The sequence below is a fragment of the Mugil cephalus genome, chromosome 16 (assembly GCF_022458985.1).
Source record: "Mugil cephalus isolate CIBA_MC_2020 chromosome 16, CIBA_Mcephalus_1.1, whole genome shotgun sequence".
Taxonomy (NCBI): Eukaryota; Metazoa; Chordata; class Actinopteri; order Mugiliformes; family Mugilidae; genus Mugil; species Mugil cephalus.
In genome coordinates this window covers 6,988,537-7,118,975 of record NC_061785.1, presented here as the reverse complement: position 1 = coordinate 7,118,975, position 130,439 = coordinate 6,988,537, and the positions used below count along the sequence as shown (strand labels likewise).

At 42.1% G+C, this 130,439-nt stretch overlaps 8 protein-coding genes across 14 annotated transcripts; 3 read left to right on the top strand and 5 right to left on the bottom strand.

Annotated features, from left to right (window-relative positions):
- Positions 1-14,311: 14,311 nt before the first annotated feature.
- On the bottom strand, positions 14,312-24,627 carry LOC125022842 (choline O-acetyltransferase-like). The gene is made up of 15 exons (XM_047609781.1): positions 24,448-24,627; positions 23,810-23,916; positions 22,945-23,136; positions 22,381-22,499; positions 20,832-20,885; positions 20,540-20,720; positions 19,060-19,237; positions 18,797-18,966; positions 18,619-18,719; positions 18,423-18,545; positions 18,221-18,343; positions 17,999-18,140; positions 17,706-17,768; positions 17,167-17,304; positions 14,312-16,341 (listed from the first exon to the last, which is right to left on the bottom strand). The coding sequence occupies exons 2-15, from the start codon at positions 23,852-23,854 to the stop codon at positions 16,075-16,077; spliced, it is 1,896 nt and encodes a 631-aa protein (XP_047465737.1). The 5' UTR covers positions 23,855-23,916; positions 24,448-24,627; the 3' UTR covers positions 14,312-16,074.
- A 567-nt stretch (positions 24,628-25,194) lies between these two features.
- slc18a3b (solute carrier family 18 member 3b) lies at positions 25,195-28,437 on the bottom strand. The gene has a single exon (XM_047609780.1). It carries the CDS (start codon positions 27,590-27,592, stop codon positions 26,024-26,026), a length of 1,569 nt encoding a protein of 522 aa, XP_047465736.1. The 5' UTR covers positions 27,593-28,437; the 3' UTR covers positions 25,195-26,023.
- A 5,572-nt stretch (positions 28,438-34,009) lies between these two features.
- On the bottom strand, positions 34,010-37,717 carry rgrb (retinal G protein coupled receptor b). Its single transcript, XM_047608142.1, has 7 exons — positions 37,335-37,717; positions 36,891-37,047; positions 36,126-36,247; positions 35,780-35,933; positions 35,477-35,594; positions 34,768-34,881; positions 34,010-34,408 (listed from the first exon to the last, which is right to left on the bottom strand). The coding sequence occupies exons 1-7, from the start codon at positions 37,408-37,410 to the stop codon at positions 34,271-34,273; spliced, it is 879 nt and encodes a 292-aa protein (XP_047464098.1). The 5' UTR covers positions 37,411-37,717; the 3' UTR covers positions 34,010-34,270.
- Positions 37,718-41,964: 4,247 nt separating this feature from the next.
- Positions 41,965-45,423, top strand: lrit1b (leucine-rich repeat, immunoglobulin-like and transmembrane domains 1b). Its single transcript, XM_047608239.1, has 4 exons — positions 41,965-42,240; positions 42,579-43,039; positions 43,296-43,601; positions 43,730-45,423. The coding sequence occupies exons 1-4, from the start codon at positions 42,119-42,121 to the stop codon at positions 44,803-44,805; spliced, it is 1,965 nt and encodes a 654-aa protein (XP_047464195.1). The 5' UTR covers positions 41,965-42,118; the 3' UTR covers positions 44,806-45,423.
- Positions 45,424-46,693: 1,270 nt separating this feature from the next.
- On the top strand, positions 46,694-49,969 carry LOC125022615 (leucine-rich repeat, immunoglobulin-like domain and transmembrane domain-containing protein 2). Its single transcript, XM_047609435.1, has 3 exons — positions 46,694-46,811; positions 46,947-47,728; positions 47,930-49,969. Exons 1-3 carry the CDS (start codon positions 46,702-46,704, stop codon positions 48,715-48,717), a joined length of 1,680 nt encoding a protein of 559 aa, XP_047465391.1. The 5' UTR covers positions 46,694-46,701; the 3' UTR covers positions 48,718-49,969.
- Positions 49,970-50,719: 750 nt separating this feature from the next.
- LOC125021946 (cadherin-related family member 1) lies at positions 50,720-63,799 on the bottom strand. 3 transcript variants are annotated; one of them, XM_047608144.1, is made up of 18 exons: positions 63,496-63,798; positions 63,247-63,249; positions 63,012-63,107; positions 62,593-62,738; positions 62,453-62,503; positions 62,183-62,272; positions 61,913-61,999; positions 60,841-60,957; positions 59,583-59,726; positions 59,425-59,503; positions 59,219-59,319; positions 58,918-59,121; positions 58,551-58,703; positions 57,692-57,856; positions 57,168-57,235; positions 55,328-55,556; positions 54,113-54,367; positions 50,720-52,293 (listed from the first exon to the last, which is right to left on the bottom strand). In XM_047608144.1, the coding sequence occupies exons 1-18, from the start codon at positions 63,554-63,556 to the stop codon at positions 51,745-51,747; spliced, it is 2,598 nt and encodes an 865-aa protein (XP_047464100.1). In that variant the 5' UTR covers positions 63,557-63,798; the 3' UTR covers positions 50,720-51,744. The 3 variants fall into 3 exon arrangements, with proteins under 3 accessions (XP_047464100.1, XP_047464101.1, XP_047464102.1); XM_047608146.1 differs by having other exon boundaries at positions 52,142-53,144; positions 63,496-63,799; XM_047608145.1 differs by lacking the exon at positions 63,247-63,249.
- Positions 63,800-67,913: 4,114 nt separating this feature from the next.
- On the bottom strand, positions 67,914-73,516 carry ghitm (growth hormone inducible transmembrane protein). 2 transcript variants are annotated; one of them, XM_047609795.1, is made up of 10 exons: positions 73,408-73,488; positions 72,974-73,051; positions 72,119-72,268; positions 71,207-71,309; positions 70,659-70,770; positions 70,423-70,564; positions 70,217-70,325; positions 69,837-70,025; positions 68,670-68,841; positions 67,914-68,586 (listed from the first exon to the last, which is right to left on the bottom strand). In XM_047609795.1, exons 3-10 carry the CDS (start codon positions 72,248-72,250, stop codon positions 68,499-68,501), a joined length of 1,047 nt encoding a protein of 348 aa, XP_047465751.1. In that variant the 5' UTR covers positions 72,251-72,268; positions 72,974-73,051; positions 73,408-73,488; the 3' UTR covers positions 67,914-68,498. The 2 variants fall into 2 exon arrangements, with proteins under 2 accessions (XP_047465751.1, XP_047465752.1); XM_047609796.1 differs by lacking the exon at positions 72,974-73,051 and having other exon boundaries at positions 73,408-73,516.
- A 722-nt stretch (positions 73,517-74,238) lies between these two features.
- On the top strand, positions 74,239-80,583 carry LOC125021960 (carbohydrate sulfotransferase 3-like). Of its 4 annotated transcripts, XM_047608177.1 has the most exons (4): positions 74,240-74,594; positions 77,910-78,049; positions 78,127-78,342; positions 78,459-80,583. In XM_047608177.1, exons 3-4 carry the CDS (start codon positions 78,128-78,130, stop codon positions 79,678-79,680), a joined length of 1,437 nt encoding a protein of 478 aa, XP_047464133.1. In that variant the 5' UTR covers positions 74,240-74,594; positions 77,910-78,049; position 78,127; the 3' UTR covers positions 79,681-80,583. The 4 variants fall into 4 exon arrangements, with proteins under 4 accessions (XP_047464130.1, XP_047464133.1, XP_047464131.1 ...); XM_047608174.1 differs by lacking the exon at positions 77,910-78,049 and having other exon boundaries at positions 74,239-74,598; XM_047608175.1 differs by lacking the exon at positions 77,910-78,049.
- The last annotated feature ends 49,856 nt before the right edge of the window (positions 80,584-130,439 follow it).

The window sequence follows — 130,439 nt, the reverse complement described above, 5'->3', positions numbered from 1 at the left end:
GTGAATGACTTCTACTAACTTCGGGTTCTGGTTCAAAACTGAGCCAAGTGGTGGCGCGAGAGAAAGGGTGAAGCAGGTGGGAGATGCCCAGAAAAACAGTTTAAACCTTCCACATCCTTAAATATACAAAAATCTAAACCTCGATCATTCGGACGGGTACGTTTTTATGAACCTCCTGTACGTTCGTCATAAATGGGGAAATTAGGAATAAATGTTTATTTGGATGGAGTGGGGTTAACTCACTTTTGGAGCCAGTCTCAAGCGGCCGTTTTGGGAGGAACTGCAGTTTTTGGATACTAATTCCACAGCCCTGGCGGAGACCTATACTGAAACATCTCAACAACTACTGGAAGATTTGCCGCGTTCAAGATCTCCAGAGGATGAATCCTGATGTGTTTGGTAATGTACCGACGTTTCTTCCAGCACCACCACACGGTTAAAGCTTCCTTTCAGTGAAATATCTTGAATATATATGTTACATAATACTTATTACAAGATGAATTGTGATGAAATTTAATAGACACACTGTAGTATTCTCTTTCTATCTCTGAAGATCCATTAACTATTCATACGCATGGCTTCCCTAACTGTCTCTGAGCAGCCACAGGAACCTATTAAAAATGGCGTTTAATATAATTAGCAAACAGTTATAGCTGCGGAAGGAGTTTCTGTTTCTGTCTCTGACTCATCCTGCACTCAAGGGAGTGTACTAATTTTACATCCAATCAATGCGATGATTCTTTCTTAATATTTCACGTCCCTCCCTCCACCTACGTCTTTAACTCACTTTTCCACTTTGGGCTCTCGGCAAATTTGTCTTTTCAGAACGGGAGTAGCTCTCAAGTTGGAAGCGTGTCCCGGTTTCCTGGACATTTTAACTTTTAAAAGGTGAATTTCGAGTGCCATACATATAACAACACCAGAGTAATGCCAGCTTTCCTTTACATCTTTCACTGAATTACCCATGGACCCCAGAGCACAAATAAAATGCATCAAACAATTCATCACCGGATTCTTTTTGAAGTCTGTCTCCAATCCAAGAAGTTCAGCTCTGTAGTACGGAGCCGCTGTGTTATAAATGGCGTGTACATTTAAATTAATCATGAGCTATTTACTTCATATTTCCTTGTCACTTTTGATCATTAGTGGAAGCTCCCTGCAGAGTTTGGAGGAGCAACGCAAGGTTCTCTTGGCCACGGATTAAAGGCGTTATCGGCTGAATATTGATGTGTTTGATGAAACCCTGGGAGCTGTGGCTTATATTTGTTTGGACTGAAGACGTAAGACAAAAATAGGATTCGTTGTCATGAGCGCTGTTTTGCTAATTATTCATACTTTGTCCTTTCTGCGATAAAATGCCTCGTGGAAAGAAAAAAAACATTGCACATGCACCTGAGGCGTCCGGGCTCTTGTGGGATGCAGATAATTCGCAGCTGATTCTAATGATGTATTATTACTATTTTACAGTATTGGTACTTATAGGGATGGTTAATGTGTAAATTAACCTCAAACTAGGGATTCATGCATCCTAATTTACCTCTATTGTAAATCTGCAGTGTCTCCACACTTTTGCTGAAGTCACCTGTCCAAAAGTTAAAATTAAATTTGAGATATCAAAGAGCTCGCCCTAATCTGATTAGAATACTTGTCTACTCTAATTAATTTATGCGCTGCGGTTTCCAAAAGGGATTTCTTAAGAAGTATTTTTGGCAAAACCCTCAGCACAGGTGTAGACACTTTAGACACAGAAAACAAAAAAAAAGCGTTGTCTGTGAGGCTGAGGTTAGGAAAAGCAGCCGTAGTGTGGAAACCCCGCTAATATTTGTTGAAACAGATTGCAGGCAATACAACATTATGCGCACGCCCGTTACTATTTTCTTCCTGCTACCATTAATTTTAATAAATTAACGGTAGCAGGCTCAGTAAACACTCATTTTCCTTTCGAGACAGGATGTTTGCCTTCCTCGTGCTCTTGAAATTTAAGCATTGCTCTTCTGTTAAATCGAATTTGTGCCACGGCCGATTTACAGATCTCTGCCCGTAAATGTCCTCGGCTCGTACTCCGAGCGGGGCTTGAACTTGGCGTGACCTAAATGTTTCACCGCTTCCTCCCCGTCCTTTGTGGCGCCTCGGCGGTGGCCGCTTATCGTTTGATGGTAATTTGCGTCTCATCCTCCGGCTCTGCACATGCTGAGATGGTTCCTCCTCCAAAGGCAGTTCCTTCACTTCTCCCAAAAAGAAAAAAGAAATGCTTGCATTGTCTTTTATTTGGGGTTAAATCGCCTGCAGTCCAGAATACTCTTTAAGTATGGGCTGCTTTAAAGGATGCGGAGGCGATGTATGAATCCATGACAACAGCAGTTATTTATCGGCGACAGCTTTCTATGGCCATTTTAGTTCAAATGTTTCCCCCCGCAATTGATCCCAAAGGAAAATCCATTTTTATGTGATAGCCGTGGCTTTTAACCAAACTGACTGCTCGCTCTGTAAGGTCAAGGATTGAGCGAGTGAAGTTATTTTTGCTCCTAGTGTTATTAGATTGCCTATCTATCACTGCGGCGTCATGTGATTGATACCGACTCAGCTTGAATGAAATATGGAGCGAGGCCGCTCTCTCCGCTCGCACGCCGGCGTCAGGAGTGTAGTCTGATTGCCGCGGCAACCGGCGTCGAAGCTCTTGAAGGATGTACGTGCGTGTAAGGCCTAGCTTATGTTGCATAATTTCTCATTTCTTCTCAATGGAAACCCAAATTCTAACTTTATTTTTCTTTACGGAATTTACAACCTCAGCAATAAACTGTCGGATGGGCAATCGCGGAAAGATGAGTGGCTCTAAGATTGTATGCAAAACTGTTAAATTAAGGCCACTCCGCATATTGCTGACCATGTGATACCGCATGAACTGTTCATTAGCTTTAATGCATGCGCGCTGATCTCGCTTTCGCCACGTATTAGGATCTCTAGACATCAAATTGAACTCTCCAAATGCGCCAGGTAGGAGCTAATAATTTTAGCGGTGTACGGCCGGATCGGTTTGCTTTCCAGAGTTTATGTGTTTTCCACCGAAGCGTCTCTTCAGGCATTTAATTGCACACTTGTTGCTCCTCTCACCCACGAGGTACATAACACCATCTGTTCCGTGTCCGCGCAACACCGATCATAATTTCCAAAAGAAAAAAGAAAAAATATTCCCTTCCCTGGCAAAGAATTTCAAAGTGATACTTATTAGAGACAATGAAACGCAGCATTTTATATTCGCTTTAAAACCATTTTAAATGTTATGTGCAAAGGAACATATTGATGGACGCGTATGTGGTGATTTTTAGGATACTTCGGGTTTGTTTCCACATCAGACAGATGTTTCTCTGTGGGTTTCAAAGCTGCCAGATGCTTCCCAAACATTTCAAAGGAGACATTTTACTGGTTTTTGGGCCTTGATCATTTTCAGGATATGATTAGTTTGCAACACATGGCGAAGAAGTCACGCAGCCGTTAGGGAGAAAACAAAGTACAGAGAGTAAGTTGGGTTATATTTTACTTTTTAGATTTAGTTAATTGATTAATTGACTCTAGAGTCTCAAGTGTGGGGATTTGTTGATCAGTTCATTTTATATTATTGTAAATTAAAGACGTTTTTGGGGTTTTTACTTTTTCCCTAGGGTTAGGGTCATAGGTTAGGGTTAGTCAAGCTACAATAAATACATTCTTTGTGTTTTTATTAGATGTCTGGCATTATACAGTGTCTGATCTAGTATTTCTGAAAAAAAAACACATTTTCTAGGTTTACCGATCCGGCATAACATTATGACCACCTTCCTAATATTGTGTAGGTCTCCCTTGTGCCTCTAAAACAGTTGTGACCCATTAGAGAATGGACATGGGCCTTCTGAGGGGGTCGAGTGCTGTCCTTAGTGGGTACTATGGGTTGTGTGGTGGGGGGCCTCTGTGGATCGTCCAACAGATACTTGACCATTTTGAAATCTAGTGAATTTGGAGGTCAGGTCAACACCTTGCCCTGTTCGTCATGTTTTTGGAGTTGCTGCCATCAAGGAGTGCCATTGCTAAGGGGTGGGGGTGTCTGGTCTGGTCTAGGTGGGAGCTACATGTCTAAGTATTATATATAAAGTATTCTCTTATCGTAAGTAGCATCCCCTCGAATGCCAGGTCCAAAGGTTCCCCAACAGAACATTTTACTGTCACATGATGATCGATGCCATTTACTTCTCCTGTCAGTGGTCATAAAGTTATGCCAGGCTGCTCTCGGGGGATATATACTCACATTGCATCCAATGAAACGCTTCCTTTTATTCCTTTGTTCGGCTGGACGAGGCCACCATGCGCTCTGAGAAGCAGCTAATCCACGAAAGAGAACGACGGCATCTTTTCTAAACACGTCAAAGCGCTTGATGTGTTGTTTTGTGCATGTATGTGAAGAGTCTGACAGCGGACCACGGGGAATAGAGCGACTTGAGGCGAGGGCCTGTCACGTGTCACAGGTTGACTGTGTGTGTGTGTGTGTGTGTGTCCGTCCATAGAGAGGAGGGAGCTGTCTGCGTGCGCTTTCAGTGCTTTTCAGAGGAGCGCTAGCAGAGTGACCCTCTAGGCTCTGCCATGCACCAGGCTTGTTATGGAGCTGTCACTGTTGCGGCGGCAGCACACAACGCAGAGATGCCTTTGCCGGAAGTTGAACGAGAAAGGCATAAATCACGATTACCCACAGCTAAATTACGAAACCACCCTTATTATGTGTAAGTTGATTCGCCGGTGAGGCTGTACAGGAGGCTGAGGACTTCCTGGTTAAAACGTGAGTCCCTGCTGGGCCTTTTTACCCAGCATTAATTGGATTTCTTCTGTGAAAGCCCTCCAGTGCTTAAAGAAACATCCTTTTTAATCAAAACATAAATGGGACACATTAATGTGATAGCAACTCTAATAAATCGGAGAGGAGGGGGGGTCGTGCATAGAAAGATTCTTTTATCTTTTGCACTCTAGTTCACGTTTTAGTCATGATTAAAGTCTTAAATTAGGTGCATTTACAAGTATATCCGGTTTGTTTTTATGCCGCCGCTTCAGTGACTGTATATAAAGATAGATGAACCATCCAAGAGCAGTTTCGAACCATGCGAACCGTGCTACTTTCACTGATGCCTCTGATTTGTTGAAGGACTGTCCATATGTGTGAAATGGTATTTTTTTTCTGTTAGTTGGAAAATGTCCCCTAATTAAATAAAAATGGCGCGTTAACAGACTCCTAATGTGATAAGAATTGGCTACGTCAGGCTAGCAAGGATGTGCATTAGGGGCAAACACTCACTTGAGCTCATGGACGATGACATGATTAGATTTTGTCGGACAAAGCTCAAAGGTTAACACCGGCGTGACCTCACAGAGCATGTTGTGGTCCGTCACTCATCAAATTATACCCTAATTATCCCTTCAAAATGTTTACAACACACAATATATTCTGATTAGACATAGTGGATTTACACTACGTTGGCTGAAAATATTTTTAATTTGCCTCCTCACTGGTTGGAGCAGCAGCCAGCGCCTGCCAGCTGAGACTTCAGAGTGAGTCCAGAGACTGAAAATGCTATATTGTTTGTCTCTGTGTTGGGTAATTGTAAACTACGGAGACAAAGCCTATTTGTCGTGTGCATCTGAGCTGTCTCGTCTCACCACTTTCCTTGACAAGTGTGGCTTGAGGGGCCATAAAGCGGCTCCGCTATCATCCCTCAACCCTGTCCTCTATTACATATGAACTAGTGGCTAAACTGACAGGCTTATTTACACCAGAACGTATGTAGCCTAAGTAACGCCATCGCTCCGTTGCCGAGCGCCGCTGGTTCACTAATGTGTCTCATTGACAAATTACTGAGAGTTAAAGGCACCAGAGATCGGGTGAAGAATCTTAATATCAATTCACCAGTCATTTGGTTTGGGCGCACTTCCTTTACGGATAAGTGGATTAGACCTTTTTCCCCCTCCTGCTGTTCAATTACCTGAGCAGCCATAAAAACTCGGAAGTTCTGTCTCCAGAGTGAGATATTGTCGCGCTGCTCGTCGCAATAAGAGCGAGATTTAGGATGAGTCCTTCCCATGTGACAGAGGCTCGGCAGAGGGATTCTCTCTGTCACCAGATATTGCGCTCCCCGGCCGCTCATTAAACAAGGAACCATTACTTTACAGCTCCAGCTTGCTTATCCCTCCTCCTCTTCCTCCTCCTCCTTCTTCATTTACCTCCACAGCCCAATGGAAGTAAATAAACACAAATGAGAATGTGCGATATTTGAACGAAGAATTAGCGAAGAGCTTCCACGGCGCATTACTTCACAGCTGTGTGGCCCTTAAAGTAGCTGATGTCTTATTTCTCATAACGCCTCTTAGTGATTGGATTAAGTTTATATCACAGGGGAACTCCCTTGAGAACGATGTGGCTTAATGCGTTCGTTGATCACGTCGTGCTCATTCCCCGTGGTGCTGTTTTCGTTTCAGCTGTCGCACGCTTCGCTAGCGTGGGAAGGTCAGTCACGGAACTCCTTTATTAATATTATGCCGGTTCGGGTTGTTGTGTACGGTGTCGATATTTAAAAGTGGCTTTTTGAAAAACGTTTGGAGGCTAAGTGAATGCTAGGCGCTAGGCCCAGAACATCCCACAGATGCTCGATTGGATCAAAATCTGGGGTATTTTGCAGACCAAGTGAACTTTTTTGTGTTCCTCAAACACAAACCGTTCTGGTAAAAAGAAGCCACTTCCATCGGGGAATACCATTCACATGATTAGTGCACATCATCTGCAACAAGATCAATCAGAACATTTCCCTAATGCATCACCCTGACTTTTGGCTTCCAGAGGTAAGTGAAGAACGTGATCTCGATTCTTCCATTGTTCCTTGGTCCTGTTCTGACCCTCCCATTGTACGTTAACCAATATTAACATTACAGTAGCTTGTCTTTGGACTTCTGGTCTTCATCTGGTTTGATTATGATCCAAGTTTTGTGTCCCACATTAAGTGGTTTTGGGCAATATAGCACCATGGCATTGGCAAAGTTCTGCAGGGAGACCGTGGGTTCTGCCGTTCGAGGAACATTTTGTAAGTTCAAACTTGTTTTTACCATCTGAGGAAAACTATTTTACATGCTTTCATTTCATTGTGTCTGGATTATTGTTGTAGCCTTTTTTTTTTTTACCTGTTTCAACAATAAATCAGTTTCATGACTTAAAATGGTCCAAACTTCAACCTCCCGACTTTTAACTAGGGCCAGGAAAAGGGATGATATCACACCAGGTTTAGTAGATCTTCACTGACTCCCGGTCTGTTTTAGGATCGATTTTAAGGTCTTACCGTTTGCTTTTAAAGCTTTTAAAGGCCGTGCCCTGGGCTTTATCACTGACCTTTTAGCACCATATGGACAAGGGGCATGTACCTAGAGATTCTTGGGCAGAGCTCGACTGTCTGTTCCAGGGGCTCGGCTGAAAACAAAAGGTGGCGGGGCGTTTGCAGTCGGGGACCCACAGCTGTGGAAGGACCTTCTAGATCATAGATCTTCCTCAGGGAGTCTGCAGAGATACTGCATAGAGGTTGAAAAATCTTTGATATATATGCTGATATATATTTATTTTTTAATTCCGCCCCTCAAATTTAAACTTCTTTAAATACACATTAACATGAATCCAACATATTTTAGTAAAGTGTTGAAGGATTGTTTAATACTGAATGCAAAATGATGATAGTAATGTATATCTATAAATAACACTAGGCCAAGTTTAATATAGAACACATATAGTATGTAGGGGGTCCCTACTTATGTTTGTGGGTCCTTGGCCTGAAAAACGTTGAAGAACCCTGTTCTAGAGGAACCCAGGTCAGCTGACTCTGTGATCTCTTTTAAATTGCTGTATTTTTGTGTATTTTATTTTATTTTATGCAGATTTTTGGGATTTTATGAAGCACTTTGTAATGTTTTTTGTTTTCTGTTTTTTTACACCTAAATGCCAGCATGGCTGTAAGACTTTTACTTTGAGCAGAAAAACTTTCCTCCAGTCCCTGTTGACGAAAGACCTAAAGCTCATCAGCGTCAAAATTGTCCTTTTTTTTTTTTTTTTTTCTTCCTCCAAACAAGTGAGCACACCTCAGTTCTCCCATCTGTTGAAGCGACTCTTCCTAATGGGTCACTGTAATTGGCAGGAGGTGAGCGCGCTGCTCCGTGACGACGCATGGTTCAGTTACTGGAGTCTTGAGAGCGATGGAGTTACCGGCAGCTGTGGGCTCGGGGGGGGGTGCTGCCCCCTGTTCGCCTCCTCTCCACCCCTCCACAGCTTTTTTCTCCACAGGGACAAAGCTGCTGGGACAAATGGCCACCTGGGAGCTGCGCACTTAATGAAGCACACTTTTTTTTTTCCTTTTTAAACTCCTCTTCCTCACAGTCTTTTTCCTAACCATCCCTCCATCTCACATCTGGCCTGGCGGGCCGAGCGGATCCGTCAGGGAGCTGTTAGAGAGTTGCCTTTTTTTCCGAACGGTGTCTCACATGACTAAAACCCGCGAAGCCCGCGTGCATCCGAAGCTCATGCCTTTTTATTTGCCCCCCCGTGACAGTCGAGCCATTTGCGGCCTGGTGGCGGTTTTCACTTGTCGAACGCTGTGAGATATCCCTCAGAGCTCATGGCCAAGCATTACGGAGATGGGGTTTGCGAGGAGCTCTCCTAATGAGTTCCTTCCATCTAACTTCCCCCCCCCCTCCCCCCTTGTCGCCTTGGATCCTTTCACAGTCGCCGCTTACGCAACCGGCTCTCACGCTGAATTGGGAGGCCATGCAGGCGGACGGCCCGTTGTTACTCCGATGTAGGGAGAGCATTTAAGCGTTTGTCTCTTCGCAAGGCTTTTGTGGATGATTGAGTCTACTCTTCAGACGATGGCCTGGCACAACCATTTACCTTCCACTGCCTGAGCCTGCATCCCCCCCCCCCTCTACATCCTTTTTGTTTATCTGCTCAAATCTATTAAGTGCACTCAATGGCTTCAGGCGTTTTTGTTGTTGTGAGCTGCACACTGTGCTTATGATAATGATTATGATGATTAAGGACGCTTGAGTTCTTTTTGTTTTTTTTCCCTCTCCTCCTCTCCACCGATCACGACTTTCTCCACTTTTCCTGGTCACACCCCGACCCTTTCGCTAACCGCTCCCCCTCTATTTCATTCAGAAAACCTCTTTCTCCGAGGCCGCTCAAATTAGCCGCGGCTGTTCGATGAGATCCTAGCTGACGCTGGACCTGTCGCAGGGCGGCTAGGCATAAATCACCCCCCCCCCCCCGAGCAGGAGCTGTGGCAGGGCCCCCCCCCTCCACCCCCCTACCCCTCGACACACATCCACCACCCGAGATTTACGCCGCACATCGAAGCGCGGCCTCGCAATCTGGACCCTCTCCGCCGGGTCATCTTCAAATTGGTTATTGATCTTCCAATTGCAGAATGAATCATGCGTTGCCAACACTGTTTAGGGACTACGTTTACAGTATAGCTGCGGCTCGTGTAGCTCGCCGGCTGATATGCAGCCCGGGGATGTATTATTGTTTAGAAACCCGCGAGCGCCTGCGCCGAAGAGGGGAGTAAATACGAAAAGAGATTAGAAGCAGTCAACCCTCAAGATGAATAGTTGTCACGTTGTCATGTGGCAGACCCTCATTAGAGCGTAGCACGTGAAGTTTGCCTTTAACTGTTGTGATATGCAACAGTGTGATTAAGTCACGTCAGTGTTTTCAAATGATAATATTGTTGCTGTCCCAGATGCTTCACATTCCTCCTAACTTCCTCTGACTCATTTCTTGGAGTATGAAGCAGAAGCGCACGGGAACTGAATTTCACCGTGAAGGCTTCTGTCAAAACAATATGAGCACTTGTGTCCACATCTATCTCAAATGGGACCGGTTCCATGGAAGGCGCTAGCTTCAGCTCCTCTGAGTATACCACACAGCCGGGTATCATCTAATGGGCCCTCACCTCTTTGCCTAATTAGGCTCTAAGATGGCGTGTAAGTGTAGCTCCCCCCTTCTCACCGCGGCCGGTTTCCTCATAAATGCCAGAACGGCCATTATCCGAATTTCTTTTGTGAGCGGAAACAGACAGCTAAAATACAGAGCCCGGCCTTAATTGAAAGATTGTGAGGAGTGGAAGGGGCGCTGCCTTAAATGTCAATATCCAAAGACAACGGTTCGTTTCTTTCCTTGTTCGGCTTTGAGAGGGAAAATGTCAGGCTCATTTTCATTTTCAAATAGGGCTTCATCAGTGCGCCGGGGGTCTCTGAATCATGTAACATGTAACATGTTTGCTGTAATTAATCGGCTGCTGTTTTTGATCCATGCGCACGTGTTCAGTTAGTCGTGAGAGCGGCTGTGCCGATGGGGTTTTTAAGAGCGTGCTCACCGGTCACTTGTTGAGACAGGATGCAAACTTTCCATCAAATAATCACTGATTAAAGATGCATGTGAGCGTCTTAAGGTTCAGACACCGCTTCTCATTTCTCTGTGCTCGTAGAGGAGATGCTGTGGCTGGACAGCTCTGCTCCGCCACCCCCACCCCCCCTCACCTGCTCCACTCTCCAGTCGATAGCAGCCAGCAGGTAAAGCTCCGACTCTGTCTGCAGTGTGGCAGACGCTTATTAGCAGTAATGTTCTCCCCGTCATCCATCTCCAGGTGGGCTTCCTCCATTGATCTCGACGCCAAGTCTTGTCACAAGCTGCTCCTCACGCAGGGAAAGCTCCGGTCGCCGCCAGCGCTGGCTCTCAATGACCCAGCTTAATGTTCTGTCAATAAACCCGTGGCTGGACCAGCCAGACTCGTGCGGTGTGAGGTGACCGGCACGGTGGCGTTTGGTGTTTTTTTTCCATACAGTGGCTATGAAAATAGAATAAAGAACCCATGATTATGAAGCTTGAGAACTAAAATATATAATTCACATCTAGTCTTTCTTTCTATTCTCATTCATTTAGTCAGCATATGTTTTAATACAGTGTTTTGGTGCAGTGGGGTTAGTTTTTTGTCGTCTGATGAGGCTTGAAACATGTCATCTATTCCTCCAGCTTCGTCTATTGCATCGTATTTAATGTTTTTGTCTTTGTCATTGACAACATACCAGTAATTTAACAAGGTACTTTAGGATCTTTGCCCAAAATATACCAGGTGACAGAATGTTCTTTATTAAATTATCCAATGAGAAAGAAAAATAAAATCACACACACAGATTCTACCAAACTTAATGCAAAAGGAGCATTTGAGGTCAGCTGGTGGAAGAAATATGTCCCAGACTAAATTCCCATATGTGAAGGAGGTAAAGCTGGCGGAGAGCCTTGGCACAGACAACTCAGACTAAAAGCCTCTCAGTGATGATAATGAATGATAATCAGTTTTTTTGTTTTGTTTTGTTTTTTTATAAAGAGTCTTTATTTGTACTTATCTTTCAGACATAAACTTGATTGAAGCTGAGCTGATTTTTTCCAGTCCCACTCGGGGAACTGGTAGGACTCACAAATGGAGACGCTGGTTCACATTTTTACATTTCCCTGCCTCCACCAAAAACAAATAAAGATGAGTGAACTAACTCGTTTGCTCTCATAAGGATATTGGAGCAATCATGGTAGGTACCCTTCCAGGCTACATCTCTTTGGTGGATTTTGGTAAAGTTGTTGGTGTCTTACAGCGTAGGTCTTCAACACGTGGTCAGCTTCAATCAAGTTTATGTCCTACAGATAAATGCAAATAGAAAATGATGCCTCATCACTGAGAGGCTTTTAGTCTGAGTCGTCTGTGCCAAGGCTCCCCGCCAGCTTTACCTCCTTCACATATGGGAATTTAGTCTGGGACATATTTCTTCCACCAGCTGACCTCAAATGCTCCTTTTGCATTAAGTTTTGTAGAATCTGGGTTTATTATTTTTGTTTCTCATGGGATACTTACTTTAATAAAGAACATATCACCCAAAAACAAACCAAAATCTTTGGTTGATTAGACTTTTTTATTTATTTATTTATTTTTTAATTTCCCCCCACAAATTTAAATTTCTTTAAATACGCACTAACATGAATTCAACGTATTTTAGTAAATTAGTAGATAAATGGAGGCAGAAGACGTTATCTTTCAGTCAACTCAACAGAGCACCGTTTGAAACGGAGCGGCACAAAAGACCTGTCAATCTGAGCTTCCTGTACACAATAGGCCCCGCCCCTATCGCTGCTGAGCCAATCACAAGGCCGCATTTTTATACACTGACTCCGTCAGGTTCCCCGCAATTGTCCGAGAGCCTATTCAGTCCCCAGGTGAAATCCAGAAGCACATTGCAATATTAGCAGAAGAGAAGCTAACAGTGCAGCTCGCTCCCATCAGCATCTATTCATCCAAGGTTAGATACGTTTGAAAATGTTCACAGGCCAGAGGAGCTGGGAAAAGTCACCTCTACGTTTCTGATGCACTGTCTTCCAGTTAAGCAATAATGTGGTAATGTGGTGTAATTTATATCCTAATGGGATGCAGCTAATCCATGCGCGTTTTTATTTTGAACAACAGCAAAGTTGGCAATGAATTCTGCCCCAGTGTAAAAAATACTTTAGGGTTTCCTTCACAAAGAAAAGAAACATGGATGTAAATCAAAATTTTATCTCATTCATTCTCTAGGAGCTGCCCTAACTTTTTCATTTAACCTGTAACAAATCAAAGCTTATCTTACCAAAAACCCAACAAATCTGTGCGAGTTAGTTTTTATGTCCCCATGGACACACAGATGTGGTTGACATGCTCACTCTTAGCTAACAGGCAGCACGTTTAATCGATTTAATCCAGATTTGATGGGCAGCGAGGACGGTCATAGTCGGCACCACGTTGGAAAAATGGAATTAGTCTTGGGTGCAGACAAAGAATTTAAACAAAGGTGTAATAAACGCTACAGTCAAAGACGAAGATATCGGTGTAAAATAGCTTAGCTAACCTGTAGACCTGTGCTCTTTAATGCAGATAAACTATATGCAAAGTTTAATCAAGTCAGTCCAGCAGAATCCGATCAGATAAAACACACATCCACCGAATACAGAGGATATGCAACATCATAGAACTGGTCATCTGTCTGTGTGTGACCACTTCCTGTTCTGTTTAATCCGCGTTATTTCTTTGAGGGATAATTTGCATCCCACGTTTAATTAGGCTGTAGCTCACGGGAGCTTGACTAAATGTTTAGTGCTCTTTGGGCAACTTGGTCGACCTGGTTCAGCGGTTTAACCAATGGAAGAATTAAATTTGAGTGGGTCCCCAAAGGCCGTACGAGATGCCGGTGGAAACGAGGCCATCTGTTGGGAGTGTGTTAGCGAAGAGGCTGTGGTGCTGAAAGCAGACAACCACGTGCAAATGAGCCCAGTTACACACAACTATAATGGAGCCTAATCACTTTGTTAGCTTAGTCTAAGGTTCGAAACCATGAATTAAAGTTAGCGGATTGATTTATTTTTTTTGTGTGTGTGTGTGTCATGTCCTACTCAGGCACAGTTACAAACTATCACATAAAGAGACTGATCTCTTCTTTGAGTTCCTTTCTGTGTAGATACTGCTGGACTTAGATAATCAAATAATATGCAGTAGTATTATGGCCACCTAGCTAATATTGTCTCCAAAACAGCTGTGACCCAACAGAGAATGGACATGGGTCTTCTGAGGGTGTCCTGTGGCAACAGGATGTTGTTAGTGGGGGGGTCTTTGGGTCCTGTGGGTTCATGGGAGGGGCCTCTGTGGATCATCCCACAGATACTTGATCAGTTTGGGATCTAGTGAATATCTGGAGGCCAGGTTTAGATGTTCCTAAACCGTTTTTGTGTGTGTCTGTGTCAGGCTGCATCCTGCTGGGGGTGGCCGCTGCCATGAAGGAGTGTCATTGCTATGGGGTGGGGGGTGCCCGGTCTGGTCTAGGTGATTGGTACATGTCTAAGTAAAATCCACATGCATGACTGCTCCAAAGGTTTTCCCAACAGAACGTTGAATTGTCACAAGGTCTTATTTCCTTCTTCTGTCAGTGGTTATAATGTTGTGGCTGATCGGTATATATTTCACTGTTTAAGTGATTTTAAGTAGTAATTTGCATCCCACAGTTGCAGGAAAATGAGAATCCATTTTAAATTAGAGCATTTGAATCAACATGAGTGGTTGTATTGACTGTGTTAATAGTAAATAATGTCCATTTCAGACACTCAGACAAATAAAAAAAATCACCAAAACAAGGACATTTTGCCAGACATTTCACAAAATCCACAAATTTATAACCAGAAACACTGAAACTGTAAGACGTAACACTTTTCTTTTTATTTATGCATATTCATTTTTGCAACATGACAGTTTTATTACAGCGTAATTCGGCGACATCTTCAAAAATAAATATTGCTATTGCCCAAAAAATAAATAAATTAGTTATTCATTTTGTTTGTTTTCAGAATGATGAATATAGAACTTTACACTTCACATGATTTGGTAAAACACTATAATCCCACGAGTCGAGTTGCACATCAATTACCATTCGACGACAATGTTACCGAGGACGAGTGTAACATGACTTCATGAGGCCACATACTCTGTTGTGGTACAATAGATACTGTATGATTGAAACAACAAATGGACCGATTAACACGTGACAAACATCACATTCTTTTAGATATATCAGCAGCTAGAAACACATCAAATATAATCTGAGGTAAAACATTGAACACTGAACATCTGGCAGGAGTTGAGGAAAAACTGTTTTGCATTAAATTATCTTAAGGCATTTTGTACTCCCTTTTAATAACATTTTCCTTTAACCATACGACATATTCACCTACACTAGGCTTATAAAAATACAGCTATGATGTTAGAACAAACATGCGTCTTTTTTTTTTGGATTTACCTTCACGGTTCACATTCACTTTGGCTGATGATGATGATGATGACGATGATGACGATGATACACAGATAACACAACATCTGGACACGGGATGACAAATGTCCTCGCAGTTCTCAATTCCGCCAAGGTTCGGCGGATTCGATTTGCTGCAACAAGACTCACATCACACAGCGCGGGCAGTGGGAATCTGAGTGACACAGCACACAATATATCAAAAATAGCAACTGTAGTGACATCTGTATCACGTAAGCATCTATCACCATGCGATCTAGAGAGCTGATTTGGTAAAATTGCACATATACCCTCACTGTACTTCCTACTGTGTTATTGCACGGAGTCTAAAACAATACATTTCTACCCTCATTCTACCTCTAAGGAGTGCACATACACATGTATATATTAACTATTGCTCTGGTATAGAACACATACAGTACGGCGAGACGACTTCAGATGTGCCACTGAAACCACGTCACATTTTTTATTTATTTTTTTTCCTCCCGCGCGGTTCTCTACAACAGTTATTCATTCGTATCGTTACAGAAATATCTTAAAGTGCCTGATCGGACAGACTTCACGCGACCTCTTTGGCAGACGCGTGGCGTCGCACGTAGAATAAATAGACTTATTTGGTAAAAAATAACACATTTAAATGGATTTTTTTAACTTTTTTTTTTTTTAGGTGGGAGTTAATGGTGCTCACAAAACGAGGTTCGGCGGGATCACATTTACAGGACGTCAGAGCTAAGTCACCTAAATATACTGCAGGTATTTTATTATTATTTGAAATTTGTTACTACTCTATGCGTGTGAGATATACATCCGGTTCATACAGTTCGGATTCCCTCTCTGCTGATGGAGGAGTCGAGCCTCGCATCAGCGCTACAAAGCGGACATGGCTTCAGTTTCCTAAAGGCAGCAGACTGATTGACGTCAGTCTGCCAAGTCATCTTTCAAGCCATCCTTTTCCCCACAAGGACCCAAAAGAAAACTTCTTTCATTCACATTTTCTATTTACATACTTCAGTTTTAAGGCGTTTTGTTTTGAAAGGAACGCTATTGCACAAACGACAAAACAAGACACGTGAAGGCGTCTCAACTACTAAAAACCTAAGAGTGTTTGGAGTGGAGCAGCTGAGTGGGCGTGCTCTCCCTGCCTCTCACTATGGCTTACTTCCCTGATTTATGAGGCTGGCCGGCTCCCTGGCTGCCATTAGCCGGTTTGGCGGCCGCGGCGCAGCATCTATTGCACAGGTCCCTGATTTCCAGCAGGCCCTCGTTGAGGGCTTTGACGAAGACGGCCGAGCTCGTCTCGGTGTTCTCCCAGAAACTGGACACGCAGAAGACGATGTGGTCGGACTGTGGGTTGTAGCAGGCGCCGTAGCCGTTGGGCACCACCGGCCCGTAGCAGCAGAACATTTCGACCGTGGTAGGAACCTGGAGGCATTTGAGAAGGGACGGTTTTTATTTTCCTCATTTGTTGATTCGCTTCTGGATCAACCAGCTTGTCCACAGATATCCAGGAATTAATAATAGGTAAATAACTGTTCAAAAGAGGCCAATGAGACTTTTTATTGATTGATATTTTTGTTAAGACTCCAATGAAGCAGAAAAGTTTCCACCTTTCCCACAAAGAGTTTAAGTCTCAGCATTATAAAAGCAAAATGTGCCATTTGTAAGAAAGAGCGTGCTGCAAGATAACGCTGTAATCAATTATTGCTGCACCTTAACTATTTAAGTAATTTTGCAGAAACACAACCCATTATTTCTTGAGATTAAACATCAAAATGTAAAACTGTCTTGCATCTAGAAATATAAAAACACAAGTGAAGTCTTTTCATGAAGCTTATTATGCAGCTGCATGAAGCGATGTTTATTTGTAAAAAGAAGAAGAAGAAGTAACTATTTTAAGTGCTGTCCAGAAAGCTACAGATGACCGCGGGGAAGTGAAGTGAATAAACGCACTGACGAGGCCAGTGGATTCTGCCGAGGCCTCCAATTAACAGCCCTCGAGCAGAAAACACCACCATCGTGAAATCTTTAATTAGTCTGACGCCTTTAGAAAACGTTTGTTTTGCTGCACGTGCACATTTTCAGTCTCAGTCTCTGTTTGAATAATTAAAGCAGAATTTAAATGATTCTCTTTTTTTTAAAACATTTTTCTTGGGTTTCTTTATCAACTATACAACTTCAAGCAAAAATTACTTGTGGTTTCCCTAAACCACAAAGCTGAAAAAAGTAAAACTTGCGCCTTCATTTCACCTGACTGGTTGAGAGGATGAACTGGTTACTGGCCAGATACGTCTCGTCGCAGAAGATCTCTGGCTTCTCCATCTTGAGCTCCTGTGCGATCCTCAGCAGCCCAAGGAGGTGATTGTCTATTGCCATTCCTGTGATTGCCTGAAACATGCATTTTTTTTTTCTCATTGGGAAACGCCATCATGTCACGTCAAAGGAGAGACTAAAAGTGGATAAATAGTTGCTAAAACATAACAAGGTTATGCTCTGTAGCTGTGAGTTACTGTCCCCTGACTGGCTCGCAGTTGTTGGATGCACTTTATTGATAAAACGTTAATAAATAAGAACGTATGTGATCCAGATCCCTTAAAAAAAGCCAAAATTCACATTCACTAGTGCAATAAATCACCTCAAGTGATGTCTCTTGAAGGAAAGGAGGGAATAAAAAGTTGTAAATCTCAATTTAGCTCAAAAAAACAAAAACAAAAAAAAAAAACAGCTACAACTGAAACAAAGTGCTGTACATGGATAAAATAAAAGCAGAAGACATAAAACTCACTTACTGCGATTGTATAATCTGTTTGGGCTTTAACCGCCTCCCTCAGACGACTCATCCTCTGTGAATCCTGTTAAAGAAGCAAAAAGAAAACAAGTGAATGTAGAAGAGAAGACACCAGCGCAGCCCAGACATGTTTCATGCGCCCATTAAATCTGCAGGGACATCATCTGTCTGGACTGGGAGACAGGGTCTGGTGTGCCGGGGCGGCCCGTCGCACCTGTTCTCATTTAAGCAGGCGTGATGAGCGGGTGACGCGGGGGCTTGTTAATTGGGGTTGAAGTGAGAAAAATGACTCACGGTGAAAGTTGCTCTCTCGTCTGCCACGGACTCCACGAAGGCCAGGGCCTCGGCCGTGGCCGAGCGGATGTTGTCCACCCGGCCTTGTCGAAAGCGCCGAATGGACGCGCTTTCGTACGTGGACACGAGCCTTCCAGTGCATCTGCGTACGCGGCAGAGATGGTGATTCATTTAATGACATGAGACCTTTCAGTTTATAGTGTATAGTGATATATACTTTACTTGTAAAATGCAAGTTGTAGGGCAACTTGGATGTAGGCATCTGGACTCATCCTGTGTTTTTTAATAAATTCTTTCCCATAAGCACTGAATTTGAATACGTCCATGTCGAGATTATCCACCAGCCTGAAGAGAAAAAAAATACCAATATATGAGATTGAATGTCTCTAGTAGCTGCTTGGTAACTGTTTAGTGTTGGTCTTGCCTCTGAAGTCTGTCTCCAGACGCTGTTAGGAGTCCCTGGATGTGTGGGTTGCATTTCCAGAGCAGCCTTCTCGGAGGAGGAATCTCTCTGAAGGTGGTCGACTTCGCCATCGTGGATCCTGCACTGTTCAGTAAAAAAAAAACTTCTTACACAGTTCCTCACGCTCGTTATGTTCATCTACACTGGGCTAACTCACATGTATTTCATCAGGTACTCAGAGCACTGGACCAGAACGATCCCCTCAAACGCCGAATGCTCGCACACCACTCCGCACACGCCGTCCATTCCTACCACAAACTGAGAGGCGGCGAGTCAACCGGTTGCTCGGGCTTTACATTAACGGACGGCTGTTAGCGCCTGCAGCGTGGTCCCACCTGCATTGACTTGTCATACCAGCGGTTTGCACCGTTCCTTTCGCGGCCGCCTCCGTGCAGCATCAGCAGGGCCCGGTTGGTGTCACTGGGCTGGAGGCCGCCGGGCTCGTCCAGACACACCACACACGCGCAGGTCTCGATCATGGCCAAGGAGTCCCTGTTGACTCGATCTGGACGAAGGGGAGGAAAGACGTTAACCCGGATTGTCTGGAACTGTTTGCGGTGGAAGGGGTTGAAAATGAAAAAGGCAGTCGCGCTGAGACCTTTCATGAGCGCATCCCTAGCTTGTGCCCATTCCGTCCTCCCGTCTGATGTCAGGATGCCAACCGGGGGCAGCCTCTCCTCGGCACTCTCTGACATTTTCACGATCTTCTCAAGCTGGGTGAAGATCTCCATCTCGTTGAGCTGCTTGTTGTTTGCAACGACGTCCAGCACGAAGAACTGGGGACGACAAACAAATCACCGTAATCCCCCGTTTCTAAAGAATCCCCTGAAAGATGATGATGAAGATGATGCAACTCTAGTAGTAGGAACACCATGCATTCGCCTGCTAATTGCGCTACGTAGCTGAGCTCATAGTTTCCCCTCGTACGAACGGTTGAGATATGAGGGATGTTATTGATAATGGCAGGAACTAAATATGGCAAGTTCTTCCCTCCTCTACTATTCTCGATTAAAAATGAGACTCAGGGAAGCTCTCAGATAAAGTGGCAGATTTAATCAGCAGTAATGAAGTTAACCGTCTGCTTCTCCATAGGGAAGAGCTCTTATCTGCTGCCTCCCAGAGCCATTTCCAGGTGAGAGCTCCTGCACATGATGGCAATGGAGATTACGTGGTTTGGTTGTTGCTTGTTTTCATATTCTGTCCGGTTTAAATATTCAAATAGATGCTTTAATATCGGCAGATAGCATTACACAGAAAGGCTACAGTGCTCACAGGCTGAACCTATGAAATGCAGCCATTCATACCTGGGCACTGCTCTTCTATCTCTGCAGAAGTTCAAATTCTAGTTGTAATCAGTCAAGTGATTATCCACCAACTCCTCTCGGAGAAGCCTTATTGTTTCTTCTGCCTGTAAATATGCTATATTTTATATCTTGCGCTATATTTTGCTTCGTATTGTTTTGTAACTTTATTGAATATATATATATATATATATATATATATATGTATATATATATATTTGATAGTAAAGATTATCCTCTAACTCATTTTAGTTCAGGGGCCCAATTTGCATAATAAGCTCCCAACTCCAGATTGTTCCTTTGTTTTAGTGCAAGTTTCAGTTAAGATGCACTTCTTCCTCCTCCTCCTCATTCTTTTCCTTTCACTCCTCATTCCCCATCTCCTCCTCCTCCTTCTACTCCTTCCTGTTCTTCCTGTTCTTTCCTGTTCTTTGTCATTCTTATCTTCCTCTTTCTCCTCTTTCTCTGCCTACTTCTCCACATCTTCTTTCCTCTCTTCCTCCTTCCTTCTTATTCTTCCCTCTTCTTCTCCTTGTCCTTCGCAAATTTATCCCCATGTTTTGACGGGGCAGTTTTTGGCCCCACACGTTTGACACCCCTTCTTTACCAGAGTGCCTCATGTGTTTGCAATGATGCATTTTACAGAATCTATTTTTTTTTTTCGGAAGCAATCCTTCCAGTCTTCGCTCACTGTTTCCCCTCACACAGGCAGGACTCTGTGTTCACTTAGAAGCGTGATGGAGTGTGACAAGCCTCCTCAAAGGCCGACGTCCTGACCTGGTTCTTGCACGCCACGATCATGTGCTCCGGCGCCGAGGGGGCTGCGCTCGCGCGGACCCTCAGCTCGTCCGTCTTTAACCCCGGGTAGCGGTAGGAGGTGAAGAGGCGATAGTACTGCTCCATGCACAGAGGGGTCCCGGCTAGCTGGCCCCGGGCAAAATCAACCGGCAGCGCTCGCCTGAGGGACGTTATTTACACACATCAGGACTCTCATGACTCATTATTACACGTGAAAGCCTGGCGAGCTTTTTTCGAGGCGGCAGGTAATCCATTAGAGGCCGAAACTTACGCGTCAATGAGAGCTTTGTACTCCAGCACTCCTCTGATGAGACGAGCAGCGAACCTTAAGAGAGTGAGAAGGTTGAAATTTAAACAAACCGGGTGCAGAGCTTGATGCGAAACACTGAGCGTACACGGCGGACCGGCTGGTGACTATAATTGGATGTACTCCCATCTCTCAAAGGACCAACAGTAATCGTATTATGGTAAATTACTAGGATACAGTGAGCAAGCTGCGCGTGTCTATTTGTGTGAAAGAGAGCCCGTCTGTATGTGTGAGTGGGCGGTGTGGGCAAATGGGGTAAACACAGCGCCTTGTCAGGTCTTATGGTGTATGTCATTTGTCTCGGGTGTTATTACGCTCAAAGCCAGATCAATACAAAGGAGGCAGCCGCAGAGCACCACACCCCCTAATTGAGGCCTGACCAGCGGTCTCTGCGGAGAGCTTGGCCCTGTCACTCCCAATCTAATAAGTGGCCGTGTCAGTGGATTACCAGCTGCTTGGGGTGCTCTGGAAATATTCAGTTAGGGCGCAGCGAGCTGACAAAAGCTAATGTTGAGTTACAGGGCTGGACGGGCCGGTGCAATGTCTGCGGGACCGCGGCTCATTTAATAACCAGCCAGAGATTCTCTGCGCGGCCGTAATTCAGATCTTAATCTGAGGCTGCTGAGAAGAAGAACATAAACGCTGTCAGCATCCGAAGAGCGGAGCGCGCGCACGTTACGTGGTTAGTGATGATGTGGCATTCATAGCATGGTGGATGTTTCACTGGGTGTACATTTGAGAGGGCACGTAGACACTTGAGGAGAAGCGTTAAACTGGCCCTATCAGGCAAATTAAAAAGTAAAAACCTGAGATGCAGCGTTATCGCGTCATGTTTAGAGTTCATTTTTCATGTGCATCTGTTGTGTTGTTGTACTTTTTAATTTGCAGATCTTCTACATTTCCCAGATTTGCTCCCAGTTTGTCAAAAAGCAGTGCAGCCTCTCAGCTCATGGGCCTTAAAGGTCAGTGTTGATAGAAAATTCTCCATTTAAGTCAATTTGTAGTGAATAAATGTCTCAAAATAATCTCAATATTTTCATTGCAGGTCAGACTAGGAGAGTAACTTGAAGTTCACACTGTGTATTCACATATTATTCATTCAAATCTGTCTTAAATTGGCAGCAAACTGTCAGATTTATTGATTAAAAAAGTGCACTCAGTGTATTCTGGTTTGTTTGAAGCCACTTCCTTGTATTCAGTTTGATTTTAATCAAGATAATCAAACGAAAATCTGACTTTTACATCATATTTGGCTGAAACATTTCCTGCAAACTGACTCAAAAGTGTATCTAACTAACTAGCAGAGATACAGTATTTTTCATTTTATCTTACTCTTTCTTCTCATTCCTCTTTTCATATGATTCTTTTTTCTGACTTTTTTGCCAGAATTTTATCTAAGAACCATCAACAACACCTCTGGTGCCACTGGTGGAGGGCAGACAAAGTTTACATATTTATAACAATAACATACATGTTTTTAGAGCCTTAAGCAACCAAACTCAAAAGCACGTACCTGAGGGGCTCTTTCTGATCTTTGAACATCTGTTTCGGGAACACCATGACAGGATTGGAGTTGACCGGCAGGGCCAGCCTGTTGTTGAGGTACATGTCCTCCAGCCAGTAGTCATAGATCTAAATGTAAACACATCAACACTTTTTGAGCAAAAATGTTGTTTTGTTGAGCATATTTAACTCAAGGTGGTACTTTCAGCCTCACTGGGAGCTGTGGGCAGTGGAAAAAAAAAAGAAATATTACAGAGTGTCACTGCCACATGAAAAAGGAGAGTGGGAGTGTGATAGATTTCACTTAGGTGGATGTACCGTGGTCTGAGGGGTCAGGATTGGAGAAGGACAAGCAAAGGCTCAAATGAATAAATATATATAAATGCTCTCTTTTATTTATGTGTTTCTTTTGTAATTCTAAAAACTACATGAAATAGTAAAGCAGATTTTGATTTCATTGCATAAACCACATATATGTGTGTGGGAAATTAATTGGACTCAGATTCTGCAGTAATTGTACTTTTCAAACTAATGCAGCAGATTTCTCCATTATCCATTAGATCTGAGCGTTTACCCAGTTGGTCGTCTTATCCCTCCGCTCCAACAGCTTCTTCTGGAGAACCTCCCCGACGCCACCCGGAGCCCCGAACTTCTCCACAGCGGCCTTCGTTTTCTTAAACTGCTCCTCCTTCACCAGGTGCCGGACGCACTTCAAGTAAGTGTCGAGGGTTTGTTTCAGCGGGGGCACGGGGACCTTCGGCAGCTCCTGATATCGTAAAAGCAACAGACTGGTAAAGAGACGTCAGGAGACATAAGGGACCACGGCATCTGTTCGACATTTTCTCCTCTGATTCGGTGTTCATTAGTTAAAGGGCTAATTCCCTCGCACGCATGCTTTCTTCATGCTTTTATCATTAGAGCCAGAGTTAATAATTCATCCTGAATGCTTGGAGGCCTATTCAAGAATACCCTCATGGGTACTGTTTATTTTTCAGGATGGAAAAGGCAAACTGATTATCTTTTCTGTCTGATGTTTGATCATTTGCATACTGGGTAAGCCAAGATGCCATATATAATATTGATAAGTGCAGCACCATTATGAAATAAGTCGTAGCCAAGTGTCCATGGGAGTGTTGAATGTGAGGAAATACAGGGAAAATAAGCACCAATCAAACCAAGACAAAATTATAATTTATAATGTGGCTGCTAGTTTAATTCAAACAGAAATATTCCATGTCTCTGTGTATCCCTGAAAAGTAAAAGGCCTACTGTCTAACTCTCGCCCCTAGCGGCCATTTAGTGAATCTGTCGCTGTCCGTGGTGCTGAAATCCACGGAAACAGACATCGCTGCGGATAAAGACTTCCCCAATAAAGTGGACGCACGGAATAACTGTCCGTGTAAACACTGTGAATAAGAAACGGGGACATGTTTTCTCACTTGGCTGCCTCGGTCTCTTTCAGTCTCCTTCTCCATGATTGGCATTTTTCAGTCCAGTTCGGAAATGTGTCAATCCAATGATGAGGGGTTCGAGTTCAGCCTTGTCCCTGGGTGGAGCACGTTAAGACATTTAAGAGAGAGACAGGAAATAAATAAAGTTGATTATCTATTGAGCATGTGTAGCAACAACATGTAGCAACAATGCCCGATTTGAATGTTAGTCACCAGGCTTCGGTTCTATTCTTGTCACTCTAATGAAAGTCGCTGCTTGTCTTTGAATTCCAGCTGCGCCCTCACCGCTGCAAAGAGATGCGCATATTGCAGACTCTTCTATCTCTATTCCTTTCCTTTTTTACTGAAATAAAACGAAAGTCCAACAAAATTAAAACTGTTCAATTTATTAATGCACTTTTCTTTTAAAAAAAAGTTCGCATTTTAAAGAAATTTGTGCCATTTTGTCGAATTGAATCTTTGGAGGCAAGTAGGTTTGAAGGAACTGTTTTAGAAAACTTTACCTTGAGAGCAGAGTGAACTTTAAAGTGGATCAAACTCTGTGCGCCAAAGAAGCTCATAAAGTTTTTTTCAATTCGCACAAAATCTTCCCTGTTGCTTCTTTTAAAAATAAATAATTGCCTTACCTGGTCGGTGCAGCCCTCGAAAAGTCGAAAAAGTTCAGATTGCTTCCCACGTCCAAGCCGCAAAGACCGATAGAAAGCTCCGCTTTGACGCGGAGCTGCTCCCCGGGTCCCCACGCCTCGCCATAAGGCTGTGGCTCCACATTAAAGCGCGCCTCGGAAAATATGCTGAAGGTGTTCGCGTTTACCTACCCCCTTGAGGCAAGAAACTCCTCCCATCGAAATCTATTCGCGGAACATATTATCTGACAGCTTGCTTCACCCCTCCCGCCCTCACCCGGTAATAATTTTAATCTATAAAACAGGGCAGAGAGTCGGGTTTAGACTTGACATTCAGAGCTTCTGTGACGGCACCGTGGATGAACACGGACGGTGACGCATTTGCTACTCAGACTTAAGTCCCAATTTTTTGGAAACTCTTTTTTTTTAGACAACATTACATGCTCCTGTCTATGTAAAATAAGTATGTTGCTTTTCTAAAACTTTGGTTTTCACATTGTGGCAATTCTTCTTCCCATACGTCTGTGCGCACTTGAAATCACTTTTATTTTTTCGCCCACAGTTTTTCATCTTTTTCCGTGCATTGAACTCTTAATTCAATTAAATTTAGTCTTTCTTGCCATGTAGTGCGGAATGCGCAATTTGAATATTTTTTTATCATCATATTTGCAACTTCCGCAACAACTTCATTGTTTTTTGTTTTTTGTTTTTTCGTTTAAAATAAAAATAAAATCACAGTTGTCACACAGGTCCAAACAGAGATTTATTAAAACCACAAATTGTTAAATGAATACACATTTGTTCATCTTTAAGGAGGCTGACTTCATTAGCTACTTCTTGACAAAAAAAATGTTCCACACGCACACGTACACGCGCGCTCCCAAATAACACACGTCGGCGCGCGCACACACACACACACACACACTCCGCAGAGGTCCACGTAATATTTTAACAATTTACATTGTGCATTTATCCACATATGTACAAAATCAATGTATCATAATGTACAATTAATTTAAAACGAATAAAAATAATAACAAACAGGCCCACTAGTTACGAAATCAAAAGTCACGAAATTTTAAACAGTGACAAAGAAAACGAGGCCTTTGATGTGCGAGTAAAAAAAAGTTTCCTCGGAGACTAAAAATATAGGCTATTTTGTGTAAGGGAGGAAAATGTGCTGTTAATAGTTGGTCCCATATAATCTTGTATGCACATTTATCTATTAATATCTTCTTTTATACATATATATATTTATATAATACTCAGTAATACACACAAATTCAACAGTAGCTGATAGATCTCGCACGAAACTCCAGTTATACGTCCATGACAAACGCTACACAGACTTGTTCGACACAATGAAATCACAACAAAAAAAGATGTTAAAAAAAGAAAAGAAAGAAAGAAAGAAACTTTGGAAAACGGGTCACACAATCATGATTTTGGTGATTGGGTGTTTTATATTGCACGTCGGTACTTACATAAAAGTTTAAATCACTGGTTTGTAACCTGCCTGCCTCGTCTCCGTGTCTTCCCCTGGGGAATGTTTTGGGTGGCGGTTCAGAGAGTGTCCGGTCTAAGTGCACTCCGGACCGGACGACTCTTCTGACAAGGACCGCTGTGCTCTGAAAGGGTCGAACCCGTTTTCATCTACTGGCAGGCAGTTCCCTGCTGAACTGTAGCCCTTCTTTTTAGCTCTCCTCTCCTCCATTTTTATGGTGTCATACAGCCCCTGCGGACCTTCCTCTAACAGGTTATCTCTCTCTGAGTGGGACGGTTTCATTTGGCACACGTTGCGCAGCAGCAGCAGTGCTGGTGCGTAAAGCACATTGACGAGACCCATGCCCAGGTTAAGTTGTACAAAACCGAGATGGTGCACAATCTGCCCGGCCACTATTGGACCCATGGCATACGCGACGGAGTAGGAAATATCTGCTATAGCGTAAACGCTACCGTAAACGGAAACATGACGCACGTCTACTAAAAACGCAAGTGTCGGCAGCAGGGCAGTGTCTACTAGAGCGATGCCAAAACAAATGCCGCACAACGGGGCGATAAGCTGTCCAAAAGTTTTGCATGCAGGGACTGTGCAGGAGCTCGCCCCTATGATAACCATACCCACAGCTCCGTAGAACCACTGCAAATGGGGATGCCGTGACGCCAGTTTCACTGTTATGTACACGCCGAAGACGTGGGGGAAGAATGCTGGTAGCCAGGTGAGTCCCATTTCCCACTGAGTGGAGTGCATGGTGGTCTCCATCCAGTTGGCTATGGTGGGCTCTAGGAAGGCGAGGGGGATGTTGCACACTGTCAGCGCCCCGGCCACCACGGCTATGTACGGGTCAATCATGAGTTTGTATATGGGGGTGCCGACTGGCATGTTCTCTCTAGTCCTGTTGGAAAACGGCTTGATCACGGCCAGGACCAGGACGCCGTCCACCAGGCAGATGCAGGCGAGCACGATGAAGGGCACTCTCTTGCCCGCGAACTCGTACAGGACGCCCCCGAAGGGAGGCGCCACCAGGCTCCCGAAAGAGATAAACGCCAGAGCGATGCCGAGAGCCCTGCTCCGCTCTGCCTCCTCCGTGTATTTGTCTGCGATCATCGCGATTCCAGAGGTGTCCGCGAATGCGGAGCCCAGGCCCTGCAAACTTCTGGCCATGAACAGCGTCGCATAATTCTCCCCAAAAGCAAATATGCAGGTGGACAGGAACATAACAGTCAGTCCAATTAAAAGTGGAATGTCGTATCCGACCCGGTCTATGAAAGTTCCAGACAGCGGGTTGACCAACAGCTGCAGGATGGCTTTAGACGCGAACAGTACTCCTATCTGGACATCTAAATTGTCCTTGTTGCTTTTGTCTTGGCTTGTGCTGTTTGCTGAAGAGTTTGGGTGCATCACTAAGTGGACGTGCTCTGACTGCTCACTCTCCAGATCAGCAAGATAGTCTGGAATAATTGGCACGATTACCATGTAGAGCATATTGTCCAAGAGCAGAGCCACGCAAACAATCACTAATATGATCCGTCTTTGCTGGTGAGGATCCCTTATCGCGGTGCCTAACTGCTTGGTTCTTTCGCCCATCTCGGACAGTTTTACTGCGGCTGATTTGGCCAGACCGGATGATCCTCCTTCTCCATCCATTTTGTGCTTTTTTTAAAAAAAAGATTTTCGATTGAGAATTGAAGTTGTGCTTCTCCCAGTCTGCTGCCGATCTTTTCAACACCTCGGATGACTCATTGGTGTTTTCTCTACATTGATGTAATGCTCTCCGTCCTCACCTCGCCTGTGCGTAAAGGGAGAGGCGCAGAGGAACTTGGCTGCTTCATCGGTGAAGATGGCTTTCCTCAGCTTCCTCAACTTGTCCTCGGCTCAGCCGCGTCCGATGATGTTTCATGATCTCCCGAGAAGTGACGTGGTGAACTCGTAGAATTTCTGCGGCTTGCAGAGATTTCGCTCACTATTCTTACATGGCAAAGTTTAGTTTGGAGAATTTTTGTTGCTTATTTGCGGCACATAGGGCGCTCAGGACTCCCTCATCTCTGCGTCCATGCCTCCTATCACCTGTGGCACTTTTGCGCTCTGCTCTGAAACCACGAGTGACTTCTTGGCCATGGGTGCACATTAACCCTCAGGTTCGGCGATATTTTAGTCCCTTTTTTTGTCTCCTCTTTTCACCAAGAGCTATGACGCATCACCAGCTTGCCCCCAAGCGGATCTTTTCGCCACTTGCCTCCTTTATGTTAATTTCCAACCATGGCAGCAATAACTTCAACCAATAAGAGCCGGCGAGCACAACAAGAGAGGGATGGAAAAAGGGAAAGAAAAAAAAGCCTTTCTTATATTTAATGTCCCGTGTGTGCCTCTTGACTTTGGTGCCATGGAAGAGTACAACGTGTCACATGTATTTATAAGACACGATAAAGCTTTTATAAATGAGATCTGCCCCTACAGTAATCTTAACAATAAATCTTAGGAAGACCAAAAACACCACAAAAATCAAATCACAGAATCTCAACAGAGCGTAGGAGACTGGGGAAGCCATACGGTGTTTGACCGTGCCAAAGAGTGCAACGTGTAGAATGGGCCAAGGAATGTAATGTGTAGTGTTGTGCCTAAAATAAATCAGCATAAGGAAAACTTTGGACAATTTTGCTGGGTATTTTTTGTGTTGGTGCTTTTACACCTGCACTTGCAGCCAGACACGCGTGCAAACCCTTCATACCAGTATGCGCAGAAAGGGACAAGGAAGCCACTATACAGAGTTTTTGGATTTTATTTATTCTTATTCTTATTTTTGAACTGTTAGTACCGCTTTGATAGAAATCCCTTAGCTGCTCGAGGAAAAGTGGAGTAATTAGTAGTAATTATTTTGAATTTCCAAAACGACAAGGCGCATGATCACAACGACCCGCTGCTGGACCTGAAGAGATTTCAGCACCACGAAGCAGCGGACAGCGTCACAGTTCAGACAAATTGTCACTTATTCTGTGACACACACATATTCTTGATTACCTCCTTATAGTGTAATTAAAACACACAAAATAGCATAGCAGCAAACGTTTGTATTTACTAGAAAGATAAGAAAAAGAAGCTCCTGTCGTGTATCTCGCAGTACAGATAATGTGCGGGTTCCTGTTACTTTAGACATCGGCGACACCCTGCGGTAAAAACGAGTAGGTGCAGGAGAACAAAAACCAAACTTATCCAAAAACGCTAAAGGACTTGTAGAGTTTCTTTAAAGCGTTTCATCCAAGTAGCGTCTTCACTTCTAACAGACTGGTGGGGGAGCTGGGGTCTTTGTAGAAACATCTGTAGGTGTTGCCCATCAGAAACTCACACATAGTGTCTGTGCTGTGACGAATGCACAGACGTGTGCACCGGGGAGACAAAACAAATCATCCAGAAGCAGCATGGCTCAACACAGGATATCTGTCTTGTCAGGAAACGATTTAGGAGTCCGCCTGTATCTGAAGGACCCCTTTGAAGACAACAGTGTCCCTATTTTAAATTAAGCCATGCACGTCAAACTGAGCCCTGAACAGAGAACATAAATTTACAGTATTACAGTATAATCTACCACCAGAGACAATTTGTATTGTTTTTGGCGCTATATAAATAAAATTGAATTGAATTTAATTGAATTGAATCGAATTGAATGGAGCAGTCTTGTTCAGTCAAATAATTATGACTCATGTAGTTAGAAAATTAAAAACAAAAAAAAACACACATTTTATTTATTTATTTATTAACCAGAGATCTTTGTGTTTGCCACTAGAGGGCAGTGAAGACTTACAGATGACAAAAAAGACGGGACTGGAACCTCAACATCTAGATCTATTAAAATGAACCAACCTAAGTTAATAACAAAAATAATTATATTTTATTTATTTATTTATTTTTGAAATTGTGCTAAAAAGTTTGATTGCATCTGTAAAGTTTGAGAGAGCACCATATTAACAAGCCTGTATCTTCATTTATGGTCAGCTAAAGATGTCAAACTCTTTTAGCCTTTTCAGAAATAAAATTTGATTAAAGTTTGGTTATTCAAAAAGATTTTATTTAAACAAACAAACAAAAAAAGTCAAGACAATCAAACCATGACACCTTTTACCTATTTAATCTATTTTCTCTAGTGAACTTGACTTGCCTCAGATGTTTCTGGATTTCAACACAGTGGATTGGACGACGTTATCAGCAGACAGTGCAGTGCGTTCAGTGGATTATCTGAAGCAATAACAGCAGCACGGATTAACACACCACATGAAATAACTAACCAATTTCACTAATGTGAGAGGCTTGGCACTGCATGCAGCAACCATTTACATAAATGCTTTTTGATATTGCCGGAGTTTTATTTTTTTTAAAAAACGCAGATGTCATGTCAGCGACCGTGCACTCGTGGGACTCCGTGGATAATCTCCGGCAACTCGCTCCGTGCAGATGCAGCAGCATTGGCATTAAACTCAACATCAAACTCCAGGTTGAATTAAGGATTTTAACATTTTCGCCTCTTATCTGGACACAGCGGGACAGAGATGTTTCCTGACAGAATAATCTGGAAATATGACACATCTCAATGACCTTACACACACGCAGTATTCTGTAACAAAGCAGCAAAGCCTCAGATCTTGTTTATTTATCACGGGACATGTCTCCTTCCTCCCCCTGGTATAATCTGACCTGTGGACTCCATTGTGTAATGATTAATGACGCATTTACTGTGACCTTTGTTTCGTGTCCCTGATGAGAGATTTTCACCTTTGAACTGGATTGTCTTTTACACAAGAAAACAGCACCAGTATTATTTAAGCATTGTTCAATTGAAGCATTCAGAACCACACTTGATGGGCCGGTACAGGGTTCTTCTGTTATTTCAGACGTCATACAAACAGTGCATTCCCTCAGACGATCTTAGTTACTCAGCAGCTGAACTTGCACACTCTAACAAACTGAACGCTTTTCAACCATAATCCCTATTTTAGGTGGCGTTATTGTTTAGGATTTATGGGTTATATCTCTATATTTGAGCTACACTGATCCACATCCATTCAACAAGCCTTCTCAGGGTGTCCCATAGGGTCTTGCACCAGGATGTTAGTAGTGCACATCCTGCAGAGTTAAAAGTACTTTGGGATCTGCTTGGAGTTTGGAGGTGATGTCAACCTTTAGGGCTATTTTTTTTCATGTTTTGGGCAGAGGTGCCAAGTCTGCAACAGTGTTTCAGTCCACATGCATGCCAGGTATCGCAAGAGTATAGCAAGATGGTCAAAGTTATTGAGTTCACCTGTCAGGGTTATAATATTGTGGCTGATCACTGTAGGGACTTACAAAGATATACACTCTGACGTGGCAGCTGGAGCCTCAGAAATGGTTCCTCTAAATATTCTTATTACTTTTATTTTGACAGTTTTACTGATAAACTTGCGCTGAAATGACTTGAGTTGGTGGGATGCACGGGGACACTCTGATGTTCCTGATGTCAGCTGCTGTTGTGTGGTGGGGTGTGGTGGGGTGTGGCGTTGCACCGTGGGAACTCGTCACCTCACTATTTCAGGATCCCACCCTGGCGTCCTGGTGCTCTTAAGGTCAGAATCTGGCTGTGATGGATTAAATCCCTCTGAACATGTCCCATGTGGGATCCCATGTGGCTTCTGTTTGTGCTGCATAATTTTTTTTTTATATATATCCAATGATCAGCCACAACATTAAAACCACCGACAATCCTTTTTTAGTATTATTATTATTATTTAAGTCAGCTGCCTGATCAGACTGTGTATCTGTGTAAGCTTCAACCAATCAGCCACAACATTATAACCACTGATAGATGAATTGAATATGTACCACCCACCTACCCTCCACCCCAGAAACTCACTCACACCAGTTGTGGAGGCACCAGGGAGACCCTTCTCCTCACATCGTGTGTGTGTCGTCTAAATTCTGACTGTGCCGAATAAAAAGCTTCTTGGTCAGATTACTTATTTGTGTGACAGCAAAGCTAAGTGAGGTTATATCTGTCTAAGACAAGCCGTCCCCATTCCTCCCACAAGCTTTTTTCTGTTGCTACTGCTTCTATCACTGGCTGAGACTAATTTAGATCACTAGTCCACGCACACACACACACACACACACACTCACACACGCTGTGTTGTAATCAGCCATGTGTCAAAGGGCTTCCAAGAATTCAAAGCTAATCTGTCGGGTTCTTCAGCGTTTCCCGAGAAAAGCCTTGACCGTGCCCGGTAGATGGGGAGCAGTGGAGTTTTGAGGAAGATTATTCTCAACATTTAATACTGCCTAATGAGCTAAGGAGTCGTCTGCGTAACACTTTTCCCGAGGCTTTCTGATTAGGGTATTAACTTTCTCCCCACTTCAACTTTCCTTCATAGTAATACACAACATTTACAAACTCAAATCAGAATGACAGTGCTAACATGCTAATGCTACGTGGGCCTGACGTTTCGGTTGGGGGTGTTAGCATGCTAGCATTTGTTAATTAGCATTAGTTCAGACAGCACGGGTGAAGTGAATGGGAATATTTTAGCAGTAATTGGGCTAATTAATGTGTTGAACTGGTGATGCTAATAAATAATTATCAGAAAGGATTAAAATAAAGGCTGGGTAGAACATGAACATCCATAAAATCTATAAAGACAGCGGTATATATTCGTTATGGGCTATGATTGTTTACCCAATAATTGTTAAAACATTTCTGCGTTAGACTGACTGATGCTAGCATCACTAGCTTAAAGGAAATCATGCTTTATAGTCTGTTTCCAGTGTTGCTTTGATTCTGGATGAGCAAAACCAACACTGAGTTTTGTCAAGTCTTCCATCTCTGCCTACGTATTATTAAAAACAAAGCCACTAAAGATGTAGCTGCTTCTGGCTAATTAATCATTTGCCTCATATCATATCAAGTAATTTCCCCATAAGAGAAACCATATCACTGCTGTGACTTCCTGTTAACGCTGTAGAGCAACAGTTAAACACTGCGTTTCACACATCTAATAGTCCACGGTGCTATTTCAGGACTCTGACACTGCGTGACTGTTCATTAGGTCTGACTCTTCCCCTGTTAAGACGCTGGCTGCCATTGACGGCGAAAGGATTTCACCTGCTGATGTTCTGGCCTGCTGGCAAGAGCATCACTCTCCGGGGTTACTGTGACACAGATTTTGTCTTGCTGCGGATTATTTCTGGAGTGGATACGTTTACTTGCTCGGAGACAACAGCGCTTCTCCGACACCGATGCTGTAACAGCTTTCATAAACGTGGCACCTTTGGAGTCTCTCTGAGTGGAAACGTCTCTTTATTTAAAATGCTAAAAAAAAAAAAATCAATAAAAAGTGCATTGGAGATGAATATGCCATAACCTTTTGCTGGTAATATTTAAACTACTGCTTATATTTATTTATCAGCGCATGCATTTAGATAATTAGCTACCTCCTTCACTTTGCCTCCGTGGTAACACAATTACGTAATGCAGCCATAGCACAGCAACTGCTTCTTTGCTAAATACAGAGGTTACATCACCTCAGCGTCAACGAATAAAACCCGAGAGATCATTCTGAACTTCAGGAAGCACAAAGCTGAACTCCCACACATCCTCACCAATGGAGGAGGCTGTGTGGATAAAGGTTCACGGCTTTAAGTTTCTGGGAACGCACAACTCTCCTGGTCAGCACAACCGTTGCTGTGTTATGAGAGTCGCTCCATGACACTGCAGACGCCCACTACCTCAGTCAACCTCCGTGTCCAAAAATAAGCTTTTTTAATTATGATCTGTGAATCAGATTGTTCGTGACTGCATCTTTTATTATATTGTTTTATGTATGTTTGTATTTAATTCTTCTTAAAAGCACCTCTATATTGGGTATTGTTAAAGTTTATTGTATTATGCACACAATGACAATGAAGTAGTTTCTTCTTTTTTTTTTTTTTCTATGAGTACACTAAAAAGAAACACAACTGATTAATCTGTTTAATGAATCCCATGTCGTGAAAGGGCGCCAGGTTCTTGCTCGCAGACGGAGATTTACAAACAGATGTACAGCAGAAGAGCAGCAACATCTGTGTTTATTGAGTGAGTGTTAGATGTGGACGGAGGAGCAAATAAAGTTAATGTTGAGATGGGTAAATTACCTGCAGCACAATTTACAGATTTACATGAATCCAGGGAAAAACACAATCCGAGTAAATGGTATGAAAATTATACAACTGTACAGGCACCTATGTGATTCAGGCATGTTTACTGTAGTACGTCAGGACGGGGAATGTATCACAAGAGCAGATGATGTCCTCTGAGTTTTTTTTTTGTCTTTACTTCTTCTTGATAACTGGTTCGACGATCTTCTGTCCGGTGAGGAAGTGCCAAACGCCGCCTCGGTAGAACTCATTTCCAAACGAGTAGAGGAGGGCGTTGAAGATGGGATTCGTCTTTGCAATGACCGGAAGCAGCTACAAGAGGAAGCAATTCCATCACTTTATTTGGTGTACTTAAAGGACAGAGGTGGGATTTATTGCGACTTTTTGTATAGTAACTGCCCACACAAGAACAAGGTGATATTCTGGTGATAAACTTCACACAAGGTAAGACACAAGAAGAAGTAAAGTCAAGAAGAAGTCTGACCGGAGCCAAGATGTTCATGCAAACTCTGAGAACTAGAGTAGGTCAAACCATGATGGAACTAGAGTTCTGTTTAGCTTTAGCAATGTGCTAACTTTCCCCAAAACTACAAAAGTAAGACCAAAGTTGCAATAAACTTCCAATTATTCTTTGGACTAAATAAAAAAACAATGACAAAATGGGCACTCACCATCCTCAGCTTTGGAGAGATGATCTTCACGTTCTCAAAGCAGGCGTAGATACACATGAGGACGTAGGGACCCCAGCACATCAGCATTACCCTCAGGGGCATGCTGGTGTTAAACTAGAAAATAAAAGTTCACTGTGTCACAGCTTCATAGTGGATTTTGACGATAGTAGCTGGTAAATATCTCTATATTTCACAATATAACAATGTTTAAATTTGTTTTGCATCAACCTGCAATGGTTTGTTTGCCATAACTTGTCAGAGAAAGCTGCATCAACCTGGAGTTGGTGTAAAGTTATGGATGTAACCCAGGTTGCCATGAATTCATCATCTCTGAATTTGGAATTAATTCCTTTTTTTGTTTGTTTTAGTGTGACCAGCAGAAAGATGAAGCCAAGGGTTTCTTGAGCTGCTTAGAATCTGAGCTCAAAGAGGTTGAGCGTGAGTAGAGCTGAAGTGGGCGGGAAGCTAGCAATATTTAACTTCCGATTAGTTATATTAAAATATACAACACGTAGTTGTTATAAATGGGAAAATAGCTATGAAGACCGTAAACATGTGTATGGAGGTTTATGGAGCACTTGGAACTAGCCTCAAATAGCCTTTTTTTTTTCACTTTCTGTTGTGTTACTTTGGTTTTAGAGGATTGTTTCTGAAAAAAGAGCAAATACAAAGGATGTTGTGCAATGTTGTGTAGCAGCTAAAGCCTTACCCTGTAGTTGTGAATCTTCTTGAAATGTTTGTTGATGGAATCATAACATGACAGCATGGTGATAGATGGGAACGTCAGGTAGACCACCACCAGTGTTAGCATGTAGGTGATGTAGTCCCTGTTAGGTGTGAAAAAAAAAAAAATCATTAATAGTTGTGAAAATGCAACATTTACCTGCTGTTGCTGAGAAAATCTCCTAGACACTTCGTAATATATTCAATAACGACAAACAGAAAATTTTCCCATGCTTGGATTTCAGCGGATTCCAGCGGTAGCATCATCCATACATTTATATAAGTCTACCTGTCCCCTCTGGTGTAGTCCAGAGTGCAGCATGTCCTCATAGGCTCAAAGTCATAGACGCCCCATCCCATGAGAGGAACAGCGGCCCAGAAGATAGAGAGAATCCAGATGATGCAGCTCATTGTCACGGCCGTGCTCCAGAAAAGCTTCTGTCCTACAGATCAAAGCCACATATAACAGAGTTTGAATGTAAGAACAGATTTGATTAAGCTTTATTACATATAAAACACCATAAACTGATAGAGTTGAGTGCAAAGTATTGCCCCACAATGCAAAATATTCTAAAAATTTAAAAATCTTTACCAACGCTATGACTTGACTTTTTTTTTTTTTTTACTGTACTCACTGGTGCAGTACTGGTGATATCTGTCCCAAGCGATTGCAGCCATGAAGCTGATGGAGGCCAGAACGGCGATCATCCCCTGGAAAGCGTGATAGGAGCAACCTTCCTGACCAAACGGCCAAACCCTAGAGTATATAACGAACCTCAGTCACACTCCACTATGCAGAAGAACGTTGGTTATAAGTAAAATAAAATAAAAAAAAAACATTGTTCTACTATGGCAGCAAAATGGTTTGGTTTCCTTGGCCCCCTTTAGTGGGTTAATACAGCCCTGTTGTTGAGAACAACTCAATGAACTACACTGGGTTCGCTGCTTATTAGCTACACCCAGCTACAATTAATACAGACTAATGCAGCGTAATCCTCCTTTCAATGGAAATACAGACGATTTGGAAAAGTTCTGCATAAAACACACAAACTTACACTGATAGAAATGAGCGGCCAAAAAAAATAAAATAAGTAAAAAACACTTTTTCTGTTTTCTCTGCTGTTCTCAAAAAAAAACTTCTTTCTCATGAGAAGACAGGTTAAAGAAAAGTCAATGAAGTTGTAAAGAAGGAACAATAGCGATTTTTGTTTTGTAACTTCCAGCAGATTTGCTTATGAAATGTTTCACAATGAATAAAGTGGATTGAGGAGATGATTGGATTACAGAAGTCAGAGGCTTATTTGTAATGTGCCGGATAACATAATACTGTACCTCTCTCTTTGTTTTTGGAGCTTGCTGAAGGATTTAGTAAAGAAACAAGTACATGTGTGATACTGTACCTGAGGTAGCTCGCATAGGCCGCTGTGAGTCCGTTAATATTCAAACTGATGTCGGCCAGGGCGAGGTTGAACACAAAAAAGTTGCTGGGATTTCGCATCTCCTTCACTCTGATGAAGGACACGATGCTGATGGCGTTGAGGAAGAACCCGAGCATCCCTGAAGAAGAAAACGAGAAAGGGCGTTTTTACCTTTGCAGGTGTCACGTTTAACCACTCTCTGGATGTGCCCCTGATTTTATCCTAAAGTATTTGACTTTAAATGTGCAAACATATTACATTTAAAACTGGAGCAAAGTTGGAACACACAACTGTTCATTTTTTTTAAAGAATTATGGTGTGAAAAGATACAAAATAAATGTATACATGGCAGCACAAGTTGGAAAACAGAGTGAACTATCCCTTTAATTCTTGCAGCTGTGTCTTTGTGTGGCTCTGTGCACTCACCCCCAACCAGAAGCGCCGTCCCGAATGTAAACATATCAAATTCCGTGAATCCCTCCGGTAACGTATACGCTGCCATGTTTGAAAATGCTCAAAATCAACTTTGCGCGAGTTAATTTGTTTTGTTTTGTTTTGTTTTTGCTGCGGCGTAACTAACGGCCAGTCTCCAGCAAAACGACTCCTTATAAAGGCTCTTTCACGTGAAAAAGCATAAAGACACTAATCTTTGTAAACCCCCCCTCCGCCTTTTGCAATCCCCCGAAGAATGTCCTAACGAGCAGACTCTCTGCGCGTTTGCGGAAAGTTTGCTGCTGCGCAACTTTCAGATCGAAGCGCGCAGAAAGTTTTAGGTGTTATTGTGAGTTTTAAAGCCAGCCTTCCTTCTGACAGTTCACTTAAATCAGGCGTTTCTTCGCTGGGGATAAGGGAAGCGAGTGGAAACATGGGAAATGGTGTCTTTTCACTCTATCGGACATTGATTTTTAAATGATCCCGTGTTGTTTAATCTTTTAGGCTGAGTCGGTCAATCCTGCAGCGGAACAAGGATCGTTCCCAGCGTTAACCCTTGAATATATTCATGACATTATGTGACATTTATTGCACGCATCTTCTTCTTCTTAGAGGACTCACTTCCGGATGTTTGCTCCGTTAAAAAAGGGGGGCATTGTTCCTCAACAGCAGTGTGTCAGTTAGAGGGCGCCCTATCAATACAGCGTTCTCATGTTAATTTCAGAGTTTAAAAACTTACTTAAATTAAAAAGAGGGGAAAAAATACGCCAAAAGTAAAAGGCACCATATAAATATCCTAAATTTTGCAAATTTGACTTTCAGTTATGTGTTTTTTATGGTACCTGCAGTATTTTTTTGTATGTGTATTGTTTTGAAATAAGAAACTTTATCCTTCAGGTTTTTTCTCAGCACAGTGACTTGGCACACAGCAGACTTCTTAACCTGCCGCGATAGAGCACAGGTGTATTATTGATTTCTGTGTTCCACTTAGCAGAGGTCTAATGTCATGGCTTAGTGACGCTTAATGGAACAGTGCCATCATTAATTCCTTGCTTTCCCTACTCTAGCAAATCTGCTGTGACAACACACACCAATCCGGCATAACATTATGTCCTCCTTCCTAATGTTGTGCAGGTCTCCCCTTTGTGCCTCCAAAACAGTTGTGACTCATCAGAAAATGGACACGGGCCTTCTGAGGGGTCTGGTAACAGAATGTTGTTAATGGGGCCGGGGGCACCTGGTCTGGTCTGGTCTTTTCTAGGTGGGAAAACATGTTAAAACAGAGTTGGTTTGGTTGGAACCAAACCAAACGTTTCCTGGATGAGTAGTATGTAGAATATTTCTCTACATTTCCTGCAGTCTGTGTTTTACCTATTTATCGTAACAAAGAGTTTCATTTGAGGCTTGTTTCTTTTTCCTTTTTTTTTTTTTTTTTTTTTTACTAAAAGAAGTTTTTTTTCAAAGTAAGCAATTAGATTAACATGTTTTCCCCATTTTTGCAAAGTATTTTTTTTGTACAATTCTTTTTTTTCCTTTTTTTTAGTTAGACAGTACAGATATGAACTAAGTGTGAACAATGTGTGTGTGCGTGTTACATTTTATGAATACATAAGATAAGATAAGATAAAATAAGAAAATATAAGATAAGAAATTCAACATGTTTACCATAATAATAATAAATAAACAAAACAGGCAAACATATGCAAAACAATTAATAATTATAGTGATAATAATCACTATAATGGAGGTGGATTTTTATGAGGTGTTTCAGGCCCCTGCCAACCCACTGGGAATCAGCCTAAGGTTTTGTGGCACAATTCAGACGTTTCAATTCCTCGGTTTAACTTCTTATGAATCCTGATGGTAAATTAGTGCATTAAACGAGCTTTAAGTAATAATTGTTACACCACTACAGCATTTGTCCAAAGTCAGCATCTTTACTAATCTCACTGGGAAAGTTTTAACATTTAAGAGTTAAGTTGGTGAATAACTACACAATGCATTATTTCCCATAAGCTGTTCTCAAGCCATTAAGATTTGACCCCAGTGGTTTTTAGAAGCGATCTGGGACTGGAGGGTCACCGGTTCGAGTCCCAGGACGAATGGCCAGGTCAAATGCAGAGAACAAAATTCTAAATTTCCCATCCAGTACAAGGCAATAAAGTAGCTTTTCTTTTAAGCCATTCCAAAAGGTCTGTTCAGTTGAGCCAGTCAGAGAATCAGGACTTTAGTTTTAGTTTATGTCTTGAATTGTTGAATCGAAATGACCCCGTCAAACGAGGACAGCAGTACCATGACCTTTCCCCCTCACGGCAGCCGGAACCTTTTAAAATGTAACATTTGGGCAGAGTCTGATTGCTGCACTAATCTGCAGAAAGATTACCACAAACTCATTAACTATGAAGTAATGATGTGTCCCAATGGACTTATAAAACCCCTTTCAGAAACAACCCATATTGTCTGAACTGAAAGCTCGGCGCACGGTCCAGTTACAGACTCCCTCGCAGTCAGAAGCGCTGATGCATCCGCTTCTCTGACACAGGTCAGAGGAGGTAAAATCCTTCAGAGGGCATCTGATTTAATCCCAATGAGAAACCAAAAGAGGTGTTCGGTAGAGGCCTGGGATAGGGACAGGGGCGGGGGAGAGGGGGGCAGTGGGAGGCAGTGTGACGCCATGCAGGAACATTAATGCAGCAAATTTCGCAAAAGATTCAGCGACACAATCTGTTAATCTACCGCGGCTCAGAGTGATGAAACAAGCCCGGGCGAATGCTGGGGTGAACGCAGCGCATTGATCAGCTTCTATAAATTGGAATCTACATAAAGCTGAGAGGGTTTACATTATCTCATCACGAGGCTTTTTCCACCGTGATTTTCTGAGTGAAAATAAAGCCCCCGGCTGCAACTGACCTGAATACCCTGGCTGTAATATATATATACATGTATTTACATATGCATGTTTGTTCTTCTGAAGTGCTTGCACATTTGCAGTTAAACATTAGTCCACTGGCAAATAGTTAATTACTCCGACGTAATCTGCTGGTTTTGCAATGAAACAAAGGTTTCCCTGTTGGGGCTGAATTCGTACCAACAGACTCTGAAGTCCGGGAGCGAGGTGAAGGAAACAAGAGGGTTTGTTTAGTCCTGTGAAGCAATAGAGAAATGAAAGGCAGTAAAGCAGATTATTTCACAGCCTATACAGACGGTACAAAAAAAACACTGGTGATAAAATGATGGTCAACACCTTGTGCTGTCTTTCATGATTTTCTTATTCTTTTTTTTTTTTTTTTTTTAGTTGTTCCTAAACTGTTTTTGTGTATGCGTCCATCATTGCCCTGGGGTGGGGGTCCCTGGTCTGGTCTAGATGGGTGCTACATGTCTAAGTAACATCCACACTAATACCAGGTCCATAAGTTTCCCAGCAGATCACTGAATTGTTACAAGATGGTTCAATGTTATTCACTTCTCCTGTCAGTGGTCATAATGTTGTGGCTGAAACACAAAAGTGAAATAATTCTGTTCCGCTCCACATTGTCCTGATGCCACTTACTCTTCCTTCTTAATTCATTCCTTTCATTTAGTGTGACGCAGAGAACATGTGGTTGGTTAAGAACACATTTTACTTCAGTATTTTGCTCATGCATCTAAAGTTTTACTTGCAACAGGTTATTTTAACACTTTAAAGTATCATAAACTGTTTGAGTTTTCTCCAAATGTGTGAACCTCCAATAATTCAACACGCACTTGACATTCGGTTCATATTTATTTATTGCAAATCGCCACCCAGCCCCTGATTACTCTCTGACAGCGATTCTACGGGGAGAAAGGATGTTTGGGGACAGATTCGTGTTTGGAGGTTTTCCTTTCTGGGACATCCCTCCCGAAAAGAAACCAAACAAGGATTTAATAATAAGGGACGAGGGGAGATGACTGGATTAAGGGATTTGAAATTTCGCCGGGCAGCCGCGTCTTTAAACCTCTGCACCTGTGAAAAACCCTGACAGACCGTGACAACACATCTGTCATCCGCCAAAGTGTGTCACAACTCACACATGTGGACAGTGTCTGCAGCAAATTCACCCACAATCTGACGCCAATGAAGGACTCGTTAAAAATGTTTTAGAAGATGAATTTAAACCCACTGATCACCTGGCTGGAGACACAACTGGAGGTTTGGAGCTGAAAACAACCGAGGCCACTGTGTTCCAACTATTCACTGCCATCTAGTGGTCATTTATTGCTACTTAAATAAATAAAACTGAAAGAAACGTATAAATTGTTTAAATTGTTCTTTAGCAAAACTCCCTGAACGAAGCCGATTTATAAATACTGCCAAATAATTTCACATTTTGCAAAAAATAATTCCAATATTCATGCTCCTTACGCGAGATTTAAGGACTCCGGTTTGTCCACCTACAGTCTCCTTTTAATGTTACACACGGTGTGCGTAATTATTAACTATCCAAAAAAAAAATATTGGAAAGTTGTTCCCCAGGGATGCAAGTGTAAACCATACAGCCTATCAGCATCCAGGAAGCCGTCGCCTAATCGTGTGAATGAAAATAACCCAAGTCCCTCTCTAATCCCTGCCTATCCTTTTTATCTCTGGATTCAGACCAGTCGGAGCAGTGTGGTGTGCTGTGCGTCTGCAAGCCACTACCATGCATCCAAAGTGGCGTTAGTCCGAGCAGTTGCGCCTATTCCTTTTTTTTTTTTTTTTTTTTGTAACTAAAACTGTAGTTTTAGTTGCATAGCGCTTAGTTGCTTATAGCTGCACCATGAGGCGACATTTTATTTCTGCTCTTTGTGTGGCGTTAGTTTTACTTCCTCTGATGAGCAGTTCGTGTCCTGTGCAGTGCAGTTGCTTCTTCCACAAATTAAGCGACGGCTCAAAAGCAAGGTACGGTAATCTGAAGTTGAATGGATTTGACTTGTCGGCAGAAATGTAGAAACTCCTTGCGTGTAAAATTGATTTCCATCACAGCTTTCCTCTCTTCTGTCACTGCATAGTGGAGGATTAACTTGGAGTTGCTCTTTAATCTCCTTTCCTTGTTACTGAACAATAGGTTACTACGTTTTACTCATGTAAACTCAGCTATTAGTTTTTAATTTAAATGTAAACGTGTTTGTTTTAATATTATATACGTTTTTAGAGTCACATGCACTGTAAAGGCAGCTTTAATATCAGTACAGTTAAATATGATATTATAAATTATATTTTTTTGTTTATTTTTGCAGGAGTGTGCTTTGCAATGATCCAGAAATCACTGTGGTTCCCCCAAACTTCCCCACGGACACATCAAAGCTGCGTATTGAGAAGACAGCAATCACAAGGATTTCCAGCGAGAACTTCCACTACCTCAACGGTCTGGAGTTTCTCTGGATGTCTTTCAATTCGCTCAATTCTTTGAACGTCGACAGCTTCCGGGGTCTCTATAACCTGGATGAGCTCAGGCTGGACGGCAACTCCCTCACCTCCTTCCCCTGGGAGTCTCTGAGCGACATGCCGAGCCTGAGGCTCCTGGACCTGCACAACAACAAGATCTCCACCATTCCGGCTGAAGCCAGCGCGTACATAAAGAACATCACCTATCTGGACTTATCCAGCAACAGCCTGACGACCGTTCCTGCCGAGGTTCTCACGATGTGGCTGAGTGTGAAGCCACCCCAGGACTCTGAGTCCTCCAAACTAATTCTCGGTGAGGATCAAGCTGTGACATTTTAGGACACTGGAAAGTTGTACACTGGCTTGCATGACACTGAGTAGCATTTAAAGCTGCGATGGGATTAGTCTAATTATAGTTATTGTGTGCAGTGTGACAAGTTGTAATTCTCTTTCTTTTAAATACAGGTTCCGAGTCTTAAAATGGTTCAGTGTAGCATCAGAGAAAACACTACACAAGCTCAATATCCAGTCCTTTCACTCACAGGACCTTTTCACCTTTCCTCTCTCAGGCCTACACGACAATCCATGGATGTGCGACTGCCGGCTGTACGATCTGGTCCAGTTTCAGAAATCCCCCTCGTCTTCCGTGGCCCTCGTGGACACCAGGCTGAGCTGTGCGGACCCGGAGAGCCTGTCGGGGGTTCTCTTCACCGAAGCCGAGCTGCAGAGGTGCCAGGGCCCCCGGGTCCACACGGCCGTGGCTCGTGTCCGGAGCTCGCTGGGCAACAACGTCCTCCTGCGCTGCGGCACAGTCGGGGTCCCCATCCCTGAGCTGTCCTGGAGCCGAGCTGATGGCAAGAAAATTAACGGCACCGGTGAGTTCTGCTCAATTAATACCAAATGTAGTTAGATTAAACCGTCGTCTATTTCAGTCAAGTGTCAGGGAGATTATTCTTTTTGTGTCAATCAGCTTATCTCTGTGGATTTTTTTTTGTTTTTTCAGTTCAGGAAGAGATCTCAAAGGAGGGCATCATTTGGTCGATTCTAAGCGTGTCTGCGGTCTCCTACCGAGATTCTGGGAAATACGTGTGCAAAGCGACCAACTTCGTGGGCACTGCGGACGCCATCATCTCCCTGGTGATCACAGACTCCATTCGGTCTGAGGAAGCAGGCGCCGGTGCCGCTGGTGGCGTTTCTAAGAAAACGAGAGGCAAGAAACCTGGTGGCATCGGAAGAGCGGCATACCAGGAGAAACTCATCGCCAGATACGTTCCTCCGCCTACCACCAAGGCTGCTCAGCCCATAATTGAACCTCTTAATGGCAAAGGTGTTACTGGGAAGTATGAGATAGAGAGCTACAGCATCTCTGATGGTGTGTCTCAGGCACGGGGAAAATCTTCGGACAATCCGAGTCCCATGGAGGTGGATGCTTTGAGTAACTTAGCAGCCAACGCTTCATCCTTGCAGCAAGCTCCTGAAAAAAGGGTGGTTCGTTCAGTGAAGGTCATCGGTGACACCGACCACACGGTCTCTCTGAACTGGCGAGCGCCAACAGCCACGAACGTAACAGAATTTAGCGTCCTGTACGCTGTATTCGGGGAGAGAGATATGCGTCGGATCAATGTGGGAGCCGGGAAAAACCGGATAACTGTTGACGGCCTCGTGCCAAAAACAAAGTACATTGCTTGTGTTTGCGTCAAAGGCCTGATCCCAAAAAAGGAGCAGTGTGTAATCTTCTCAACAGACGAGGCAGCCAGCGCCAGTGGCACTCAGAAGCTCATTAATGTGGTGGTGATAACGGTGGCGTGCGTGATCGCTGTCCCCCTGACACTGATCGTGTGCTGCGGGGCGCTAAAGAAACGCTGCCAAAAGCTGCTGAGGAGACAAACGAAGGAAATGCAGGACTCATATGTCACCTTTGAGACCCTGGGCCCTGGCGGAAAAGCCAAAGGCATGGAGAACGAGTATCTGACCAGGCTGACTCCAGACGAGTCCAACAGGCTGCTCTCGTCGAGGTCCAGTGTTGACTCGGAGGCCACAGCCAGGACTGAAGGGCCGCCGAACGAGTACTTCTGCTAAAACCAAACGTATGCCTCAGTTTCCAGAGGGTGCACTTTGTCTTCTAATGGCCTGCGATGTGTACAGATAAACCGCTGTGCTCAGAGACTCAAAAGACTGACATGATCTTCTTTTAGGGTTCTTCAGAGGACACTGATAGCTCTGCCAGCACCGGATGTATAAAATTATTTTACAGCCTTGTTGGAATAAAAACCACCTTTCATTTGGTGGATAGCAAAAAAAAAAGGGAAACAGTTTTAATATTTACATGTGGTGTAAATGTGTAAAAAATATATATCTTTTTTTGTATTCATCTTGCACTTTTTAAGATGATGCTTTGCTGAGAAAAAAAAAAGATGTCTCGATGCCCTAAACTCTCTTAAAACCAGTTTTATTTAGTTCCAATCCAAGATGTAACCTCTTAATCGTGTAAACACTTTACTTAGAGACAGAAAGTATTTAAAGGACTGCAATATATTTAGTATGTCAGTACAATGTTAACGTGCCAGGTTGACTGTTAAACCTAAACCTAATCTACAGTACATTTTATAATGTGTGTATATATATATATATGTAACCTGAAATATATGTGTATGTATGAAGCTACTGTTATAAAATAAATATTTTTTATATTCAAACTATTTTTTCTTACATTTCAGAATATTTACTTTCTAATAGATCAGTATTTAGTTTGACTGACAAAAAAAAATTGTCGTGTTTTCAAAAAAATCAAAAAATGCATTAGCTTTAGCGCAGCCATGCTAATTTGGGGCAGGTGACTTATGCTAGCATCAAAAGTAGCACCTTGTTTTGTAAAACCTTTTTTCGCATTAGTCAATGACTGAGCTGAATTAGGATAGATTACATGATGAAAATACACTTTTCTCTTTTAAATCATAATTTAGAGTGTCTGCAAACTAGCTAGATTTAACTTATACCCATTATTAGCTATGTTAGCCAAGCTAGCAGCATGGCTAAGTCAACCATTTTGCTGAAGTATCTCAGTAACTGAACTGCAAAAAATAAAATAAAATAAGATCGTGCACAGGATGAATGCTAAGGATGGTGAGAATGGTTCTATTGATTCATCTAGAGGCAACATGACACATAAATGACACATTTAGTCCCTGGAATACACACAAATATTTCCATAAATAAAAAATAAACCTGAGAAAACTGTATGTGAAATTTAGCATTTATCTCCGGTTGACGTGTTTGGAATGCTAACAAACTTGCAAATGTGTATATTCAGTATGTCCTTAATTTCAAATTTATCCGGTAACAGACACTGACGCAGTGAGGGATCATCTCCTTAAGGTTTCTGCCCGTTAAATTAGAACGAACGCACATGTGTGAAATGTTTGTACCCTTCATGAAAATCATTAAAGACTGAAACTCCAGCGCTGTAGATGTTTCACACTTGCTTTACGTGCTGATTCGGCCTTTAACAACCTGAGAGACAACCAGTGTTTAGATTATTGAGGGCAGATTACAGTCCTCTCCAGACATCTGTCTCTGTCTCTCTGCCGCCCCCTCCCTCCCACCTCAGCGCTGCTAAGCCTGACATCCCACATGACACAGATGGGCCTCATGTCTTGCTTTGGTGAGGGACAAATAAATGTAATTAGTCTGATACAAAGCCTTTGTGGTACACTTCTGAAAGAAGAACTCCAGCACAATAAAACTTCACGTCATCTCTTGTCTAGAGATTTGTGAATACGAAACGATAAAGTCAAGTTCTTTTAAAATGACTATGCTTTCTGGTCAAAGTGGACCACTACTATTAATACACCTTTCCTGTGTCTCACATGTCATTAAGTGTTACGTCAAGGAAGATTAAGGTAATAGGCTTTGTTCTGTGCAGCTCATGAGCGTGTCCTGCCCTCGCAGGCCTGTTTCACAAGCTCGTCCAGGAACATGGACGCCTTTCATGTCGCATTACATATCGCTTTGGTGTTTTATCTCATCACACCTGGATCGTCAGCTTGTCTCTTTGGTTGCACCTGCACAGATGATAACCTGGGGAGGTGAGTGACCACTGAAACTAGAGAAATACATATTGAATGCTGCTAATAGCCAGTTGTGTCTGAAATGCTGTACTACATACAATAGCTATGTGTGTCAGATAAAATACGCAAAACATTTCTCATCTACCATTCCAGGTCTTTAATATGTATGGGAACCTCCATGGGACAAATCCCAGAGGACATCCCAAATGACTTCACTAGAATCCGAATTGAAAACTGCCACCTGACAGAGTTGCCTCCAGGATCTTTCTCTCGAGTTAGTGCCTTGGAGTTCCTCTGGCTGAATTTCAATGAGATCACCCTGATGAATATCAAGAGCCTGGACGGGCTCGCCAACCTCACAGAGCTGAGGCTGCAAGGGAACAAGCTGACGTCGGTGCCGTGGACAGCGTTTCAGGACACTCCGAAACTCAAGATTTTGGACCTGAAGCGCAATCGGCTGGACGTGCTGCCAGAACACGCTCTGAGGCACTTGCCTGCGCTGACCTATTTAGATTTATCGTTCAATCAGCTTAGTGTCATATCAAAAGACGTCTTCATTAACTGGCCTCTTTACCAAAAAGCAGAGAGAGCGTGGGGGAAAGAGGGCCTGGTGTCCAACGTGGTTCTGGGGCTGCATGACAACCCCTGGTTGTGCGACTGCCGCCTCAAAGGCTTTGTTGAATTCATCAGGGCGGTCAGCCCTCCCATCATTCTCATGAACTCTTATCTGATGTGCTCAGGCCCCGCCTCCAGAGCGGACAAGTTTTTCCATGACATCCAGTTAAAAACGTGCATGAAGCCGGTGGCCTCTGCCCCAGAGAATAACATCACTTTACCTCTTCAGGCAAATGCAACGCTGACATGCTTAGTCAAGGCTCGACCGGACCCGACCATCCAGTGGATGTACAGTCTGAAGATTATAAGAGGATTTGCTGGTAAGATTTTTTTTTTTTTTTTTATCAGTACCATCCATTAAAATGTTATCAACCTGCTGTGGGAGCACTTAGTGGGGGATACCTTAAACATTAATGCTGCATCTACTTTGTGAAAATATACAGAAACAATACCATGCAGGGTTCGCCTTAGCAAATGAAAAGAGGTCACTGAGCTAAGCGGTGTTCATTCTGTTGTTGCAGTTAAGGAGACTCACATAGATGAGGAGACCGTCACTTCCCAGCTCCTGATTCCCTCCATTCACCTGGCGGACAGAGGACTCTACACTTGCACGGCCAACAACTTCATTGGCAACTCCTCCGTCGGCATTATGCTCAGCATCATCCCCCCCAACGCCTCCAACCCTCTCCCTCCGCCCGTCCCCATGCTGTCATCGGACGAGAACCCCCACATCGACATCCGCATCGCCAAGCAGACAGTTTACGGCATCACCCTCGAGTGGCACGCGGCCACGGACAACCCTGGGGAAACCTGGTTCACCATCCACTTTGGCAAATACGACTCCCCCAAGAAGGAGATGATTTACATCGGCCCGGGCATCAACAGCTACTCAGTGAGCGATCTGCTTCCCGTCACCAAATACGAGGTGTGCTTGAGCCTGAAGAACCACCCGCCGAGGGAAGGCCAGTGCATCGTGTTCGTGACGGGAAGCGACATTAGTGAGATGGAGCAAAGAGAGAGGCTCATCCACATTGTAGTCATCGTGTGCGCCATGGTGCTGGCCGTGCCGGCCGGCATGTACGCCTGCACCACGGAGGCCAGGTTCAGTTGCGTGGACCGCTGCGTGGACCTGTGGAAGAAACGGAGGATGCACGAAGAGAACCTGCCGGGGACGGAGAGGCAGGGCACCTTCGACAGCCTGCAGGCGGCCAGCGACGAAAACCTGTGTCGGGACTCAGGGGAAACTCAGAAAAGGAGGCGGAAGTCTGAGGATAGGTGCAAAGGAGGAAGTGCAGCTTACATGTACTAGGCTTGAAGTCTAGAATCGCAGGGTCATGTGTGCATGTATGTAAATGGCAGTTATTAGTGACGCTCCAGTTTGTGCCTTTCATGGATTCACATTTACATTACAGGAGTTACGCCTCGTTTTCACAGTAAAAATAAATATGTGATCTTTGAAAAAATATCCAAGAAGATCCTTTAAGTGAAGCTACAAGGTTATATCCGCAATCCATTAAACAATATAGTGTGCCACAAAATAGAGGGGATTGAATGTATGATGTTCTTATGCAAAGTCAGTGTATTACCTTGGACAGGGTCGGCAGCAATATGCATTTTAGCAACTGAAAATACCACCGAAAGCGAGGCCCGAAAATATATGTAATCTCAGTTTAAGGGTTATGCAATACACTTAGAATATTATTCATATTTAGCTTACATTAAGATAGTGTTTTCTAACTGAAGCCAGTGCACTGCGCTCTTTAAAGCCACCAGACTCTATTGACAAAAGCTGTTATTTGGAATCAGAAGCAGTTTTATTGGCCACGTATGTGTGCTGTTGACCCTGTCCACAGCAGTACATCATATATAATACACCGTCTAAGGACCTCACACAACAAAAACATACTGTGTGTGACATATCTTACACAGGAAATATGTTGATGTGTTAATTTGGTTTCAAACACATTAAAAAGTATTAGAAAGATTCTATATATTTTAAAGATACATGAAAGTTTACTATATTTTAGATGTTTTTTTGTTTTTTGTTTTATTTCCTGCTGCCGTCTGAGGAAGGTTTGTTCCCATGGGTGAAATCGCACAAACTGGGGCTGCGAGCGTAAATACATATCTCAAGCTATCAGCTCAAAATGGAGATGCCTTTCTTCCTTATCATAGGGAGAGTTTGTTATTATCTGTTCTTTAAGACTCTTTTTCTCAGTGTTTTGATACTGGTTGCTAAATGTGAAATATATACAGTATATATATATATGAATTAAGTTCTTATACAGTGTTGTATATATTTCTATGTTATCATTACAAGAGCAAATTGTAATCGCTTGGCTAAAAAAAAAACATGTTTATTTTTTATTGTTTGCTTTCTGCAGCTTTCTGATTTTCTGTCTTGTGATGGAGAGAATAGACGTGGATTAAAGGGGAGTCAAAGATGAATGCTGAGACATTTTTTAGCACAATCACTCAGAGGATTTGTTACATAAGGAGAGTTTTTTCCCGTGCATTTATACATACACTGGTAAGCAGATTAAAGTGATTTTCCATCTGAATCCTGATTGGCAGAACATGATATTTCCATTTAATGACAGCTGTAAGCTCGCTGTGTCCGCACATGTGTCCCACTTCAGCAGATATTGCGTCTTATTATGTTTTTCTTTTCTTCGTTGCAGTTGTTTTTAACAGATAAACCAAAAACTGTTTATTATGTGTGACCCTATTCACCCATAGAGTCCACATGCAGTCAGGTCTCCCCGGAAAATACAAATACTGCTCATGGCACCTTCCCTCTGGATCCCAACAAGCACACACAGTTCGTCCATCTTTCCTGCCAAAGACCTCACGTTCCCCACAAGTACAGATGGTACCACTGCTTTGTATTTCGTCTTTTTTTCTCAACATTTTGTCTTTTTTCTCTAAGTACATGACGAAAAAAAAAAAATCTGCCCCCTCTCATTTTTGCCTTAGTGCTGTTTCGTACAAAAGCAAGTCAATCTTCCCATGTTATAATATCCTACTCTACAGCGCAAGTAAACAAGCTCAAAGCCTGATACAAAAAAAATGATTTTTTTGGTTGCATAGTTACTTCCTCCATCCAGTTTTATTAAAACTAAAAAGTGTGTTAAGCCTTAAAGTTTTGCATAAATAAAGTAGCAGTAGATGGAAGTGGTGGCAAAGTCAAGATGGCTGCCACCAGCAGTGGAGCCGTATAATAAAAAATATCATCATTAATTAAATTACACTAAAACAAATGGAAATAAATAAAATGGTAATCTCTGGATAAAATGGAGCACAGACCAAACTATTTTCAAATATTTATTCAAAATCAAAGACAGTACAAAGACAGTACAAATATGTTACTTTGAAGGACCAGGCAAGTGTAATTTATATTTAAGATATACAGTTTTCCTCAACTTATTTAAAATAGTTATCAGTTAAGATATAGTCAGATACAAGATATTTATTACAACCATGACATTTTGTTTGCCCACATATGAAGGCATTGAAGAGAAACATGGAACAACGCGTGGACTCTACATTTAAATATCTATAACGGAAACGTCCAAGCAGGTTATAGATCTGGGCTCGAGTGTACACAACTAATTTTTTGCCCGCTAGTGGAGTTAGATGGTTTATTATATTTTACTGCTGCAATATACAACTGGGAATCTTGTCTGAATAACTGAAGTAACGCTGTACACTGAAAACAGACCCATGTACATTTATACAAAAGCAACTTTCTATCTTTACTCACTCAAGTTAAGTACAAGCAAGCTCATGTTACTGTGAAAACCTACAGTGGCACATTGTAATCATACAAAAGAGTGACGCCTCAGCTTTTCGAGCGGCTGATGTAGCACAGTAAAAATATTAACACACAGGTCCTTTAGCACTTCATACCGTGTCATTCAGCTGCATGATTTTATTTTTAGGATTCGCTTTGTAAAAAAAAGAAAAAAAAAAGAAAATCCTATTTCTGTGCCGAAAACCCACTTCTCATGACTCTTTTGAAGAAGTTACGCAACTTATGTATACACATTAAGTCTTATTAATCCTCTCCCTGGGCAATTTACAGTGGTGCTTCTTATGGTTAAGATGACGTAATCCTCCTCGAGGTGGCAGTGTGGTGATTTATCTAAAACCTGCCGACGCAATCCCTTCTTCTGCTCACAGGTCAGCCGAGGATCCAGCACAGCCCATTTCTTTAACATCTTAAGACATAAATATCTGCAAATCTTCCCTCATGAATAATCTAACGGGTAGGCCCAACCTACCAGATCATCACATGGAGCTCAGGTGAGAGGAGCACTGTCAAAGAATGAACCCGTCAATAATAACCTTGGTTGTTCTCGTTAATCTTCTGCTCCAGCTTCATCTTCAGCTCCGACACTAAAGCGGAGCTCATGTTTCCCTCTTTGCGGCGGGTGGATTTCGCTTTCTTGGAACCCCTGGAGGCCAGCGCGCCGGATATCGTGGGGACTGCCCGCGGCCTCTCGCTGGGCCGCGCGCTAGAAGAAGGAGGCGGAGGTGGCAGACAAGGAGCGGCGGGAGGTGGGGGCTTTTGCCGGGGGCCGCTGCTCCCGCCCCGCTGGGGGCTGCCCTCCCCGTTCCTGATCAGGAACTTGTCTGCGGGGCTGGTGAATTTGATGGTCGGCATCTTGGAGGTCCAGTGCTGCTGGTCCCTGGGTCGCCTCTTGATGATGCGACGCGCCGGCATGATCCTGTTGGACTTTGAGTTGCGCATGTACAAAGCCGTAGAGATCAAGACAGTCACTCCTACCAATAGACTAATGATAACAGTGACCATGACTAGAGCTTTCAAAGGGTTGTCCCTACTTTTCATTAAAAAGGCCGCCATAGGCCCCTTGAGAGGAGTCTGTAAAAGAGCACAAATACAGCAGTGAAGTCTTTCACGCAACATTGGTCCAAAAGCATGAAAGCATGAGCGATGGAGGAGCAAAGCACTGACAGAGGAGGCCCAGACAACGTGTCTACCAACAATATATCACTCTCACAGTCACACACAGTCATCACTCTCTCACTTTCTGCTACAGTACGGGACTGCTGATGCAAAGCTATGAGCTAGTTGTTGGGAATGCGTCTGGCAGTGCGCTGCAGTAGGATTTCTCTTTGACTGATGTGCAGAGCGAGGGCTCAACGACAAGTATGACGGATTGTGAGACCAAAACTGTGTCGGCGTGTGAAAAGAAAAAATAAAAATAAATGAAGTGAGCAAATCAAGATTTAAATCTCAAGTAAAAGGCTTCATCTGAGCTCATCTGGAAGCCAAACAGTCTGAGTCATGCCCTAGATAAAGATTTGTTACAGACATATTTACATTACGGCAAAATGAAAGCTGCATTATTAAAAAGTCAATGCATTTATATATATTTGCCAATCAAAAAAATAGATTAAAATAAAATAAATGTATTCCTGTAAATGTGCTCCAATACTCTTTTACAGACTAGCCAGCCAGTAAACATCTTTTTAAGGGTTTCCAGTGAATATCAGAGTGGCATCCATCACCCCTCACTTGACTCTGCGGACCACTTTAATATAGTTACTCTCGGGGTTGATTCGGGACTTTTTCACCGCGTTACAGTACAGGATCGTGGATATGCAGATGGTTAGCAAAATGAGGGACGTGACAATGCTGAAAAAAATTCCAAAAACAGTCAGCGGACGCTTGCTGAGGCCCGTGAAGTATGAAACAACTCGGCCTTTGATCTGAAAAGCACGATCACAACACAGAAACAGAACCAGAAACACTGAGTCATCATGGAGAATGAAAGTATGAATGCACAGTGAAAAACAGAAAGTAAACGACTAAAACCTTTAGAGGACAATGCTGCAGTTCATGTATAGTTTAGATTATAAATCTGAGAAAGAGATGAGAATAAGTATGAATTCATTCTGTGTGGCCGCAGCTAGAAAGTTTATTCTATTAAAACCATATCAAGCTCGAGGTTATGACTGTAACCCCGGTTCTCTGAGTGAGCGTCTTTTTTTAATCTATCTTCACTTATTTTTCTCTTTACTTGTGGTCCTCAATAGGGTTTTTTTATGTGCAACGGAGCTACTGTGACCAAGCAATTCCCCTTTCGATGCATTAATGATCAGTCATATGGTTTGATTTTAGCAATCTTTCTATACAATATGGTTTTTAAAACTGTATCATTTAACATTTAAAGACGATATCTAGAAGGTGTACATAGAAAGTGAGAAGAAAATACACTAGCTTTAACTCTGCTAATGCACATGTGCATTGTGCAAAGCTAGACATCCAGAAATAACCAGCTCTAAATAAATGCAAATGTTGTGTCCTCTTAATGTATAAAAGCCATGTTTAATATCCGTAACAAATAAATAAGTAGGCCAGAAATACGACTAATGCAGCTTTAATAGCTTTTGGGCACCAGCAGAGGATTAGCTTCATCAGCTTCATCAGGCTTTGGCAATACAGACATTTTGTTATTAGGACAAATTAATTGTTGGCTTCTAGTTGTTTAGCAGAACTAGCAGCGTTATCCTTGAAAGAAGATGAGGTCTGTGAAATGTGAGTGGTTGAAACTAGGATGCTGCATTAGCGGCTGCATGCAGTAGTAGCATGAAATCTGACTGCTTAGATCTACAGCTCAGGCTTGGAACAGGAAGCGCTGCGAGCATGCCTGCCACGAGTCACGTGGAAATCTTACCGCCTCCGTGATGTCGATGTTGACCACGGCCGTTGTGCTGAAGGACGGAGAACCTCTGTCCCTGGCCTGGACCACCAGGGACCACCGGCAGTCCTTCTGCTTTGTGATGTTCTGCACGATCTCCATAGACTTGATGTAGGGCTTCAGCTGGATCTCACCGGTCTTGGCGTTGATGTCAAATGCATTGTCGGGATCGGCCGTCATGATGGAGTACTCGATAACGTTATTTGGAGACTCTGCATCTTCATCCACCGCCTGTAAAAAAGAAAAGTTGCACATTTTGACACTACCTTGACCTGGATGCTAAACTGTTAATACTGAGTTACTTAATTTGTGATATTTCTGTGTGAACTAGTTTTGTACCTGCAAATTCAAGAGTCTCTTGTCAAACATTAACGCTAACTTATGTTTGGCATAAATTAATCCCTTTAAAGATGCCTCACAAATACATGTTTCTACATTATAGTTTCCTAAAAGAAGCTGGTGCTGTGGTTGGAATAAAATACTAAACAAAAGAGAAATCGTCTTGTCTATTTTTCAGCCACACATTTGATGCACTGGTCAGTTTTACTGCTGCAGGACAATTTGTGTTTCTCTAATTCAATGTTCAAACGAATATTTTCATATTAAATTAGTGGGATGACACCCAGTGTGCTAGTGTGACGCACTGATGGTATTTTAATAGTTTTTAAATGACTGTGGGGGTACAGAATAATGAGCTATATCAGTGTTTGGATACAGAGACACTTGTTCTTTTGTTTTGTTTTTTTAGGTTGGATGTCAGTGAAAGAAAATAGAGTAGATTATAGACGAAAGTCTTGTTGTCTTTTTCACAATAATGACAACTGAATAAAAACATTTTCTTAATCAGCTTGAATTGGCAACCATTGACTTCCACACAGTAGAGGTCTACAACAATTACTTTCATGACAGAATAATCTTATATCTTTTTGGACTAACATATTAGATGTTGTCATGCTAAATTTGTTTACCACTTTTCAAGCTGAATATCAATCCTGCTTTCTATACATTTTTTCTACAGAAAACCCACAAAATATTAAGTTTACGATAAAAAAAGATGAATATTCAGGTTGGAATCAAGAGAATATATGAAAATATTTCACTAGAATGACATCATTAAACAGAAAATCATTAATCATCATTAAAAACAAATGACGTTTAGTACAAAAGGGAATATAATACAGCATAATGTACCTCAACTTTGACAGGTGTGCCGATAACCAAGGTCTTCTCCAGGAGCTCTTCACCAAACTCCGGATAGTGGTCGTTCATGTCAAGGACGGTGACAAACACCTCTGACAAGCTGTACTTCCCCTCTGAGTCCTCAGCCTTGACGTAGAAGTTGTATTTGGACCTGACCTCTGCGTCCAGGCTGGTCCAGGGCTGCGTGGAGATGAGGCCGGACGACGGGTGAATAGTGAACCTGCAGTTTAGATCAGACAGTGGGTATGAGTCACAAGCACTGACGTCCCAACAAACTAGGTACATACAAAACAAATGAGTATTCGATTCACTTCCTGTGAATCTCTACATTAATCAAACTACAGGTTAATAAAAAAGCAGGTTTACAGCCTTTAGTGGAAGGAATATGTAATGAAAACATAGTTTAGAATTAGGTATATTAAGAGTAAACAGGAACAAATATGCATTTCTTTATTTATGCTAAACCTGTCTGGGTCGGCCATACCTGGACTGACTTAATGACACTTATTTCAGTTTTTTACATAGTTCCCTTTTTAATTGAGGGAAAAAAAAAACGTTTTTCATTAGGTTCTGTTTGTTTTATTTCCTGTGGCATTTTTCCAAATTCTTCTAGACATGTCATCACTGGCAAACTTTATTGTAATTCTCCATGGCAAAATTTAACTTAATTTAACATCCTGAGACCTGAGCTCTTGTTTGGTATACAAAGTATTTGGGATCAGTATAAAAACTAAGCATCGTCTTTCATCAGGAAGTAGTAGTTTTTGACAGAAGCTATGTCCTCATATGTGGACACTGGGATTATTTATCCAAAAAACTTGCTAATTAGCGACGTTGTAGCTCATTGATAAAATTTGTTAAATTTGCGCGTCATATCAAACTAGAAATGTTAATAAGCATAAATAAATAAGTTTTAACCATAGAATTTGATGGGGTTTTGATCCTCGTCCACTTTTGTCCTGCCATCGTCTATGAAATGAATCTGCTTGCTGTCATGTTTTTACCGTGTGTTGACCCTTCGCTACCACTAGATAGCAGATTAAAGTGTCCACTAATGAGGACAACAGGTTTAAATGAAGCAGAAACAAACCTATAAGTTAATGTCCCCATATGAGGACGCAGGGTCTCAGGAGGTTAAGATAATTGCCCATTACCCTGCTGGTCTTACTGATGAATTTTAGCATGTTTTGTACACCCCCGTACCACGTAATAGATCGCTCCAATCTTTACTAATTGTGCGTTACCACCGCGTTATTTTTTAATAGCTAACTTTAACACATTATGATACCATGATTTATGGTAAGTATGAGATTTAAAGCACTCATTCAAGTGCTATCTCAGTACTTTGTAGTTCAGCCGTGGGCACGCTGCCTTTTTACTCAGCAGACATTTCTGTCTTGTTTTCCACTGTGAAAATTCACAAGTTGCCTTGAAACTGATAACTTTCGCACAATTAACTCAGGTCGCCGCCTGCAGACGAGCATAAATTCTCACTTTTCCTTCAACGCATGCTGCCTTGCTTTTCAAAGCTGCCGTTCCTGTAGCTCCAGCTGTCACATTGCATGTTAATTGGCTCTGCCTATGTGAGACGGGCCAGGCTGTCTATTTTTAACCCTCCAATCCAATTAGGAGATTAGCCAGCAACTCGCAGCCATTTTAGAGTGAGCTGTTTGTGCAGCAGAGGGGCCAATCAAACTGGTTTCATGCTTCCATCAAAGACTCAAACATGGGTGGAGGCTGGTGTTCTTTTAGCCTGTTTTCTGGGAATTAAATAGTTAAATATCGGATCGGGCTGAATCTAAACTGGCAGGATTGAAAGGTTTCTACTTACAAATCTGATCCAGATCCATAAATCGTGTATTTGACTTCACCCCAAGCGCCTGAATCTGGATCATTTGCCTGCAGGAGAAAATTAGAACAGATAATATAAATGCTTACAGCACATACTGTCCAACAAATAAACAATATTTTTGACCTAGCTGGTAAATTAGTTAGATTGGGGAGGGGGTTAAACAGGATCTTAAGTGGTCTTAAGAGCCTTTCACTGTGTGGAGTGGATCTATTTACTACGCAACAGAACAGACTAGAACAGTCTGGTTGCAGGTTGCACATAGTATTATGGAAGGTAAGAGACAAATGTGTCAATATTTCTATTAATAATCCGAGCATATGCCAGAATGTGACTCAGGAACAGCCACAACAAAAGCGAGTGAGCCCTAAGCTCTTTCCGTCTGGCACCAACCTGCTTTCGTCCAATAAACCTCCCCTGAGTAATATGCATTTATCAGAGGATTGATGGATTATGTAATCACTTTGCTTTCGGGTTAAGGCTCAGTTTAATCGAGATTGACTCACCGTCACAGACACGACGCTGGAGCCTCCCGGAGAGTTCTCGGGGACCCTGGCGATGTAGTACTCGGCCGTGAATTTGGGGACGTTGTCGTTGGTGTCCAGCAGGTTGATCACGATGTCGGCCGTCGCGCTGAACCGCTCGGGGGTGTCGATCTCCACCGCGAGTAGCTGAACAAAGAGAGACACGTGGAAAGTTATTCAAATAGTGAGGGAATGCTTAGTCATTAATTTACTCATAATTCATTGTTTTAAGGTCATATTAGCATGTGATTAGACTTTGCCTTTAATGAAATTGCTCAACTGTCTTGATTTAATATCAACATACTTATTGGTTAACCTCAAAATCCAACTATTCTTGAAAATTTTTGAGTTATTACATGAGAAAGTAGTAAATATGTATCATTAAATGCAGGAATTTAATTTATCCAGTTCAGTTTAACAGTTCCTCACAACGTTTCCTCACAACAACAACAAGGTGATGGCAATGTCACCTTTTTTAGAAATTAGCTTGTTAATAACCCAATTAATTTTGACAGTATTTATTATATATATATATCTATCTTTTTTTAACTTTTATTTTAAATTGATGTCAATAAGTTCGTTGTACTGTGCACAATGACAGAAAAGACATTCAATTCACAGCATAAGGCAATCTGATTTTTGATTTTTTATATAAAAGCGGTATACTATATTAAATAAATATGATTTGATTTTTATTTGTCTCAAACAAGCACAATCACCAAAACAAACAGTAAAAAAAAATGACACTGTATTAAAGTGCGAGTTCGAGAAGGAATTAAATAGGACGCTTTATAATCAGTTACAATGGATTGTATTATAGCCTACGAATATGAAGTCTAACCTTAAAAGAGAGCGTTGGTCCCTTTTCGTAGTCGATGCCAGATGTGTCTTCTACAATGATGGTCACCTGGGCCTCATTCAGGACCGTTTGGGGAACCACTCGAAGCACTCGGCTCGGCCCAACAAGTCTCAGTTTGAATTTAGCATTGGCTCCCTGAGAAACAAACAGCAGAATGTTAAGTTTTACCTTGAATTAAGAAGCAGATTTGGCTTTTTTTTCTCTTTTCTTAATTGTTGTTGCATAGCCTGTTAGCTCGGTTAGTAGATATTTATGCAATGCGCTCAAAGGGAAACGCAATCAATGAATCCTGATGAGTGTGTGATAAGCAAAGAATCAATGACACAAGAGAAATCTGGGAATAAATCACCTGATCGGAGTCATTGACCGTGATCTTAAAGCCTCTCAGGATCTCCCCTGCAGGTGGATGCTCGTACATCGTGACCTCAAACTTGCTCTGTGGCCCGTTTTCTCCATAAAAAGTAGGGGGGTGGTTGTTGAGATCCACCACCCGGACCGTCACCGTGGTAACGTCGTAGTCCTGCAGCTGACTGCTTGGTCCCACCTCAGATGCCTGGGTTTTAAAATGACACTTATTAATTATCGCCTTCAGTAACATAACACATTTACAAGAGGTAAGGAAGAGTAAGAGGCAGAAACAAGATGATTACCTTGACTTTTATTTCATACAACTCATTTTTCAGAAGAGAGGGAAATGTTGTCAGGGTGATGCATCCACTGGTGCTATTTATGTCGAAGACGCCGTCGCTACCTGAAAGGCAAAGACAGAAATGTTTCAGATGTGTTGGGAGACGGAAATAGACTAAACAAGGTTATAAATCTTAATTAACAACAAGCAGCTCAGCTCACTTCTTACCGTTCATGATGGAATAATGTATCGGGTTAGGATTGCCTTGATCGCCATCTTTGGCATAGACTGTGAATATCTCAGAACCCTGGAAGATAAGTACAGAAACATCTTATTTAAAAACACGTTAACAAAAGCAGCAACAGCTTGTCGAGAACGAGACTTACGGGAACCGAGACTTCGTAGACGTAGCCAAAATAGGGTGTTCCTACAAAGGATGGAGGCATGTCTTGGGAGTCCATGACGTTGACTGTTATGGTGGCTGTGGAGGTCAAGACTTGATGTTTACCCTTGTACTTCCCACCTCCATCCTGAGGGAACAAGTAAAGAGGCAGAAGGCAGTTAGAAAGTAAACCTCCTAATTCAAACTTTACCATCAGACTGCATTGTAGGCTTCATTCATTCACTCATGATCTTTATATCCCTGGTTTCTGCGGGCTTGATTTGTATTTGTTTGTTCGATGCTTAAAGCACCTTGGGTTGCAATTCATTTGTATGAAAGGTGCTATATAAATAAAGTTGATTTGATTTGATTTGATTTGATTCAACCTTCCAGTGTCTGATGGGGTGAATCCAGGTATTAGAGGAAATAAAAAGTGAAATAATCTTGCCAATTAAACTATGTAGACTCACTGTAGGAGTAACACGTTCAATCCCTTGTCGGACCAGTTAATTAAAAAGCAATTAGCTTCCAATTGTTCTTTCTTTTTCCCTCAGGTGGGAGACCACCTGAATAAATGTGTCAAAGGCAGCGCTGCTGCAGAAAGTAGTAAGATCCAAGTAAATCCCAGATAATAATAATAATAATAATAAATCAAATGCTATGGATGTCAAAAATACATAACTTGAATGTTAAACTTTGAAATACACCGATCAGGTATAACATTATGACCATATATTAATAACATATTGTGCCTCCCTTGTGCATCGAAAACAGCTCATTCTGAGGTTGTCCTTAGTGTGGGTCTTTGGGTCCTATGAGCTGAGGGGAAGATTCCTCTGTGGATCATCCCATTCATGTTTTTTTTTTTTTTCCCAGAAGTAGGATTGTATTGTAACAACGTCATTCAGTTCTCCTGTCAGTGGTTTTAATGTTGTAGCTGGTGTATTTGCTTACATGTTCAGGAGAAATAAATCTGCCAGTAGAGCTGCTTACTGTGTTGATAAGTTTGTGTATCCCAAGAAAACTAATGATGGGGCTAATTGTTGGGGAAAAAAATCTGTCACTCAAGATATTCTCTATTATCCTCTTCACCAAATAGTAGGAGCTCCCCACAGACATAGGGCACAGAGACATGCAACCTACGGCTTCTTTGTTGTATAGTTGAATTCCATATAGTCTTTTTAACAAGGTTGCTCCTTGCTGCAAGTAAAACTTGACTCCAGTGACTAATCCATACATAAAGTGTGACAGCGACCTCTCACCTTTGCAACTACTGTCAAGAAATGTGTTGGAGTGGTCTCATAGTCCAAAGTCTCGCCTGGTTTAACTCTGAGGATCCCGCTGTGTCCGTCGATGGTGAACTTGGCAAACGGGGAGCTCTGATAATAAAAACAGTCACGGATTAGCTCATATTCAAGAGAAGCGGTTAGACATGTTTCCAAACAGTTTTTTTAACTTCAACCATTTCGGGGGTAGTTTTGTCTCACCGCTGACACATGAACAGTAACCACTACCGCGCTGTAAGCTGATGGCCCCCACCAAACCTAAGCCCCTATTAAGCCTTCAATGCCTTGCTCAAATGTAATTGAAATTTAATCCATTAAAGTAACACCATAACCAGACTGCTCTCTGGTATGAGATTAATCTTTCTCTCCGCACACTATCCCATCCCTCGAATGCCCCCACCCCCCCACATGGCAGCACAGCTCTCCTGATGTCGCCTCGACCTCTGGTCTTACCCCCGAGTGTTTGGGCCCTACCGATAGTATCGCCATGCAGAGAAAAGTGGTGTAAGCCTTAATAATGAAAATACATTTTAAATGGATAATACAGTGGAAACTAAATCTAATATAGTAAGAAACTGCAAAAAGAAAAAAGAGGTCGTTCACGCTTTCAGATCAGGTCTTGGGAATGAAAGGGGATAAACTTCCTGGCAACCTTAAGGGTGCATTCCAGGGTGCAAGAGATGCAGATGTACGGGTAAGTGGAATCAAGCTACAAAGAGACCTATATATGACTGGGTGCCATGTGCGAAGAGGCTAAAAAAGCTTTAATTGTTTTAGCCTGGGTTACTATGGGTCGCTTTTCTGGGCACGTGCTGCCGTAAAAGCCTCAGCGTCACATGAGGAGAGGTTGAGGGTTTTTTTTTTTTTTTTTTGCAGAGTAGAGATAGATGGAGTAGCCTGAGATTAACAAAATAAAAAAAATAGCATGAATATTTTTGAGCAATGTTCGGTTCGGGATTATGAGTTTGAATTTAAAACCATTTTCCACTCCATATTTACAAAGAAAGAGGCGTGCATCATCTGCATAAAAACGAAGCATTGACGTTACCGGCAGATAATAGGAAACACTGCCTCCTGAGCCCAAATCTTTATCCACTGCTTGAACTCTGTAGATGCTACTTCCTGGAACGGTGTTCTGTTAAAGAGATGAGAAATGCCAAAAAATAACAACAATAACAAAAAACATTTTAATGTAAATCATAATTATGTTTGATCAGTTGTCAAGATTTAGAAGTTGGCAGTGGCTCAGCTAAACCTTAGTTTTAGTATTTATAATATTCACTGTATTATATTATGTGTTTTTTTTGATGCACTGTACCTCTGGAATATCAATGATGAAAGGCAGATTTTGAAATTCAGGGGGTTCATCATTGGCGTCCGTGACAAAAACTCTCACGGTCTCAATGACCTGGAAGCGACAAGGAAATGAAATTTGCAACTTTCCAGTGAGAGATGAACAACAAAATGTTCAGACATATGTTACTTATATTTAAAAGTATCACTTCATCAAGACTATATTGACTGTAAATGAATAGGAATACTGTACAAATATTAAAAAACAAAAATCAAGCAATCAATAAAAACTAACCTTATTACGACCATCTGTTATGCTCACAAGTGCTGAGATTTCATCTTGTTTCTATAAAAAGAATAATTGTCATCGTCACTTTGTGAAAGAGTGTTGCTGTTGTTGTTTTCAGCAACGAGATTTTCCATTAACAGGCTCACCTCTCTGTCAAGCTCCTTAATCAAAGTCACATTTCCTGATTTGGGTTCCACCCTGAAATATTCTTGAGAGCCCTTTTCAAAAGTCAGACCATATCGCACCGGATCCCCCTCTGGGTCCGTGCCGTTCAGGATGTATATCTGGGTTCCTTTTGAGCCAAATCAGAGAAACACTGTAGATGTGAGAAGAAGAACGTGGCCCCCAACAACAACACATTTGGCAGAGTGGTCACGTGAGGCACCGTCCGCATTGTTTTGTTCCCGTAAGTCTTGATGTACGTCACAATCCAAAAGGTATTACAGTGATTAGCCGGAGCCTACATAGCAGGCGTCATAATTTCACCATTGAACACCTTTAACAACACATGACTTCCAGACTCTATCACTATTAAAACACCTATTAATTAGCACGTGAGACTTACCGACAGGTGTATCCTCAGAGATGCTGAACAAGGCCATATTCCCACTCGTACTGCTGGGACCATTGTCATAGAAGTAGGGGGCGTAGTCTGATTGCCCTTTATGATAAAAAAAAAAACAAAAAACAGATAAACATGCTTTAGATCAAGAAAAAATACTCCGCATAGAACATAAACCTGATATTTTGCTCTAATGTTTACGTGACATTAACTATAAAGTGAGAAACGTTGCACTCACTTGCTAAAAGGGGCAGGAATCGAAAGCAGGAGGGAGGAAGGGGAAGATTAATTACACATATTTAGATTTATTAAAGTGCAAACAAAAAAAACACACAGTCACAATTTAAAGAAGCAGCATGGAGAGTCTACACTAAGATGCCCTTTGTGGGTTAGAGGATTAACCAGATAAGAGCAAGGCAAGAAGTCTTAACCACACACACATACACACACATGCACAAAGATGAGAAAAGAAAAAAATAACTGTTACCCAAGGTGAAGTGAAGCAGGAGGAGAAACAGTAAAGCATGCGTTTTCTTTTCTTTCTTCATCCTGGTGGGGAGGTAAGGCTTGGCTGGCTCATGTGGAAGGCTTGGTGTAAGGGGGGGAAGAAAGCGAGCGCTGAGTGTCGTGCCCTTCTGGAGGCGTCTCAGCAGGCTCAGGAGGAGGAAGAGGCTGGGACGGATTCTCAGGCACTAATCCAGTGACGCATCCCGTCCCTCCGCAGACATCTCCTACCCTGCCACACTGCTCTCGCGCCTATTTCTCCAGCAGAACTGCGACGAGGGGTTCAGGGTTTTCGCGCAATATGGTGTGATCATCACACCTCGGCGCACGTGTGACGGCGTACACATGAGGCACTGCTTTCGTCGTTCCTCCTGGATGCACGAAAGCAGTTGTGAGCTTACGTTAAACATAACTGAACACTGTCGGGCCCTGAAAGAAACATCCGTTCTGACACATTTGTTTCTTTTTATTTATTTGTTGGGATGCGGTGCTCATTTGGCTCCTCTCCCTGGTGCTTTAAAGGGTTTCAGTAAACTCATTAGTCACCTGTAGTGAGTCCCAGTGGCCTGGGCGTCATGTGGACACTCTCATTGGCAACGCACTGACCAACACAAGCCTCAGATGCACCTGTGAGTCTCTTACAGCAAAGAGGCTTTATGTGGCCTTTGCGGTCCACTTTCCTCAGGAAACATTGTGACCTGACTACAACAAATAAACATGGACCAAGAAGATGCTTCACAAATGGTAAAAGTCATCATAGTTTGACACCTACAGATGATATTTGCCGCTAAGCGCCGTCGAAACACGATTGTAGTGATTCACAAGCACAAGCTTTAACAGGTCAAATTCATAACACAGGGCTCAGTCTAGAAGAGATACAGTGTGAAAACAATCAGCTGAAAAAAGTGACAGGGGAGGAAAACTGCCTATGACGTCTTGACAACAGCGAAGAGCCAGAAACGTCATCGTTTTTATTTTTGAACACAGCTTCCACACAGCTTTTTTTTTTTTTTTTTTTTTTGGTCATTATTTCATCAGATCCGTTTACAAGCACGTGTCGGGCAGAGTTTACCTGTCATATCAGCCACGCGCGTTAACCGCACTCTCTGACTCATTAAGAGGTGGAGAGTGTGTGCGCTTCCTGCGCTCACAGGTATGAGAATAGTCCCTGGATCAATGTAACACGTTTAAGGTAGAGGGGGATCGTGTGGGTGCACGGGGGGAGAGCCACCTATTGTACAGAAACAAATTATACGTTAGAAGATCATCATAAACCTTTTTTTTTTTTTTGCCATTTGCATAATTTAGCAGCTAGCTGTCAGATTAATGTTGAAGATTAAAATATCAAGTTCCTACTGAAAAGCAGTTTAAAGTATGGCATCAGCGTTGCCAGATGTACCATAATTATCAGATTTGTTCGATAATATCACTCTGTAGGATCAATAATTCCAAAAATCATGACTATTAGCAAACGCAAACAGCGCCGTTAGTTTATTTAAAGGTAAAACCGTATTATAAGCTATAAGGTCTGTGGCAATGTTTTATGTAGCAGATGGTCCTGAAATCAGGTATGTGAAATAATTTTCCTCAAAATACGATAATTTTAAGCTAATCTGTGATAGCCCGTCTGGCAGTACTGTAAGGTATGAAGTAGCATTATATAGAAATAATATAAAATCTTAAATTTCAGACTGAGACTGACATTGTATTAAGCTCTGGCTTTCAGCTCCAGTAGATTATATGGGGACGTAAAACTTTAAACAGTTCCCAAGGAAGGAGCAGCAGCTAATAACTGCTAGCTAACCCACTAGCTAATGAGGAGCTTCTCATCAAATTCTGTGGAGCAATTAATCATTAGTTAAAGCCTGGTTAGTTAGTGAAGAATGAACCAAAAGATGCCCACATTAATGATGCAAAAGTAGTTAGTATGTGACTAATAGCAGGCCTACATTGATCAGGCGTAACATTATGACCACCGACAGGAGAAGTGAATAACGACCATCTTGTTATGTTCCACTGGGAAACTTTTAGACCTGGCATTCATTCATGTGGATGTTACTTAGACATGTAGCACCCACCTAGACCAGACCAGGCACCCGCCACCCCGTGGCAATGACACTCCTTGATGGCAGCAGCCACCCCCAGCAGGATGCAGCCTGACACAGTGTGAGGTGGAAAAGGAAAAATTACCATTCTTGCAGTGAGGATCTCAAAGTCACAGTTTTCTCCAGAAGTCCACAGGATCTCACACAACTCAAGGTTACGGAAGAGGAGGTTAGTTATCGCTTCTCTTCTCTGGAAAGAGGGAGTAACTTCTTGAGATGACACCAAGTCCTCAGGCGTCCGGCACAGTCCTCGAACTGAGAAACAATGCACTTATTCATGCATGAATACGACCCGTTTACTAAACCTAATATTTTTCTATCTCATATACATACACATGCACAAAAGGAACAACTCAAACAAAACATGAAAAAGTACAAAGTGTTGTACTACAAATCCCCTAGATCCCAAACTGATCAAGTATCTGTGGGATGATCCACAGAGGCCTCTCCTCTCAACCCATAGGACCCAAAGACCCAAAGTCCATTCTCTGATGAGTCACAACAGATTTGGAGGCACAAGGGAGAACTACACAACATTAGAAGGGTGGTCATAATGTTATGCCAGTACTTGTACTCCATCCTCATAATGGCACCAATCAGGGAACCAAAATATCTCGTGAATATTTTTTATATTTCACATAAACGACAAGTGTCTATCAAAAATTTATTGAAATGTAAACTTGAAAAACTGAATCCTAATATTGAAATGTGCCTGATAAGGAAACACACACAAACTGGCTCAGGCCTATGATAAGCAGCACAAGCCCTGGACTCAGCCCAAATGTTGCTCATCAATATAAAAAATGACTGACAGAGGGCAAATTTAATCCTCAGTAATGTCCGATCCCTGGATACGGAAGCTTTAGCCATCTCATCCATTATTGCCCTCTTTACCCGACCCCAGCACACTGCATATATGAATCATAAGTATCCAAACCACTGACATGATCTGACAGATTTAAAACACCGCCTTGCAGCTGCCCGCTCCACGTGTACACCCTTTAATGAGACACCTGCGTATTTACAGATGTTAGCATCTGTTGCAAGTGCCCTGGTTTGAAGGTTTAATTTTAGAGGAGCGGCCAGATGGCGGACAAGAGGATTACTACGCTAAGCCTTTGTCATCTGCTGCTACACACTGACCGCGCATCGGGGAAATGCAAGGTGGGGCCCCCCGCTGGTCCCTCAGTCTGGTCCAGTCCACTGAGGGTGGATAACAAACACCGAAATATGTCACTTTCGAAGCATTTAGCGGCAGATTAAGAACTGAAGTTTACACAGCAAGTCACGAGAATTAATCCCAGGAAGTGCTCCAGTTATTTGAGTGTATGTGATTTTTGCAAATTAGTGAACTCATTTGTAAAGTTCAATCAAAAGTGCAGTCAATAAAAAAAAAGTATGAGACGTCATCATTCATTAATAAGTTCTTCCTTGAATGAACTGAATGGACTAAACGCTGCTCACCAAAGAGTAACATGCAACAATTTAACAATGTGTTCGTATGGATGCATGTTTATTAAATAGCAGTTTAAAATTATATGAAGACAATGGACAATGGACATTTGCACAGTCCCAATTGTCCAAAGTGACTCTTTATGTTCATTATGTTGCTTTAATAGAGAATTGTAGATAGCACGATGCATCGATCAGGCATAACATTATGACCACCTTCCCTAACATTGTGTAGGGCTCCAAAACAGTTGTGACTCATCAAAGAATGGACATAAACATTCTGAGGGTGTCCTGTGGTGTCTGATAACAGGATGTTGTTGGTGAGGGCCTTTTTTGAAGGGAGGGGCCTCTGAGGATACTTCATTAGTTTGGTGTCCAGTGAATTTTGAGGCCAGGTCAACACCTTGTGCTGTTTTTCATATTTTTTTGAGTTGTTCCCAAAGTGTTTTTGTGTGCGTTTGTCAGGCTTCTGCCATCAAGGAGTGTCATTGCTATGGGGTGGGGGGTGACTGGTCTGGTGTAGGTAGGTGCTACATGTCTAAGTAACATCCACATGAATGAATGCCAGGTTCAAACATTTCCCAGCAGGAGGTTGAATTGTCACAAGATGGTTCAGTGTTACCTCTCCTGTCAGTGGTTTTAATGTTGTGGCTGATCGGTGTAAATGCTCTAAATGATTAGATCAGTGTAAAAAATTTTACCTAATATTAAGTAAAAAGTAAAATATTTAGGATATTTATGGAAATGATGTGATCACAATAAATTTTATGGGCCATACAGATGTTTACTCATCTCTGTTGAATTGTCCCTTAAACTTGATACTATGAAAATAATTCAACACCTCTGTATTTCCAACAGGAACCTTTTTTTATTAAGTGCTTCCATCGTTGAAATGACTGCATCACATAGATATGAATCAATATCAGTCTCTTCAAGCCATCACAGAAGTACAATGTGAGTGATTCTTTTAAGCAAGTACACACAGAATTTATTGTACTGCTAATATAGACCGATCTACTGTGTGATTCACGTTTGAGGCATTTTTTTTTTATTACATTTCTGATTTCTCAAGCGGAGAGCGCGAGTGGAAATAAATAGAAAACACAAATAATAATAACACCTGGAGGCAAGCAAACTGACACCAACAGACAGAATGAACTCATTTGTGACCCAGGATGAACCATATGCTTCAAAAAAATCATAAGGTAAGAGCTCCGTCTCAGTGCGTTATCAACGTACAACAAATCTGTCTTCTTTACTGGCAGCATGCACCACACAGTGCAATCCTCATCTTCGCACACTTGCAAAAACCCTGATGTTGATCTACCAGTTACATAAGAATTGTCACTAAAAGATAACACCTGGTGTATGCCGCTGGGAACATAACATCAGCTCTGTGGGGAGTAAAACTGATGCTGAAGTTACAGGTTTACTTCCTTCTGCCGCCGCCGCCGTTGGCCAGAATCATCACCAGCCTCATGAAGATGTTCAGCGTGTCCATGTAAATCCCCATGCACCTGCACAAATAATATATAATGTTACGCACAGATTGGTAAATTAGACGCCTGCAGAAAAAACACATTTTAAAAATGTGACGTACGCGTTGATGGGGTCGAATTTCTGGGCAGCGTAGACGGGGTGCGTCTCCGCCTTCTTGATGACCTTCTGCGTGTCATAGAGGAGGAACATGCTGAACAGGACCAGGCCTCCGTAGACGGCGATCGAGTAGAGGCCTGCTCCGAACGCTGAGGACGGCGGCAGGAACATCGATCCTGAACGAAGAGGAGGACGTTAAAAATTCTGGGGTCAAACTCATAGAATCGACACTTAAATAATTCAGTAGCTCATCGTGTTATTATAATATCTATGTAGGGAGACGACACCAAAAATACTGAGAGACTAAGCAGACTGACCCAGTCAGTAAAAGTTCACACCACTTTAGTGCACACATGCAGCCAAATTCTGAACCCAAAATCATAAGAGGCTGCTGCAAAACCTGCACAGAGGTCTGCACACTATACACCGATCAGGCATAACATTACGACCAACTTCCTAATATTGTGACGGTCTCCAAAACAGGTGTTAAATATTAAGCTCAACATATCATTAATTCAAACACGTCAATGAATCCAGAACGTCGCTAAAATTTAAGTTACTTGAACCACTTCACATCATCTGACTAAAATAATATTAAAACAAGTGTTCACAAAAGATAATAAAAGATAAACCTAATACTCACTTTGCTTAGGCTGACTACACTTATTATGTTAATTATTTAACAAATGCACGAAGTGAATATACTCCTATTGTGTGATGATAAGCAAATAATTTGCATAAATCCATAATCCAACTGTGATTTACTCACCAGGTTGTTACTTATATATATATATATATAATTAACACAGTGACACTTTCCACGTGGTAAGACAGGGATATCATCTTGGTAAAACATATATCTGACATTCAATAATCAGCTTCGTGTTTTAATTAAGCGCCCAATGCTTGAATAATGAATAATTTGACTTTTACTGAATAAATAATAATAATTCACACATTTTTAGAGTCATCCCAACCAGTGCTGTGAAAATGGAAAAAGCTGAATTTTACACTTGACAATAACCTATAAATAGAGCGTAGAATCAGAATGTCGACTCTGGAAAGTCTCCTCTTTCATTCAGACCACAACCCAACTGTAGCACTGTTACATTATCTCAAATATGCAGCTTTTTGCATCACGTGTAGAACAACTGAGACACGTTATACTGACCAATAGAAGAGGCAAACACCACTCCAAAGCCGACAGCCAGGGGCCCTCCCATGTTGAGGAACTTCTCACTTGGGGCACACATGGCCACAGTGGAGAGACCTCCCACGATGCCAGCTGTGTACCAGGCGGCCCTCATCATCAGGGGCCCTCCCAGAAGAGTAAGGGGGGCGATGACTGCACCCATCACACCTTAACCATAAATAAAGCAAAAAAATAAACAAAAAACAACAACAACTAAATGCCAGGTTGAAAACAAACAGGAGTAAAACAGATTAGTACCATATGTTTAAGTGTGATGTAAGGGGTGTTAAAAGTCATGACTGCCCCCTAGTGGTCAACAAGGAAACTACAGAAGAGAAATAACATGGTACAAAACAAACCTGCATGAAGCATCCAAGCAAGGTGTTTGGGAACTGGACTGTGCTCGTAAGAAATGGACCTAACCAGCATCCCGGCACCAATCATAGCAGCAAAAGTTGCTCCAATTGCCTATTTATAAAGAAACAAAACACACACATAATAAATATCTATTATTATGTGAAATGATTCCCTATTGAAAAGTAAAAAAAAAGGTTTTAAAGCCTACCAGCCAGGATCCTCTCATCATCAGACCCATAAGTGCTGGAGTTCTGCTCACAGCTACAGCGGACAGAGCCGTCAGTCCAACACTGCCTGCAAAGTACATGTAGGTGGAGTGGATTCTGTCCTTCACGTACTGAGGCCAGATCCTGCACAGAGAGTAAAGGGGGAATTAATAAGATGTGAAACAAATATTGACTTTTACTGCGATTGCCTTTAAAAAATAAACAGAGAGTCACTCACATTGCTTTCTCAATGGCACCGATATTATTGGACATGCCAAGCCCGTAGTAACACAGAGCTCCAAGTCCAACTACTGCACCTCCAGCCAGAATCATTCTTCCCATGCTGTCGACTAGTGACAGAACAAAAACACTTTTAGGCAAATATTCTCTTTTATTTTCCACTGCACCACAGTTTATTGAGAAGCATGTAGCTGTGTCTCCATTACAGTTTCAAAATAAAAGAGATAGTTCTGAAATTTCAATAAAGTCTTTGTAAAGTCTCACCTTGCGATATGTCATAATTTGTAAAGCGAGAGAGTTTTCTTTTTAAATGTGGGTGTTACCATTACCATAACTGATATTTAGGTTTGGCGCATTTCTATGTGTGATGAAAACACAGACATGGCGCGACTCGAAATACCTCAAAAATAAATACATAAATAAATAAAATAACTGCAATAATTTAAACTATGGTCAATATAAGAATGCAAAGCATAACTCTCCAGTAACAGTACAGAATATGTAAAACTAAAGTTAAATATACAATATTTAATCATTAAGATTTACTTTTCATGGCCGTGTCTGTTGCTGGCTCAAAAGCTGCTTCTTTGAGCTGTTCTCTGGCAGTCTTGGCACGGCGGAAACCAAATCTGGCCTTAGAGGAATAACCCTGGTGAAAGAAGAAGTCAGTCACAATAGAAAACAAACAGAAAGTGTGCAACTTGCATGTGTCACGTCAAGTCTACATAGTATCTCCCATCTCCCTCTTCCCTTTTTTTAAAGAGACTACGTGCCAGTTTGTTTTGCTTTTCAATGCTATATTTACTATCCCAAGGTCAGCTGATCGAGGCACAACTGTAATTAACCTTAGGGATTAAATTTATACGTTTAATTAAGACAGAGTTAATTAAAACACAGTTAATGTTAAATGTTTTTGCATATGAGAATTCTCTGAATAGATACAACTTTCATTTTTATGTTGGACAGAGCTTTAAAAAAAAACAAAAAGTCTACCCACTTTTATTACGTTTTTTTCCCACAATGTCACCTTGCAACACTGAATTGGTGCCTTCGCATGTTGTACTGTCACTATGATGTAAATCAGTCTAAATATCAGATTTTTTTTTTGTTTTTTTTAATATTTTTCTGTCTCTGGAGCCTGAATGAGCCAGACAATAAAATTTGAAGCATCAAACATGCTCCAAACTACATCACTGTTTAACTAAGAGACAGGAGCAGAGACAGTTTGTCCTTCTGTCTGTTTATAGTCTACGTGAAAATACTGATGCCTATATTGATTCATTTTTCATCAGTCAAAGGCGATGCGTGAATTATCAAGAGTTGTGCTGTGCAAAGATTATTTCAACAGGATCAATCAGATGAGCTACGAGGACACCATATAAGCTGAGGCCCTCTAGGTTCGATATCCGCCTGCACCCTTAAATGTGCGTTTTCCCCAGGAGATAAACATTACAGTACCTGTTGGGGCCTGAGCAGGGGTGAACAGGCCTTCATGGTGGGTGTCCTCAGGGCTGGGGAGCCATGTGTCAGCACAGGACGTAGCCCGACGAGCGGGAGACTCCTCAGACATGTCAGCCTCGCCACCAACATGGTTACACGATACACTGCCTGGCAAAAAAAAATAAATAAATAAGAAAAAGTTTCACACACACTAATGTTTCATTGGACCACATTTAGTTTTTATTCCTGCACACATTTGCTGTGGCAGAGGAAGCTTCTGCAACGTCACAAGGTTTATAGGCCGACTGATCATGGTTTTGTCATCTTGGAATACGCCTGTGATATCAGGCAAGAAAAAAATCCATTCATGGAATAACCTGGTCTTACGGTATATTAAGGGAGTCAGCTGACCTCATTCTTTGGGCATAATGTTGTTAAACCTAAACCTCAGATCATAGCACTTCCCCCACAGGCTGGTACAGTAGACACTTGACGTTTTCTCTGACTGATGCATGCTAATGACTTGACCCTTCTCAAATGGATTAACATCTTTTATACGACTACATAAGGCATCTTTGCACACGGTTGTTTAACAAATTCAATTTACTTCTACTTATATAGCCCCAATAACAACACAAACTGACTGAAGACGCTTTACTAAATCTGGCCTGAAACCTCCAGAGTAAGCATGAAGGTGACAGTGGAAAGCAAAAACTCCCTTTTAACAGGAAGATATGTAGGGACCCATCTGCCCAAAGTCGAAACGAGAAGAGAATAATAACTTTTACTGTCATTGTCTGGAGAAATCAATGACATACACATGGGGTTAAATAACTTGCAGCATGCAGTAACTATCAAACAGGAGACTCCTACCTATTTGTTTAGTTAAATCCAGGTGTTTATTTATTATATATGTATTTTCTGGCCACGCAGTGTTTTATTCTCTGGTGTCTGCAAAATAAACAAAGGGTCAGTAACAGCAGGCACGTACGTAAATATCAATATGCTGTTCTAGACAAACGTCTATTTGTCAAGGTGAGACAATAATAACACATTGTAGCAGAAATACTGGTTATTTAGTTGAAAAAATAAGCTATGATATAACAGCAGTTAACTGAGCTAGCTAACACTGGGTAACAGTTAGCATGTTATAGCTGCGTAAATCTAACACAATTCGTCCGCAGTAAACTACAAAGTCTCTGGCTCCTACCAACAATACAGTCCAGTCAAATAATTTAACCTTTAACGCTGATATTGCGCATTTGTTGTGTAACTGTAAACTTTAAAACACTAAAAACGTTACGTACCGAGAGCAGCGGTTGTCGATCACCTTTCTAGAAAGACGTGCGCAGTTACTGACGCAAGTGTTCTGCAACCTTCCTGAAAATTCTCCGTTGGTGCGTCATCACTGAGCGACACATTTGCTGGGAATTGTAGTTCCGAGTCAGAAAGCGTTTTTTTTGTAATTCACACTTAGTGGTTTTATTTGGGGCTAACGCTAATTATAAAACCAACTAATGTTGTTTTTTATTTTTATTTTTAAATATATAATTCCTTTATTTAATTTAGGAATTTAATTTATGTGTTGTTATCAGCAGCTGTATAAATCTATTTCCAAAAGGGCCTTTTTTAAAGTCACATAAACGCAATATGACAGACAGACAGACAGACAGACAGACTGATAGATAGATAGATATACACACACACAATATTTACAAAAATAAACATATAAATAATAGAACGAACTAATGAATGTATATATGAAATTAATTATCACCAAACAATAAAGGAATTTAAGTTCACATGAATTGAATAACTAACTTCTATAATATAATATAATATAATATAATATAATATAATATAATATAATATAATATAATATAATATAATATAATATAATATAATATAATACGAAAGACAGTTAGACTGAGATAACAACTTACAAAAAGAGATTGCAGATTGTATGTTTCACCACTAGAGGGCGTGCTCACCCTTCTATTGCAACAACATCAAAGATATCAAAAAATAATGTAAGATTGGCCTAAAACAGCAAACTTTAAAGAAAATATTAGACTAACAACCCCACCGAAAAGTTCAAACTAAAACTGTTCGTCGTGTTTGTTTATCATGCGTTGGTTTTGTTTGTAGTGAAGCAGAGGGTCACTGAGGGGCCGTGGCAGTGCGCCTCCTGTCTGAAGCTCCACTCCTTCAGACCAAACTTTCTCTTGTGATTCAGTGACTCGCAACTGCTTCAGTGACTTGTCACTCAGTTCACTGGGCAGCCTGGCCGGCAGACTCCGAAACCATGAGTCTATCCGATCTACAGGTTGAACTCAGTGAAACTAGTCCGGCCGCTCTGCTTTGGATTGGACTGTTTTCTGTCACTCTAGTCTAATGGAACTAATTTGTCTCCGGAGTCGCTCTTTGAGGAAAGGCTGATCAACTTCACGGATGAAAAGCGGGACTCCTTCAGACACCGCAGCTCATCAGCATGGTTGGTATGAGGAGCGGACACACTGTTCTTTACCTTCATAAAACTTGTTGCCTACTTCACAATGAACCAAAACCTTAAATATCCGGCGGATAAATCAATTTCAGAGTAGAATGAAGTTACTTCGGCGTATTTCTAGAGATTCCGTTCCCTAAGGGTCCTTTTATTAAGAAGGCATGACTTCGGTTTGTAACTTCATTTGCAGCGCATGATCTACATAGAGGCAACCTCGGCTGATTTACTACAAATCTGACTCATAGTAAATCAGCAAATCCCTCATATTGCTCAGCTTTTGCAGCAAACCTGCATGCAAGTTACAGCTCTGCATTTTCAGTAAAACCACGCACTTGTATGCTTTTGGCTTTACAGATGTGTTGCATGTCCTTTTATGTTAGTGGTTAAGTGCAAAATAACCACACTACCCTTAATTTATCAACACAATCTTTCACACTGCACTGATCACAATCGAACTCGCTGTCTGCATGCCATACTGCAGATGGGGTGTAGATTAAGGGGTGGGTGAGGTCTTTCTCTGTTGATGTGTTGGCCCTCACTGACTAACATTACTCCCAACCAAGCTCCCCAAACCTTAAATTGGAGGCAACTTTATTCCTAACCAGGCTGACTCCACCTTAACCCGAGGCTTACCATATTCCTAAACAGGTTGCCACCATCTTGAGCTGGTTTTTGCCATATTCTTAACAAGGCACCCTCCGCCTTAAACCGGGGCTGACTTTATCCGTAACCAGACTGTGTCCGCCTTAAACTACTAATCTTAACCCTAACCGGGGTTTGACTTTATCTCTAACCAGGATTCTTCCACCTCTATCTGGGTCTAACCTTATTGCTCCCCAACGCCCTGATTGCCAGACTATACAAACACTTTATTATCCATTGTCTTCTCACTAATAAGTTTACTTATTAGTATGAACCCTTGAAACAAAGGCCACAACTCATGAAACTCTTGCCAACCATAGCAACGGCAACTTTGTTTTGTCTGTATTTGGCTAATCCTGGGGATTAGTTAAACATTAAGATTTAAAATTGTTTGTGTAAAGTCTTAATTTTAAAAGACCATAATGACTATAGTGATGAAATACATGTAGGAAAAGTGTCCAGCATTTCCTTAACAATACCCACAATGACTCAATACAGCTGGAAATATCTCCCCTCCAAAAAAAAAAAAAAAAAAAAAAAAAGATGCCAGAGTCCACCGCAGTTTAAAATAAAACCTGCTCATCCTGCAATTATCTCGCCTACACGAGATTATCTGCCGGTATATGAAATCAGGGACGATCCGTCAGTACAGTCTGCATCCAGTGCAACACAATGTCAGGCAGAGGATTTGGGTGGCTGGTGTTTAATTTGTCTCCACATAAGATTTACATTAAGCAAGAGGCGGCCATTAAAAGCATTTGTAACAAGATGATAAATGGTGCAGTGGCGGTTTTGTTATGAGCAGATGATCAAATGTGTCATATGCCTCAGTGGTTTGTGAATATTCAGGAATGTCAGCTTTTTTTTTCTTCTTTTTTTTTTTTTTTACTTTACACAGCAGATGCAATAAGCTGAGATAATTGGTGTACATCTAATTTACCATTCAAATGACAAAACATCAGATCACTTGTTTTCTTGATGAATTGTTGAGGTAGAATATTTATTTTAAGTTTTATCGCACGGCATTCCTGACGGAGTGGCGTACGTTTTCATAAATAATCCTCTGTTTGTGCCAAATTATCTTTGTCCGGATTTTTGTGGGAGCGGGCATTATGGAAAACACCTTTTTAAAAACCACAGCTCGACACATTTGCTCAAACTGTGGTCGTACTTGACTCACCCTGAAACAACCACTCGGTAATTCCCCCTGTCTGACCAGCTCTACATGACTCGTAACATCCAGGGACTTAGCCACTGACCCTGTGACGTGTGAATGACCTGCAAGTTTATGTTCTCCGATCTCAAACTCAAAGGGGGTTGAGGAGTCTCTCCTGTGTAAAGAGACCTTTGTGGTTGTGGCATGCGGCAGGGTGGTGCAAGACAGGCCTGACTTTTCCTCCCCAGTGAAAACGTGTCTCAGTACAGGGGCTGTTCACCTTTTCATTACACGCCGTTCCACGTAAACAGTGCCCTATTGGAGCTGTAAACTTCCCGTTCCCACTCAGAGAATTTCGCAGGCAGTTTCCAGCCATCCTCTGTGTTTAGACTGCAGTCATTTGGGCCGGCTTCTGTGCAAGAAGTTGGCCCAGGGCAGGGGTTGCAACAGGATGCGAGAAGTGGACCCGCCAGATGTTGTTACACAAAGACATTTACCTGGATTTAGAAAGTAACGGCTGCGTATATTTCATAGACACGGTGGCTTTGATGCCTTCAGCTGAGAATGTTGGTGTGTCGCTGGTGGCTCCGCAAATTGTCCTCGCAGCGGAGGCCGTCTCATTTACTCTCGCTGTGTTATTGACCCGTTCACTGGCAGACAAGTTAGGCAGGATTATGCTAAATTCTGGAGATTAGTCAGGGATCTGAGTCAAGCTGCCATTATCTTAAAAGCAAACTAATATTAATCTCACAGGAATGTGCAAGATATTCACAAACAGGCGCCATTAAATTCACACTTATCTTCATTTGACTACCCACCGTGTGCTCCTTTACAGACTTAGAGAAGCACCGAATGGCCTCCGGGATCAGAGGGCTACAATTTACGGCTTTGAGACGAGCAGGCTTTCCCCTTCAGTTTTTCTGCCCCGTATACGGTTACTCCTTAGCATTTGGACGCGTGTCAGGAGCTACCAGTAACCTGTGTCACTGAGGCCCTGTGCTGTAGACACCTCCCCACCCACCCCAAGTGTTGATATGGTGATATGGAGGAGCAGCTGGCGGTTTGCACATCAGCGGGAGGCAGAGGAGCCAGACAACTCGTGTGTTTTTTTTGGCAAGCAGCTTCGCAATTGTGGAATTACAATTTAATTGGCAAAATTGCATTTGATTGCAGTCTGTCACTCATATTTCATTGTGCCCTTATTTTTTTTATTTATTTTTTTTTTTTATAGAGCAACTTCTACAAGAACTGAACTCATAAATACGGCTATGTGCAGCACCCCCCAGTCTTGCATGGTGGGTGGGCATGTTCCCGAAATGCACTGGTTCACTTAAAGATAACAAGGACTTCCTCATGACAAAGACTGGCTTAGATTCCACTGTAACACACTCATCTATTTTGAAAGATATTCTGCTCCCGATGTAGGATATTGTTCTGCATCTGAGAAAACGCCCGCATCTTTGCATAGTATGTTGATGTGCTCCGTATCTCTTAAATTGAGGAAGAAAACGAGCCTCTAAAAGGAGAAGAGGCTTCGTGTAACCGCTCCTCTGACTTGGCATCACGGTGCAACTACAGTGGTCAAGAAAAAAAATGAGCGTCTACTTCCCCAAGAAGTGTTCTCACAAAAGAAATTGAGATCAAAGTAAGGACTCACATCTGCTTTCAAATGTGCAAAAAAACAATGTGTAACTGACAGACTGATGTTCATTTCATTTACAGGATGAAACATTGCCTGCAGCGGGGAATACAAACAACCAGGAGGCTCTTTAAGAAGGCGACCGGAGACCTGCAAGATTGGCAGAAGCTATTAAGAAGCAGTCCGCAAAAGCATATCCGGGCAAGGCTACATCCAAGAATGAGGATCAAATACACCATACCCATCGTCTTTGTTGTGGCACTTGTTATCATTGAGAAAGAAAACAACATTATCTCAAGGTAAGTCTACTTCAGTCATCAATGCAGCGCTTTTGTCATGTCCAACAGTTTTTATTTCTTCAAAGCTTTAAACAAATGTTATGATGATATAACTATGGTTTCTCTCACACTTTCAGGGTGTCAGACAAGATCATCTTAAAGGAGACTCCGCAGACCCCTTTACAGCCTAGTGGTTTATCCCACATGCTGCTGAAGCGAAATGGTTCCTTCCCCTCGTTCAGACAGATGGACTTAATGCTGATGAAGCGGCGCCTGGAGAACTACAGCGAGCACCAGGAGGTGAAGCTGAAGGGAAGGAAACACATTCTCCTGTTAGCCACCACCCGGACCGGCTCCTCGTTTGTGGGCGAGTTTTTCAACCAGCAGGGGAGCAACATGTTTTACCTGTTCGAGCCGCTGTGGCACGTGGAAAAGATGCTGACTCTAGACACCGGAGGCACCAACGCCACAGCGGCGGCCAAGGCGTACCGTGACGTGCTCCAGCAGCTGTTTCTGTGTGACTTCTCCCTGCTGGAAAGCTTCATCGACCCCCTCCCCGTGGGCCACATCACCACCGCCCTGTTCCGCAGGGAGTCCAGCAGCTCTCTTTGCGAGGGGCCCGTCTGCAGCCCCGTCATCAAAGGGGTGTTCGAACGCTACCACTGCAGGACCAGGCGCTGCGGGCCCCTGAACCTGACCTTGGCGTCCGAGTCCTGCCTCCAGAAGGAGCACAGGGCCATCAAGTCGGTGAGGGTGCGGCAGCTCGAGAATCTCCGTCCCCTGGCCGAAGACCCGCGCCTCGACATCAAGTTCATTCAGCTGGTCCGAGACCCTCGGGCTGTGCTGGCCTCACGCATGGTGGCCTTCGCGGCCAAATACAAGAACTGGAAGGAGTGGGCCACGGGCGGGGACGTGCCCATCGACGACGATGAGGTGAGGAAGCTGAAAGGCAACTGCGACAACATCCGCATGTCCGCCAAGGTCGGCCTCAAGCAGCCGCCGTGGCTGCGCAGGCGTTACATGCTGGTGCGGTACGAGGACATCGCCCGGTACCCCATGAAGAAGGCAGCTGAGATGTACCGGTTTACTGGCATCCCGTTCACTCCGCAGGTGAAATCTTGGATTCTGAAGAACACCCAGGCTTCGAAGGAGACCAGCGGCGTTTACTCTACGCAAAAGAACTCCTCTGAACAAGTAGAGAAATGGAGGTTCAGTCTCCCGTTCAAGATCGCCGAAGTTGTGCAGAAAGTTTGTGGGCCAACGCTCAAGCTATTTGGGTACAAATTTGTGAGCAGCGAAGAGATGCTAACGGATAAGTCTGTTAGTCTGATTGAGGACAAAGTGTTCAAATGGACATGAACTCCAAACTTTATGAACTATATTTATTGGGATCTTTAATCCTGATACAGAGCTGTATATTTTCTGATAGTGTGCTATTTAAAAGTTTTATAGTATTTAAAAGCCAGATGAAGAAGACGCAGCGTTGAGCAGAAGATGTGTATAAGGCTTTCTGAAGCAAGAGTGCGTGGAATTGCACGGTGAACTAAAAGGAGCACATTTATGTTTTTGCATTCTGCACTATTTTCACTCCGCCAGTGCAGTTAGCTTGGCCCATATTTAATCCGGTAGCAAATACAGGAAAGTCTGCTGTTCCAAACACTTCCAGGAACCTCCATTAGTTATTTTTGACCGGCGAATCCTGCGTTAGCATTAGCAACACAAGCTGCTTTTATTCCAAAGAATGGGGAGGAAAATAAATGAATAGCCTTGGATAATATCCACGGCCTTAAGAGGAAATACCAGTGTCGTGCCAGGCCATTTCTTCACAAGAAGTAGAAGTAATGTCCCATGCAAATTTTATTTATTTATTCTCTTTGCTAAAAGGTGACTCCAGGTTTGAATGTGTTCCACGGGTTCTTTCCCCACTCTGCAGGGGTACTATTTTTTTGCACACCTATACCTTAGTTTATAACATATGCATGTTTGTAATTTGGCCCAAAAGCTGTTTGAAGTCGTCTTCGGGACTGGAAGCACCCATCATGTAAAACAGATGTTTACACTGCTACTGTATGCTAACATTCCAACTGCAGCTGGTTTGCAGCGTTGTGCAAGGTTTGGTTGGCAGGTCTCTGTCTGTTGACACAGATCTCTTGGCTGGTGATAATAAGAGACCTTGATACTTTAGCCTGTCAGACTGTTTGCTGATGTAAAGTCTTTTCTCTATGAATTTTGTTAGTTGCAATAAACCCATTTTTACATTGAGCGTGCATCATCTCATTTTTGATATGGACACACTTTTGACGTGAGGACACTAAACGCTGGTGTGAAATGGTTTCACATACAACCTACGTGAGCATGGCGGCCACCAAGATATCAAATCTTTGCCAGACATCCTTGCAAACAAACAAAGAGAGTGAAACAGGAAGCAAATGTGGTAGATCAAATATAATATAATAATATAATATCTTGCAGTATTTGCAAGTGAGAATAAACTGTGGAATCCTGCATCAATCAGCTTTTATGGGAGTCCACTTATGTACCAAATAAAGAAACATTACATTAACAAAGAAGAACATTTAGACTCAATTAAAGTAAAAACCCCTTAACTACAAACTAGCTTTAAAAATAACCACAGCTCAATCTATTCGGTCTCGACACTCTCACGCTCTTTCAAGATGTAACTCAGACATGTACCACCCACCTAGACCACACCGGACACCCCCTCACCCCCTCACCCCCTCAAAGACACTGCAGGCAACAGGTTGCAAGGGCTTCGTGTCATGTGGTATTAAACCACATTTGCCATTGCGATCAGTAACCGAATATACTGGGACTGAAACATTTCAGAGTACTACTCTAAAAATACATCTACACAGAAAATGTCTCCAAATAAACCCACAGAGTTACTTTGAAGGCTGACGTACACAAGCTCTCACTGACTTCCTTCCTCTTGACTTTTTGCTAACTGAAGTAGCCCCTTGCGTTGCTTGTACTATCTAATCAAACGTTTGAGCTTGCAGCACACTGGCTGCTGTGTCTCTGAGGAGGCAAGAAGGACTGCAGAGGCAGCTGCCTTGACTTCCAGTGTGTTTACCACTGTGGGAGCGTCTATTTATGTCTCCCAAACTAGTAATTACTCCGACTTTACATATAATGTGGTCCAAGTCATTTTTGTCCACCTGACCCCACCCGCTTACAGCAAAGCAGAGAGGCAGTCATTTATGCACTCTTCATCTTTCCACCTTTTCTCTCTCTCTCTCTTTTTTTAATTTTTTTATACATAAAACACTAACTTTTTGTGCTTATCCCTTCATTCATCCACCCTCCAACACACTGTTGAGCCTCGCTGGAGGAGTGGTTCGCTCACAGTATCCACTGATCATTATCCGGTTAGGTTGGTTGTTCTATTTTTGCCCGTGTTTGCTCTAGTGTTGCCAGGTCTGCAGCATCTGACTTTAAACCTAATGGAGGAGAGGTTGAACATTCATAAACTCTCCTACTGGAGCGACTTTATGTGGGACGTGTGGAGGGTGGAGTCACTGTATGGTCGGGGCAAATATAGAATAACCACTTTCCACTGAATTAAAACCTTCTCAGTCCCCCTCCTCAGCAGTAAAATGAGGGCATTTAGGTAGCCACACCCGCCTGCTCTGTTATATGGTGCTTTGCCACATCAACCGTGAGGGGGTTCGAAATATGCAAAACAGCCTGAGCCGGGGGATCAAGGTCTGAGATAAGCAGACACCAAATTGAGGTAATTCAGACATGTCTCAGAGCTACATATAAAGCTTGTGCTGTTGTTGGCAGTAATGATGGTTGAGGAGGAGACATAAATCTAAATCCACGGCAAATTATCTCTAGACTGAGGAATGCGATTCATAAAACTCAGGTTGCTGCTTGCGATAATGAGCCACGGCACCAAGAGTGGGAACAGGGTTTCACTGCACAAGACTCGCAGCGCACAAGTGATCAGTGAGACAAATTAAACCGTGTCATGCGTCGTACAGCGCAGTCATCTCGCACAGTTTTCCCGCTTTACATGAAAAGCATATGAGCGGGTTTGTAGTGTATCAGCACATTAGGCTTTGCATAGGAAGCAGTTCCTAGCCGGTATCCTGCTGCTCCTTCACATAAAATTCAACCAGTGAAAATTTCTGACATTTATTGACAGTGGCTCAAGAGTATGTGAAGTCTCTCTTTTTTTTTTGTGATTGGTGGTTATAGGTGGGGGATTAATGAGGTTTGTAATCTTTCTTCACATACGGCCCTGTGCACACAGATCACAGACCAGATGTAAGTGCAAAATTAACTTTTTTGTCTTTTCCCCACCATCCACAAATGTAAGTAACAGTCTAGACATATGTGGGTTGACTCAACTTGTACCAAAAACGCTTGTCATGCTGTTTCACAGAAAGTGTCCAAAGTGAGGCAACTCATAATCTGTTTCACATCGTGACTAATGTAACTATTGAGAAACTAAAAGATTAAAAAAAAAGATATTTCAGTGAGGTGGATAAATCGAGGTTATCTTTCAGTCAGCACTCACTCAACGATGCAGAAGTTGCCTCACGGTGCACTGTTGAGACACACAGCGCCACACTTGACCTGTCATCCTAAACCCCCTGTACTCAGTAGGCCCCGCCCCTATGGCTACTGATCCAATCACGAGGCTGCACATTACACGCTGTCAGGTTCCTAGCAATTAGCTGAGAGCCTGTTCAGTGCCCAGGTGAAATCCGGACGCACACTGAAGAAGAGAAACTAACAGTGAAGCTCGCTCCCATCAACCAACTGAGGCCAAAATGTTTTGGTGATTCACTGTCCCTGCTACATTTAGATATGTTTAAAGCGGCTGCACAGCCACTCTACTATTGTACAAGTTTGAAATTTGAACATTTATTATTTGAATAACCTAATATTGAACGCAAAACGGTAATAATACCGTATATTTATAAATAGCACTAGGCCGAGCTCAGTATATAATAGTAGGTCCCTACATAATCTCTGGGGTGTCAGCCTGAGGAACATTGAAGACCCCTGCCTTAAAGTGAGATGTTTCTGGGTTTGAATCCATCAGACGACTGGGATCTTTCTGTGTGGAGTCTGCATGTTCTCTCTGTGTCTATGTGGGTTCTCTCCAGGTTCTCCGGTTTCCTCCCACCGTCTCCAAAGACATGCTTGTTAGGTTAATTGGTGATTCTAAATTGGCTGTAGGCGTGAGAGTGAACGGTTGTCTGTCTCTGTCTCTGCGTTAGCCCTGAGATAGACTGGAGACCTGTCCAGGTTGTACCCCGCCTCTCGTCCAGTGACAGCTGGGAAAGCCCCCCCCCAACCAACGACCCTCCAGAGTACAAGCAGTTACAGAAAACTAATGAATTTCTGATGACAAACACTTTGTTTTTCCTCCTCTCGAGGAATTCGTTTGCGGCCGACCTCAGAGTAAAAGCCTTCCGAGGGCACGGAAGCGAAGGCCCCATTTTCTCTCGATTTAGACTCCAAAACATGTGAAAAGTGACTCTCGAGACGTCGGGCCATCTGACCGTCACAACCACGGAAATGTATAAAGAAATGCAATAACAATAATTGCAATGGATGTGGTGGCTTGAAGAAACGAGCAAAAAAATGCAGCGTGCGACTTTCAAAGCAATAAAATTGGGATGTTCGAACGTTAAAAATAAGAGTAAAGAGAAGCTGCGCAAGCTTCTCAACTTGTAGTTGTGCAATGCGTGACTGTGTTGTGGTTATATTATCACTTGTTCCCAAAACGGCCGATAAGAACACAGGGTATGTAGTGTGTGATAAACACTGCGGAACTGCTGCCTGCATACAGTAAAAAAGCAGTCTTTTGTTTTGCATTTGTTTTCACTAGAACACCCTTTATCATTGTGATTATGACCTCAGTATTTATGCACGGTAGACTCCTGCCAACCCCTCTACCCAGTCCCACAAGAAAACATTAAAGCATGACAACCTCCCTACATTTAGCTAATTTGAGACATTTCGCGGTCTTGCCAGACTCCTGTGGCATTTCAGCTTCCGTCAGCCTCTCTGCAACGCAAACAATGACTTTGTGGGTAAGGGGGGGAGAGAATGTAAACACTCAGGGGAGGGGAGTGGGGGGGTAAGGTCAGCAGGTGGTGCAAAGAAAACAAGACGGTCAGTAGGTGTCTTTCTTTTCTTGCAGCCCCCCGAATTAGATTCCTTTCTAATTTAAAAAATGAATTCCCGCTACGCCAGAAAATTACAGAGTACGTAGTATTTTCTGTTCACTGCATAACCCCACGGACGGCACCACTTCTTGAAAGTCTGCATTGTTATACGCTATAAATAAATAGGGGCTCAAATAAAATGGGCCCACTGTAGGTGCCACCATTTGCATTTTGAATTAAGGTTCGTGAAAGGACGGCTTCCCCGGGCCACAAAAGCTTCAGTCTTTCCTTACATCAATACCTCCTTTTGTGTCAGCACCGAGCTAGAGCGAAGAGGTCTTTAAAAAAATTTAGAGCCACTGAATGGGTCACTCCATTTGTCCCACTCCGCTGGCACGACTCCAAAAACAGAGTAAGTGCCTTTGTGCTGCCACTACTAGTCACAGTGAAACAGGCAGTCCGGTTAAGGGCTTAAGAAGGAGCAGCGGTGGCTAATGGGAAACATTATGAATCATGCAGAATCTCCTCATTTCCCATAAGATGTGGTGCGGATGAATTAACCAATTATAGATTAATCTCCAACCTCAGCGGTGTAATGACAGGCCTTTTCCTTCTTTCTTTCCTTCTTTCCTTTTTTTTTTTTTTTTGACATAACAGATGCCATGTGAGCACCGAGCATGTGATGCCACTGCATGGCTGCCGCAGATGAAAGAGGCCCAATAAAAATGCAGAGAAATGTTTGTACAGCACGAGCAGGGACGGCCGTTGGGAGCAGACGGCGAGAGGCCATTTTTACATGTTAGGAAATGTGGCGGGGAAACCCGAACCGCAGGTCATTAAAACGAGGCTAAATTGTGGACTTCCATTCCCACCTTTCTCCTCGTTTCGTGGTTCGTCTTTTGTTCTCAAAGGAGGAGGAATCCTTCATCCGAGGACTGGAGACAGTTTATTTTGACGGTTCGACTTTAATCATAGACTATATACCCTCTTTGGGGATTCTGAGTTTGAAGAGCAAACACGAGATACATTTTTAATATATATGTGCATGATACTGTTGTGGGTTTCGTGCTGTATTAGTGACCACAAAACCGAGGCGTTAAAATAACTGAACCCACCCTTGGCATGTGCACCGCACCACAGCTTACCTCCTTAAAAGAGTAAAAACGAGCACCACATGCTCATTTGTCAAACATAATGTTGCAAACATTATTCTTTCAAGTGACAATGAAAAGAAATCCAGCCACGTGTGCTTTGGCCTGTAGGCAGGTATCTCCAGGAAGTCCAATTAAAGACTACAAACTATAAGAGACGCACAATAGACGGAGAAATATTTCATTGTTTTCATCCCCTTTTGTCTTTTGTCCTCTTTGTCTATAACTGCCACCTCTAAAAATACGCTAGATAAAACACAAGTCAGCCCTTTCCACTTTCGCGGCTCACGCTGATCACAGCAGAAGGAGCCGGAAGGGAAGGGAACATTTTCATACCTTCGCCTCTGCCATGTCTCGTACACAAGGCCGCTCTATTTCTGCTGCACAAGGCTTACATGGTTGGTTGGCGCAGATAAAGTTCAGGTAAAATTCCCCTCAGAAAAAAGCATGTAATAAGAAGGAGGCGGGGCCCATGCTTCAGGACAGAGAGAGCTAACATTTACCTTCACTCACTGCACGACCCTTATAAAAGATCCACTTTGGACAGAGCAACTACAATATGCACATGACACCCACTGCAAGAACCAGGTCTGGTCATTGCCTTGTGTAACTGTCAATGAGCATCTATTGCTTTGGGGTGCGTGTGCCTGTGTCTGGTCTAGGTGGGTGGTACATGACTAAGTAACATCCACATGAATAAATGCCAGGTCCAAAGGTTTCCCAGCAGAGCACTGAATTGTCACAAGATGATTCAATGTGAGTTACTTCCCCCGTTGTGGTTTTAATGTTGTGGCTGATCGGTGTTGCTCTGTGGAGTTTAAATTGAACTAACTAAATAATTCGCCCCCCTAATTTATATATATAGGGCCCTATATACACTATATAGGGGGGTTACACCATTTTGTAGTGGTGTCCAACACCTTAGTGATTAAATTCTATGCCCTACATAGTGGACTCTAAATTTTCCATAAAGCACTGCAAAAACTAGTGACCATCCGATGGTGGTGGTGGACATCCCATCATGCATTGCGTCTCTAGTGGCCAGCGCCATCAATGGCTGTTAGTGAGACACATTTTGAAGTTTCGCCATGAAAATAACACAATTTTATTTATTATTTCATGAACATCACAAATATTTGTTTACAAAATCATCACGTTTTAGTCCCATTGTAATAAATTACAATGGGACACGTAAGGATGCGACAGCAGTGACATCATTAACTGCGTCCGAAGTGTCCGAAAGCTGCTGGGATTGAGCTCACTATGTGGTGCAACCCTACATTTTCAGGGTGTTCGGACACAGGGAGTGTCTGCTGCAGACCAACCACAGGGTTTCTACCTGACTTCCTGTGCTACAGTTGCTGGGTTATACAAACAACAGCCATGCGGGTGTCTGTTCCTGTACAGAGGGTGTTGTGTTTGTAACTATAACAGAGGGTATGCACTGACATCACTGCTGCCTTGGGCCATGCCACCCTGAGTGGCAAAAATGTGTCGAAATGAATAAATACAGCGAGACCAGGAAAAATGTGCATTATCAGATCAAATTAAGGACAAATGGACTGGAGAATGATCCGTGCAAACCAGTATGCATTTGGAAAAGTAGGTTAGGCCCAGTTTTAAATTAGTTTTTGTTTTTTTCAGTTATGATAAATGTAGCTGAATAAAAGGTGCTAACGCTAAGAGCTTTACTGAGAAGTAGCGTTAGCCATACAATACTGTAGCGTCAGACCGGATGGCGAGGAGCAATCATTTACCATTTATTGTTTTATTGTTATTTATTGTTGGAACTGAAATAAACAAACTTCTCTGACAGCCCTCCAGAATGTAACTTAAGAAGTAATTTAAGGTATGACCTCATCAAAAAAATACAGCATAAATTAATATAACCTGACACTAAATGTGAACCACAACACCAGGTTTCTGTGCATAGATTCCGGTTGTTTCTTCTAATGCAGCGATCCATTTACCGTATTTCTCTCTCCTTTGGGAGTCGTACCTCAAAAATGAAGCCCAAAGTGGGCGGAGCCCGTGCTCGCCATGTTGGATGAACTTTACTCCACCCACAAGCAAATATTCCGATATTCCATGGATGTTAGCGCAGGCTACTGTCGGTCACTCAAAGTGAGTCATGAATGGTGAAATAAACCACTGAGACCAAAACTGTTTTTTGTACCAGGCTGTAAACTTGTTTAATAATGCTGTAAAGTTGAGCTTTTTAACATGGGGGTCTATGGGGATTTGCTCCCTTTTGGAGGTTGCAACTTGGTAAAAATATATCTCCGACTGCTTTTCAAATCTGTTGGTACAGTCAATCCCACAACAGCTCTTCACCTTTTTTTTATTCTAATTCATTTTACAATTTAGAGACGCTAAAGACGCTAATGATTGAAACTAATGCTGCTAATCTCCATGCTCTTTGCCTCTCAGTGCCCGTAACCACGGAGACTTCACTTGCTGTGACGTCACATGCATACCCTCTATAGAAAAACTTGTAATAACATTTACAACAGTTCATGCTGCAGTGAGATAAAGTTAGTAAAATGTAACACACAACACACATAAAATAAAAAGCTGAAAGAACCACCTACTTTTTAGGCCCCAAAGGCATTAAATAAAAGTACCTTTGCTGGGCAGCAGAGGAACAAACAGTTTTCTGTTGCTTCTGCACCTGTATGTCCCCATGAGGACATGTTCAGGTGCGCATACCTTTAAACAAAGAACAGAGAAGAATTATGTTGTTATTGTTATTACTACTACTGCTGCTACTACTGCTACAGAGGCAGGGCTAATTGAACGGGCGCTGTACATACCGCACAGGACAACCACAGCTGGCCTCGAGTGACGTCCCCCTCCAGCTACAAAAACATCTGCGTGGCACTAAAATGCGCAGAACAGGTGGTAAGGCCAGGACCCTTCATTAATGTCTGATGACAGATAAGCACCAATGTGACTGGGCTCTAAGCTCTTTCTCCTGTGATGACTGACAGTGATGTTTTTTCTTTCTTTCTTTTTGTTGCAAACCATTAAGGAATCATTAAGGATTCAAGGGGCGTCGGGTTATTGGTTCATTTGGGGGCTGAACTCATCGGGAGGAATTCATGTTGCAGTTAAATGTTCAAGGACACTTCCAACATATGGAGGGAAGTCAACAGCCCCAGCTAAAGGCTAATACTGTCACCTGAGCTACAAACCAGCTTCTTATCTTTGGTACCCTGCCACAAAAAGTTCCAGCCCCCTTCCCCCCCACCTTCTTCTTCTATTTGCCCTCTTTCAACCACCTTGGTACTCGGTCAGTTTGTGCAGGAAAGAGGCCCCTCTGAGGGGAAAACACACCTCTCTTTACTTTTCCGTGGGCTTTGAAGATGATGGAACACCTAGTTTCTTGTATTTGGGAGAAATTTGGTTTAGTTGATGTTTGAAGGTAAAAACATTTACTGTCACATTTATGTAAGCCTTAAAATGCACTAGTTTTTAGATAACAATCTCACATTTCTCTAAAACTAATAGAGAATTTGTCATGATGTGAATACATTTGAGCAAGCAATTACTAGATGTGTGATCAAATTCCATGATATAAAATTTAAACAAAGCGGGTACCCGCATTGCACGTGGGTCTCCCGTGTGGCTCGTAAAAAAAAAAGAAAAAAAAAGACCATTCACTCACAGCCAGTTCCCATGCTCACGCTTGACTTTTCTCTTTCACAGATGCCGTTAATCAGATCTCTGGCAGAGTGACGTGCAACCCAGCGACTGATAATCTGATGAGAGCCGTGGCTCCGAGGCCTCGTCCAGCTGGGTCACAGAGCTGGTTGGTGCCTGGCTAAAGGAAAAGATAGCATGGCATGTGAAAGCGGTGATTGCAAAAACATCGCAACAACAAGAGGTGACGGGTGCAGCAGTTAGAAACACAAAAGTCTAATGGAGAGTTCAGACTGAACCGTGCAAAAGTAATCTATAAAATGTCCTGCTTTTTAAAGGAATTTTTCTCTAATTCCATATATTTAATCACATCAGTCGTTAGATTTGAGTTTGTTGGCACAGTTTTCTGTTTCCAATTTACTGAGATCCATCTCTGTGCTAGCAGCCTGACAAATGATGCCTGCAGCGTACCGTGTTTGAGTCCGTAACTCACAGGATCTAAGGATCTAAATCGATGGGTCTGTGTCAAGTCAAATATATATATATTTCTTTCTTTAATATCTTGATATCTTATGACAGCTCCAGAACATAGTGATGTGGGTGCACAGCGTTCACAAGAAGGGTCTACAGCAAGGGTGTCAAACATGTGGTCTGCGGCCCAAAACCGGCCCGCCAGAGGGTCTCCTCCGGCCCACGGGATGAATTTGCAAAATGCGAAAATGACATAGAAGACATTAACTTTCAATTAATCAATAAAAGTAACAGCTATGCTTATTTCCAGGGGGGGTCACACGACACTGAGACACAGAACAAAACTGTAGATGGCAGCAATGTGACAAAATTACACTTTCTTAAAGCTCACGTTTTCTGAATTACCGTAAGTCACAGTAGTTGGCGCTACTGACAAAATTCAAACTGTGACTTAACACTGGGAACACTTAACACATTTGTGACATCTCAAGGGTATAACTAACTTTGTTTTTACCAACAAATTCCTCCAAACAACTCTCTCTTCCTGGGGCTACCCAGTCTTGCGTCACTCCCCAACCTGCAGCCGGCAGCAGTGGAGCATCATAATTACTGCAATGGCAGCTTTTTTCCAGAAAGCACAACTTCCCAGTGTTTAGCCACACTTCATCAGAGAGTTACGGTAATTCAAATACTGCAGACTTTTTTTTTTTTTATCCGCAGGCAGATGTTTAGGTCTTAAACGGTTAAAGAGGACAAGAAACAAACGGGACAGACTCCAACATAGTATATGTGTACACATTTCAAACATAATATCGAAATGCATTTGCGATACGTTTTGGGGTGAACTCCGTCATCTTCATTTCACCTCACGCCCTACGTCATTAGATGTGTTAGTCGCTTTGGTCGCTATTGAAGACGATGCAGTTTAGGAGAAAATATGTCAGAGGACGAGGCCGAAAGAGAGATGTTTCTGTCAACTAATCCAGTGGCCTACGTGTGTGAGACACTGACAAGAAGGAGGGTTGAAAAAGAGATTCAGAGGAGGACACAGCAGTGAGGAGACGGTCGGCAGCACTTCATGGTGGCTGGTCAGACGATCAAATGTTTAAGACCACTGCTCAAAAAAAAAGAAAACTCCCTCAAAAGTGTCAACACAGCACTCAGTAATAAGTAGCTCCACCGCTCTTTAGCCCTAACCCATTCTTAAACTTGTTCAGCTGATGAATGAACTGCCTATTTCAGTTAAATTGCTGTTTTCAATGAATTTCTTGTTCAGAATTTTTAGGCCCATTTCTTCTTTTTGGAATGTTGAAGCTCTACTTAGAACCTTCTTATGATCCAGTGCAAAATGCAAATTTCAATTTCAGATTCTTCCTAACTGAGTGCAGCCAGCCAACATGGGAGAACAGGTGGTCAGTGATAAATGATGGAAATGCACAGGTTCCTCCTTCCCCGTCTTTAACTTTATAAAACTCATGTGAACTTCCAGGAGCAATGCAGAACATGCCTCCTTTAGTTGGTTTCATAATCTGTTCCTCTTTCCCTGTCATTTTCAATGTACCTAGTTACCACTCCAATGACGTCACGTCCAACAACAGCTATGGCGGCACCCTGTATTTTAACAGTGAAACGTAAATGGCAAGATTTTGAAATTGGTTTCGCCATTAGTGTTAAAACTTGTACGAGAGACCTTATTTAAATGATCATAACTACGTTTAGTGTTTCATATCCTCATTAAGATTTTTTTCTATTGCGCATAAAATGTTTTGTAAAAGGATAGTTCACTTTATAAACATATTCATAATGTACTGTAAAAATTTGGATTTGTTATTATGTTAGTGACCTTCAAGATATGCTCGGGGAGTATCCGGCGCTTGTAGATGACGTCACCTATATGTTCGGCCATAAATATATATGTATGTTTGGCTCCCTTCTGCTTGGGCTACGATCGGCTTGTGTTTTTTTTTAACTTTATTAACACATACAAACAAACATGACATCGGCCGTTGTGAGACAACGTGAATTTAATTTATTTTTATTTCTCCACAAAAGACAAAAAACACAATGACAACACATTATTTGTGAAAAAGAAAGTAATAAAATGACTAAATTCGAGTTCAATCCAGACATTCGTATAGTGGGCAAAAATAACTTACTAAAAATTATACAGCTTTTACCAATTTATCCAGAGAATAAAATCCAAACAAAACCGCTTACCACTAAACTGCTAACCTCTCTTCCGCCTCCACTTTCCTTTGTCACCATACAACGACGTCCTCCTTAACGACATCTATGACGTCATCTGACCCCTGATATCCCAAACCGATTTTGCAGCCCGACCCACCTGGTCCTTACACCTTTTGGCACCGGCCTGCCTGAGATCAACTTGGGCTCTGAACGTGAGTCTACCTGGAAATATTTTGCTAACCTTCTGTTTGATCTGAATAAGACACGTAGACTCACGTAGACTGAAGAGCTATATATCTGTTAGGACGCTGTGTGCCACTGTTCTTCTGTAATCTTGTTACTCTAGTTACCCAGATTTGAAGTATTCCATAGTTTCTGTTGATGTTGAAAAATTTCCATAAAACTGTGACTTTCCCGTAGCAGTCAGCAATCATTGTATTTTTAAATGTGGGTGAAAAACAATGATTTTCAGTCACAGCCATAAAATCTTCAACCATATCCTAAATGTATGAGGGACTGGATTGTGTGAGGATTCAAGAGGTACAGTACTAAAGGCTTTTTGTTCAGTATTGATATACCACCAACATAGTGGAGTTAATTACTTACTTATCGAACATCTGAACTGTCACTTATCCAACAGACACCAAATGGTTTATGTAGCTAAATTAATAAGGTAATTTTGAAATACCACAGATAAATACACTGCAATTGAGCAGAGACAAAATGGCTTGTTAAATGTTTTTTTTTTTTTTTGCTGATTTATAAGTCTTCTGAGAACTTTAACAGACCAGAATGACTGATTTCTAATCGAATCGAATCTAATCTAATCTAATCTAATCTGGATGTTTAGGGTATAGATAACCTATAAAATAAGAACCTTTGTGGTGGTTTCTGTAGGCAAACATACTTACAGTTAAATAGATAATAAAACTGAATAAGTCCTTTTGTAGAAACACATTTTTTACATTTATTATCTTGTTTGTTGTGTAGACGGTTGCCATGGCTACACTTCTTTTTCAGTTTATTAGCTTTTCCCAGCCCGCTAAGAAACCACCACAGACCAGAAAAGCCGCCGTATTGGTGATCAATGTCACCGTCTTACAGATGATCCGAAATAATCTCGGTATTTTCAAAACGGCATAATCGGAAAGACTTTACATTGACCGAACACGCGGCTTTATAGACTCCTCGCCAGGAGAAACCAAAGCTGTCAAGGCACAACTGCACCCCGTAAAAGAGATAATTCATATGTTTGTGCTCTTTGACTCCACGTCAAGCTAAACCGAGTAAACACCCACCGCGGCCCTTAAAAACTCTCCTCAGTTTACGTGCAAACTCCAAATACCAGCGCAATCTCCAGCCTTCAATTTGAGCTGCCCCTGGTTTTACAAAGTCAGTGATTTGAGAGCAAAACTACAGAAACAGGTCTAGGAAAGGAGGGGGGAAACACTGCGCACTATATACAACACCATATGGTTGGCTTGGGCGACATGCTAACAGTTTACCAGAAACAACACTGGAGGAAGCCTCACACAAACTGCCCTCTTGTGTGGCCTCTGCGCACAAAAACCTGGGTAATCGTAAGACTTTTGCAAGTGTTATCCCCTAAATTGAAGAATGCGCGTCCTAAAAAGCCCAAGATTAGTGGAGAAATCTATTTAGCATCAGACTTTTCCTGCAAGGGGTCAGCAACCTGCAACATACCGTGCGCCACTGATAGCTAGAAATGTCTCTTCTGTCTAATGATTCGCGCCCAGACATCACTCTCACTAGCATGTATACACTAAATTCTTGAGTTGTCACGATGCACATATGTCTGACATCGTCGTGATCTCCTCTCCAACAACTTTTACAGTTGAATTTACAGCCTTGAACCCACTAAAGTATATAGTGTGACAGGTATATATGGGCGGCAACTGTGCTGACTCCACGAGCTTATAAACAAAAAAAAAAATAAAAGCAGAAAGAAAAAGAAGAGGAATATTTGATCTCCCTGTTACCCCCTTTTCCCCTTCCCTCCTTCCCTCCCTTTCATTTTTAAGCACAACTGCACCGTGGGCTGCTAATTCCGATGTCCCATCAGATTTTCTGATATGCTAAGTTTACACAATGGCTGCAGCCACTCCAGGTACTCTTAATTGCAACTGAATTTTTTAGAAAAAAAGAAAAAGAAAAAAAAACAGTTGTATGCTTCCGTCCTGTCTGGGCCATCTGCAACGGTTTCTTCTGTGATTGCTTCCTGATTTTCTATAGCAGGGAAGATTGAGGAATTACTTACTACAAAGAAATGTGTGGCCCACCAGCACTAATCCCCAGTTAATGGCCAGTGGAAGCAACAGACCCCAACAACCTCACAGCCAGCAGAGGTTTCATGTACATAATTCCTTTGCCAGGTTAAAAAAAAAAAAAACAATACAAATAACTGTTCCTCTTTTTAAAAAACAAGAACACACCGGTTTTAATGGGTGATTGCAGGAAGAAGAATAATCCCTACGATCCCCTTGAAGTGACGTTTTCAACATGGGGGGGGACGGTAAAGCTAATTTTTAAAGACAGGTTGCCATCATTACTTTCTTTATTTTAAGGCCGGAGCTCCTGGAGTGGTTCCTTCCAGTGTGTCTCTTCTGAGAAACAAGCACAGCTCTCCCTGGTGGCCTCAGCCTCAACCAACAGACCATGATCAGACTCACAACTTTCCAATTTAGAGCAGAATTAAGACGAGGCGTCAGTCTTTATCCTGCTCATTTGTGCTCGGCAGAAGGCGCATATTTACGAGGAATACAATGTTTTGGATTGCCGAAAAGTTCAAATGTAACTTAAACTGCTTAAAGGATTTCACATTATGCTGTGGCAAGAGGGATAATGGGGAAAGTTCTCTGCAGGAAGGGACACCCAATGAACACTTTGGTGCATTAAAAGTCAAATACTTGCTATAATGGAAGCACAATTCAATTTCACCGCACGCACAAACACTTCACTCTGAGCCGTTTTGCGACGATTTAGCATTTGTTCCGATTATTCAGACATCTCAGTTTTGAGCCATGTGACCTGTCAGTGCTCGTTAACGGCACGGTTAAGGCTGAAAGGGGCTGACACTCCTTGGCCACTGTACGCGCCGGATGCCGAAAAGGCCAATTCTGCCGAAAATCACGCTGAAACATTTCCATTATTTCATGACAAATAATTTAACATACCCACGATTCATTGCTCTCCAATGCGTAGTTTAATTATTCATCAATGCATATGACTCTGATGTTGGTTTTATTTACACTGCGCAGTAATTTTCTCCCTCTTCGATTGGTAATTTCCGGATTATTTGTTCTCCTCCTCCAATATTCATGCCGCCCGTAATGGATGTCAAGACACGTTTCAGCAAATGGTTGAAGGGATCCCACCGGAGCTTTAGCGAGGAGGACGTCCATTGGCCAAAACCACGAAAACGTTGCATCTTTAATCGCCTCACCTTTTTGGCTAATTCATAATTCAGTGAACTGGGAGGGAAGCGTTTAGCTCTTTCCCAGCCACGGCCCGATAAGTGAAATGGTGTGGAAAGTGCGAGGTCATTAACCTGTTACAGGTATGTTCTCTCCTAATATTGGGGATAATGTATTCCACCCAAGTGTGACAAAAAAGGGGGAGAACGCGCAGGCAGGTATAGGCGTTTTTTTTTTTTTTTTTCAGAAAACTTCATTTAAGAACGTTGGGTTATGAAAAGTTAATATGGTTTTTAATTAGGAGGGATATCCCTTCATATCTGGGGGAGATTTCCACTCTGCTGCGCGAGGAGCGACGGAAGGAGGGAGAAGATAATTTCACCATCCTCCTGTGATATCGCAGCGTGCTCGTTTATAGCGCTGAATCTTAATCTTAATTATTCCTTTGCTATTTGATCTCAAATATTTTGCTTGGGCTTTGTAAAAGAAAAAAAAACACACACAAAAAATAAAACACCTGTATAATAATTTGAAAACATTGTTCTGCAAAACTGTATTGATTCCAAGCAGATGGTTAATTAAAAATGAGCAGATGAAGGGAGATTTGTCAGATGTCATACTTTCCAGTGGAGAACTGTTCACTGCGGTGAACATCAAACAGGTTTTGCTTACATTGCATCATATTATAGCTTTTAAATTTGAACTATCGCCCCTGTATATGTATTAAGGCTGGAGTCTCAGGCCAAGGACCCCAAACCGACGGAGAGATTGAGTATGTGTTCCGTGTTAAACTCGGCCTAGTGCTACTTATAAATATGCATTATTACTATTATTATTACCATTTTGCATTGAATATTAAGGTATCCCTTATCCTTTTATTAAAATATGTTGTATTCAGGTTAATGCGTATTTAAAAATATTTAAATTTGTGGGGGGAAAATAAAAAATATAAAAAAAATATCTAATCAACCAAAGATTTTGCGAACCCCTCCTGCAGTACCCTCTAGGGGTCGGGGACCCCCTGTTGAAGCCCCATGTATTAAGGAAAGAATTCTAGGAAATACTTTTATATTCCCTCTTCTGTTAGTTAAATTAATAAGTATGTTCTCCATCTATTTACATCCTCATACAGTTTAAAAGCTCCGAGCAAAACTAGAACTCACATTTTTTTTAAATTCATTTCATCTATTTTCTGCTTCTTTGGTTATTTTTAGGTCATTTTTGTGTCCTGGCAGCTGTAACATCTCCTTATTTCTATCAAATGCAGTTGAATATACAACATTTTTTCTGTATTATATTATATAATTTCGCATCTAATCTCCAACAACCCCTGCACACATCCCAGCAGCGTCTCGGCGCAGAGGAGGCCCGTCGCTCCTGACGTCTATCGATCCTTCAGCCCGTGCTGGATTTATTTCTACGAGTCCATACAAATCTGTTTTCTTTTCTTTTTTTTCTTTTTTTCTTTTTTGTGCAGCCTATTGTACCAGAGGGGTTAATGTATTATACAAAGTGTTCAGATCAGGGATTAGATTTCCCCCCCAATTCCATCAGTCAATTCTCGGTGCTCTCCGGGGCATTCATCATTTTGACAGTTGCAGATAAGGCAATTATTTTCCTCAAGCAACTACAAAATGTAGACAAGTGCTTCTGTGACAGTGTGTCTGTTTGAAGGGGGGGAACACAAATATTATTCCACCAGTCACTTGATGGCACATATTGCTTGCTACGAAGCAATATCCTTTGTAACACAAAGGAAAACAGATGTTATGAGCATTTCTGTGTCCTAATGTACTTCTTTTTTTCTTTCTTTCTTTATTTTTGCAGAGATTTGATGCTTTATACTGATATTCAATAAGAACAACTGCTGGTGGGGCCTAGTTTTCTACAGCCGGACTGCATATTCACCCGGCAAATGAGCGAATACGCTATTAAACAGATGTTTTATATGTTAGTTAGATTTATTTTTATGACTTTCTGGAACCAACAGTAACCAGAAAACAAATTTTTCTGTTATGGAGTCGCATTAGCTTTAATTTTAACCTAAATAAATAACAATAAATAATTATAATAATAAGAAAAACAACTAACAAGTGCAGAGCAATGCTACTTTTTTAAAAAAGAATAAAAAGTAAGCGGATACTTGCTGTTTGTTTCAGAGCACGGTGCTCATATAAAAGCACACAGTGTCCACCCCACTGTTCTGAGTTCTGTTCCCCCAGCATGACCGTGTACACATGTTAAAGCTGCATCACATCACAAATGAGCCTTCTGTGGAGGAGGAGGAGGAAGGGGAGGAGGAAGGGGGAGGAGGGGGAGGAGGAGGCCGCCTGCCGCGTCCTTCACGAAGCCCTAGGGGGCAGCAGAAGACCTTCCTTTCTGCAGCCGTGCAGCTGCTTACCGCTGACTTACTCCTCTGTCACCCAGGCTCAGATCAGGATATATTCAGGCTGCAGATAAATCACTTCAGAAGAAGCAATAAAGTTTTCTCTTGCAAACAAACAAGCCTTCACAGAAAACGCCTTTCGTTTTCCAAATCCGTCTCTGTCTGAATTCAAACCTACTGTATGTGGCGAAGCCGCACTTAGAATAATACTTTGTCACAGGATTGTTTAATGCCAGAAGACAGAATTATAATTTGAATAGTTATTTGTAAACCTAAATAAAAATAATATGAATAATTGTATATTACAGTATTAAAAGACATTAATAATCCTGAGTTTTAGATGCCAAATGCTAAATAACAGGCCCTTAACTGATTTTAAAAACTAAAAAACTTGTGCATTTTTAATAATCGGTGTCTCGTGTTAATTTGCACAAGATAAACTACAAAGCACACCAGTTTCTGGATTAAGCTCCTATTGCGACATTATACACATGTTGGATCGGAAGGTGTTTGTTGGCTGAGGCTCGGAGTGAGAGAGCCGAAGCGGGGGCAGTGGGGGAGGTGTGTGAGTGTATGTGTGGGGGGGAGAGGAGGATGACGTGAGGCTGAGCTCAGGTCTGTCAACGGATCAAAGTGGGAACTTGTTCTCCCATCGCTGTCAGCAAGTTTTAATGACTGCTGAGCCGGGTGAAGCTGTTCCTCCCGAAAACTTTTCCCATACCAAGTGTCTGATAGATTCATAGCTTAATTATTAACCTGCGCTTAATTCGTCCAGGAGCTTGAGTTACAAAAGGGGAGGGAGTGGGTGTGGGGGGGAGTTCGGTAAAGGTCCATCATCACATTAAAAAGACAGAAACATAAACTTGAGTTTAGAATTTTGCAAACCTGCAAATAATTTGATCTGATATATAATAAATGTAATTTACCGTAGAGAAACTTCCCAACATTTAAGTAGCAGATGAAGTAAATGAAACCATATCTTTGAACATGAGCCATCTTTGACAAGCATTTCCTAAGTACTATTGATTATTTTACATATAGCAGCACTGACATTTAAGTTTGAAAGACCTCACAGCGAAGTGGAATAAAACAAAAAACCAAAAAAAAACACTAAGACTTGGAAATAGTGTTCCAACAACCTAATAACTACACGTTGCGGTTTCAATAATGATAAAATACGGGCGCTTGCACCTCTTAACATACCATCCCTGCTTTGTTTTGTTTCTTTTTATAGAAACAGAAGCCGTATAATTGCGCAGCAGAAGAACAGTTAAAGGACAATAAATAGTCAATAAAAACAAGAGGCTACAAAAGGCAAAAACAGTGTCATTAGTGGAGTGACAGAGGTTTCATGAGGCCGTCTGAGCTCAGCCACTGTGACGATAAATCAAGCCGAGAAAGAAGGCCAAGGCCTTTATGGGGAGTGCCACCCATATATTGACTGCACATCACAGCAGCCCTCACGTTGTAGGCCGGATTATAAATCCCATTTCCAAAAGATATATGAGACGTTGGATGTGCCTTTTCTTTATTCTAGGCGTATGTTGGATTTTTTCTTCTTTTTTTTTTTTTGGTTCGCATTTAATAAAAAAAAAGTTTTCTAATGTATTTGTACAGTACTTATATAGACAGCCCATTGTTTAAACTACTACTACAACAACTAGGAGACTTATAACATCTACGTATACTTGAAATTAGCTTACCCCTGTTTTGTTTGAAAGTGTCCGGCGAGCCTGCGCGTCTGACGAGATGCACGGTGCATGTAATGAATGAGAAGGCTGCTGTACTCTTCTATAGGACTGGGTAAAAAAAAAAAAAATAGTTTCAGGGACAGACACGGAGAGAGAAAGAGAGAGGCAGAGAGAAAGAAAAGAATCAGTTAACAGATGAGGAGATGAGGAGAATCCAAGCTGAACCGGGGTTCGTCCCCTTCAAACTGTCCCGAAAATCGTCAGAAACTCTGATCTCTCAGCCCTGAAAGAACCGGGAAACGTCGATTGTTCGTGTGTACGGACCAAGTCTGACAAAAGCTGGACAGGAAAAGTGTCGATATCAGGTTGTTTTTCAGTGTTAAACAGTTACATAGACGACATCCAGCTGCTACAAGATTGCGTTGCATTAGAAAAATATCCCCTTCAAACTGTCCCGAATATCTGTCTCATCAGAAACTTTTTTTTATGTGAGACCAAATCTGTTAAGAGCAGCAGGCGTCAAAAACGGGACGAGAAAAGTCTGTCTAGAGATGATTTTTCAGTGTAATTTGATGGGACACATCCCGTCTGCAGTACCACCTCTGCTGCTGCAGCATTGTGCTGCGTTAGAAAAATATCCCCTTTAAACCGTCCCGTAAATTGGCCACCGTCCCATTAGAAACTCTGATCTCTCAACTTTTCAGAGCTGAGAGATCAGACTATGAAGCTTTGTTTTTTGTTGTTCTGTTAACAGCGCCGGGGCATCAAAAACAGGACGAGAAAAGTCTTGATATCTGATTATTTTTCAGTGTAATTTGATGGGACACATCCTGTTGTTGTTGTGATTGTATTTCGATGCCGGTACAACATTGTGCTGCATGTAAAAAAAATTCCCCCCTTCTATATCAGCTAATTCTCAACCTGCGAAGGCCGTTGAACTGTCATGTCAAAGCAGGATATGAAACCTTGAAAGGTTCTCACCACAGACTGAAAACTGTTCATATCTTTCTTTTTTTTCATCAATTTTGCTCAATAAAGAAACCGTGACACTCGATTTGTCGGCATTGACAGTAAAGATCTCTAATAATAGTGAACCTTTAGCACAAAAGATGTGGTTAAGTAAGGAGTCAGGATCCTTTTATTAACTTATTACTCTCAACTACACTAAAGAAGAAGAAATACAAAGTCTTTTTGCTGAACTTGCAGTAGAATGTACATCTGGCATGTTAGAATAAAAAAAATAAAAAAAACCTGCAGGGACTCTTTCTATAAGTTCTTACCATCCAACTCTTGGGCGGCAATACACATTTATTCTTTCAGATAGGAGCACTTGACAGTTAATGCCTCTCTGCCGTCTCTGCATTGGGAAACATATTTGCATTTCCGCTGCATGGATTGTGGCGAAACTATTACTGCATCGCGAGTGACTTATGGTAAGTTTACAGTTGGCGCACAAACACACGCACGCACGCCGCTGACCACACACACGCACACACACACGTCCGCAAACACACCATCCCTCAGAAGCATTGATTCTGTTTTGTATTTCCTCCTCAGTCTAGATAGTCTTGCTACTGCCCATGCTGTTAGTGCGCCAGGCGTTTTCAAACTCTTTACATCCATTACATTCCACTAGGTAAATACCTAATGCTGGAAACATTTGTCAATGTATGCGCCTGGCTGAACAGAATAGATTATTGGGGGCTGAGTAAAATACACTGCATTTCCAAGCAGCACTGTGCCTGTGACATATTAAAAACTTCCCACAAGACCCTGTGCAGTCCCCCCCTCCCTTGCAAGGGAGCAAAGGATGGTAATATTTCAAGGAAATAGAGGTTGCAAACAATAGTAAACATTCTTGGTAGGGGACAGGAATGAGCGGCTACGCTAATTCTGCTCCTTTTAGGCCTTTTTTGTATTCGTTTAAATGAGAAGGACAAACAGCAACACCTATTTTATTGTTCCTGCGAGATTGTTATGCAGCAGAATCACACCTGGATGTAGCATGCGAGCATTTATCCCAGAGTACTGCAGGTCATTGACACGCTTGGCTTATGTTTTCTGCTGGCTACTGAATTTTAGCACACTGAATTTGCGATTATTGAGATTTTTATCAATTGTAACTTTAATTTCTCTTGCTAAACTGCTTAATTTTTCCTTCACATCTTACATTTACAGCAAACCACATGCGTATGACAGGTGCCACATGTCTAAGAGTATTTGCCCCGTCCCGATTAACATTTTAAAACATTTGTCACCGACTGTCAAGTATTTGTGGTTTACACTTGAGGTAAAAAACTAATAATAATTAATCAAATAATGACCTAAAACTCTGGCCGGCAGGAAAAAGTGACTCCGTAGAATAAAAGTGGATCAAGAGCAGAATTAGACAAAAAATTTCCATGCACAAATCTGATAAAACCTGCAACAGAAATATTTCAGCCCTTTTCCTTAAATTACAGCAACGTTCACACGAAAGAGGGGTGACGGCCTCGTCCTTGTGTTTAAATACGCCTAAATGGGGTAAAAAAAAGAAAAAAAAGACCAGTTTTAGTCTCATTAAGTGGATTAGCACCGCTCCAAAATGGCTGGTATGAATATGCATGGAGCTGCGGGACGTCTTTGAGATGTGAGTTAGAGAAAACAATGTTTTTTCAGCTAAAGAGTCACATCTAAATATAAAGTGTGGCAGAGCTGTACGTGAGAGTGTTGAAGTAGTTATTTGATGCTGGGACGTCTCAAGAGGTTTGATAATGGGCCTATAGCGCCGTGTTTCAGCTGTTTTTTAAGACTGCAAGACGTAAACGTTTTCTCGTGCGTGAACAAAATCCTCCACACGTGACATATTCTTTTACACCCTTTTAAAAGCTCAAAAATGCATTTTTCTTTCTTTTTTTTTTTAAAGTCTGCAAGCCTCTTCTCTATGCCTCTTTGATCTTCAGTAATTAATAGAGAATGGGACTCCCGTTGGCAGACCCTCTCCAACAAAGATACACGGCAAAGAGCAGAGAGCCGCGAGTGGACAGGGGGTGATATTGGGTCTCTTATTTGGGTGCGTTTCCCATTCATTCCGTCCATATTCCGTTCCCGGTTCTGCTCCACGGGTTCGTCCATTGTGGAGCGCTGAATGGGAGGGCGCAGGAGCGTCTCTGCTTCCGTTAATTAGAGCTTTATGCGCCTTCCGCTCCTTGAAGAGTCAAAGTTTAAGCGGAGGGGAGAGAGAGCGAGAGAGAGAGAAAAAAAAGAAAAGAAGAAATAATAAAGAAACCCTCTGTGTTGCTCCACTCCTCCCTCGGTGGCTTCAAAGACCTGAGAAGGTGTCGTTTACCACTGGTTTGGGTGTTAGCGGCCGCGGCGTTACAGCCAGGAAAACAATGAAAATGCGCAGATATTACACGGAGCCGTCCCACGTTAGTCTGGCATATCTTAAGAGCTCTGTGAAGAGAAGTTCATCTGGAGTTAAAAAGCGACAGGACATTCCAAGGACTATTATATGCATACTGATTGTGCAGGAGCCCCTACTTGTCTTTACACATGAAATGACCAATTGTTCAGGCAGGCTTAAGTGATGCACGAGGAGAAAAAAAAAAAAAAAAGTCCTGGGGTCTGTTATGACATGTGGCTATGGGTGTCCTTTTATACCTTGAGATTCCCTTTGCCTCATTAGTTAACACACTTTCTTAGTTTTGAACAATACCTTAGCTTGAGTTCTCCCAGCAGAAATCCCCCCCCCGCGCTCAGTCGATATTTCCAGGGCCTGCAGCAGAGTTTCAGAGAGAGGGCCCTTTCCCCCCTGTCCTAACAGCTTTAATACTTGTAATTATCTCTTGCTGGGGGAGGCTGGAAATTGGATTAGGGTGGTGAGTCTCAGCTGAATGAATTACCTCCATCTCCCCACTTGGTGGGCCACACACTGATAAAGTGCGGAAAAACGGATTTGGATTCAGCCTTAGCATTCATGGCTTCCTTGTGGAAAAATGAAATTTTCCAACAGAAGGGGCCAGTGTGCCAGCAGTATCTGTCCACAGCATGTTTCATCTGCTCCTGCTCTTCTGGAAATGCAATTACCTGCGTTATCGGGGCCTAAATGGTGACAGTTTGGCAGGGGAGCAGTTCCACCTGCCAGAGGCATCATTCCACACTGTTTTTGTTGCGCTCAGTATTCTTTCGGTTTGAAATTATTCCCCCTTATTTCCACCTGTCAGAGGTAAAACAACTGGTTGATTTGTTTACGTACTCCCGGTGATGGCGAGGAAAAGAAAAGTGAGACGTGCAACTTCAAGTTCAGTTTGAGATTATGTTAATATGTTGAGTTTTCTACACTTTTTTAGTCATTAACGTAATTTATTCCTAACTTAAGTCTTTCACACTATTAGTACAAAAACTAATAACACTTTTGCAGCTGCAATATTTTCTAAAGCGATAGCAACAGCAACCACTAACACTCTTATTTCTGCACTGTACCTGTGCGCCTTCACTTGAATGACTGCACATACAGTAAAGGTTGATACTAAATTATTTACCAACATCAATTCAGCTAATGTTCTACATGTGTTGCTTCTCTCACAGGAGAAAAAAAAAAAGGTAAGCTCCTTCAGGAGGTACATTAAATCAATATGTGGGAGGGCTTGCCACTGTGCACTACTAACACACACACACACACACACACACACACACACAAAGAAATCTAGTAATTAAACTGCCGGATTTTACACGGCAACATCCACGTGTCGCGTTCCGCCGTGCACTGTTTGCGGATTTATTTGCAAGACAAATGGTTGGAAATTGGGATTTTATTACCAATCATCAAACATCTCCCTAAACGCGGCGTCTAAATGAAGCCAAAATTACCTCAGACTAAGCCGAACTAAAGAGATAATGCTCCGAGGAGAAGTTAAAAGACTTTTGCTTAAATTGAAACGGAGCCAACTTTGTTTCCCTGTTGTTCATTAAGCAGTGGTTTAAATTCGGGTTTCATATTTAATTTCCCGCTGTGTCATTGTAAGGAATCAGATCGGATAGAGGACAGACCAGCCCTACGTACGCGGCGCTCGCTATCAGACGCCCCCCCTCGTCTTTTCCACTTCCCATTCTTTTAACCCCCCACCGAGGACAATCCTTGAAGGTAGATAAAAAGAACAACAAGAGATAATTAAATCTAAAAAAGGAGGGAAAAATAGCTGCTTCCTCACTGAAACAGTTGGGGATAGATTTCAGCACAGTAAGGGTTTGGCTAATTTATACAATGGCCTGATGGGAGTCCTTCAACATTTACACTGGGACATGGATGGCTAAGGAGGAATATTACACTTCCCTCTATAATTGTTCCTGTTTTCTACTGTCCCACCTTATCGCACTCCCCAGCACAAATAAAACACACACGCTTATTTGCATTTGTCCGATTGCGAGGCGGCCCAAAAGCCAAAATTCATGATAATTTAAGATCAATTTACAGCCCCGGGGCCTTATCAGAGGAGTAAAGACTGCTCTGACGCGCCTTGTTGTTCCAACTCAAACCTGCATCCCATCGGTGACAAATCTAAAATTATAATACAGTAATGCTTCACATAGACCCAGCTATTTAGGCGTGAATTTAATATTCATTGCTTTTGCAGCTTGGTTGGTTTTAAGGTGCTATCACCCTTATCCACCCTCCTCCAAACCCCACCCACTCCCGGCATCGCTGCCATCTACACTGCTACATCCACCAAACAGGGGCAAATGGCAGTCACTGGGACAGACGCGCAAAACCCACGTCTCTCTCCCTCTCTCTTTCTGTGTGTCCCTCCCTCCTTCAGTCATTTCCCCCATTCTCTTTCTCCGGCTGCCTCCCTCTCTCCCTCTCTCTCTCCCTCTCTCTCCGTCCCCCATCACTCTCCCTGTCCTTGTTTTTGATCTTCAAACGCTGGTAGGGATAATGACTACAAATCAGGGATGAAGGTGAGTGATCACAATGTGGCCCACCCATCCCAGCTGGCCTTTTTACTCCCCTCATATGATGCATCTTCCTGACTCTTTTTGAGAACCCACTGAACTGCACCGTAAGGGTTTCGTGTGTGGTTCACGGGGGGGCTGAGCGCAGTCGCATGGATTCAGCTTTCAAAGTGGCCTGAATGGTTTTCGGCCTCCATCCGCAAGAATAGAAACAACCGACAACAACATCTATCGGTTGAATCTGTTAACATATAGTTTCTGTAATATACTTGATGCCATATTTAACAACCATTAATAATTTAAAAAAAAAATAACTTTTTCATATATGGTGCGTTCATGTGATGTCAAAATAATTGGTAAAATTAGGAAATAACAAGTCAGAAGAAAGTGCAGTGGCTTGCAAAGTTTTTGACATCATATATTCAGAAATGTTACAGTCCCACAAGACTTTTTAATCACTCACAAGTTGTTTTTTTATGAGCATTTTTTACGATAAATATGATTATGTTCGAAATAACTTGTCATATCTCCTCTCATTTGCATCCTTTGTTCTTTACAGCAAATACTGGAAACAGCTGTCAACGTGTTCTTTTAGCGCATTAAGTCTTGTTTAAGGTACTTTTGGGACGTAGGCGCCGTAACCTACGCTGGTGGGAGTCATTTATACTTGTGCGCTCATCGGCAATAGTCCATGCTATGTCTTTTTTGGCCAGTCGGGTTAATCTTTGTGTCTACTTCCTGCTTTACTTTCAATAGCGGTGGCTGAAACTTTTGACAAATTTTTGCCCAAGACAAGTCAAGTGTTTGTATCGCTGAACCTCCACAGTTAACCTTTCCTGTTGCATGTTTATTGAGCCAGTACAGTCAATTTGAAAACTGTGAAGATGGAGAAGCAGCCAGAAACACTAAACACGCTTCTACCGAGTGGACCAATCACAGCTCCAGCGCTCTGAGTTACATATCTGGAGGTGGAGGTGCACGACTGGGCTGTCGCTATAGTTATGGTGTCAGATTAATGTAAAAAAAAAAAAAAATTATCACCTTTATGAACATTAACACACAAAAGTAACAGTAACAGTTGCTGTATTTCCATTCCCCATAGAAATGCACAAAACCTAAATATCGCAATAAATAACTGGTAATGGAAACATATCTAAAGCTGAAGCACTTTATGCTCTAACAAGGTGGTTTTTCAGATGTAATGATATAAAAGTTTATCGCAAAAGTGCAACAGAAACACTTTTTTCACATTTCCCCGTCAGCAGCGTCACTGGGGATGACGCAGGGGGTCATGTGACCAGTTCATTTGATGTCCATCTTCCTCAAAGTGAAATCTCGCATGACGAGAATTATGGGATATCGCACGATGAGACTTTACCAGAGTTCATTCCCACTTGTAGAATGGACCAGTTGCCTTTCTTCAGCGCCTTTTTGACTACTATGACCTGGACGACTGAGAACCTTCACAGACTTAGAGCTCATTCTCAAAACATCTTTGAATGGAAACATGCAACCGCACCCTATCAAAATTTCAGAAATGTAGTTTTTATTTTGAGAAAAACTGTAACGGAAACGCAGGTAGTGATGGGTGCCAGTTTGCCTTATCTCTCCTATTATCCTCAAATATTACTAACACATTTTACCCTCAAGAAAATATTTTACATAAACTTGTTGACCAAGTTTTTGTGTCAGGCACTTTAATTGTTGACTACATAAATAACATTGATTGGGGTCAAATTGACCCCAAGGATAATAGGAGGGTTAAAATTAACGAGTTGTATCTGTACAGCTGTGTGTCAATAAGACACGATTTCGATATATGAAAATGCCGGATATGTGACCTATCTCAGTCTAATTAAAAATGCAGCAACTTAAAGATCTCCTTCCTGTTTAGATGTCAAATTAAAAAAAAAAAAGGATGCCCCAGCACCAGGAGTCCTATCCTTTCACATCATAAGTTTCTAATGGGCAGTTTAGATGATTCATGCCAATCAAACATCTGCTCCACATTCACCTTGTCGGGAGGAGCACCTGTTGACCTCTACCTGACCTTGAGTGAGCAGCGTGGAGGGATAGAGGGACACGGGAGGGGGGGCAGCGGCGGTTTCCTGTTTCAAGGCAGGAGAACAGAAAAGAGCTGGAAGAGGTTGTTTTACGACCACTGTTTACCTTGGTGGGGGCCTGCCTCTTTTCCCTCCTTTTCTTTTTTTCTTTTTCATTTTTTCTTAATGTGCCCAGCAAAAAAATGTTTCACTAGGGAGCAGGAGGTGAAATTTTTCTCATCCAAATGGATGGCAATTTCCCACCATTTAGCACCTGAAGGTAATTAGCTTGAAGAGATTGCGGAGTGAGAAACACGTTCATGGAACATTAACTCTCGTACATTCTCCAGTTGCAGAGAATTAATAGGAAAGATTAAAGTTTAAAGAGAGCAAATGCCATTACCACACAAACCACCTCTCCGTGGCACCATCTTGGGCTAACTTTTCCCCCTCTTTATAATAAGTCTGTATTTCACGATGGCATCGGGGTCCGGATTACAATAGCAGGTAATAAGTGGCGGGAATTAGACAGCTCTGCAGGTTTTGCAATGTGCCTGTATATGAGACGAGCCTCAACAGCTTGCGGCTTCATCTTCCTCCACCCTCTGATGCAATACGCTAACAGCCAATCCTTTCTTTTTGCAGCATGCAAACCTCGATTTAATAAAAGATGCAATGATAAGTAACTTAAATAGTAGTTCTGTATGTAAGAGAATCTTTGATAAAAACATGTTTGTTTATGTTTCATTGCATTTAAACGCACGCCGTCGTGTTTGTTCTTCTCGGTGCTGCTAACTTGGCTGCGGCGAGTGTGTTTCAAAGAGGATCAAAACCACGCGATAAATCACACCTTCAGTTTTAGGAGCCGAAAGAAATTAAATTGAGACATGGGTGGGATTTATTGCCCAGAAAATCCCATTCTACTATCTGATTCGAAAAGTCCAGTCCTCCAAGCTCTAGAAAATCTATTTTCCACATTTTAATACCCCGCATAACAGTCCTCATAATTCATTCGAGTGTGTTAAGCACAGTTTTATTAGATCTGAAACAAATTTTGGTGGGGGATCCTATAGGCCATTAACCATGGAGTAATTTTATCCTTGTTTCCTTAATGATGCCATAATGGCGAGTGAATTTCTTAACTAAAGACCAAAGAACATTTTGAAGGTCAGCTTCATCTGCAGACTCCTTCATGCGCTTCTCTGAGAGATTGGAAAAGTCGCGGATTTTTGAAGAGTCATTAATAACGCTAAAGCTGAGAGGCCTATTTGCGTTCTCGCTTTCTACCTTTTAATGTTACGATTTCTTCCCGTTCTCTCCCACCCAGCCCCCCTCCCTCTCCTCTCCTTTTTTTTTTCCTTGCTTCCCTCTGTTTTGCAGCTTTCTCTCATGCAGAAAGAATGGAGTGCTGATTGAGAGGGTAAAAACGGCAGCGCGGTGACATACAGATCCCAGATGTGGTGCCTCGATGATTTAAATTTTATGCCTTTGTTATCACTTTAATCATTTTCTTTATTCGTTTTGTTTCAGCGATCGGAGAGGCAGTTGATAGGCCAAAATGCCCTGGGAACAATTTTTATTTGGTGTGTGGTGCAAAGTCTAATTAGAATTAGAATTTTGCTGAGCCTTGAAATGGTTGGTACTTTATCCTGATCGCCTTAGATATTGTTCGAAGTCAGTCATTTGTCATAGCGGAGCACGCTGGGAGGGCTGCTGCTAATCAAGGCTCCATCTCCTCCACTCCTTTTCTGCTGCCATTGCACCTCTGTCCAAATAAATGCTGTTAGGTAAGGATGAATGCAGCCTTGGCTCTGACACAGAGTCTCGTGGAAGCCGTGGAAGCGGGAGGGCAGCTCTGAAACAGAAGACTGCAATTTTTTAAAGTCGCTCCAAAACGTATCTTTATTTCATTAACCACTGCAAGACATTTGTGTTTAGTTTAACTGTAAGTGACAGGCTGGAAAGGATGTGAGTGCTCTGATGTCTTAAAATAATAACTTTTTGGGACTTTTATGAACTGCCCTTTCGTAATACTTGTTTATGCGAGCCAATACGGCAATGTCTCTGCAAGGTCGCCATCCTTCCAGTGGCGGGTCCCCCCCCCCTCTGTAAAATGACACACCTCAAAGGATGGCTGCTCCGCTCCTGAAGATTAGCCACATAAATAAATTAGACCCGGGTACAAAGGAAGCTCCCACTCCCACGTGAAACCTCACCTCACTGGTGGCGACTGGAGGCCACGAGCACTGAGGTTTTTTTTGGCTATATACCTACAGTCTGTCCGTCCGTCCGTCTGTCAGGGGATGGAGGAGTGTTTCCCCCCCCTCGATCAGAACCACGCAGGCATTTTATCCACCAAGGTGAGCCACGGGGTCTTTAAGGGAATTGAAGCTGACAACCCTTAACGTTTAGAAATGTACCAATAAATGGCTTTTTATGCAGACATATCCCGACGCCATCAGAGCCAGAGCCACTGGTGTCAGGCTGAGAGGAGCTGTCAGAGCAGGGGGGGTCCCCTCTGAAGACTCCCATCAGTTCCTTGGAGACACCACACCGCTGCCTGTGTGAACCAATAATCTGGATTTGTGTATTATTTATTAAGTACTAATAACTGGGGAAAGGTTGCACTTATCAGCTGTTATCACCATTTATATTTTACACCGATTGCGGGAAAAGAATGAGACAATTTTTCTATGTCGTGCCAGTTTAAAAAGACATAAACAGGTGATTCTATGCAAATACATTCACAGACGTCCAGCACCAATCTGACCAGGTTCACTTAGTTCGAAATCAGCTCTAAGCTACAGCCTCCCTCGGGCTCCTTTCTTCCAAATGTCCAGAAATTACCTTTGGTTGGGAAAAGACCTAACGTGGCAAAATGTGGCTTTAATAGCCAGAGACGTTTTCTTTTTCAGCAACAAGTTTAATTGGAAAGAAGCAGAATTCACTTTGAACGGGCAGAAAAAAATAAATCGGTGTGACAAGATGATCGATTACCTGTAACTCTACCTGACACAGAAATTAGGGTTTTTTAATGATGGGCTGCCTCTTCTTGGACATGAAATTCAAATGCTCTCCCAAAGTCTACCTTCAGCCATCACTTGTCTCTTGCGCTTGTACGCTCCAAACGCAGGCACTTTGTCTTTGTCACCGGAGAAAGGACATTGTTATTACCGACATGCCTTTGTATTAACCGATTTCATTCCTCCACAAGTAACATCTCACTGGTTTTACCTATGCTGCCGGTCCACATTTATATCCAGCACATGAGCGGCATTATATTTTTATAAATTTAGTCAATTTTTATTCATATTATATATATTATTCCTCTGCTTTTTATGCTGCAATATTCTGGTATTACCTTTTTAAATTCATAAACAGCTAACTACAGGGCAGTGCCGCCGGTGCGGAATCAGTCCTTCCTTCCTGTGTATTTAATATATTTTAACACTAAAATAACCACCCATGAAGGAGCACTCGTTTGCACGTCATAAAATCCACATATTTCTCATTTACGGCCGTGAGATCTGCCTAATGTGACACTTTTCTTGATCAAATTATAAGATTAAGTGTGTCAGAGGAGTTGTGAAGCCGACACGGAGCGCGGCGGGCGGGCGGGGCGGGCGGACGGGAGGGGTGGATGGGGATGGGGGTGTGCGTGCAGGTGGGGGTGAGGTGTTTGCAAGTCGGTCGCCTGTGAGAGTAGCGATGCAGCTCCCGGCCGGCTGTCCACATGGCTGGAGGTATTGATCCAGTTATCATTGCTAGATCATCACTATATAGACTCAGCAGCACACTGACTGACTGGAAAGCTCACTGACTGAGTGACTGCCTGGAGGGAAACAGCCAAGACAGAGGGAGGGTTTGGAGGGGGGGGGAATCAAAGTCTGCTCCAGTTATTTTTTTGTTGAAGATTTGAATCCACCATCGCAAAAAGTGTAAGCTTTACAACTAGGGTTGAAACAAACCGTTATTATAATTCTTCTTTTCACTTGCAATTAAATAATAGACCTTTACATATATTAAGAAACCGTGTCAAACTTTAACTTTGAAACTATTAATGCCGCTGCTAACCTAATTAGGACAGATGTTTGCGGCTATACTCTGCAGTCAATTAGCATAAATAGCATTGAATGTAAGGTACCTCCAGTGGCGTGCGCTGTTAGTGGAAGCGCGCTTATATATTTTTTTTATTTGCAAAAGGATGCTTACAGCCACTCGGCGTTAATGGTATCTATGTCGTTTAGTTTTATGGGTCTATATGTGCGGGAACAAACTGCTAGCAACTTGCAAATCTACTGGAAAGTGGCGCATTCATGGAAGCGATTAGCATCTGCTCTGGAGAGCTCCATGTCTTCCATTAGGCCACCAACTGAGAATCGGACAAAACTCACACGAAGGAAAGTCCTACGATGGGATCCGTTGAGAAGCTCATGCGTGGCGGTTGTGTTGCCACCGAGCGGCAACCTCCAGGTCTGAGCGATGAAGCCCATGCGCAAAAAAACTGCAGTTCATCGAGTGGCCACTTGAGGCTCCAAAAGGGAGCAAATCCCCATTGACCCCCATGTTAAAAGCCCAACTAAACAGCATTATTATGTGTTTATTATGTTTACAGCCTGGTACAAAAAAAATGGTTTTGGTCTCAATAGTTTATTACACTATTCATGACTGTTTTTTCTAATTCATTCGATTATTTTTTATTAAGGTTTAAAATTCTGCATAATTAAGGGCGTTCACGCTTTGAGTGACAGGAGGTAGCCTGAGCTAACCGGTAACGGAGAGTTGGGTGGGCGGGTCCCAATGTCCCACACGACACCCCATGTCCATATTTGGAGTATCGATTTGTGGGTGGAGTAAAGCTCAACCAACATGGCGCCCACAGGCTCCGCTCATTTAGGACTTCATTTTCGAGGTTCAGAATCCAATGGGTGACATCACGATGGGTTTGTTTATAGTATAAACAGTCAATGGTTGCCACCATGAACAGTATAAAGATGGACAGGGGAACTAGTAGCAAGTAGAGCTCCCCCTGGTGATTGGCTGCAGTATAGCTCATAAACTCCACCTCCTCCATGTTAGTGGATGGGACTAAAATACACAACAATTTTTTTTCAAGGATTCTTTCAGAGATTTAAGGTAGTTAATATAATGTTGATGCATATTTAGGCATCAATTTGACGCTATAGAAACAGGATGTGACTACGAGTTGCCATGCCAACCGTTCGTGGGGCCGTGAGAGTTGTAAAGTGAACAGTCTATATTCCAATGGTTCCTTGTAACTGGTGGAGGTAGAGCAGAGAGTAGTATTAATTAAATGAAAATGAGAGTGAGTCTGGAGGAAGTATGGTCAGGACATGGAAAACACAGTTACACGTGGCTCACGCGCCCAGATAGCGCTGTCGTATCCCCAGTTTGGCCAATGCAAGATATATACATAGATATATACATATTTATGCAGTCTGTGGTTGCTGTTTAAGATTTTGACAGTTGTGACATGGATTTTTCACCTAAACAGCCATTTCTCCAGGATAACAAACATTGCAACGGGTCAGTGCAATCCAATCCAATCCAATCCAGCTTTATTTATAAGCACTTTTAAACAACCAGAAGGTCTCAAAGTGCTGTACATGACATGATAACATAAAATAAAATAATAATCAATAAAATCCATTAAAATGTTGCATGAAACGTTGCAGTCACCATTTTTTAACATCTTCTGTGACAGCTCAGGATTTCTCATAATCGTTGCATCATACTGAGTCCCAAATGTAGCACTGTGTTATCAATAAATCATACATGATCCGTGCTCTGAAAAATCCAGTACTGCATCTTTACACACAAGCTTCCATCTCTTAGTGGCTTTAGCCTCCTTCCAGCTGAGAAGAAACTTTGGATTCCTGCAGACTAGACAACCATCCCACACTTCACGCTAGGAGGAAAAAAATGCAGCGAGCTCAAGCACACATAAACAAATAAATCCGCTCTTTATTTTGGCCTACCTTATAACCAAACAGCAGCGTTCGCAAGCTCTCAGACACGCAACGCTCACATAGACAAAACCCCTTCCAGAGGAACGTGCGGCAAGAGAAGCAAATTGCCCAGGACGTGCAAGGTATAGCTTCCCTGCAGCAGGAGCCATAAAGCTCACCTCACCTCACTGAGTTATATGCTAAAGCCCAGATATTTCATTTGCTTGATCACTTTGCCTCATCGTAATCTCTTTCATCCAGATTTATTGCAGCGGGGGGTCACAGTGCTGTGGAGGTGCGGCGTTCTCCAGCTGTTTATGCCTCCTAAGAGCTTCCTGCTCAGCCGCCTCACATGGTCTTTGTCTTATTTAGAACGAAGAAAATGTGAAATATGACAGGCGATAGTGCCCTCATTTGTTCTGTAGATTGCCTCACACACACCTCCCCACATGTCGGTGCCAGTCTCGGTCTACCAGCGACTCCTATTTCTCCCCCCATCCATGAAAACCCCATCCAAGCTGCCCCCACCCCTCCACCCTCCCCCCCCAACTCTCCCATGTGTGGTGTTGTCCCTGGCCTCCACAGAGAAGAAGAAGAGGAGGAGGAGGAGGAGGAGGAGGTGGGCACAGAGCTGTGGAGCACAGCCGCCACCAGCGTCGCCTCTGAAGGATAATGCTGTTTATTGCATTTGTCAGGCGAACGCAGCAATGCTTTGTAAGTCTATTGCCCACTTACTGCCATGTACTCTAAGATGTGCCTCTTTTGTGCGGCGCTGCTCGTGCTATTTGGCAGAGTGACTCGCGACTGAAGGCTGAAACCAGATCTGAAAGGAATTATAACGTGTTACATTCCTCCGCTCTTTGTCCCCCCTCTCCGTCCGTTTCTTTAGTCCCTCTTCCTTTTCATACATCACTCCACTCCTCCACTTTTTCATTCAAAGACCGGACGAGGACTGATGACTCAAAATAAGTAATTCCATTAAATGTTTTTTTTTTTTTTTTAAGCCACAGGAGCTCGTCTGTGAGTCCCAGTGTAACATTATTGATGAGATCATTATTATGTATAGGATCCCTTAGTGAATAATAACCCATTATCTTTCATTTTTCCTGTTTTTGTCACTGGATGTTGGAAAGGTTAGGCAATTTATTTTAATGTTAAAACTGTCAGGCACTTACACAGCCATGTCTTGGTTCCCAATACATTCAGCACTCGGGGCCATGATTGGTTTTAAACTAGGCTACATCTTTGAACAAGCTATTCCCACAAATCTCATTGCAATTCTTTGCGCTCGGGCTTTTATTGAACCGACTTCGGGTCACATTAAGACAAAGTGCCGCAGCCCTCATAGTTAAGCTTGTTTGAAACCATTTAGAATCTGACCCATGCTAAATACAACGCTGTGTTGTTGAGGTCTTCATTTTCTAATCCTGCAGGGTTACAAAATATAAGGCAGCGTGATAGTGATACGAGCACACTCCCGCTCATAGACAAAGGAAGAGGAGGGGAGGAAGAAGAAGAAGAAGAAGAAAAAAAACGCTCTGAACGCTTCAGTGCATTTAAATTTATACAAACTCTCTCCTTGACAGTGATGAATGTTACACTGTATTCTACAATATGTTTAATGCATAGGCCTGTTAAGTTAAGTTTTCTATTTCAATGCTGCGCAGTGGAGTCACCTCTATAGTTTACCAGATACCGGATAATATTACCAGAGCCCCAACAGGAACGCATCAGTCAATATCTGCATGGATGTTTTTATCATGTGGATTATGTATCCGAAGGCTGAGTCGCAGGATGCACTGTTAACACTGTGAACTGTTAATACAATGAGGTGTTTTAGAATATTTGCCATTGCAATATACAGAAACATAAACAAGAAATGTGCTTTTCTTTAAAATATATTTTTTAAAATGCCTGTTTTCCACCTGCATTCAAGACGTTATTTGACCCACACTGCTGGCAACAGTTTGGACTGTACTAAAAATAACTAGCAGCTCCGAGGTTATTAACATTTTTTACAAAATATGTAAAACGGAACTTGATATTTTGGTATCTTTTGCTGATATTTGGATTTTTCTGTGGTTCCCATTACTGGTTTAATTGGCTCCTCCGGGGGTCTAAGTTTAAAATATATATATATTTTATAGTAAACAAAGTATATTCTGCAGACTAAAACTACATCATCTCCAGCCGTGGAAAGTCAGATTCAAATGCATTTAGTTCTGTGCTTTACAGTGTTCAGGTAATTTTACTTATATATATACTTGTCTTGTTTGTTCTTGTTTTTTATTCTCATAGTGTTCATCATTAATAAGCTGTTTCATATTAGATTAACTATCCAACAGTGTGTGAAGTTCTAAAATCAACTTTATATTGACGTCATGAGAAAGCTGCATAATGCAAGTTCACAATGCAAAGTCCACTAAAATACAGTACTCTGCAAAGGTTTTCAGCACTAAAAGTTAACTATGGGGTGCTTTTCAGTTTTTATTTATTCCTCTTTTTTTAATCAAAGAAAACATTTGCTTTGTGCATTTCAAAAAGAAATAAATAAAAATGAATACATCTAGCAGGTACTTAGCAGACAGGTTGCTCCAAGAATTTTGGAGAACTTTTATATTTGATGTTTTGAGTCCAGTTTGCTCATAAAATGTCCGTACCCGAGTAAATTGTAAATGCAGGAGTCATTTTATTGCAGCTCGTCTTGTTACTTGCATTAAAGATCTCAATAATTCCTCCATAACTGATGCTGTATCAATAATACATGTCTAATATTGCTATTGGCCACAACATATTATACCAAATTAGCAAATAAGTAAATGAATATCTCTGCTGTTGCCCATTAAGTTTGAAAAAAAAAAAAAGATTTACCTTTACCTTTCATGAAATGATTGTGCCCATGTGATTTATTCACATTACATTTAACCTCCTGAGACCCGGCGTCCTCATATGGGGACATGATGTTTTAGGTTTATTGCAGCTTGTTCTGCTTCATTTACACCCGTTGTCCTCATAAGGCGACACTTTTGTCTGACATGTAAGAGTCAATACACTTGTTTATTTATGCTTATTAACGTTTCTAGTTTGACATGACATGCAGATTTAACAAATTCACATGTACTCGTTTGAGGACGTTGGGATTTCATCGTTTCCAATTCTGCTTTTGCATTAAAATAAACCATTTTATAGTTTGGTTACACATTGGTGACTTAAATTGTTATATATAGTAAATAAATTATCCCTGAGTCCACATCTTTGTTTTTACACAGCTACTTCCAGTTCAAAGATACTTAGGTCTTACTGATCACAAATACCTAAATATCTTGATGTTATATTAAAGAAATTAAGATGTATTACAAACAGGACGCGATAGAGATAAAAAAAAGAAAGAAGGAATTTGTCTCAAAACAAAATTATTCAAACTTTATGGGCAAATTCTTCTTGGTTATGCTCAAAATAACCTTTGTAGTTGCTGTTCAAAACACTTTTTTGTGTAGTTTTGCAACACAAAAGTAAGGTTTTGGAGACGGACTAACCTGTAGGCCAGGTTTATCCTTCATCTGCCTCTGGTTGAGACAGGGTTGCAGTATGGTGACCATAACTTCACATCCCACCCTGGCCTCTGTTTCTTTCTTTCTTTCTTTTTGTTTCGCACTGATATTTTCATATTTCTTTATTGTAAACAGAAATCGGAGGCAGTTTAACACAAGGCACCGTGGGGTTTACCTGAGCGAACAAATCCGCGGATTGTTTAATGTAAAACAGCAAATTGCGAAACATTCTGACAGTTCATCTGCATCACAGCGGCAACGTAGCAAAACTGAAATGTAGTTGTTGTAACACATTGTTGGTGTGTTTGCTCGGGTAGCATGCATGCACCATCAGCAATGAATGTTTGTATAGATGAGAGAGGGGAGGGGGAGGGGGGAAGGGGGGTTATCTGTTCTCACAATACATAGTCACTCAGGCAAAGCTTATAGATTCAGGGGAATGGATTCCATGTCAGGATATCACACTTACCAAACCTTTAGAGTGTGGCACCTTGTATCCAGTCCTGACTTGACGTTGACACAAATACTCCCTGGCCCATATAATATCACCTCCACAGGCGGCGCTTTACACACGACCCGTGACAGCAAAAGAGCACAAGAGAGGTCAATTAATTAGATCCTGGGCGATAAAATCGTCCGAACGAGAGAGGGCCACGTGCAACACGTGCCGAAGTCCAAGTTAACGGCCAAGTTTTACGACCTCGATACTGATCCAATAATGCCCCATATTGATAGTGTAAATACAATTAAGTAAGGGTGTGCAATTAAGTAAAAGCTTTACAAGTGTTTTGATTTGGGCGCCGCGGAAAAAGATGCGGCGAAGTCTTGAAGGTGACAGCAGTAAGCAGCGTTTTACGGGACGCTCGCGGACGTAATTTACAGCATTTTGAAACAAAGCGACGGTCGTAAACGAGGCCAGGAAGTTGCGCGGCGACCTCTTCACGAGCAGCAAACAAACAAACAAACAAGCAGGCGCCGATTTGTGTTTCCCTCCCATATCTTGTGCGGCTCTTCAAATTGAAACAGCATTTAAATGGCGACCGGTCGAAGCTGCAGCAGCGGCGCTTTTGTGGCGCCGTGTAATTCAAACACGGCGAACCGGGTGCAAAGGTGAGATGTGCCGTTGCTCCCTTGCCCGCCAGCTCACCTGCTCGGTTTAATGCGGGTGACTGCGAGAGGGATCTTCTTTTAATGAGTGCGCCGGTCTACAAGAGCAAAACCCGAGGAGTTCAATAAAAAGGAATCCTGTACGTTAACCTCTCTGCATTAAAAGTGAGGTCACTCAGGGTAAAATCTGTTTCTTAAAGAGGAGCAGCAACTTTCTATTGAACTTATTGTACCTCGCTCGGTTATAAAAGTACATTCTTTTTCTTTTTTTGTGCTTGTTGTTTCTTTGCTCACAGGGTGTGTTGGGATATAATTTAGTTTCCGCGAGTACCACTGACAACGACGCCCCGCAACACACTGTTGAAAGCAGCAAACCACAGCAGCGTTATATTCCTTCTTTAGTTTTATGAGGCATACACGGAGGCAGGGTGATGTAAGGGCTGCTGAACCCTTCAGACTAGAGTAAAGACTGTAATATGTAAACAAAGCTGCTCATAGGCGCTCTGATTTACAGTCCCCCCCGACTCCTCTTCCACCACCACCACCACCACCACCTAAGAGCACAAGTCTTGCTCCCCGCTGAATTGGCTGCGCCGCTTTATCGACGGTACGAGCTCTCAGGCATTTTACCCATCGCCGCTTTTTCATGGCGACTTTGCAACTCCTGATTTGATGCCAAATACACCAAAAAAAACAAATAAATAAATAAATAAATGAAATAACACACAAAAACAGACCCTCCCCAACAGGAAAAACCACTTCTGTTGTCAGAGATCAAGCATATCCTCTTGATATGCCATCTGTATCTTCACCCCTCCTTGAGATTAAGTAAGGTGGGGTAACCAAGCCGCGAAAAGGTTTTCAACATCTGCGCCGGGCTGCTGTAAGTGATACTGAGGAGTTATAATTAAAGGTTCCGATTGAGGGAACAGTGTTTAATGTGGAGCACCCCTCTGCTATCCATCTGAAGTAATGGGGTGCAATGCAAGCACCCGACTGCCACTCCCCAGGCCCCCGTCTCACTCTCTCATCTTTACCCCACCTCTGATGGATGGGAAGGACCGGGGGCCAACTCGGCAGCGGCTTCGACTGATAACGTACCGCAGGTCCCTCCTCCGTCTCCCTTGCTTTTGGCTCTCTCCTCATTTAGCCGGGGCGCTGCGCTACGGCGTGAAAGATGTTCCGGGGTGGGGGGTGGGGGGGCGATGACTGATTCTCGGCCGCGGCTTAATTGAGGCGGCGCGGATGTGATGAGGATGATCCAGAAGAGGCCCTAATGACAAATACGGCGGGCGCTGACTTTCGGCGGGTTGACCTTTTCCCGATGATAGTGACGGGAAAATAAATAAATAAATAAAAATAAAATATGTCGTGACGCAGGATAAATCAAGCACACATCACCGCATTAACATAAAGACGGGCTCTTAGCTTTGATGGCGCCCGGAGACGACACGAAGCCCGCGATAAACACGACCTCCTCATACGAACATGATGCTCTCCGACGGTGCACGCGCTAACCCGCGCGCTATGGCAACGAGGCGGACGTGTGATCACAATGAGGCATTTCATGGCAACAGATGTAGCGTTCGGGCTAAAGGAGTTTCAGGATGAAATAAGGAAATGTTAGGCCAAAGCTAGAGATATTTCCCGTCCTCATCGCCGCTTTCACGTGAGTTCCTCCGACCGCCTCGAACGGCGTCCCTCATTTTTCACGTCTGAGCCGGAAAATCAGTTGTGACAGGTAAATTCTGACAGTACAGAAAACCTAGCCTCAGTCATTAGAGTTAATATTATGTTTCTTTGGCAATCCCTCATCATTTTTGGGGCTCATTGACTATTTTTCTTTATAAGATATTAAGTATTCAAACCTCATTTACATCCTTATTTTTCAATTTGCTGCCGCAGTAGTTTAATTTATTCCATATAATTTCTTTTTCTGAGAGGGACATTAATCATTGCCTGTTCCTTTTAGTGCCTCTGGGATTTTTTATTTATTTATTTATTTTTTATTTTTTTTAAATCAATAAAATAAAGGCTCTTCCTTTGCTGAATATGATAAAACATTTTGCCAAGGGATATCAGTGTCCTAGCCAGCCGGCTTCCTCCTTGTTTTATTCATTTCGGGCTTTCGGGGCTTGTTTATTTATCTGTCGAGCTAATGCTTGTCATATACGGATACAGAGGGAGAGGTCAGAGGGGGAGAAGGGAAAAAAAAAAAAAAAAGAAAGAAAGAAAAAGGGGGCGAAGAAGCAGCCAGTCCTTTTATCATTCCCGGCGAGTGGCCTTCCCCTTGATCATCTTCATAAGACGTGATTTTTTTTTTTTTTTTTTTCTCCCCTTTCCTTTTCATTTTTAATGGCTGATGTGGGATAGTCAAGTGTGAAGAAGGGGGAGGTTGTTATAGAAATTTAACTATCCTTTACAAATTGATTCACACTTCACCAGCGCACAAGGTCCAGTAGGTAAATTACCAGGAGGACACAATCTTAATTCTCTGCCTCCGTGGCATTACGGCTGTGTCCGGAGATGATCACGGCATTAGTGGATGTAGAGAGTTGTAAGATACTTGCCACAGATGTTCGGTGGGGGAAGCGTGACAACATCTCTTAGCCTGAAACTATATATATATATATATGTCACAGTTTATGGCTCTGAACTCTTTGCTACAGTCAGTGTCATAATCTTATTGTTTAAACTTTTCACCAAAGCTGAAATCTTTGAGTGATAAAAAAAATAAATAAAAAATCTGAACTTTTCAACGTCTACAGCTAAATGAATGTCTTTCTTTAAATGGCTGCCCCCCCATCCTCCCCCTCCCTCCTCCTCCTCCTCATAGTCAAACTGCTCATTACTATGGTGCGTTAATCTATATTAAATTATTATAAAAATGATCGTCCAAAAGAGTTCAAGTCAGCGTTTTCCAAACATCCACTCCTAATGACATCATTCTTCTGCTGTCATTAAGGATATTAAAAATTCATTAAGAAGAAAAGTACCGCTGAGTGGTAACAAATCAGTGAGCACTTCCCCTTCAAGACTAAAGAGTGCGGCAAAGTTTGAGGTGTATTTTTTTAATTTTTTTTTTTTTTTAAATGACGCCACGCGGATGGGTTTTAATGTCAGACGTGGACGAGCTTGCGAGCGGTTGGTAAAAGCGACGAACGCACTCTGAAGTTTTTTCCTGTTTTCAGATGTTTTTATTGGGAAGCAAAAGACCCGCTCACCCGGCCCTGAGCTATGCTGCCCAGTAGAAAGACATGTTCAGGCTCTATGAATGACAAATACACTACTTTACTTATAAAAAGGTGATCATTGGAAGATCAGATCTTCTTACATTCCTCCAGTCTGTAACTAGGTGAAGTGGGAATCTGTTAGTATCATTATCCACTAGTTAAAAGATTTTTCCAGACCATAAGACAATTAGCGATATTGAGTTTCTGAGACACCAAAAAAAATGATAACAGGATCCAGCTTCATTTGCACTTCGAACATTTTTGTAAAAAAGTCAAAAATCTCCAACCTGAACCTTTGTCACCTTGGACACAAAACAAAACTATGTAGTAAATCAGCTTCTGCGCATTTGAATTTATCACAGACACAGGCGACACATCTGGGTAGATTTTGCTCAGTTTCACCTTTGAATGACGTCATCTGTGAGTCACTTTGAATTTTGTATTAAATGATATCTTGCGTTAAGACTACACCGGTTAACAAATGCCCTTCCCCAGATCTCCAACCCCACCTCCTCCTCCTCCTCCTCCTCCTGCCGCTTCCTTTTAATTGGTTCTGTATTCACTTGGTCGTGGTCTTGTAAGACACCGTATAAATATGAAATGGCGTGCCTGTCTATTAAACTCCTGTCAAAGCACAGATCCAGCTCATCTGGCTCAGCATTTTCAAAGTTCTGGAGATGCGTTTTAACGAACCTGAAGATACCTAAAGACTCTGAAGTTATTACACCGAGAAACTGGCTGCAGCTGTGAACGTCTTAAACTTGAGGTGAGGACAGAAACGTAGAGGAATAGCAAACATCAGAAATAACTCCTGACTAGGATCAAAAGGAAAAACAATACAGATTTTCTTTCTTTCTTTGATTCTTTTTATAATCCAGTGTTTTCCTGTTTAATTTGCACAGTTAGAAACTGTTCAGTAAATTAGTTTGTACAATTTGCATCATGCAGACTATGCAAATGATGTTTCTGCTCGAGATTTTATTTATTTTATTGTTTTTTTTTCTCCTTTGACAGCCGATCTCTGAAGCTCCCGAAAAGATTCAATTTAATATGAAAACGGTTAAAAAAAAAAAAAAAAACACCAATGCTTCACGATGCGTGAAGCATAATCCTCTGCTTGCTCTTTAAACGTTGTGACGCGATATCCATTTTCTATTTATTTTCCAGAAAACACAATGAACACATTGCTGTTTAAAATAAATAAATAAATAAAAAAGAAGCAGTGCAGGGATTGCTCCCATTGCTCTGGTTTGTGGTGTTTTATAAGCTAATACCTGCCCATAATGTGTTTGTACTTTACATCTCGCAGTACTTAACATTTGCACTCCATTTTGTCGGTCAGGGCCCAGTGAGTATGTACAACAATTTCATTTATGCTATAGGGTTCTCTCAGCATTTTAATGGTTTCAAGTGAATACACACCTCGTCGGATATATACTGTATACACAGTACGCTGCATTTTATCGATGTAAGCCTGTGTTCAGTGCCACCACGGCCCATTGCTCTATCAAGTTTTCTATCAAGACGCCGAAGCCTCCTTGCTTCCAGCGGCCCGTCCAATTCATCTGAGTGAAACGAGTGAAGCCTCCGACCCCTCCGGTGTCTCGGGCGACGCCACACGTGTTACACTCAACCAGTTTCCACAGAGAAGAAGTCTCTCCGGGTCTCTGGTGTACGATGAAATTTGCACATTTGTCTTTAAACTTTACATTAAGGTCTGAGGTTTTGTCTTTAATGCAAATAGCAGAAACTTTTACCCAGTAATAGCTAACAGGCTATGACCTATTCTTGACTTTTTGTTATTTGCACTTCTGTGTATGTGCCCGTACTTCATGCAATGACAATAAAGCTGAATCTAATCTTATCTAGAAAAGTAGTATTAGATACTGTCATGCATATTAAAGGAGAACCCTGCAAGATTTCCACACCCTAAAGGCTGCTACTTATAATTATTTATCAACTGATGTAATTGTTTTCTGAACTTGATTAATTTCATTATTTTTCTGAGAAGGTACGCAACATTTTTCAATCATTTTGTTTGATAAAAAGTCTAAAAAAAACTGAGAAAAAGTTTTTAAAGCCCAGATTTGAGAAACTTGAATGTGAATATGTCTGGATTTCTTGCTTTAATCCAGAATTACCACCTCGTGTTCAAATGCATTTGTTGACTATTGAATTTAACGTGTGTCCAGGCTTAATATACATATAGAAATGTAACTGTTTTGGCACTGTGTAGATGACCTTGGATATTTTTAACATACTTTTTTTTTTCTAAAAACATTATTAATTATATATTCAAGATTCAAGTTTAGAAAAACATACAGGTGTGAAACACTGTTTCTCCTAGTCCCACTATGCTACATTCACTCTGACAAGAAACACATTATAATTACTGTGGGTCTATTCTATCTACAACACAATAGCATGATACCACACAGAATATAAAAAGATTTTCAAAACTGAAGATACACACAATCTACAAGAGGAACTTTTAACTATAGTGTGAACGCACACTATTGTTGATATTTACAAGTACACAGGATAAGTATAAGAGCTGCCTATACAATGAATGAATGAATGGAGTTTTAGAGGCAAATGAAACTGTGCAGGCTAACTGTAGGTGCAAGAATTTAATTACAGTGCACAGCATTACTGTCATAAACACAGATCAGCCACAACATTATGACCACTGACAGGAGAAGTAAATAACTTAGACCATCTTGTGGCAGTTCAGTGTTCTACTGGGAAACTTTTGGACCTGGCATTAATTTGTGTGGATGTTACTTAGACATGTAGCACCCACATAGACCAAGACCAGGCACCCCCTCACCCCATAGAAATGACACAGACCCACACACAAAAACAGTTTAGGAACTTGACCTGGCCACCAAATTCACTAGATCCCAAACTGATGCCCACAGAACCCAAAGGCCCCCACTAACAGCACTACAGGACACCCTCAGAAGGCCCATGTCCACTCTCTGATGAGTCACAAAGGAGATATACACAACATAAGGAGGGTGGTAGTAATGTTTTGCCTGATCGGTGTATATACAGAAATATTTTTGCTAGCATGCTGACAGAGCTAAATAGTACATATAGTGCAAAATATCATAAATATATCTCTAAAAACTACACACACTAGATATTTATTGTGCAAGTTTCCATCTCGGCTTAAAGTGTCTCGTGCAATGTTTGGGAGTGGAATGGGAGTGTGTCACATTTTAACTAGAAATTAACTAGGAACAAATGCTTGAGTTTTGGTTTATGACATCACAGAGCCGTTTGACCTTCGACCTCAAGTCAAGTTAACTATTCGTGTCACATTCAAATAAATTCCCTTAAAGGCGCCACCGAGAAGTCATATTTACAAGAATGGTACTGGCTGCACACAGGCATCGCTAATAGTTTCTGTTCTCAAACCTGATGGCTGTTCGTACATGAACGTGTTACAATAATCCGTCAGTAATCTGCGTCAATCCAGACTCTGTATCTATGTGCTCATACACGTAGCCGAGTACCTGTTTGTTTGAAGAAGTCACGGCCGTGCCGTGAAGTTTAATCCCTTCATTTCCTCCCACTTTTATACGAAGCAAATTACCAGAGGCATAAAACACATCAGTTTTTTTAGAGCAAGAGATGCAAATATAATAAATGTGGGTGGAAAATGTCATAAAACCAAAGTAGTCGAGGGTAAACCACCTCCTGCCCCACCTTCAGACTGTTAGCGGAGACCATATGAAATGAAATATGTAACGGCGGAGTGTGATGGCAGCGGCCTGCCTTGCTCAGTGGGACGCACATGGACAGCGGAGATAATAACGCTGATGAGATCCTAGCAGGACAATCTGATTTCAGTGTGAATTAGAGTTAAGGGGAGCTCCCTGTTGCCTCATACTTAGGACAATCTCCCTCACTACCAGACATTCATTGTTAATATGACATTCCCCGTGATCCCGGCTAATAACAATCTCAGAGGGTGGGGTCTTTTATGGGTAAAGGGAAAAAAAAAAAAGAAGAAGAAGTCGCAGCTCTTCTGCCTTTTGTTTAATGTTTATCTCTTGGGAATTGCACAGTGGCGCGGCGCACAATGATGCGATCTCTCTTAATTCTCTTTCTGGTCTGTTTACACTCAGAGGAAGAGCTAAGAAATCAGGAAGGCAAAGGGAGGGAGTATGTGGATGAGGGGGAAGGGTGGTGGTGGTGGTGGTGGGTGGTGGGGAGACTTCTTTAGCAGACACACACTCAGCCACATCTACCCTACAGCAGCCATTATATTCTGATTGGAAACCTAATAAACAAATCATCGATCTTAATGTGAATCTACTCCAAACATCAGGGGCGGCTGAGAGGCTCTCGAATCTGAATACACGTCCAGTACATGATCACCTACGACTTAAAACCCTCCACTACTTTGCCAATTAAGGCCGTAGCCTCTGGGATTTTCAGAGGGGGGGAGGCGGGGAGGGGAGGGGGGGGGGTTCTCATTTCTCTCTCTTTCTCTCTCTCTGCAAATTCGGTAAATATGGTATTGAATCACATTATCTGTTTTTGCTCGCGTCCCATTACTCACAGGGAACAATCTGTAATGATCATCAACGTGGTGGGTCGCGTAGCACCATTGATTATAATCTCCCAAACAGCTTTTATGTTTATGAGAAATCACCCTAAGAGGAGTCGCCCGCTCCCCTCGCGCAATTATATATTTTAGCCCGATTGCAGATTAAAAAAAAAAAAAAAAAAAAAAAAATGCACTATTGATCAAGGTGTGCTGCATGCATATATATATATATATATATATATATATATATATACACGGGCGGACCTTATCTCTTTCTATTGTCTTGTAGAGGCACAAACAATACGACACAGTTGAAAATCCATCAGAGCTGACAGGTCCATTACACACAAACTGCTTTTGGACGTTTGAACCTTTCCGTCCACTGTGTCCCATTTGAAGCATTACAAGCAGCTCGAAATACAGGAGCAGGATTTCCTTTTATTTATTTATTTATTTGTTTGTTTGTTTTTGATCTCGTGCGCATTAGGCATTAAATTATTGCTGGTGACAAGACATAATAACGGATTAAAAGCAACTTTTAGAAACATATATTTATTCGGTTAGTGATAATGAGCGGTATTAAGAACCCCTCATCGCGCATATTGTGTGAATTTGAATTTCCAATGAGGAATACCCAGGACGTTCATTACGAGAGACTGTTTGTTATTGTTGCATAAGGGAAAGAGCCACTAAATCAGCTCCCACAGGACGACTGCTCCACCAGGTCGCACGCCGCTCCGCTTACCCTTTGATGCGTCTGGCTATAAATTTCTGAGTGCCGCTCATCTGTTCGCGGGGAGACAGTCTGCTTAAATACAGGATTGGACATTTAAATGATTTCACTGGTGACAGGCCTGCTGTGACAGAATAACAGATCCTGCTGAACAAATAGGCCGTGGAGGCTGCTGGGGTCCCAGGAGTCAGCCTCCAGCCCTCGGGCTCTGTTTTGTTAAGGACTTGTTTCAGTATGGCAGCACTTCTGGAAACATATTGGCCTTGTTACATTGAATGAAATGCTAATTCGCACAGACTGTCTGGATCGCCGGGTCTTTGTGTGTCACACACGTTTGCACATGGGCAGAGGGAAGAGTGGGGTTCATAGAATTTATGCAGAAAAAAATCACAAATAAAGAAACAAAATTGTGGTTAAAGGAAATTCTGCGTCTGGAGCAACTTTAACGCAATAAATAATTAATATTTCTTTGTCTGTTGCAGAACAAAATAGAGGAGCACTAAATCCATTCATTTTCGCCATGCAAGCCCCGGATTAAAATTTATTTTAAGCTAGTGACTGGTGCCGCTTGTCCTTTGACAGCCTGCATAGGTGGGAGTCCCTGAAGGTATTATAAGTTTATGATGGGATGATGAGGAGTAGGCCAGCCAGCATGTGCTTAAAAAAGCCAACCCAAGCTCTTTCTGAACTTACCTTTCTTTGTGTGGGGAATTGGACAAAAGCCATAGTTCCCTCTGGTCTGTCAAAGCTATTCTATAATCAACCAACCGTAGCCCTCCCCTTAAAGAATAGGAAGACATTATTCAGCTTCCTCCTTCTGATCTTGGGGCCACAACAAACCATGTAAGCCATGGCTGACTGGTTAAAGCGAGAAAAAAAAAAAAAAATGAAAAAAAAAAGAGAGAGAGAGAGAGAGGAACACAATGTCCTCCTGTCAGCAACTGCAGACACAGAGGCCTATGAGCCGGGCGCCACGTGATCCTCAGACGGCCACCTCGACCGCGGTGGCCACGCCGCCGAGCTCTGTCGCACACAGAGGGGCCTTGAATCTAAGTGCTCTCAAGTCTTCCTCTATAGGGTCAGATGTCACACAGAGGGAGTCGGGTTATTTCAAAATTGCGACCGCAAGTCAAAGATGCTTCTTAATCAAAGCCGGAGTGATAAATATTCAGCTCGTTCTGCCAGCTGGTCGTCACTGAAGGAGGAAAGTAAGAAAAGAAGGTGGCGCAACAGGAGAAGCTTGGGCACGACTGACTGAAATGGAGAGACTTAACACTCATCCAGAACATTTAGCCTAGCGGTTTACTGCCCATATCTATCTATCTATCTATCTATCTATCTATCTATCTATCTATCTATCTATCTATCTATCTAAAGGACCACACTAGAAAAAATATCGATATGGCAATATATCGCGCTACTTTTTCTTCCGATTCAATATCGATTTTAAAAGAAAAAAGAAAATTGTTTTTTGGCCGATTGTGAACAGCTTCCGCACCTCCACCACCACTTTTACTGCACACGTGCAACAAATTGGAACTGGATTATTTGGATTTTAGATAAATCTTGTTTTTGATTCAATTTGTCCAATGAATTATCACTGATGTCATCTGATGTACATACATAAAATGTGCATTTTAAGCTTCATTTAAAATTTCTCAGTGAACTGAATATATATACTATATATACTATACTATACTATATATATATATATATATACTGAATATACCACAATATCATAATACCGCAATAATGTACGTATCAAGATATGTATCGTGACTCAAGTATCGCGATACGTACCGTATCGTGAAGTCCTTCCCAGTACCCACCCTAATGTACCACACAACTTAGGAGAAAAAAAATATGATATAAAGAACACACAATAAAAATCTGACTAAACTCAACTAAAGCCGCTTGAAAAAAAAAAAAACAGTTATTATTCCACTGAGCGACGTTGTCGTTGTAAGTGCACCGCCAATGATCACGGAGTGCGCCGCTGAATGCTAAATAGGTAAAGAGCCTCGTGGCAGAAGCATTGGCCCCCTGTTACCACTTAGTCCTATTTGGCTGGCCTCACTCACACTCATAATTAAGGCCCCCTACTGTGAATATAAATGGCCCCTCAATCAATAGTGATAGAGAGAAATAAAATAAAGAAAGAGAGAGAGAGAGAGAGGGAGAGAGACGAAGACCACGGGCATATCTCAGGGGCAAACATGATAGCATTATGAAAGGAGCAGCTTGAAAGCGGCTTTTACCCCGACAAGGGAGCTAACGTCATAATTGTCCCTCGGGGGACCAGAAGCTCTTGTTATTAGAAAACAATTTCTCCCTCTAGGCCGCTTCTTCTTCAGCCTGAGGGCAGCTATCCCCGCATTTCATTCCTCCTCCTCCTCCCCCTCCTCCTCCCCCTCCTCCTCAGTCCGGCTACCCAGCTACAGTTAAAGATGCTGAAAAGTCACAACCTTTGGAGTTATAGTAAATAATAAATAAATAAATTTAATATGTTCTGCATTGACAGCCAGTGGATCGATGGGCGGTCGCTTTGTTCTGTGCGTGAACTTGATTGAACGTATCGGATTACATAGATTACGCGCTAACCAGGCTAGCTGAGAGTGGTGGAAGTCTAGTATTTCCTTTGTTCCACTCGCACCTTTATGTCATTTACCTCCATCCATGCATCATCCCGAACAGTTACTTCATCCCCTGCTTAATCTCAAAGGTTTATTTCCTGAAATGAATCCCCTCTGTCAAATCCATTGATCCCTGCAAATCTAGTGCAATATCACTGTTTGTTTAATAAATTGACCTGTTATGTAGATTAAGTTAAGAAGGGGAGGGAAAGAATGAAGGAGGAGAAAAAGAAAGAGTGTGGAGGTTGGGGGGGTGGTGGTGGTGGTGGTGGTGGGCGCGGTGGGAGGGAGGGAGTGGGGGGAGCGAGTGCCCATTAACATTTTGCCTTGTGAGTTTGTGTGGTTAATTTAAAACATTTAAGGCTGGAAATGAGCTTCTCCATCAAATGTCCCACTTCCATTTACATTTCTTGCATACAAGTCAATTTGTGGCTGCCCCACGCCATAAATCATTGCCACCGGAATGCTGTGTCTGTACCTCTAGACATTACCCTGGCGCGTGGTACTTAAAAAAAGCAATTTAGAACTCCATTTGCTCAAAAAAAAAAAAAAAAAAAAAAACTGTGTGTTTTCAGCAGACTCACACTTCTCCCAGCAAAATGAAGATTAAACAGCAATGCCTAAAAGAGTTTTATAGTATATGAATATCTTGCAATTGTTCTAGTTGTCTTCTTTTTTCTTCTTTTTGTGTGATGTATGGAGCAGAAATGGGTTGAATAAACAGGTATTTTGTCTCTGAAGTGGGGACATTATTCTCGCAGATAATCAAGATATGTGTGCACTACGATAAATAAAATTAAATCTATATTGCCTTTTTTTTATTTTTTTTGGGTATCCTTCTTACCCTCTGTGCTATTGACCTCGCTCTGTGGAGCTGCAGCAACAACCCGGCAAAAGAGAAAGTGGAAATAAACCCACAGGTCTGTTTACTGTGCTTCCATTCGCCATCAATAATGGGCTGATAAAAGAGATGCTATCTGACCAACCAGAAAGCAGTGGTCAGTAAAATAGGTACAATATTGTGTCACGTATCAGGAAATAATTGATGGCCCCCTTCACAGGGATCTCAAACGGGGCATTGGGAAATCATTTTCAATCTATGGCTTAGCAGATGAAACAAATGCTCCTGGCTTGCTTTGTCAATTCTCACTCCTTAGGGTCAAACAAACAGCTTTTCCAGGGCCGGCTCAAAGGCTAGTGTACGGGCAGCCAAGCTGAAAATGTCCCTTGTCCTCCACAAAATG

What these genes read in the sequence shown, in the direction of transcription:
- LOC125022842 (XM_047609781.1), bottom strand. Translation starts at nt 23,854, where the DNA reads ATGCCAATCATGGAGAAGGAGACTGAAAGAGACCGAGGCAGCCAA. An exon ending in ACGAGAGAGCAACTTTCACC is followed by an intron (nt 17,769 to 17,998) that starts GTGAGTCATTTT and finishes CTTCTTTAACAG; the next exon opens with GATTCACAGAGGATGAGTCG. An exon ending in TCATCCTCTCAACCAGTCAG is followed by an intron (nt 16,342 to 17,166) that starts GTGAAATGAAGG and finishes AAATGCCTCCAG; the next exon opens with GTTCCTACCACGGTCGAAAT.
- slc18a3b (XM_047609780.1), bottom strand. Translation starts at nt 27,592, where the DNA reads ATGGATGGAGAAGGAGGATCATCCGGTCTGGCCAAATCAGCCGCAGTA.
- lrit1b (XM_047608239.1), top strand. Translation starts at nt 42,119, where the DNA reads ATGAGGCGACATTTTATTTCTGCTCTTTGTGTGGCGTTAGTTTTACTT. An exon ending in GTCCTCCAAACTAATTCTCG is followed by an intron (nt 43,040 to 43,295) that starts GTGAGGATCAAG and finishes TTCCTCTCTCAG; the next exon opens with GCCTACACGACAATCCATGG. An exon ending in CAAGAAAATTAACGGCACCG is followed by an intron (nt 43,602 to 43,729) that starts GTGAGTTCTGCT and finishes TTGTTTTTTCAG; the next exon opens with TTCAGGAAGAGATCTCAAAG.
- LOC125022615 (XM_047609435.1), top strand. Translation starts at nt 46,702, where the DNA reads ATGGACGCCTTTCATGTCGCATTACATATCGCTTTGGTGTTTTATCTC. An exon ending in ACAGATGATAACCTGGGGAG is followed by an intron (nt 46,812 to 46,946) that starts GTGAGTGACCAC and finishes CTACCATTCCAG; the next exon opens with GTCTTTAATATGTATGGGAA. An exon ending in GATTATAAGAGGATTTGCTG is followed by an intron (nt 47,729 to 47,929) that starts GTAAGATTTTTT and finishes CTGTTGTTGCAG; the next exon opens with TTAAGGAGACTCACATAGAT.
- LOC125021960 (XM_047608174.1), top strand. Translation starts at nt 74,552, where the DNA reads ATGAAAAGCGGGACTCCTTCAGACACCGCAGCTCATCAGCATGGTTG. An exon ending in GCAGCTCATCAGCATGGTTG is followed by an intron (nt 74,599 to 78,126) that starts GTATGAGGAGCG and finishes TTTCATTTACAG; the next exon opens with GATGAAACATTGCCTGCAGC. An exon ending in GAAAACAACATTATCTCAAG is followed by an intron (nt 78,343 to 78,458) that starts GTAAGTCTACTT and finishes TCACACTTTCAG; the next exon opens with GGTGTCAGACAAGATCATCT.
- LOC125021946 (XM_047608144.1), bottom strand. Translation starts at nt 63,556, where the DNA reads ATGAAGAAAGAAAAGAAAACGCATGCTTTACTGTTTCTCCTCCTGCTT. An exon ending in TAACAGATGGTCGTAATAAG is followed by an intron (nt 62,273 to 62,452) that starts GTTAGTTTTTAT and finishes TGTCGCTTCCAG; the next exon opens with GTCATTGAGACCGTGAGAGT. An exon ending in GACCAACGCTCTCTTTTAAG is followed by an intron (nt 57,857 to 58,550) that starts GTTAGACTTCAT and finishes CTCTTTGTTCAG; the next exon opens with CTACTCGCGGTGGAGATCGA.
- rgrb (XM_047608142.1), bottom strand. Translation starts at nt 37,410, where the DNA reads ATGGCAGCGTATACGTTACCGGAGGGATTCACGGAATTTGATATGTTT. An exon ending in ATATCACCAGTACTGCACCA is followed by an intron (nt 35,934 to 36,125) that starts GTGAGTACAGTA and finishes TTTGATCTGTAG; the next exon opens with GACAGAAGCTTTTCTGGAGC. An exon ending in GACTACACCAGAGGGGACAG is followed by an intron (nt 35,595 to 35,779) that starts GTAGACTTATAT and finishes CACACCTAACAG; the next exon opens with GGACTACATCACCTACATGC.
- ghitm (XM_047609796.1), bottom strand. Translation starts at nt 72,250, where the DNA reads ATGTTGGTGGCGAGGCTGACATGTCTGAGGAGTCTCCCGCTCGTCGGG. An exon ending in AACAGACACGGCCATGAAAA is followed by an intron (nt 70,771 to 71,206) that starts GTAAATCTTAAT and finishes TTCTGTCACTAG; the next exon opens with TCGACAGCATGGGAAGAATG. An exon ending in TGCTTGGATGCTTCATGCAG is followed by an intron (nt 70,026 to 70,216) that starts GTTTGTTTTGTA and finishes TTTATGGTTAAG; the next exon opens with GTGTGATGGGTGCAGTCATC.